Consider the following 138,575-nt stretch of genomic DNA (forward strand, 5'->3'; position numbering starts at 1 on the left):
AGGCAAAGGTAGGGAAAACCTCCCCTCCCTCCCTCTTCAAATAGAAGCAAGCTGAGCTTCAGTGGAAATGGTGGTGGTAGGGGAGCACATGGGAGCATTTGTGTCCCTCTCCCCCACAGTCCTCAGCTTTTTAACCAGCCTTTTCCACGGCTCAGTGTGCAAGCAAGGCAAGCCAAAATAGATAATGAGGAATGTCAGCTTAGAAACAGAAAATCACCTCTACCAAGACCAAACTTTTCCAGAGCATTGGCTTGCATTCCATAGCAACTGTGAGTGATTTATTACTCCCCCCCCCAACTCCCCCCTCCAAACCCCCCAAAAAACAAGTCTCCCAAAAAGACATCAAGCTACACAGCTGGTTAATGCCAACTGGTTGTGACTTGTGATGAGTAATGACATCCCTTTGAGTGAGTAGCTTTGTTCTGTCATGTCTGTATGATGGATCGTTCTTCTAAACTCATTCTCAAGATGTGGGGATTATCCATTTTTACAACAATTATTTTGTTTTTTTTACAGAGGCAAGAGAAGCGTAAGAAGTCATCTCCCCCTCCTTCAGGTCAGTTGTGTTATCACATTTCTGTGCAGCCGAAGCAGCAGTTGTCCACTTTTCACTGTACTCATCAACAGTAGATCCAAGGTCCATACAAACCCAATTAAGAATCAATTTGAGCTAGTGTCAGACAGACTGGCGCCTGGAAAGGGGTAAATGCTTTTAATATGAACATTTTATCGTTGTCTCACAGTCTTCCATGGTCTAAAAGTCTGGCATGTGTAAAGTAGGCCTATCTGTCAAGAAGTCATATGCTTGAATTCTACCACAGTAGCACATCTGCAGACCTCAACACATGGCATGCACATCAAAGGAAAGGTAGAAAGACTCACATGAAGAGAAATCCCACTTGAAAGGCATAAATCAGAAAATATTCACGAAGAATGAGATTTTGTTGGGAGTCATGATTGGCATATCTATTCTGCTCCCTGTTCAGTTTCGGTTTAGTTCCAAGACAAATGCCATGACATGAAAATCACTTTTGAAATGTGTCAAACATGTTTGACGTGAGCCGAGATTGATGTGGTTGCCACAAATGCTTTGAAAAACTGACACCTTTGTTGCCATTATCTATGCTGCCTCTCCTTTCGGCACAAGCATCAGTGAGACAAATAAAGCAAACGAGTATACATCATCGGTCTGCATATCTTAGCATTTGCTTGTAATGGTTATAGCTCCATCTGAACCCTTATCGCAAGCATAATAACATCAATTTTGTGAAAAAGAAAAAATTGGCATGTTTTATGGCGCTGGAGCAGAAATATGCAGCAAGGTCAGGTCAGACAAACATGTTCAGCCCTTACTCTGTTTTTACAGCACATTTATAGTGGAGCAATCAGACAAATGACAAACTGTGCACATTGAACATGTACTTTCCATCTGTCTGTAACATTTCTGATGAGATCTTGCAACACAAGTGCACAATGACTGAAACCTGTAAAACAGGAGCCTCTTTAGGGTGGTTCTCCATGCTGACATAACAGCAGCTATGAAATGGTAGACTACTGCTTGAGATTATGATGCACACCAATGACAGGTTTGGAAATGACTTACATTTCCTGAACACGCTCACTTGACTGTGACTGTAACTTTTACACAATGACGCTCAAACACATTAGTGGTTTTCATGTTGTTATTGATGATACGTTTCGGTTCAGTTATTGACTAAATGCATAATTTAAAGCAATGTAGGTGGCCAGGATCTGGATAGATTTAACTATAACACATTAAATCTTTTGTGTAATATCTCTTTGCTGCGGCGTCTACTCAGATTATTTTGGATCACAAATGTTAACCATGTGTATGGTCCTACGGTCAATATCCAACTATTTTATTTAGATTTGCATTTATTCATTTCTTCAGATTTATTCACATTAATAAACTAAAGCTCAATGTTTTCCTTCAAGGAATGAAGTATTGATGCATTAACACAAGACGAACCATCAATGACAAGATAAGACATGTTGTCTTTATACCAAATATTTATTTACATCCTGATTTATCATCTAAGAAGGGAAACAGTGCCAGATGGTATCAGCCAGAGACACTCTGAGAGGGAGCTCCTGTCATTATTTGTGGTTCTAAGTATTGGCCAAAATCCTTCTTGGCAAGTCTCACTTAATTTTGGAAATACATCTCGACTGGTTAAAACTACATGTACAGGGAAAAAAAAAAGGTTAAACTTCCACCACACATATATCATTTAAAAAAAAAAAAAAAAAAAAAAAAAAAAAAAAGTTTTTATGTCCATAATTCCAAGTTTAGTTGTGAAATTGAACAGTAGTTGTTACAGAACGTTTCTCCTGAATGAACACTTTACTACAACACAATTGATAAGACTGGATTTTTAGGGTTTAACGTTAGAAGGGTATCAAAGAATTGATAATCCTGGTAACAGAAAACTCTGTGATAGATTTCATCTCTGGATTCTCCGGTTTCTCTTTTGTAATGTTTCTGCTTGCTGACAGCAGGGTTGGCTCAGTGCAGACTGCAGGAAAAAGCTGTTCGCATCAGCCTCCAAGTGGTAATTTTCTGAGTCAGACATATCAGAAAGTTCTGGCACAGATGATACATCCTACAAAGTAAGTAAGATCTCCAGATAAATCCTCAGACAAAGTGCCTACAAAAGTCCAAAACATTCTGAATCATTCTATACAGCTGCATGTCTACTCTTTGGAAGAAAAGACTGAGCTTGTCAAGTCTCTTTTAAAAACAAGTAAAAGATCCATAAATGCCCTGAAACAGAACAGTTTCTATGTTTCCATTCCTAGGTTGTTTTAGAAGTAGTAAACCTTTGTTAGTTCGACTTTTTAAGATAAGTTCCAAGATTACATAGCCTTGACCGTCAGTGCTGTGACATCCCTGCTAACATTATTTCTGCACAGATTTGATCAGTCTTACTTTTGATTGATTCTTCAGCACATACTCAATAATTACCACATATCTCCTAAATGTTTGTGCTAGTTTTTCTGTGAATTTTACCCCAACCTTAAAATAATCAGCAGTGTTCCAACAATATAAACCTTAAGGTTTTTAGTCGTTGATTTTTATATTATGAGTGATGGTGTCTGGAGCTTCCAGAGTGAAATGCTTTATTATAAACCTCATATGTAAAGAGCTGGATGCCTTGAAACATAGTTTGGCCCTGAGAGGAACTAATGTAAGTTTTCTTTTTCTTTTTTCGATTTAAGATTAGACTGTTGAAATTTCCATACTGATCTTTTAAGTGCTGACAAGGTCCAAGGAAGGGGGGGGGAAGCCATTGCGTCTTTTAAAAGTCCTTACATTCTTGGCCCGTCAGTTTACGTAAGATTTAAAAATTCTGTACCTTTTCTTTCAGGCACTTTCAGGTTTCACTCCAGCCTATATATCTGACATGCCTCTTGTGTATAAATCAGCCTCCCAGGGTTTCTTGCAGCAACGTTTAAGTTGTTTTAAAACCACATGACAAAAACTTCTTGTGAGGCTTTTGTTTTTTTTTAGTTTTGAGCTCTGAGAACAGTTGGCCTACATAAATGAGAAAAGCTCAAAATATTGAAAAATTAATACCAATAATTTATTTCATGTACTCATTTATTTTATTGTATCTTTTTTTTTTTTTGCCTCCCTCTGGTATGTGTTTTCTGTTTGTCAGTTACCACGGGGACACAGAGTGAGTCTCCAGCTGTCTTAAAGACAAGCAACATCTATCCCTTGTCTTTTTTTTGTTTGTGACTTTCTGCTGTCATTGTCAGACCCTCTATGTGGAATGTTACAGTCAGTAAACACGTTTCTTCAACAACAGAATGATCGCCCAGTATTGCTGCTCCAAGTACAACGCTCTCATCAGCTTCTCAAAGTTTAAAATACATGTTTGCCCACAATTTCAAAACACAGTGGTGCCACAATTAAAAAGGTGCAGAAATTGTAAGATGATAACATTTATCTTTTTTTTATTGTTATGTAAATTGATGTTTTCAAGCAACAATGTAAACCTGTAAGAAAAGTGTTTAAAAAAAAAAAAAAAAGGCTGAACGCTTCCTGGATTCACCATTTTTGTCCCAGTTGCTCTTTGGATATTAGATAGGGAACAGAAAAGGCTGTGGGCTTAAATGTGTGGCTGATTTTAAAGGTCACTATGTCTATGCTATAGAAATAGATAAATTTTAGTACTTTTAATTGAGAATACCTTTTTTGGTGCTAGTTTATGAAAAAACTTAGCAAGTTAAATGTCTAGGCTTTGATTCCATCACTCCTTTTGCATATTTTTCTCAGTTTGATACTGGAAGAGTGAGTAAAATTCTTATCCAAAGCCCACAGGCTGGGGGCGGTGACTATTCTGTTCACCAGGCAACAGCAGCAAGCAGAGAACAAGTCGGGTACTTTGCTTCCTAAATAGACTGCACAGGTTGGCTGGGTCCAAATGAAAAGTGGGATGCAGCAGAGTAACTTGATTTGGATATCTGAACTACCTTAAAGGAAACTGGTATTTATTATTACCTCTCACATCCTGATGTGAGACTGTGTTGCCACACTGAGAACTAGTTCATGCACCAGGGTGTTTTGTTCTGATCGATGCCAATCATAGTGGGAGCCAATTAATTCCCACAACTGCAGCAGAGTCATTTGCCAACGGGCTAAATGCCAATTAAAAAACTCCTCAGTCCAAAGCCAGATGTTAGTGGGTGTTTGCAACTTTGATGCCCAATGGAAAAAGGGCTTAACAGAACTGTCACATCTGAATTAGAAAGAAGAAGTTCTAGTTTGTACCTGCACACTTGTTAATGAACTGATTTACAAATACACAACATCACAAAGGCATTAAAAATTCTGTTGAGGTTTACACAGAGATCTCCAACCTTGCATTTATGTGGAATAAGTGTTTATAGAGTTTACTGCAAATTATCACGGTAACCTTTTGATTTTTATTAATTTTTTACACCACAGCCGTTCCTCAGGGAGCTGAAGTGAAGAAAAAAAAATCATGAACGGCCTTGTGAAGAGGTTAAATGAGCCACCTGTGCTGGGACTACTGGGATTGTTTTATCTTGATGAGAATGACACGGTGTTCAGATTTATTCCATGCTGCAGCTTTTCAAACAGACTTATAAAAGCAACCCATTTTAAGAAATAAATTCTGGACATTAATTGAGCCGAAGCTCGGAAAGGGGCGGATGTAGCCTCAAAGTCCCACCTCACTTCAAGGCTTGCTGTGTTCTTCTCACATCTATTCCACCATGCTTTTTTGCATAATGGGTTTACTGCACCCAATTTTCCCTGTGAGCTGCTTTGCAAATTATTGACTTCCAACCAATCCTTGAGTGGATAATATCTTCCTGTTTTGCACATTTATTATTTATTGTGTCTGTATTTGTGTGAGGGTTGAACCTTATGGTATGTGTCTATGTGTCTGTGCTCTGAGTACTAAAAATAGAGGCAGTCCCAGAACTCTTGCTTGAGTGACAAGATCCCTTTTCCTGGCATGCCAAGATGACCTATTTCCTTTTCACCTAAAAAGTCACCTACTGCTTGAAGGTATTTCAATACGATTGCTGCTTTACTTAAATTCAAATCTTATAGAAATAAAAGCCAGATAAACTGCATTTATTTATGTTTTAGAAATATTGTTTTCTGTAAGTTTTAGTTTATTCTGCTTTCTACTTTTCACAGGGCGGTACAGCAGTGAAGAAAATGTAACTCAACTTAAATCAGCTACTGTTCTGGAAATCTTTTTTTTTCTTTCTGCCTCCCTTTTCCTTTGCATTTTCACACCAGAACAATGAGCATCTGTTTCCATTTTTCTGTGTTTCAGTCTTCATGCAAAAGATCGCAGACTTGCTGCATAACAACAAGGCAACAACACTTCCAAACTACACGCAAGATAAACACTCGGCATCAGATACGCAAATAAAGCAAATGTTCCCAAGTGTTTTAAAATGTTCGACTATAAGACTGTGATGCCTTTTACAGATAAGCTTGTTTTAGGGCTGAGAAACGGTTATGTTTTTGCAGCTACATCACACAGTTGGAAAGCAGTGTCTAGTACAATATATTTATTTGTTCAATACTTTTCCACATTTGAGAACATTTTTCCAGATGTTTTAAGACAAAGGGAATGCATAAAGCGATGCTCTGTCATCCAAAAAAGGTTTAGAAAGGAGACAAGTCTGGATCTGTGTTGCTTGTTAGATTTTATCCATTGTAGAGCTGAAGAATTTATACACTGTGGAGTCTGCTGTTGAAATGAATCTCCTCATGTATAACTTGTACAGAATACGACCAAACTCTCATGAATTCTGCAAAAATTCAATGCGTTCTCTAAAACATGAATACTGCATTAAATAAATAAATTAGTCTTCTAAATGTTGTCACTGTTTTTCAAGTACTTGTTTTTCTGGATTTACAACTTCTTTCTGAGTTTGAACTTTTGCCTACTTACATCGTAAATTATTCCCTAAACGAAAATCTACAACACAGGGAATGGAAAATGGTACAAAAAATGTTCTAGTTTGATGTTTCTTCAAAGTTTTTAAAGCTATCTCCAGGAAACACAGTGACAGTGGTCGGCGCTGGAACTTTGTTTATAGTAGCGGATAAACAAAACAACTTAGTTGTTAATATTTTATCTAGACATCTGGTCAGTTAGAAAATCAGAAGTCACGTTAATGTTTGGTTTCGGGGTTAAGCTCAAACAGGACAGATGTTTATCAGTTTTCATTGCTTCCACTATCACAGTCTTCCTAGAACCCTGACCCTGACCTTGTTTGGACACTTTTTCTTGCCCTGACATGTACCTCTCTTTGAGATTCTTCATTCAGTGTTGAGTAAAATAAAGCACGGCTCTCTGTGTCGACAAACATAGGAACTGTAGACCAGTAATGCCAAGACTGCAAATGAGTCCGTGGCTCCTTACATTTGCCCCAACACAAATAATCCCTTTATTTTACTGAACTTTTTCTCGAGTTACTGTTAAACTTGGCTTTGTTATCTTTTTCTTTTTCTTTTTTCTTTTTATTACCCAGCCTGCCTACATAATCAGCTAGCTAAAACTAACAAAAACAAACACAATAAGAAGAGCAAATATGTCACATGTATGACCCAAGACTTAATCACAAGGATCAAGTTCAAGAGTAATTAGATAGAAATTGTGCAACTGTGCGAAGTCCCACACGGGTAGGTGAAGTAATTTTCGGCATGCAAGCCTCATGCACAGATGCTGACACTGTGAAGTGTCTTTAATGATGACTGTTTTGCATTGATATGAAGAAGCCTTCTACATGCTTTCGAAGATCTGCAGCCTCAACAAAAAAGTGTTCAGCAAAATGCAGTGAAGCAGAAAAGAGACCAAAGCCATCAGCGTGTACTCTTCATCAATGTGAATTCTCTGGACAGTTACCCTGCTCACACTTCAGCCTAACTGGACAGTAGCCAGGTTTTTATTTTGTGGGTAGTCTGTTCGGTAAAGTTAGGGTCTGTCTGAATAAAATAGATGTTTGCATTCCCATATGAAGCTCTTTTGAACAAGGTCATAAAGATTCAGGGCTGCTGAAATCGTATTTCTCAATGGGCGCTTGTATATTTGCAGATTGATATATTGTTTTTCTAATAGTTAGAAGTTATATAATAGAAGTTATGCTTTAGACACTCTTGTGGAAGATTCCTTTAGTTCGTGTTATTGTTTCTTTAGTCAAATACATGTAAATTGATTTAAATTGATCAGTAGTTAAAACAAAAAACAAAAGTTAAAGAAAGATGATGAATATGTAAACCCACACCCATGGCCTTTATCTGATTAGTTTAAATGAACCTCTGGTCGAACCATTATCGAAAATGCCATTTTATCAGGATTGTGATCGTCCCACACTTTCTTCATTATTTTTGCTGCCTTGTGATAACAGAAAGACAGAGAACTACAGGATTAGCAGGGAAATGAATGCCACAAGGAATTTGCTTCCTCTTAATGCAGAGATTGTGTTTTTGCATGGAACAAGAGCATTCAAGAAAAAAAAAACCCTCAAAAACTCAGATCCTTTGATATTTTTTTTATTTAATTTTTTTTTCAATAAATAGCTTTTCCCTTCAAGGTTTGAGATTGCCTTTGAATTTGTGGCTTTTGATCTTAATGAGTAAAACCGTCTAATAATGACTCAAGACATATTTACCGCAGCATTTCCAGCCACCCTCTTAAGTACCGCGTGGATGTTTGTTGAAACGCCCCACATTATAACATGCGGGTTTTTTTCCCATTATGTCAGTGGCGCATTTGGAAAGAGAACACACACAACGCATGGAGAAAAAAAAATCAAAGACGACATGTAGAGGTGAAGGAATTCGAATTCTGAGGTTATGTCTCATTGTGAGGTCGCTTTGTAGCAGCAAAACCCACAAAAATTCCACCACCAAAAATTTAATGATCACTCTTATAATGTCCTGTAACATTTAAAGTTCAGATTCTGAAGAACTGGATCTCTATTTTTAGTGCTTGTGCGCACTGTTGTTTTCTCCCAAGTATGAGCTCCTAATTTTTCAGAAACAAATTAAAGAGAAACATAAGCACAGTCTCAAGTCAAAGACAGTAATTACAGTGTTTTAGATGCAGTTATGCGTTAACGACTAAATAACAAATATAAATGGTGGATGCATGCAACGTAACCACAGTGTATGGACAAATTTGCACATGTAACTGTATAAAGCAGTTTTGTTTTGGTTTTATATTAAGCTGTAATGAAGGTAAAACTAGCATCCTAACATCCACAAGCAATCATAGATGATGTAATGTGTTTGTAAGGATGCTGGATATTGTCCCCACTGCCAATTAAAACAAATTGAGCGTTCATGTAGAGGTATCACTTATGTGTAAGAGGAACGTATATGATAAAAGAGAAGCATGTCCATTTAGTACTTGTAAGTATTCAATTTAGTTTAAAATAAACATTCTTAAAGCACTGTGATTTACAAGACTAAATGAGTTTTTATTAAAAAAAAAAAGAAAAAAAAGTGCACTCTGTGGCTGAAGCAGCTGCAAAACTGAGGCTTGCTTGTAGTTCAATTGTGATATCACTCTGGGTTTTGATTGTGCACCAAATGCTGGCAAGAATGACAGGCTGTAGTGTGAAAAAGCAAAGCCAAGCATTTTCTGACAACTTTATCAGCCCCCAACAGAAAAAAAAAAAAAAGGAGAAGTAGAAGAGAAACCACAGACAGGGGCCGGCTGGGTGTATTTACATATATAGTGCATCGCCCACAATGAATAAAACACCAGCAAGTTGAGCTCTCCTGGGTCAGTTCGAATGAAATAGAAAGTTTACACTTTTAGTAGTGGGCCATACATAAACATTGTTTCTCTAAATAAGGATATGTGCTCGTGGATCAGCATCATTACATCTGTTTTCTTTTACTTGGCTATTTTTTATTATGTAAAAGTACTCTTCAGAAAACATGCAAGCTATGCACTAAACCGCTCACTTTCCACCTGGTGAATTTGACCCAAATTCACATTTCCCCAATGCGACCAAGGGACTGTGTTCTTTTCTTTTATTAAATCAACATGTAACAGAGACCACTGACCTGCGTATGTACTTTGGCTCATGAGTAGAAGAGAAGTGATATTTAGAATATTAATCCTTGGCGATCAAGAGTTTGTTCTCAGACGGACTGCTTTCAGCCAAGTATGTCCCCTACCTGAATTTGCACCACTGAGATAGCTCTTTTATTACAATGCCGCAAAATAAAGATCTAAAAATAGGAGTGGCGTTAGAGAAGAATGAAAGCTCCCACTAGCTGTATAATATCATGTTCACAAGAAAGCTGCATGTGGTTGAACTTTAGAAACTGGAGGAAAATAAAGCTGCATAAACCTGCCTCCAGCTGTGTAGATCTTTTCCCCTTTCAGTACATTGATTGTTGAGAAATGACAAAACAAACTTCACCTGATATTTTGAGGCAAAATGACAGAGCTTAGATGGCATATCAAAAAAGCTGCATGTTGTCTAAGAAGAGGGGTTGCTGTGCAGAGACACCTCTGCTTGAGGGCACAGTTGGTAGGAAGGCATTACACATCTCATAAACTTGTCAATTGGGTCTGTTACATTGGCTTATCAATGGTATAATAGTTTCTAATGATAACCTAAGCGTGGTTACTGCATAAATCACAGCTTTAAGAAATACTCATGTGCCTTCTTGCAGCCAGTTTTTCTGACACTAAGAAGTGTGTAGCCTGCGGCTGGAACATCCAGCAGCATCGAGGAATCATGACTGAATAATTGGGGATCTGCTGTGCACAAATACACTGCTGTCCAGTTTGTCATTAAGATTATATCATATTTGTCGGCAAATGGCAATTTAATGCTAATGTTTTGCAGCTTACAGTAAAATCTTAATGGGCTTTCAGCTTTGAAGTGTAATTTCATCAAGAAAGCCAAATCATTTCCACTCAACTCAGTTATAGTTTCATGTTTTTTGGGGTGCCAAGCTTGTTACAATTCTGCTCTCCATTCTCCACCGTAAAATCAGGATTCAATTTGCCCCCCGTGCTTTGTGAGCAACATCGGAGGCCTGGTGTGCTTTAAAAAACGAAATGAGGATCAATGAAACAGAAAATTCCTGCATAATGGATGACTGTGACTTTAAGCCAAGTGGCTGGGGAACAACAGCAAAATGGCAGACACAACATATTTTCAATGAATAGACAAAAACTAGGGAAACTATCATTGAGGCCCCATTCAGCACCACTAAAACAGTGAATAATCGTCCATCTCAGACATCTGATGAATGAAAAACGGTGGCCCTGTGATGGACTGGCAACCTGTCCAGGGTGTATCCTGCCTCTCGCACAGTGATTGCTGGGATAGGCTCCAGCTTCCCCATGACCCTTAATTGGACTAAGTGGTTAAAAAATGAACAAATGAATGAATCAATGAATGAATGACTGAATGAATGAATGAATGAATGAATGAATGAAAAACCATGATGAATGTTTTCCAGTCTATTATCGGCTCTTTTTTGGCATATTTGTGTACCTAGCAATGTTAGACTTAAACACTGTTATTTTCAAACCATCCTTTTTGGGTTCTTTAAAAATGAACATGTTAGCATTAGCTGTCTAGTGTAGGAGCTAACAGGCCTACAGACAGGGCTATATGCAACTCCTGCCCTGTGTTTATGCACAATAAAAAGAAAATGATGGCTTACTTTCATTGGCGAGTGTCTGTCCTTAATCTTAGTGTTACGGTCTAAATGTAAATGAATTAAATAAATCAGATAAAGAGTTATTTATGCTCAAAACATCCTAGTGTCAAATTAAGCACGTCACAGTGCTGTTTACATGATCAGCTGAATGATCAACTCAGATTTTTGTGGTGTGTGTGTGTAAATCGACTCCTTAAATGAAATCAGCTGATTTGTGTTGATTCATGTTATTTTTCTTTGTTTATAATAACTCAAAAAAAGAAAAAAAAATTAAAAATAGAAAGTCCCGATCCAGAGACTAAAAGGGATAGAAGAGGACAAAAACCAGATAGCTGCTTTTTTTATCTTCTTTATATTTTACAGTCAATTCATTTTCACTTACTGTTTATTTTCACTTGATGATTTATCTATTTATTAAACTACTATAACTGAGGGAAAGAATGTATTGTTCTTATCTCTGTCGTTAATGAAACTTAAACCATACAGGTGATATATAAACTGGATTTTGTTCTTTCCTGTAAGTCACATTTTACACATTACATGAAAGATGCTGGACTTTGTTTTTCATGTGAAATTCAAGGACATACCAATGGTTTTGCATCATTTAGTTTATCCACCGTAGATGTGTAAAGCCTGCTTTACATCAGAAGTAACCAATTAGCAAAAGAACTGTGAGACAGCTGGATGTTTTCATTCAGCTGCTGAGAGCAACCACTGATTTTCATTCAACTGTTTATGGTATTAAAGTCCCCTAAAACGCCCATGAAACTGGGCTCTTGTGCCTCTTTTTATTTAATAACATCTGTGTAAGGATTGCAAAGCTGCACAAGAGCCAGTTTCATGTTTTTCCAAACCATTTTTCAGTTCAGTCTTTTCTTAATCCAGATAAACCTGCCATGGCTTCTTTTTGGTCTTGAATTTATGATTAACTCATCTATCTTTTTATCTATCTATCTATCTATCTATCTATCTATCTATCTATCTATCTATCTATCTATCTATCTATCTATCTATCTATCTATCTATCTATCTATCTGTTTTTTTCTGTTGTTATAATTAAGTCATAAAACTGAGAGGATTTCCAGTCTTCTCAGGGATGAGTGGCTGTCTGGAAAATAAGGAGAACAGCAGTGCATGCAGGGAGGAAAATGTCAGCAAACGTCTAAAACCCAGATGACATATATGTGTTACTACACAGAGACTGGCATCTTTGACATTTCCACTAGAAACAACAATCATGAATAGAAAGCAACGTAAAAGTTAATCATCTCTCTTTTTTTTTCATCTGTTAAAGTCTGTATGAGAGATTAAGAGACTGGAAATAAATTCACCGGCGATGAAATAAGGAGACCTCATTAGCTGAATCACAGTAATAAAGAATCTAAGGTTTTAGTGGAACAGAGAAAGGTCTCAAAGGGTGAAATCCTGCTTCAGGTGTTTGCTTTTGTCTTTATGTGTGTGCGTGTGTGTGTGTTGACAGGAATAAAGGGCGGCACAGAGTGCTACAATCACTTTCCATGAACATATGGGTGAATACTGAATGTTTGCACAACATCTGCTCTGAGGTACTGATTGAGCATTACTGTCAGTGTGATGGTAGCTTCTGTGTTTGAGTCTTTGCCTACTGGATTCATTTCTTGCAGAGGTAAGGTTTAGGTGAAGTTTTCCTTAGAAACTGCTTTGAAGTTTAATGCATTTATCTGTTTATTTAAACTGCACATTCCTACTTGCTGGTTCTACTGCAAACATTGTTGTAAGGCACTTTTTTTTATTGCAGATTTCACAGTTAGATTAAAGGTTTTTCTGCACAATTTTGCTCATTGGTTTATTCTTTGGCTCAATGTACAGCTGAATATAATCCCATGAAAAGCGACATGAAGAGCGCAGAAAGAAGGATTTTGATTTGGCAGAAAAAACTCAGACAAAATGTGATTTTCTTTTAATCTTGCTGCATTTTGCATTCAGTCATGGGCTGCACCCAGGTTTTTTTTTATTTTCTCTACGGTGCTTAAGTAGTTGCTTTGTGACTGTAAAGAGTTGTTCACTTCTCAAAATAAAAAAGTTAATTACAGTACCAAAGAGGGATTGCAACAGTGGCTTGATATTGTCACAGCAAACACCACATTTATACAGTTATTATAGCAGCAGTGTAGTCCACGCTATACGCAGGTTTACAGAGTATACCCACTTCTAAACCCCTGTGATGCTACTTTTACTATTACAGACGTCACTACACATGTAGCTATGTCAACCAGCAGCTCAGCTAATGTTACCCTGTGACACGGCAGAGGAAACAGCACATGAGAGTGGGGGAATTAATTATAATTTATTGCTTGAGTTTGGATGGTTTTATAATGGGTAATTCTGTCTGGGAAGCGTCTCATGTGTCTAGAGGTGGTTGGTAGGCTGGAGAGGGTAGTTTTAGTTTTTTTAAATGTAGTGAAGAAGACCACGATGGCAGGGGGAGCAGGCAGGTTAGACAGCAGGCTGGTGGATTGCCTGGAGATGGATCTTTAAGGGGTTGAGTGGATCCAAGTGAGACAAGGTGGCACTATGTTGCAGAAGGGAGTAAACAGACATGGTCAGCTTAATCACTAGGAGCGCGTTGTATTCTTAAAGGAGTCGGATTTACCACAGATACTGTGAGATAATCTGGTGGAGACGGGAGCTCCTGCAGGTCCTTAAGTAGCCAGAGCCAGAGGAGCTGCAGGTGTCTTCCATCAGCACTCCAGACTCTGCCATGAGCCTCCAGGAAGCCTGCTCAGCTCCACCTCAAACCCAAAGGAGAAAACACCACTGCCAGGAGCAAATCATGACACCCTGGTGCAGTTAGCCATTAGCTTTAGCTTGAACATAGACATTATAAAGATACATGTATTTATGTCTATGAGCTTGTCTCTCACTAGTCTGTGTGCCAGTATTGGTTTAGTCATTTCAAAACTCTTCCTCCCTAAAATCAAGAAGCAGAAATTATGTGACAATGAGCAAATACATGGATGAATCTTTGGGGTAAATTAAACAAAGAAGTCTTACATGTAACTTTTTCTGAAAGAGTGTTTTTTTCTGGGCTACCTTTTTTCTGTTTTTAAAATAACGGTGCAAAATTGAGAGTATACCCTCTTTTTGAGGGGCCACTACACCACTATATTATAGTCTACACATTACACAGTGTAGTGTAATGTGTACACAACATTTTCATCATGTTAGCTATGAATATGACACTCCAAGCAAACACGCACTTACACACTGCTATCAAAGGGTGGAGCTTACTCACCAATGTAGGTAAACATATCAATAAAGCATCTTTTGTTGAGGATCTATGTGCATTTACTTTGACTAGGTGGTCAGAAGTTGGATCTGGTAATTAGGAGCCATCTTTAATGGGTGCAGTCGATGCTAGTAAGTCTTCCCCGACTTTCAGAGTCCACCTTCAAGGTGTGTTCTTGTTGCGTTTGTCGTTGGGACTTTAGAAAATCCTACTTCTGAGTAAAATCTGAACTCACTATATCACCTACAGTGTGAAAGTAGTCCCCTCAACACTTAAGGTCCCTGTTTCTGATAACATAAACTAGCATTCCAAACATTAGCCTTCTTGTTGCATCTGGATGGATTAATAACTTTTCAGGTAAATTTACTGTTTTGTTATTGTTGCCAATGAAATCCTGTATTTCCTCTGTCATGTAGCAGTGGTGTACCACCCTCCCAGTGTCAGAAAGAAGCGGTCTTTAAAAGGGAAAGGTCCTGGTTCTTTACCTTCCGTTTTTTTTTCCTTTTACTTCACTTAAAGTGTTCCACTGCTGTTCAAACAGCCAAGAAGTGTCCAGATTTACTTGACATACTTCAGAAGACGGTATGACTCTGATCTGTTCTGCTCTATCATGCACATACATGCCACCTTGCCACCTCAGCAATCGCAGCAGGTTTTAGTTTTTGCCTGGATTTGTCCGTAACCTGGGTTCGAGGCTAGCTGGTCTTATTGCAGCTGCATGGTCACACATGAGCAGTTGTCCATCACAGTCCCATTCCTCCTCTTAGTCCACAGGGTGGACCTGCTCGTGATAATCACTGGTGCTTGGATCCTCTGTATCATTCACTACAATGCTGGAGGTAGCTGGCTCATCCACATTGGCATTTGCCTGTCATATAAATAAAACTTTTCCATTTTTAGTTTCCCGCTTGGTATTAAAGATTTGCTAGCCACAAAATGCTTACCAGTGTACAGCTTACGAGACTGGACCGGGGGCCACAATAACGACCAATTTGCCTGAAGAGTGAGGTTTACCACCAACACACTTATTTTATACTTTATTTATTTAGTTATTTATTTAAATAGTTTTCCTACATCCTTGGGGTTGCTGAGCAGTTGCCAGACCCACTTGCTGCCCCTGCCTTCAGTACTTTATCCATAAACTCTGGCCTCAGCCAATTAGAACAAATCTTGCTTCAGCCTCATTATTTTAGTGCTGATGTGTTGTTTTTATTAATACTAATGATCCAGGTGAAAACAACTGCCCACACTCCTGAAATTCTAATGCGGTTGAAATGAGAGTGTTATTTACATGGACTGTAACATGGATTTATGTAATTAATGCCCTCGCACCTTTTGTTGCCTCTCCTGATTAAACCAGGTAATGCTGATTAAAACATTGTGCTTCGTGGATTGTTAACATCACCTGGAGAGAACAGAGGACAACCTGTTTGTGCTTGAACACATGCGTGAAATATGAACACACACACACACACACACACACACACACATACATACACATACACTTGATGAAGGAGTGATATTACTCTTAATTAGCAGTGAGATCCATTCCGTGCCGCGCCAGGAGTCCGCACCAGCTTTTGCGCTGTGCCCTGCACAGCCAGCTGCTGCAGAGCAGGGAACCGGTGCGCCGTTTCTCCTCGTCTTGTTTGCTTCCAGTCCGGCTTCAGCTCCGACTGTCTGCGCAGCGTGTGAATGAGGCGCAGAGGGAACATCCGGGAGCGCACCCAAGACAGGCTAAACCGGCCACATTATCCCGCTTACATTAGGCTCGGCCTGTGAATGAGACCGCTGGGGGACTTTCAGTCTGACTTGATGGGCTCGGAGTTTCATTTTGTAGCCAGACTGGGGCGCATCTAGTCTCCTTGAAGTGATCGTTTTTTATGCAGTCTGCCCGTAAAGCTCTGGTTGGAAGGAGTCGGGGTGCACGCACAAGAGGAGGAGAAGGAGGAGGTGGAGGAGGAGGAGGAAGGGGTGAGCGACGATCATTACTTTTGAACAATCCTTCGCCATGGAGCTATTCGTCCGGTCTTGGACGCATTGGCTCGAGGAAGAACAGATACCTGCGTCGGGAAACCACATCATCTGTCCACTGTGAAGACGCAGCACAACCCCAGCCGTTTTCTGTAGTTTCAGTGGGCTTCTTATAAATTGATAATAATAATTTTACAAAAAAAAAAAAAAAAAAAAAAAAAAAAAAAGGTCAGAGAAGACGTGGGGTGGGGGACTCCTGGTGTTGAACTGAATCGGATCACACTCCGCGCCGGGATATTTTGGCACGGCAACTGTAAGTAGCCTTTAAAAAGCGCACATTTCAGTCTTTCAGGGGAGATGCTGGGTTATGGCTGTCTGAATCAATACCATTTATTTACACTCCCAAGATAGGAGAAGGCAAATGTCAGAAAACGGGCCCACGGGATCCTCGAGGAGTTTGAAACTGCTGTGGTGAGATCAATACATAGCCCATGGTGGAGGATGTTATTCTGTGGCGGCTGTACTAACTAGACCTGAAGTTAACATCGCTTCAAGTTAATATGGATTCAATGATCACAAGTTAAGGCCTATTTATGAATGCATATATATTTTTTTAATTGAATGCAAAATATAAAGCCCAGTGAGGGATGTATATTTTTTTAGTCCAAGACAGATTTACTGAAACTGCTCCTGTAATTACACATTATGCAGATGGGATTATGTTTATAGGTTGCACAAGCTAGCAAAAAGATATATATATATATATATATATATATATATATATATATATATATATATATATATATATATATATATATATATATATATATATCCTTTGATGTGACCAGAAAGTATTCAGAAAACAAAGTGCAGTTGAGTTAAAACCAACTTATTGAAATGAAATAAAATAAATAAATAAATGAAATGTTGATGAGAAAATAGAGCACATATCTCCACCCAAGCAGGACACCACTGAGCTAAATAGTTGGATGTCAGCTACTGTCTCCATTTACTTCTCCATTTTGCGGCTGTAAAATAAGATCATTTCACAGGACATGTATAATTCACAGACCTGAGGCAGCCATGTGTGATGATGGGACACACACACACACACCCCCCTTCCACATACACACACAAATATAGAGTTTTTACAGGCTGAAGGAACCGTATTTCACTCTCACGTGAGGCTTTTAGAGATAGGGCCAAGTAGATCTTAGCAAGAAACCACAGAAGAGCATGGCTGTGCTGGGCTGAAATGTCAAGGTTAAATAACATGTACGTCAAATCCATACAGTCTATACCAAATCAGGATTGTGGAGCAACATTATATAAGCCACACTGACAAGTTGGAGAAACTGAGAGCTTCCCTTGGCATATTCTTATATAACCGCTTCATGCTGAAAATTATGGATGACTTTACAGTTCCAACTGTGTTTTGGTCATAAATTAACCATTTTTTTCTGTTCGGTTTTCTGTTTTAAAAAAAAAAAAAGAAGCAGAATTTTATAGCACCAAGCCCAGTGTGAGGATCTGTTTCGCCACCAGGAAAATTCTAGCCGTGGTGGAGAAGTTTTCGTGTCATGCCAGCCATTTTGGAAGACTAGACAAAAAGTCTCCTAGGCTGGGATGACGTTCGGTGTCGGCTTAATGCTGATATTCCCATCAGTGATTCCCAGTGATGAAAAGGTCACCACCTCCCCTCCCGGTAATAGGAGGCATTATTGTTGAATATAGATGTTGCACTTTGGAAAAGTCTGAGGCTGTTTCTCGAGACAAGTGCTTACACGGTGAATGGTTGGAATTCAAATTGGGGTGGGAGTGGTGGTGGTGGTAGTGGTGGTGGGGACAAATGGTGTGTTGCCTCTTCCTCCAACCCACCTCCCCCATTCACCCTCTCTCTCTACCTCTCACCCACCCTAGCCATGCTGGTTTGGTCCATTTGTCTGTGTCTTCTTTGGGAGGAAGTGCTATCTCATCTCACATTGCGCAAATGGTTTCAGAGCATGCTATAGTGTGAATTCTTGCAGGTTTTTGTAACTGCCAATTTCCATATCAAAGTGTCTGCATTTCAATGGGGAGAACTTGAGCTACCAGCCCCCTTCCTCCAAGCAGTTTTGTTCTGATAAATCATTGCTTCTGCTGCTGCCCGGTGGTGGTGGTGTCGACGGTGGTGGAGGAGGCTACTGACAGGATTTCTGGACACGGCATTTGGTTTTGTGTGTATATGTGTGTGTGAGGAGCAAAGTGTTTGTGTTGGAAGCAGATTTAGTGTGGATTGGGAGAATTTGTCGGCCATAATCTTAACACCAAAAGGCCGTGTATTTAGTGGAAATTCTGGATGCCGCTCAAAGACGTGGTTGTGTTAAAAAGACTTCCTCTGTTAAAACATTTTCTCCCAGAATTCCTCAGTGTGAGCCGAAAACGTCGAGAGGGGTTTTATGTTCTTGAAGAAAAGGCAACCCACTGCGCTCATGGAGAGAAGAGAAAATGTATGAATAAGTTGCAGAAAATCAGTTTTAAGCATTTGAACTCTATCGGCTGTGGCAATTTGTACTAAAATGTTATCGAATGAATTTCTTTTCGAATACCTTCTTACAAAGCAGATGGTTTAATTTGACATTGATTGAGTGAAGATGCAGAGACACGAAGCATTCATGCCTCGTGCGAGACGCTGACTGCCTTGTGGTGTCTGATTGTTTTTCTGTGGCAGAGATAATATTTATTTCGTATTGTGTGCAGCTGTTGTTTGTCAGAGAAAGAATGCAGCAAAACACTGCTTATTTTGATGGATTCTTTTTTCCTCTGCCTCTTTGTCTTGTGATACACGGCCTAATGCTCACTTCGATTTTCGGCAGGTTAAGTAGATGAAAATAAACACTCCAACACATTTGAAGTATGCACAAAGAGAAACAAAAAAGCGATTTTTTTTTTCTTTCCTCTTTTTTTCCCGCCTTTGTGCATGGCCTTCCTTTGAAAACAGGATCAGTGTAGGTTAATAGTGAAAGAAGGTGCAGCGTGTGAAATGTTATTACACAGAGACAGGGAATGTAAATGCCATTGGAAGCGCAGTAGGGGTCAGTGGCCCCTTCATGGTCGCCCTGCTCCTGGGTAATAACATGAGCCAACTGCTCCCCAACCGGCCGGAGAAGAGAGCTGGCTCCTTCCTCTCCTTCCTCTCTTTCCTTTGTTTGGACAAAATAACATCACAAAACCTCGGAGACGGTGTAAGAGTGGGAGGGCATTTTCCAGTTTAAAGCCAAAAGAACAGGATAAAAGAGAAAGAAAGCAAGACTTCACCTGCCATCTTCACTCACGGCAGGCGGGTTTGACAGCTGTCTCGTCCAATTCCCCTCGCTTGCTCACAGCATTTGGAAAAGTTGGACAAACAAATGGACAGGAAGAGGGGGAGACAGGGAAAGATGGGTTAAGATTAGACTGATCTCAGAGAGGAAAATTTTTCTCGGATACAATGCACATTGCTTTTCCCTTCAAACGTTGTATTTCTCGCCTCCCGTTCGAGAGGTTTTATCTGCTTCTCACTTGTAACAAAGCTCCGAGAACAGACTGCCTGCATTGTGTAAAACATGTAGGAGGATAAGGCAGGAGAAACTCTGGTAAGTTTGTTGAGTCAAGAAAAAAGGGAAGGTGAAGTGGGAACCACGCTGCGGCGCTGAGCTGAGCCCAGTCGTTCAAATTATTAAAAAGCTGCTGAGGAGGAGAGGTACATGCATTCTGCTCTGTGGAGGCTGCTGTCAGTGAAGAAATTGGCATCAGTGCTCCTTCTAAGATAGATTTCCTCCTGCTCGCTGCAAAATGGTCTAGAGTGTAGAAAGTAGCGGCTGCATCTGAGGGGATGACACAAAACCTGACATTTGCTGGTGATGCTCTGAAGAGGCCTGCTAGTTTCTTTAAATTTTTTTTTTTATTTCTTGAAGCAATGTCAAAGCTACACTCTTCTTGTCCACATTTTGCAAGAAAAAAAAAAAAAAAAAAAGAAAAATTCACCAAAGGAAAAGGTTTGGAAAAAAAAACAAAACAGAAAAGCAAAAGAAAAAAGCAAAGGTCACTTTTAGTATTTAAGTGCTCTAGGATTTGTTTTTCATTCACTGCAAAAGCACATCACAACCATTTTGTGTCTTGCCTTTACAAAGAGACAGATGAGGGAAATGAATGATTGCTTGTTGGGTTAATTAAACCGATGGATGCATATATGTCCCTTTTTTTTGCCAAGAAAATCCCTCTGAGGGAGGAAAGAAATCTGTCATAGCACCACCTCCTGCGTTTTAAATGACAGTTAACTTTCCCCTACTGGTTTGAAATGGATGTTTAATGATCAACAGCGGCTCTGGGTCCAGGGTTTAGCAGTCACAGTGGCTCTAAGTGTGCACTCGGCTAAGAAAGCTACCCCCTCAGTGTTGTTGTGGGATGCTTAGCTGAAAAAAAAAAAAAAAAAAAAAAAAAGAAATAAAAAGGCTAGTTCTTGAGTGATGGATCATCATAGGTCTCTTTGGGGGTGTGTGTTAACCCTTTGGAGTGTGCAGATCTCACCCAGTCAGGAAGCCGTCGGCGGCGTGTGATGAATGTGTCCCGGGTTGTTGGGCTTCATATATCAGAAGATTAGCAGTGACCTGTGAGATGTCTGGGCCGCCCTCAGAGCTTCTTGTCCAGCACTGGCAGATATTAGCATATGAGGACACTGCTCTGTCTCAGGGGGAAACAAAGATAGTGTTCTTCATTCGGTTCTGTCATAGTATAGGTCACAGGAAGTGTGTAGATTAAAGGCTGAAGTCTTTGTGTTGGTATTAGGTGTATCTGACAGGTCATCTGTCTTCAGCACTTCTCTTCCACAAATTCCTAAATAGCACCATATAATTATCCTAGAAATTGAAGTTCAGGCCATGCTTCACTGCAGTTCCTCCTTCATGGCATTCATGAATCATATAAATATGTAAATCAGTCAGCCGATGTGTTGTAACACTCTTATTTCTCATTGCATTGAAAGGAAGAAATTGGAACAGGTCTACACCCATGTTTTATTTTCCGAAGCGTAATCTGCAGAGTCTCCACGTGTGATGGACAGCTTGAATTCTTCTATTAAGTGCTTTTGCATAAACAGCACAGGCACATCTGCTCATTGAGAAACTAGTTATTTGAAGCATTAAAAGGCTAAATTAAATACTACACTGAGGCCCTTTCACTCACCTCAGTCTTTCTGAAGATTCTTTCAAATGATCATGAAATCCTTTTGCATTTATTGCTCTCATGCGCCACTTAAATGTCACCGCCTACGGTATTACTGCTGGGGTTTTTTTTCCCCCCTTGTTGTGTCTTTAAGAGTAGAAAAATTTCTTTAAATGCCAGTTTTCAGCGATGCTGTTTTCTGCATTGGGGGGAAAATAGGCGTGGGATCACCTGTAATCTTTGGGGTTTCTGTCTGCCATGTCTAAGGGCTTTTTGACGCCTTCTTGGTGTCGCTCAGTGTCTTGCGATGAAGCCAATCTATTTTCAAGGTGAGGAGATATTGTCAAAGCCCTTGAATGTACCCTGGGCTTTGATTGGCAGGTGTTGTCACAGAGGATAAGCAGTGGCGGGAGTCATACTGCAAAGAGAATCTATTACCAAGATGGCATAGGCGTGCTTTCACAATGTGTCAGGGAAGTCAGCCATCTTGTCTGGTATAGTCTCTAGTCGGTGCAACGAGGGAGCAGCTTTCAAGTTTAATTTTGGTATTTGCCATAAAGAACATTATTGATGTTTTATACTTTGAGCTTAATACTATGATGAATCATCCTGTAAAGGCAAAAACTTTGAAGCGTTCATCAGTGTCAGTGTAATCTGTTTTGTGATCACTAGCAACATTAAAACAACAGAAAAATGTCGCAACGTAAGTGGCATTCTGGCAAGAGGAAAAAAAGAGCAATATTAAGCTTGAAACTCAGCTGAGCCCTTTCTTGTAGAGTTGTGGTGATTTCCGCCATTTCAAAAGCCTCTTTAGTGTAGAGAGAAAGCGAGCGCGGGCTCCGAGTTGCAGCGAGAGAAGGAAGTTTGTTGTTGATCAGCCAAGCAAATCAGATCTTGATATTTGAAGAGTGGAGTTGTGATTGCTAATCACTCCACTGCTGAGTTTTAATTAGGAGACTCATAAGCATTCAGTCATTTTTTTCGGCAGAGCATAGTCAAGATCTACTTAAAAAAAAACCAAATAATTAGATACTTTAGTAGTCGAGACAACAAAAACAAGCTCAGCTTTTGGATGGATGGATGTTGTTTTGTCATCCACTGATTAAAAATGATAGCATAACTGTGTTTCATGTGACCCCTTGTGCTTTACACATCCCGAAACATTTCTTGACCTTATTATGAGATGAATTAGACTTGCTTTCAGCAATGCAGCCATGCATAGACACTTTTATTCTTGTCTTATCACCAAAGGAAGCCTTAATCTAATCTTGAGCTGTTTTTGGGGGGGGGGATATTGCCATAGATTGGACTGAGCTTATTTTGAATGGCTAGGTTTCTGTCCTGTGCTCCTAAGACCTTTGTTAGGACATTTTAATTACAGTGGAGCTGGGTGTAATTGATCTAGGCTTAAAGGGATTTCACTGTCAATGAGAATGAGCCTGGGCGTTAATACAGCCGAGCAAACGCTTCCACCTTTGTGCCGCATTAGCGCGCACACAGTTGTGTTGATGGAAATGAGAGGCGGAGCGTCTTCTGGGTTGGCTGTCCTTTAATTCAGGTGCCTGTCATTTTCTGTGTAACGGGTGGGTGCAGACGCCCCCCCCCCCCCCCCCCCCCCCCCCCCCCCTCTGCCTCAACTTTAACATATCTGTTGCGAACATTGTTACTACCTGAAGTGTCCTCTTACGAAGCACTTTCTTCATGGTTCCATGTTGTCACCCACCATCTTTAAATTTTTATCAGGCTGTTAGATAATGCTTCTCGATGAAGGTGAATTATTGATGGTCTTGTTCGTATGAGTGGGACAGGGCAGGCTTTTAACTCTCTAAGCTGCACGGTCTCTTATCCGGTAACTAAGGGACACCGCACAAACACCCAAAGGAATGATGTACTGGAGGAGGAAACAAACGGAGGCAGGGGGCTGAAAATAAAATAAAAGAAGCATGCATCCTTTACACTGCTGTTAGGCTAAGCCACAGCACAAGGAAAACTTGGCAGCAGAGAAAAAGCTTTGCATCTACAGAAGCCTTTTTCCTTGTTATTTGAAGCAGTGAGAAGTGGTATGGCGGTTGTGTATGCGTTGCTTATATTTGTTGGCTTGAACACGCAGCAGTCTGGCTCTGCGCTCTCTCATTGTGTGGAAACACGTGTTTAAGTTTGCTACAATTATTAACATGGGATTCTGGAGTTGGAGGGGACAAATAAACTTCATGGTCACTTTGTGTTCATTAGAGCTCAAACAAGAGGTTGATTAATCGATTAGCTGATTGATTGGAAATTAATTTGTAACTGTTTTGCCAACAGAATAATTATTCCAATTAAAAAAAAACATCAGTCTTTGGCCTCTCCTCTGGCTGGTTTTCTCACTTATTGATTATTGTGTTCACAAGGGCTTTAAACTGTTGGTGTGCAAGCTGAATAATGAGAGGATGCCACTTTGGGCTGTGGGATTCAGGGACAAACATTTTCACTATTTTTCTGACATTTTTTTTCGTTTTAAATAGATTTTTAATAACTGAATCATGTAGGTGACCTACAGATAAATTAGCAATGACATTAGTCATCAGTCCTCCAAGCATCAATGAACTGACCAGATGATGCAGAACTCTCAGTTCATGTTTTTATCCCCCTGCTTTTTAAATAAAAATCACATCTGTCGTTTTAGTGGATTGCTGTGGTTTTATAAAACCTTTATTTAGGTATGTACTCAGTCCATAGCAGTATAAAATTTCTAGGAGGACAAAAAAAATCCCATATAGCCTTAAGTCTTATGCTTTATGGTGTTTCTACATTAACCCCTATTGATAAACTATCTATCACAGTGCAGACACATAACTGTTGGTTTTTTTTTTGTCTCTGTTTGTTGCAAACGTGGCTCGGTTTTAGCAAAAACTCACCATAGCCGCTAATGTGCACCCACACACTCTGACAGCTGTCCTGAATCTTATTGCGTACCCTCTCATCATTGTTCCAATTCACTCTCTCTGCATTCGTAGGGCCCTGCTGTTTGCATTACAATGGAATGAGCAGAGCAAACTCTTGGAAGTACTGGAAAAGCATATAATTTGGCCTGCAGAAATTCAACTGTGTGGTCTTTGAGTTTAAACATACTTTCAGAAATGGTTTGGGCCAAAAGTGCTTCATTTTGACTCGTAAAGATCTTTGTTTTGATCCAAATGTCACAGATACGATACATTCAAGGAATTGGATAAAACATGGTGACCCAAAGATTTTGGAAGCTTGTCCACCTTTCCAAAGGTTGTGTTATGTTTATTGTTTCTTCTCTGAAACCTTGTAATGCACTCACGGCCGCATATTTGTTTGATAAAAGCTGAGAATGGATAGGGTTAGTAATCTGCCAGAGATAGATACTCTTAAATAATAACACTGAGACCGTCTGTGCAAGTCAGGAACCACAAGAGAAACCAATTATGTACAACAAAACAAGAAAATCAAGTCCAACTCGTCTCCATTTCCCACTGGAAGCCCTGCAGTTTGATGCCTGTTTCTTAGTTTCTAAAGGAACCAACAGAGTGGGTGGACAAATGAATAAAAACCAATACTGAGGAAAATACTTTGAATTCAAACTCACAGTATGTGCATATTAAGTGAGTGGCTCATTTCCAACTATATATTGCCAAATAGAACAGCTCGGTTTAAATATATTACCTTGATATAATAAAACTTTGCTGTAAAATCCGTGTTAGGATTTTATATAGTCAGGACCATGATTTAGAATAATTGACTTCTGAATAATTCTGTGAGATCTGAACTTACTACAAAAACATACAAACTCAAAAACAATATAAATAATGTTTTAGACTAATTGGCTTAATACAAATAATTTCCAGATTGGCAGGTCTAAAGCTACATGCAGCAGAGACATGCTTTTCTTGTTTTCTTCCGAGCACACGCACACTACATCTCAGATATCATCAGTCATACCCACTTTTCTCTCCTGCTTCTACTTAAAGTGAAATATGACTGTAAATTTCTGTCACTGCACTTGCCAACTGCATCTTCTTGAGCGAACAGTTCTGATTCAACTCTCGAAAGAAGCCTAACATAAAAATTTTATCCCGACATTGTGCAAGTAACACTCATAACTTTAAATCATCTAGAAGTATGGTTAATGATTGTCAGGACCTGTTATTCAGTCGTTCCAAAAAGAGAAAAAAATTCAGTGCTAAAACCAGAATCAATAAGACAACAGCAATAAACAAATTTTTACATACAATTTATCTTATTAACAGATGATACGCCCTGTATGTACAGATACAATGGGATATGCATGGACTTTAGTCTCAATTTCTATAAGTGATGTAAAAAAAAAATCTCAGCAGATCAAATGGACATGTGATGTGAAAGAGTGCACTTATAAATCCACAAGAAAAAGGGAAAAGGAATACACCACCTGGCTGCCATCAAATCACAGACAGACAAATTTAGCGACTAGCTAATAATGCAGCACTTAGCAGATTAAAAGCCAGATATTTCCCTTGGGATGTTTGGAGCTTGCAGCAGAGCTAAAATTGAGTGTATATTGGCCAGAAATGCTTCCCCAAATGAATGATGATTTAGGTTTGGAAGTGGTGTGTGTGTCATTATGCAGTTGTTTTGCGAAGACACTTGCGTCAAAAACACTTGGTAATAATATTATATTGTTGTGTTTACAGTTTATGTTGCTGGCCTTGATTCTCAAACTGAACAGATTATATCTAATCTGACCAAGATTTTTTTTATTTTATTTTTGTGCCGACTTTCAGAAAACAGTTGCTAATTTACCAAGTGAATACTTCACATGTGCATCTCCTAGCAGGCCATCACGATGAGAGTGAGGAATAATAATATGTTATTTTCACTGCATAAGACATGGCATATTCTTTTCTATTTAGCGGGGAAGAAAATCTGAAATTGATTTTGAATATTGCCAAAAATTCAATATCTTGCACCCCTATTAAAATGACTCAGGCTTATTCAGTCACCGCCAGCTGAAATCAGTTTTCATGCAGACAAATAATGAATGTAAATTTAAGCTCTGCAACACAGATTCACCGAGAGCTACACACGCGAGAAATTTGGGAAAAGATGAAAGATTATATATAAACTAACACATCTGTAAACATACTCAGCTGTTTATCGTTGCAGGTATTAACAGTATGCCCTTCAGAAAACTCTTTTATCTTGGGCCAAACCATAAAACGGCAGTATGCTACCCTTCACATATAGACGTTAAAAAAGTAACACAGTGTTTAACGTTCTCCTCACATCATGATGGGTTTACCTGCAGAGCAAACCGGTGGATATCTGCAATCGACTGTTAAGCATGGTGGTGGGTCTGTAATAGTATTGGCAGCTCTCTCATGGGACTCATTAGCACTGGCGATTACTCCACACGGTGCTGTAATAGCTGGGGTGTGTGAGGCCGTTTTACAGGACCGATGTAGCTGCACCCCTGTGTTGCAGCGGTTTTATGGATTAAATCAAATTCCCAGTCTGGTTTCCCACCGTCACCGGATCTAAATTTCCTCTAACATTATGGAAAAACCTAGAGAGCAAGTTTCCACCTACTTCAGACACTTAAGTACTGCAGTTTAATCTTCCTCTCACTAGATTAATAGTATTTTTATTCTAGTGGAATAAGTAGATGTCTGTATTCATTCAGTTTCATGTGGTGGTTCATTTGCATTAAGCGAGCTGTTAGAGATTCGTTTCAGACTTTTTATTTTTATTATCACGATATATTAGGATATCATTACGCTACATTTATTTTTATGCAACCAGGTTTGTGGTGTATATGAAGAGTTTAGTTAAATGTGTTTACAATATTGAACTTTTAAAACGATAATTACTAATATAAGGGCTGTTACACGATTATAAACAACTGTTTATAATGTGTTAAGTCACTCTCACTTTTCTTGTTACGTGGTGTAATTTCTTGTCTTTAAAGAGCTACAACAGCGGTTAAAACTTATCATTGTAGTTCCCTGCAATTGTGTTTGCTGTTCAATTGTGTTATGAACACAGATTCGCGCCAGTGAATCATTTATACTTTTGTGACATCCCAAACTAAGATTGCCGAATTTTATATTTTTTCCTTTTAATGCTTTGTGTGCTTGTGACGGTGGTCTAAATCCCACAGTAAACATTGATCAATGCATGTCAGTCACTGAGGTTAGAAAGGTAATAGAGACCACACAGACTGTTCGCAGACGGCAGCTTGCGTGCTGATCATGCAGAGGTAATGTGAAGCAGACTAGAGTGTAGACAAACCTCACAGTGGATCCACTCCAGGAATATGATGAAACCAGGAGGATGGCTGTATCAGTATGTGTGAGGCAACACATGAAGTTGTCATTTTGATGAAACAGTCTGGATGAAATTGTTCCCATGTGGTGGGAAGAATTTAACTTGGAAAAAGTTCCTAAATTCTGGATAAAAATGCAGTGGTTACAAAGTGTTGACAAGGATATCAGGGTAAGTTGAGTAGTTTGTCTAAATGATATCAGATATCTGATTAATATATAAGTTCCTGGGATGCAAAATAAAATGTGAGAAATGATACAACTGCATGTATGAGGGGCTGAATGCCCTGCTAACAGATTTTAAAAAAATTATAGTGATACAAAAATATTGTCTAGTCTACTTGATTTGATCTCATTTATAATGAGAAACATTTCAAATTAATACTGAACTTTCTTTTATAGAAAAGTTTCTTTTATAGATGAAAAACTGTTGTTTTAACTCCCCTTTTAACTACTTTACAGGTTTGTAAAGTAACCTTAGAATGTCTCAAGAAGATTGACATAGGACTAGCTCTACTAAGATCCAAGTCTGCGAGAAGTAATTTGCGTGTGCACACGAGAATTTTGCACTTTGGTCTGAACCATTGGTTGCAGGTGATTTATTAAGAGTGACTGCGTAAATGGTGACAAGTACAAACATGTCGGGGAAAACTTATTTAAATGAGGGTGTTGCACAGTTTGTGGTTTGTTGTGTGGTGAGTTTGGAGAGAAAGTGCAAAAATGTACTTTGTCCCAAAGGAGCACGAGGTGATGGTTGATGAAGCCAACATGACCTACAGTAAAGTCATTTGGCTGCTACAAAAGAGAATGTCATGTGGGAGCAAATTTATAAAACAGTGGATGAAGTAAAAACACAGATTGAAGATCTTGAGCGCGAATGAAAACAAATGCTTTCAGATTTTGTAGATTACTCTGTGAGTGCTAAATAAATTTCTATTTACATTTTCTCCTCCCAACACAGACAGCATTGTGTGTGAACGCCCTAAATTGTATACTCATTTAATCAGACGTACTAATTGGATGCAGATATGCTATTTTGCACCTTTAAATGATGCAACCCTCAGTGTGTGCTGTTATTAAATCTACTTTTTTTGTGTGTGTGCGCAATGACTTTGCACATGTTTTAGTACACACAAACCTTTGGTAGATCCAGCCCATAGTGTCAAAATGCAGAATTTACTTTAACCTTTACAAATGACCAGCAGAGGATTTGTATAGACATCACAGGTGTCGTAAATGATTCCACTTTTCATTTGTATTGTAACAAACATTTGCATAAAGCATTTCCTCTCTTAATAAATTATTAAGTCTCACGAAATTCAATTACCTGAATAAGAAATTGTTTTATGTTCATTTGCCATGAGTTTAGACTCCTAAGCTACTTCTTGTTGGATGTGTTACCCGCAGGACATGTTAAACAACCAAAAACTACAAGTTATGATAGAGTAGTAATAATTATGTCAAGTATTGATGTCTGCCAGATTTGAATTTATATTTTTCTTTTCATTCTGAATTCATATATTAAAAAAAAAGATGCTGGAATGATTCATCTGTCAAAATTGACATGAAAGATAACGTTCAATTATGGTGCAATTACATTATAATAAAGTATGAGATGCAGCTGAAAGTAATTATTATTGCTGTGATCGTTAGATGTGCACATTGTTTCGTTCACTTAGTTGATCAATCACTTGGTGTACAAATTTCAAACAGAGCTGCAATTAATTTGATTGCTTTGAAACCTAGTTTTAATGTAATGCATCACATATCACCTTTAGATGTAATTATCTAAGTCCGCCTTTGAATTCGCATGCACCTCCTCGTTGATAACAAATATTTACAGTCATGTTAAAGTCTGTTTTTGGTTCCAGCATACCCCACTAACTTCCTTTAAGCATTATTGATTACATTTACACATATTTAATAATAAACAGCTCCTGCTTGGAATAAAAAAAAAAAGTATTAGACTTTGTCTGTAAATAACTAAGTTAATGTTCATTTGAGAGATAGAGCAATGTTGTCCAAAGTCGGCCAGTTTGTAAATTTTAGATCAGTCTAAATGTTATTACCTTGCATGTTGGACCTCTTATAAGCCTCAGTTACACCCCCCACCTCTCCAAAGTGACAGGCCTGATATATTTTGCAAATAATGTGTCATTTCCTTCTGAGAATGAAGGGCTCTGCAGGCCTTCTTGGCTTTCACCCTGAAACTGAGATCACTGCAGTCCAGATGCAACATTTCTTTTCTCGTTCCTTAAACAAGTTGCCGTCAGTTGTGGAAACGATGTTTGATTATTATGACAGAGCTTTTGATGTGATGGCAGCACATGAGTGAAGTTGTGTAATGCTGGAGGCTGATAAGACAGTTTTCGTCTTGCCTGGATGTTCATTAACATCACACATGTTTTTTATTAGCTTTATGTAGCCTTTCTTGAACAGCTAATCCAGTTTGCATTTGGTACAGTGTGTAAAAATTTAACAACACGTCAGTGTTTTTTTTTTTTTTTTTTCCCCCCGTCAGAAGGTGCGAACATTAACATGTCACACGCAGGAAACATGCTGTAGGTGAATGCCTGTGCTGTGTGTGCGCGCTTTGTGAGTTCAGGTGGGGCTGACATTGCAGAGCCGGTTACGGCTGCTTGTAAAAATGCAGTTTAACATCGGAGAAAGCCGGAGGTGAGGAGAGCGTGTGTGGGTGTGTTTGTGGATAAATGCAGAGGCGTGTGAGAATTATGTATGGTGGAGGTGAGAAGTGAGGCTTTTAGAAAATTTATGAAGAGACTGATTAAAAGGAGAAACCTTTCTTTTCAATGTCAGCACCAAGCTTCTAGCTGCTCCTTGGTAGTGACCTTGCTTAACCAACTGTTCTCAGGGCAGTCTTTTCATTTTGGAGTCAAACAGAAACTACTACTCAGAGTTGGTTTAATATTATTGAATGAAGTTGACTTTTCTGTATTTTCTTCTTTTCTTCTTTCTTGGTTACTTTTTTTTTTTGCTTTAGGGAGAAAAATCTGGTGTTTATTTAGCTTTTTGAAAAATTTAGGTTTGGGATTTAAATAATAAGAGCCACAATTCACAATGAAGTGTATTATGGCCAATTACCAGAAAAATAATCAACAATTCTGATAATGTAGTCATTTAAATTGGTTATTAAGCAAAGTGCCAAACATGCACTGTTTACAGATTCTCAGATGCAAGCATTAATTATGAAGGCGTAACAAGCACAATCTGTCTGTTATGAAGCATTTTGAGGCTACATTTTTCTGAATGTCACACACTGAGAGTGCACAATTCCCAAAGCAGCCTAAACAAACCGTGCTGCATACATGCAGACTGGAGCGAAACATAATGTTCTGTGTCTGTTTTTCATTCCCTGAAAATACTAACAAAAAAATGTGTATTGTACTCTTATTGTTTAAATTGTAAACTGCTCTTAAATCATTTTAAAACATCTAGAAAATCCCATCTCTTTCTCTGTTAGAGAATCTCCAAATCAACAACGGGGATTTCTCATATTTGGATTGTTTGTCTTACCAGATTTTATTTAACTTGCTGCATTTTTCTCAAATTACTGCCTGAGGAATCAATGCTAATAATGTTAGTTGTTCATTTTTCCCTCGATAGACAAAGCCAAAGAAGTCTACAATAATTTTTTTTTTTTTTTTAATGTGTCATTATTTCATTGACAAGTGATTACAACAACCGGTGGAAACATACACTTACACACATTTCCCAACAGTCTGCTCCCCCACACAACTCCTTTTGAACATGTCCTCTTTTTATTTTGGCTTGACACTAACCTGGTTGTTCAGCTCGGGTCTTCTTTGTTCTCATTTCTCCACTAAGCATCTCTGCTCAACCCTCTCTGTTTCACTATGTCCATTTGCCCGCTGGCACTCTATCTTATCTCCTGCTTCAATCACTTGCCCAGAAGCTGCTGAACACACCAACTGTTGTGCAGTCTCAATAAAATAAAGAAACATTGCACCTTTCAGGGGACTTCTGCATGGACTTTTTGAGCTGCAATAAAGGACCTTAAAAGCATGTTTTATTTAGTGTAAATCTCATTCTAATTTAGAGCCTTTTATCTAAAAAAAAAAAGTCAGCAAGACATAAAAGCTGCAGCACCTTGAATTGCAGTTTGGCTTTAAGTTGTGACTGCAACTTGTTTTGGGGACGTACTTTTATGTTATAAGAGATGCTGCTTTCCTTCAACCATTGTAATTTAATGATTTGACATTTTAATTACTTAGTGCAACTGAAATAAATGGTTATTAAAGTGGAATAAGTTGCACATTATGGCCCATTCTAAGACGAATTTCCTTTAAATGCAAGTGTGTGTTAAAAAACAAAGCAATCTCAAGTTAATGTTTTATTATTTTGTATTATTTATTACTTTTTTTTTTAGTATTTTTTTTTTCCTTACAGAGTGAGCTAGTAACAAACTGATCAATAAATCACCAAAAGAAAAGATTAAAGGAATTAAGTTGCAGTTAAGATGTCTGTAGCGTGTTTTATTGTTTCCACGTGTGCAGCTGTAAACCACCGCTTACAGCCGCTTAATCCTAACAGTAGTGTATCTTATCAGCTAAGTGTTGATAAAGCACATTTGGCAGACTGCGCTTGGTGTCGGTGCATGTCTGTCTCTGGCAGCTGGTTGCAGCTTCTCTTCATCACTTGGTGGAGCCAAGGAAATGACATCATGTCCCTACAGGGTTTGAAAGGGCTGCCCTGACAGGACTTGTCATGACAAAAGAGTTCCCCGGGAACATCATGGTGCACCAAGGACGTGAAAAAAAAGTGTTTTCTTAGTCCCTGTAGTTCCCATCTCCCACTTCTAGCCCATCAACCATTTTCTGGTGTTTGAAATTCCCCTCTCACATGTGTGTCTTTTTTGGTCCTGAATGTAGGGCATGGGGGTGGGGCAGAAAGTTCTCCAAATTAGTAGTTATTCAAAGAGTGGAAGAAGAATCATTGTGTTGGCAAGATCCAGCTCTAGGGCCACATCTCTATTTCACTTGTAGGTTTTCAGCTTACACTTGGACTTGCGCATTAGTTTTGTTTCCAGTCTTACTTGATATGTATGTATGCGCTCTTTAACGCTCTCTTCTTGGCGTTGACAATTGAAAATAAATTAACATTCCTGGGCTTTATTTTTGTCTTCTCTAAGCCTGTGGAGAAAACTTGGAGGCGAACCCAGGAGGTCAGGCCGTACTCACAGCCTGTCAATCCTCCTTGGTGACCCCACCGCCCCTTTCTTTCTCCCCCTTCCATTCTTCTCCTTCTCTGCTCCCCCCGTCCCCAATCCATTTAGTCCCTCCCGGCTTAGAAACTCCCAAAACTCGCCCCCTTCTCTCACTCTCTCTTTCACTGGCCGCCTCTCCAGCTTGAGTGAGGCAGACACAAGCTTTGTCAAAGGAGCCTCACATTCATTCAGCCGGCTGTTGCACGAAACCTGGTATTTCATGTTAAGACATGTGGGCTGTCCTCTTCTCCCCCATTTATTTTAATTATGTTTTAATTGCCCGCTGTCCTTTTTTAAACGCTTGCTTATTATTTCTATCATGCGGATGTGAAAAATTTGCTGTGGACTGTCATTTTCTCCATTATCTTAACTGATGATAGATCTCTCTCTTCTTGGGTTTCTACAGTGTCTGAAGGAGAGACAAAAGAAAAACAGATGTCATGAATGTTTGTGAATCGTTTTTCATTTCATTGATCGTGCTTTTGTCCTGTTTCCAGAGAGATATACTGTTATTGGAGAGAAAATCACATGGAATATACTGTATATCCTTATATTTTTTTAGGAAGAGGAGCTCGATCCGCAGATGAAAATGAATAGCTTGTATCAGCTGTCCTCTGGTGCACGTTACATGCTTCAACTCATTTAATCTACTATATCCTACACTACATACTATGACTACATTATGACTGTAGTATATAGTGTAGGTGGTGACAGTTAGTCATAACTCTGTACAATTTTTTTTTCAACTTATCTGCCTCAGCTTAACGTAATGATCATTATGCAGAAATCGCTGGCCCAGTAACAAATAACCTCAATTCCCAGGCTTCGGGGGGGCTCAATGTAGATCATTCCCGCACACAATATCTAAGGGGTTAAGAATGCTTCTCTTACCTCTTGAAAACGTTTTCAGCTTGAGAGCATCATCATAACACCCCACCACCACCCGCCCACCCCACCCCAATAACTGCCAACTCCCCTCTGTCCCCTGATGTGAAATTATGATGCATCTGTCAGTACTTCTGTAAAGCATCTTCATGTTAATCGGCCTAATCCGTTTATCTCAAGTCCGGACCGATTCAGTGCAGAAATCCCACCAAACAAAACAGTGTTTTTAGGAAGATGAGCATGGCTGTGTCCTTCGCAGGCTTAAGGGAAAAAGAAGGCATGTTACTCAGCAGGACAATGGCTGGTAAGGAGAAAGAACCCCAGGGTGGTGAGGGCAGACAGGGCCAGGCAGCCTCTTGCCCCCTGGTGTAAGGAAGAGTAGCTCAGCAGATCTTGTAGGCCAGAAGGGCAGGGGTTTGCCCCTCTCTCATGGTTACCCCATAGCCACATGGGAAATGATAAATAACTGTGGAAGAAGTCCCGCGTGTCTCAGGAGATTTGACGTTCTCCAATACTGAACTGGCGGCAGCCTTGTTGGTAGACTGAGGATTCTGAGGTTCCTCAGTGGAGACTGGTACAAGACTTCCCATGCAGGAGTGCTTAGTTCTTATCTGATCTGCTTCGGCGCCACTGCCAGATAAACAACTGCAAGACAAATAAAAGTGCAATTTTCATAAAGCCACCCAAGTTCAGCTGAGAAATTATAAGCCAGCTGTACAAGTATTTCCTTGGCACAGACGTTGCTGTGACTTCCGATGAAAATAAATAATCTCAGGCTTCAACAGGCTGGGTGAGGATCCAACAGACGTTTATTTCACCTCTATCAGGCACTGGTCACGTATAGAATGGATCCAACAGCGACATGAATAATAGCACAGTGTGCTAATGTAAAAGCTCCCCATGTTTAGTTGGTTTTCATGTTGCCAAAAATATCCAAGTGTATTAGCGAAGCCGGAGAGCGATCAGGGCTGACTGCCTCGCTGCTTAAATTTAGTTTCATTATAAAATAATCAGAGCGGTTGACGGGTGGCTCACAAGGAGAGACATTCAGCAACAGGAAACATTCACTCTCCTCTGCATAGTGACGGCAACCAAGTGACCAATCCAGCGCGTGTGTGTGTGTCTGTGCGTGTGTGTGAATGCATGCATCGGAGAGATGCTGGATGGAAGCCACAAGGGAATAAACAAAATACAGCTTGTTCCTCTGTGTGTGTGTGTGTGTGTGTGTTTGTGTGGGTGCATGGATGCTGTTTCCAAATGTGTCCACCTCAGAAGGAACGTGCATGATCTTGAATATTTGTTTGTGCAGGCATGCATATGCGAGTGTATGCGTCTGCGATTGGCATTTCACATATGACATACAACACATCTCTCCTCAGTGTTTGATTTTTGGTAAGCAGCTTATCTGTCTGGTGTGTTAGTCTGTCTCAGGCTCTAACCTTTTGCAGCTTTTTGCAGACAAAGAACTGTTTTGCTGCCCCTTGATAAGGACAGAGACAAAAGTAGCTCTCAAAGCAGCCATGTCTCTAATGGCGTTCTGTGTGAACGTGTTGCCAGAGCGACAAGCTTTCTCCCTCGGGGATCTAGGAGTAAATGGGGAAGGTGGAACATAGAGGAGTGGGACAATGAGGCAGTGTAAACATTCAGTTGTAACACGCCGCAGAGTGCTAAGTAAGTGCCAAGCAGCAGGCATGCCGTGTGCTTTGTGTTTTTTTATGTCGGTGCCCTCATAAACATGGGAGAACAAAAGTTTATATGTTCCCGTGAAACTTTTGCTCTCAAAAAATGATTTTGTTTGTTTGATCAAACCTCAGGAATGGGTTTTGTTTTCATGCTACTCTGACATTTGTTTGACTATATGTCATAAGCAGCTCACACATGAACTGTCGACTGGCGCACACGTAGAACACAGCGGCACGGAATAAACCAGCAAGGCCAAACGCATTATGCTAATGATAACCATCCATGCCCTTCATCTTCTTAATGCAGTTTTGTTTTTCCATTTTCTTTTTTCAGATGAAAAGATGAGCGGCGAAGCCTCTCTGAGAACTACCGATCGTTGAAATCGCTCCAGCTTTCGGTCCTCCAACTGCAACACGTTGAGCCACTGTTACCAATTATCATTCCCCCGGATCGCTTGCATACAGTAACACAATGGCCTCTGCACTGTGGAGGTGTCCAGTGTTCCGCTTCCTTCTGCTCCTTCTCTTCTGCATTCACTGTTCACAAGGTGAGTTACCATGGAGTTGCATTGCTGAAAGTAGTGTTAATGCTGGTCGTGCCAACCCTTCAAGAAGCTACTTATTATTCAGCTTATGAATGCGTTGAATTTATTAGCGTGCATTGTTGTGGCCACTTTCGAGAAGTGAAGAGCTGCTGTGCGGCAAGGTTGCCAAGTTTTATTCTGTGGTATTTTACCCTTGAAATTTTAAAGAGGTGTTTGGGACACATGGTTCGGAACTTACTGAATATTATTAGGACACAGTAGACGTTGGCAGAGACGTGTCTTTGCTGTCACGCCAACAACGAAAAAGGGCATTTTCTCTTCATGTTTTCAAAAGTTGAAACATTGTGATGAATTCAACATCACCATGTTAAAAGGGGAAAATCACTGATCAGATTTCTAATTTGATCCAGGGACCGATGTTTTTAAAAACCTGTGCTTTCCCTTCGTAGTAAAGACCGTGCCCTGATGACATGATGACATGTCATTATGGTGCTTCTTGTCTCTACAAGTCGTGCCACACATTCAGGTGAACTACACTCCCACCAGCAGACAGATTGCTTGTCGTGTCAACTATGTTAAAAACAAACAAAAATATCTGTAGTTTTAGATGTTTCTGGGTTTGAAACACTCACTGTCCTGTGAGGAGTAGGTGGAGAAGTTTTCTTGCTTTGGAATTCCAAAAACTACATATCCGTCACGGAACGTGCACAGCTAAACAGTCAGAATCTCCTCATCATTGTAGTAATTTCTGAGCTGTATCACAGCTTTACATTAACATTTGATATTCAAACTCTGTTTCTTTCTGTTTATTGTTGATGTGAGTACTCCATGTCTCCGTGCTTCTTTCCCGGCTCTTCTGAAACAACACGCATGTGCATAGGAGTGTTTTTTGGGTGGTGGTTGTGGGGAAATGTGCTGTCTATTCTAAATAATGTGCCTCTGTCTGAAGTCTAAATTGACATCTCAGACCTCTATTGTTCTTCCCTCCCTCTCTTCTGATTGATACATTTGACTGTAATTACAAGTACTGTGACAAAACACCCTCGTCAGTTATATGCCCATCAAAACCACTGATGTTGGTATGTCTCCTCATTAATGATGATCATTTCCTTTCTTCCCCTTCAGGCCCATTGTACAGGGAAACAAAGTAACCCAAAATCACACGCTTGTGTGCCAAGCATTGATTACAGATAAATGCTGAAGTAGATTATTTTAGAGACTTCCTTTCCAGCTTAATTTTTGGGGGTTTTTTTGTTCTTATTTTAAGTCTGGCTGTTGTGTGCAATTGATTAATGAAAATGGCTTGCTTTGGAGCAGGCTACCTCGGCAATATTTCAAACTGAGATGCTTTTCTTGTCTTCTTTTTTGATTAACAATTGCAGATAATCTTGAAGAGTTGTGCTGGGGGAGCTGAAGAATAGCCCTCTGATTTGCTCGGGCATTGAGGCAGAGTTGAATAGTCCTGTTGAATTTCTTAAAGAGGAATATTGCTTTGGTATGCAGAAAGTGCAGGTCTTGGGTTTCAGTTGATGCGAGGGCTCTCAGGCTCAAGAATGCATATTTGCCTGTCCGTCAATAAAGGGAAGTGTGTGTGTGGGTCCATCTGAAAACAATATCTGATTCTGTGTGCATGCCACTCACCTTCAGCCTGTCCGGCCCTAAGGGTCTGCATCCTGGTGCTTATGATCTGGGCTTCCATCAGAGTCCCTGCAATGCAAACTCTGCTTGATAATTGCCTCCTGTCCCTCACCAGGAGAGGGTATAATCAGGTTATGATTTTCATCTAAAACATTCCTCACACTTTGAAATGCTGGCTGACATACCTGAAAAGAAAGTGATTTTTCTCCCTCTTGGTATTGACTTTCCTGGCCAGTTGGAAGAAAAACACCAGTTTTGCCTATGTTTTGACAAAGTCGGTGCAAAATCAAATAGAATTGACCGCACAGTAGAATAAAAAGGAGGTCAACATATCTTTTCCTTTAAACATTTGAAGAAGTACATTTCCAAGGGCATAAAGCTGAAGACGGTGGATATTTTCTATATTTTAAGCAGGAATTCTATTCTATTTTTTTTCCTTCTTTTTTCTGTTTCGAGAAAAGAGAAAAAAAAATGTTTGAACAGCCTGCAAATTCAGAACAATATTCACACTCAGTATTCACACCGTTTGACAAATATAACTTCTCCCTTTTTTTTGTTTTTAACCAGCTAAGAGTTTTTCAGTCCTTTGTGGGATTTTTGTTCATTCTTTCTTCAAAAGGCTTTTATCTCTGTGAGTCATGGGCAATCTTAGATGCATGGTTGTTTTGAGGTCTGCCCACAGATTTTTTATAATGTTTAGGTCTGGGGACTGAGAGGGCCAATGCTCAACCATCAGGGGGTGTCTACCCCCTGAGGTAGTCCGTTGTGAATTTTGAGGTGTGTTAGGATCATTATCCTGTTGGAAAGGCCATCCTATCTTGAGGTTGTTGTTTTTTTGTTTTTTTTTCAAACATGTGATGTCTGCTTCCAGGATTTGCTGGTATTTATCTGGATTCATTCTTCTCTCTAGCGAAATGTTCCCTGTGCCACGAGCTGCAACACAAGCACAGGAAATCGTCAATACACCCCTGTGCTTAGCAGCATGATAGGTATTTTTCCCTTAAAAGTATACTGATTCATTTTTTTCTACTCACTGAAGCCAAAATGTTCTTTTTTTTTTTTTTTTTTTTTACATAATCAGTCCAATTTTCTTTCTTTTAATATATATCAAGCTTGTTGAGGTGCTCACCTGCAAACCTCTGATGCTTAAGCTTGTGGTGAGGATGCAGGAAATGTTTATCTTTGGTCAAATGATTTCTGAAGGTCATTTGTGCGAATGTCATCGCACAGAGGAGTGCACCACCACAGCAAAGCTTACGTAATCTTCTTGAAGGGATTCTGCTGTCCAGTAGAGCTTTTTATCCTCCCAAACAATTCTCATAATAATTCTCTAAGAAACTTTTGCTGTTTATTTTAGATCTTAGTTTGACCTCTATTGTTCTTCTTAACTACAGTTCCTTAATTAGATTACTTAATGTGGAAATTACTACCTGAAGACATTTCTTAGCCTTCTGCCATTTTGAGAGCATCAGTTACTTTAATTATCAGCGCTCGGCAGATTCCTAGAAGAGACCCTGGTTGCCGATTGTTGGGACAAAGTTTAAGAATAATCTAAGTTGAGAAATTTCCATTAATTGGGCTTTATGATGACAGTGCAAAGAAGCCTCCACCTTAACAAGCTCATTAAGACCTGAGATCTTTGTTATTTAACTGGGCTCCGTTTTTCTGCAAAAACATAAACAGTACACTTGTCTTGTATAAAAGTATATTCCATTTTTAAATGCATACATTGGAAAGCTCGGCATATCTTACTTAACTATACTCATAGTAACAAATTTTGTTCAAATTTGTGCATGCCGCCATATTTACAAATTCAACCTCAGCTTGTTTTTTGTTGTTTCTTCAAAGTGAAAGCTAATGAGTGCGTAAAAGGGTAGTGGGACTTGAACGATAAATCAGCTCAGAGTTATCACATGAATCTGCAATCTGCTCTGCTCATCTTTGCCAAGCAATTTTCAACACATTGTTCAGCTGCCCTCATAACTTTGCTATTTCAGTACACTTTCACTAAACTCATTGCATCGTTTTCATCTGCAGCAAGCGGAGGAAAAGTAAGACCTCGAATAAATGCGTCTTGCACTTCTTGCTAAGCGCCACACAGCAAATAGGCACAGTTAGAAGCTATCTGGTGAACACAGTGGAGCACTTAGCAGCCGAGAAGTCAGCATTTCCCACTGGAGTTTGTTGGATCCAAAAACAGAACTAAAAGCACAAGAGATATTGGATTTACATTCTTTAGATGAGGAGAAAAGGAGATAAAATTAAAAACACTAATGCAGGATTACATGCATGCATCATTTTTTGAGATCCCCTGTGTGTGGGATGAAAATTTTAATCTTGTGCTGGAACAGCAGACAAAGAAAACTCCTGTGCAAAGAGGTAATTACCAGATGTAAAGACATTAAATTGCAGGAAAGAGTGACCATAAACAGTCCAAAAAAAAGTTGACAGATTTCATTTAAATCTATTTTAAACTCATTTTAAATATTGTTCAATCTTTTTCCTGGTTAAACTGTAGTTTCAAAGCTTCTCTTATAACGCAGACTCTTCCTTTAATTCATCATTTTTACTGTCATCCACGTCCTTCTAGCATTTTATAACATTTCTGTAAAATTATCTTTCCGCCAGAGCAAAGTAGGTCATGCAGGTAACGGATTTGTTGCAGATCTTTCAGACCTTTGTATCATAGAGTCTAAAGATATGACAGACAACAACAACGCAGAAGGAGCAACTACAAATATGCAGTGCTGCATATAAGCTTTAACTAAATGAGAGCTGTTATAATAGTCATTAAAGTAAAGAAAGACAGGTGTGGGAAGAGATTATATCTTAAAGTCAATGTTGACACATTATTGTGTGTGTTTTATTATCAAATGGAGAGCTGGCACCTGAGCCTTCGAGGTTACATGAAATGAAATTTGTACTCAGGAGTGTACACCATCCTTCACATCTAATTTTAAGAAAGATTTTTAATGTACAAGATTAAGTGGTTTGTGTTTTGCGACTGAATCATAGGGCAGAAACAGTGTTTTCTTGCATCCTGTGAAAGTTGTTCAAGCATGAGCGATGGGAGATTTCAACCTGATTTCTTTATTTTATTTTTTTTATTTATTTAAGAGCTAAAGTCTGTAAAAAAAGAATCAAATAAGAAAATGTTTCACTAGATTTCTAGGTAGGCGTTTTAGTGATATAACTGATTTCCAGCTCTTGCCAGGCTGGAAACGCATCGCATAGCTCTCACTAAGGGGGGATTTTGTTGATTGTGAGAGATTCCTCCATCGAACACAACATCATGCCTGCGCTTCTCCCTGAAAGGTTGCAAAGGTTAACACTACGTCTCGGCACAACATTTGTCTCAAGCAGTGCCATACATTGTGCTGATAGAGGAGCCTCCCTCGTGCCACGCTGGTATTTCCAGTCCTGGGGTTAACTGAATGGTGGAGGCTATTGTGCTCTAACTCCTCTCTGGCCCCGGGCCATACACATCCAGTCTGTCATCCATTGATATGCTTGGCTTGCCATTTTATAATTCATATCGAATGCTGCGGGTCCATGGTAGGGCGATCATGAATTATCTGCTAAACCGTGGGAGATTCACAGATGACTGGTCAATCTGTGTGGTGAGAACAAGCACAGAGGAAGGGGGGAAAAATGTGATATACAAGTTTTTCATTGAAATTCTGCCCAACTGGAAGTATTTCAAGAAATAAAGCAGTAGTTCATCATTAGGGCTGAGTGGATTTTCCTGAAGATTATGAGCCACATGTAGATTTTTTTTCTAAATGGTCAATGCAGTTTTGTCAGCATATTCAGCCAATCCCTGGCTGCTGCTGCTGCAGCTACTCTGTGCCTGTGCAGCGCACTGGACGTATTTCTGTATGCCATTGCACTACAGTATGCTCCTTTAATAATAACCTGGAAAGTTTTGAATCATAAGAGAACATGAAATTGAAATGAGCCAGACCCACATGATTCTCTAGGATCAGGATTTCACTCGGAGGAAATGAAATACAATATCACCCTCGATGGGGTCATCCTAGATTTATTGCAATAGCGATTTCCTGAGTGTGTTTTTTTGGTAAAGCAAAAGCAGCAAGAAATGTTTCCATCCAGCTCTTGAGTGTAAGAGTATGACTCTTTTTTTTTTTTTTTCCCTCCAGAGTACAGCATTGTCCATTACTCTGTGTTCAAACAAGATTGTAAAAGTTTCAGTTATATAGTAGGCTGATGAACAAGCACTTAATTTAATGGTCTAAGAGCAGCGGTTGTCTGGCAGTTTGATTTCGTTTGTTAAGGATGCCCTAAATCTCTCTTGCTTGCAGCATCTCCAAGCTGCACAAGTCACGCAAATTATGGCAACAAGTTTGAAAAACACTGCAACACATGCCTGCATCTCTCTCTCCGTTCCTAATGTCCTCTGCATGTTTTTCTTTTCTTTTTCTTTTTCTTTTTTCTTCCAGCAGCTTGAATCAAATAATAGACAAGTCCGGCTCACAACCACGAAGTAGTTCGCCTCAGATTCTAAACTTTCAGATTTGCTCACAGCAAGGCGCTGTTTCACAGGAAGGTTCAGCTGTCATAACAACGCAGTGCATGTAATCTTAAGAGGAAGCAGAGTAGTTTCAAATAAAATCAAGACTACACTACAGAAAGTTTTTTTGCCTTTTCATTGTGTCTTGGGAAGTGTTTGCCAACACTATAAACCAGCTTTGGTGCAGAATAAAAAAGTATTTATGAAAGCAACAAGAACCTGTCGGATTTTATTGTGTCTTAATGTTCACGATGGTTCTAAATCGCTCAGAGGCTTGTCAGAGATAATTTATTTGAACAGAAAGCGCAGAAGCTAAAAAAAAAAAAAACATGCAAAAACAAAAGCAGGTAACGTAACATTATTTATTTATTTTTTTACTAAGGCAATCAAAGCAGGTTGCTTCTCTGAATACCTCCAGCAGTATTTATGTAAGTGCTGCTTCTCCAGGCGCTTTGTCTTTAATCCTGACATATATTTGAAGCAGTAATTTGTAAAGGAGAGCAAAGCGTGTAAAAGAGCACAAATACCATTTGGACAAAAGGCGGCTAATTGTTAGTTCTGAAATAAATAAATAATTTATTAAAGAAAGAGGTGATAGTTCTCTTCACTCTGTATGAAAAGCTCCACAGTGTCGTCCTGTTGTCCCTGATCCAGATTTTAAATACCGTAACAGCTCAGATATCACACTTTTAGCTCCTGATGGTTGTGATTGACTCTGTAAACGCTGAGGTTAAAGTTCATGTAGACAGTCGGGAAAGGATGGCAAACAATAAAAAAGTGTATTACATTTGGTAAGTGTTATAGAAATGCAGCGTTTCTGTGTTTTCACATTTTTAGGTGGAGAGACTGGTGAATAAAAGTAAGAAGGAACTAGTTAAACTGTGGTTCAACATGCGCTGGTTTCTGTTTCGCTTGCTCTTGCATGGCTAATAGTCAAATATGATGTGAGTCGGTGTAATGATGTGTGTTAAGTTTCTCTCTCTCTCTGTCTCTATGTCTCCTGGTTTGCTCATACTACTGGCCATGAATGTAGCTCTGTTGTATTCACTGGTTTAGTAATCTCTTCAGGCAGAGAGTCGGGGCCATAGAGTATGACCGCACATTTTTTTTTTTTTGTCCAGGAATTAAATGTCACCTCAGGGCGGGTCACCTGCAAACAAAAGGCCACCAGCCGATTTGCAGGTATAAACAGTCTCAGATAAGGAAGCCCTCTCCTGCCGTGCAGGAAATTGAATAAGTATGGAGCAAGAGAAAAAGTCAGCGAAACAGCCAAGCACAAAGAACGTTTTTGTTTGCCTTAAGCTATCAGTATTGACCTCTTGTAGCGTATACCCTCATTGAACGTGCACGGCACAATGGTCTCATCGAAGATGAGGAGCAGGAAGCTGTCTGTCATCTAGATCTCCCCATCTGGGCATCTGTTATCAGCGCTCCTGTTTTCTGCTTGCATTGACCGGAATGCTGGTGGAAGGGAATGGAGCAAGGTCATCATGCTCAAGTCAATCAAAGTGGTCAGGGCAGCAGAGATAGCAGGGGGTTATTGCCAAGGAATGTGCTTTTTTTTTACTGACTTTCCCAGTAAATCTCTGTGAAACTCCAAACAGAACTGCAGCTGATTGACCACCTTTAGAATGACCAAATGCCAAGAGAAATAGTGTCTGATCAAGCAGGGACAGCAGAAAAAAAAAACAAAAACAGAACAGAATTCTGAAGCAGATGCACCATATCAGGCTTTTCCCAAAGAGGAGCTGGAACACCCAACCTCCTCATCAGTACCCTAATGGCATCATTAGCACATTGCAGCACTATGTGCCTTCTAAAATCCAACTATTGTACCCTTCCACGATCCTGATTCTTAACACAAAAATCATCCAACTCTCAACTTGTCCCACATATTTCTAAACATTGTGATAGGTTGCATGCAGCAGATAAAATGTCACAAAAAGGGACACAAGTGCAAGCAGACGCTGGTGTGACCAACACATTTTTTTTAAAATTAGGTTGTTGCAGAGGCTGCAAAAAGGCTGGTGCAGGAAGAACACAGTGAGCAGGAGCTCAGGATGTGTCCTGAAGACATTGCTGATAAAAATCACTTTTTAATCTAAGTCAGCACAGAGTATGCCTTGATTGCATTAAAAGCTGTATTTTAATGTGCAGTGAAATGTACATTAGATGAAAAACATATGTCAGAATAATAGAAGCATAACAAAACAGTTATGATTTCTTTGGGCAAGCGTGAGCTGGAGAAAAAAAAAACATATTTTGTTGCTTTGAAACACAGAAACACAATTTAATGAAACCCTACTGACGTTGCACATTTGCTTAAACAAAAAAAAAAAAATTACAGTTGGCGCTTTGCAACACGTGGGTTTGCTCGTGGGCAGGAAAATACCAAACTTTGACCAGTGCTGCTGTGAGTGTGTTAAAGACCACGACAGGCTCTGCATCTGCAGTCAAGATGAAGTTTGTACTTCTTATCAGAACTGTCTTTCCATTATCGCGCTGAGGCCCTGATCTCTCCCCCCTAGTTGTCATTGTTGTGGTTCATTATTCATGTAATTCATGTTCCAGTTCAGCTTATCCTGACGCCCTGTCTGTGCTCTGCTCAGGCAGGCCTGGGTGAAAGGACATGGGGGTTGATGAGGGGAAACTCTGCCCCAGTAAACAAGAACAGAGACATGAGCATGTGACAGAGACTAACTCACATCCTCCTCCTGCTCTTTCTCTGCTTCATCCTCCTCTTTCTTCCTCTTTATCCTCTGGGAGGCACCTGACTTATTCAGAGATGTTTCTTGCGTGGAAAATCCAGCTGGGGCTTAAGTGCAAGGGTAAAATATGGGCTTCAAGGGGAGTTAGGCATCACTCAGGGTAGATCAGACCTGTGAAACTATAACCCTGCCGCACTCAGGAGAGTTGCCTTAACTCACCTCTTTCTGTGTGTTTCATCAACTTCCCTGAAGAGATGCAACAATATGTTGGCTATTGAACAAGCAATGAACCAGTTCTGTCACAGGGGCGCTCTCTTGAGAGCAAATACCAGGTTTTTATCCTCTGAGCCAAACATTTATTTCTTTTAAATGTTTAGCCTCTGTGACGGTTATTTAATTTTTTATGAAAGGGCTGTTTGCTCGGCAGTTCTAAAAAGGTGTTGATTTACGGTCTCCTTAGTTCTGACTAATGCGCCTATGCAGCAGACAAAACAACATATTGCAGCTCACAACATCTTCAACAGAATTATGACTGCTAATAAGCATTGACCCCCCCAACCCACAAACACATACACACATACACACCCGTTTGCATTTAAAGGATTATGTGTGTTAGTAATGTAATGATACTCCCGCTTTCCATCATGTTTTCTTTGATGTGCACCCACAGGGTCAGGGATCATGCTACCAATTGATGGAGGAGAGAAAACCTTGAATTTTTGCAGCCAAATTAAGACATAGTTATCACAGCCTCCCCTTTATGGTATTTTTTCCTCAGTTTCTGACCCCATGGGAGAAATTCTTCATCTGCAGTCTTCTGCAGCAGAGCCGGCTGTTCTGCAGAGCCAGAATAATCCACCATGTCCACTTTGCATCACTTGCGACAAAACGAAAACATTTTCTGTGTACTGTGTAATTCCAGACAATGATTTCTACAACATCGACAGGATGTCCTCTGTGCATTTCAGTAATTTGTGTTGTTAAATGTTGTGTAAAGGGCGTTGAATGTTTAACTGCAAATTCCATTGTTTTCTCAGGTTTTATTGTTTCACTGGTGCTCCTTTTTTATTGCAAACTTTGCTCTTTCTGAACAGCCTTTGAGATGCAAAATGTCCTGACTCTGGAAAGTAACTTGTCAACTAAATTTAAGCTTTTAAGACATCTTTCAAATGTATTTTCTTTCAGTATGACCCAGATCGAGTCCTCCAGCGTAAATAGCCTCACCATGCTGTTTGTGTCTGCTGTCAGAGATGACCATCACCGTTTCTTGCAGCCTAAGCATTTCCACTTTAAAACCCCAGCTAAAGCCAAAGAAGGCCAGGACTTAGGAACTGAAGACCTGTTTGAGATCTTCCTTCAACTTTTAGACCCCATTTGCACTGCAACAGTGAGTCAGTAAAACGCCAAATTTCTGTTGAGTTATGCTAAATCAGCAGTTCCCAAACTTTTTGAGCCACAAGATGACACACGTTTTTACAACCCTGACAAAAAATGCAAATTTGTTTGATAAATATAGAGTTAGGCTATTAGACCTTAGTTTAGTTACTTTATTTATTTATTTATTTATTTATTTATTTAATTAATTAATTAATTAATTTTTTTTTTTTTTTTTTTAAATTAATTTCAGCGTCTTTAACTTGCTGTATAGATTTTCTTCAACTTGATGTTTTTACAGAATGAACACAGTTGAGACTGCCAGGACATCATTTGGTGTACTTTTGTCCACATTTTCACATCCTTATCTTTTTTCACCAGAAAGCCAGTCTCAATGTCATCATTAGAAAAAAATGCTAATATCTCAAGTCAAACGTTAAAGTTTACTCATCTGTTCTGCAGCTGTGATTGTAGCAACATGACTTGAATGTGGCCCGGTTTGTCGGACCGGTTCATCCACTTTATAGATTCCGTTTTTACTCTGCATCCTCACAGGAATAAAAAGAATACAGGCAGCTCTCTATACCCTAAAATCTCTTATACCACAGAATGTAATTTTCATGCATGGACTAAAGAAAATTGTATTCAGCGCAGGCCAAAACTACCTTCTCATTCTTTGGTGGAGTACTTTGACTTGTAAAGCAAATTGCCTTATTTCCTTTGCCTTAAAGTGCAGACAGGCTAATTTTGTTAGCTTTGGACTGAGCGAGCGTCTTTGCTTAATATGTTTCCAATCTTTAGGCTAATGAAACAAATGAACTGTTAGAGTTGGAACCAAATGACAGATTTACCAGAAACACAAGAGTGTTGTCGCTACTTGTGAAATTCTCTTAAAATGTGGAAAAATATACTAATTTAAAAGCTAATAGTCATGTATTATGTATTTTCAGCTTATCTAGACATCTGCAGTCTTTAAAAATAGAAGAATTTTGAATAGTCAACATGAACATAAGACTCAGCTTGAAAAATACCACATTTTCTGTTTGAAGTGTTACTGCTCACCTAAGAGAGAAAATATTAAATGCCTCTATCTGGTGTGATAGTATCTAGCTTTCTATAAATGGACCCACCTGAAGAGTGAAGAGGCAGCTGTGGGATCCGTCACACTTAACCTCAGCAATATGACAAATCCTTCTCTTTAAACCTTCTGAAGCAGACATGTGTCAACATGGAATATGTAATTCCCTCCTCTTTTTTTTTTTTTTTTTTTATGAAAAAACATTTAAACAATGAATTGAGGTGGGTAGTGCAAATTGTGGTTTTGGAATTTGAACCTGCAATGCTGAATTCACATCTCACCAAAGAGAAAAGGGATACGACTCAGAGTGCTTCATCTAACCACAAATGGACTCAATTCTGTATTGCCAGTTGCTATTTTAGAATTCTGATATGGGAATCAAGAGTGTCTGATAGCAGCCGTCTGGGAAAGGCTGGTGTAGCCCCGGGGTTTGTGGTCTTGTCTGACACTGTCTTTAGAAACAATTCCCAGCAAGGTGGACCAGAGCGGGGACTAAAGTGTCATGGGAAATGGTGCCATATGTCCAACTTGATTTTCAGTGTTGCACCGCATTTCGACAGTTGAAATGAAATATGAACTCTTGAGGCTTAGCGAAGTCTTCTTGGGGTGTCATCTGTATTTGAAAAGCAGGTGTTACTTTGCGAAATCTCAAATCTCCTTTCTAATTTCCCACCTCTCTCCTGCGTGACTCTCACATGTGTGGGGAACATTTTGAGTAGGATCTTATGATGTCTTATAAATTCAAAATGTGGGAAACTGACATTTTTGTGTTTTTTTTTTAAATGTCCTGCTATATACTTATCTAGTTTAGATACATTTGCACAGACTGTGAAGTTTAAACTGTATGTTTGATATATAAAATAAGGGAATGTTTCACTGCAGTGCTTTCTTGATTTTTTTTTTTTTAAGTTTTTAAGCCACTTTTCTTTCTTGGACTTTTATCAGAAACTTCCACTGAATAGCTCTGAAATTAAGATCCATGAAGCTGGGGGGGGCATAACATTGATGAAGCTGTGTTCCATATTTGTTGAGAAATGTTTTTTTTTTTTTTTTTGTTTTTTTAAATATTTTTGTCCCACTGTACAAGTTTCTATTCAAAATTTTTAATCCACTAGAGTAAAACTTGTGGTATGACCACTCGGCCACTCAGGATATTGGATTATGGAGGCGTCTGCCGCTGTTGGAGGAAAAGCTTGACTCCAAGATTTACTCTTTCTTCCAGAGATGTTGGCTACTGGTAGCATTGGGAGTGAAACAACATAAAAAGACAAACAATCTTGGAGTACTCCTGCTGTGACCGCGGTGGGGACACTCTTATTTGACTAAAGGCTACACCCTCCTTTATGCTGCAGAAGAAAGCGTCCCTGTCAAACCGAAGCTCAGAACAATGGGGGCCAGCCTCGGGGAAACAGGGCCATTTGCATGCAGCTGTTTGCCGTTTCCAGGACCCCAAAGGCCAATCAAAGGAACCTTAATGGGGGATGACAAGCATCAACCAACGCCTTTGCTCTCTGTCTGTGCCAGCCCTCGTCACTTTCTCTACCCTCAAAAAGTGGTCCACTTTCCTTTTTTCCCCACTCTCTTTTGATCAAACATTCCTTCAGTTTTTTTTTCTCCTACCGTCTGATGTCCCAGTGTTCAGCTCGAAGGGTTAAAGATTGGTCATGAATGCACTCTTGGCAGCTGACGCACCGAGTAGCAAAAATGAACCTGGTGTAGAAACTGGACATTTGTTTTACATTCTGCAGCTCACAGTTGCCAAATGGCAATATTTCAACACCAGCCTCCCATTATCTTTTCATTTTATCTCCAGGGTTTTAAACGCCACAGAGTGCAACTCTGTGGATGGTTTCAGATGCACCCATCTGAGCCACAGTGCCACTTACAATTTCAAAGGTGTTGATAGAAAACAAAATATGTATTATGAGAGGGATTGTCACCAGTGAATTATAGGCTGTCGAGTGGTGAAAAAAAGAAAAAAAATTCCCAGAATGCAACATATTGAGCCGCAGTCTCGGGCTTTTTTTGCTCTCTTGAGTTCAATAGACGGCTTAGCAGGCAGGTCAGGGGGAGGAATCTGAAAAGCTACTTTCCGCACAGTCACTCACTGACCAGAATGCATGATAAGGCCTCATGTCAACAAGGGCAGGAATGAGGATCAGAGCCAATTATCACTAAGTCAAAGTGGTTACCATGGTGATTTGACTAGTTGATGTGCATCAATCTTACAGGTTCCTTACTGATTTTGTAATTTAATGTCAAACTGATGCATCACTACAGTCAGAGCACTCCGTTCTCTACACACTTACACCAGGTTTGTGCTACAGATTTGTCCTGTAGTTTTCTTGACACCATTTTCCCTGCAGCTGGTGGCCTTATGTCGCAATTTTGAACTCCTGCAAAGTTGAGCAGTCAAACAAAGCACAAAGCGTGAGATGAAAAGCTTTTCATGCCCCCCCCCTCCCCAAGACACACTGTGTACACAAACAATCTTGCCTTCATTTCAAAATCTCACAAAACTTGTTTAAACCAAAGAAATCCACACAGAACAATCCTCACATCCAGAAAACCTTTGTTGTCTCATGGTTTTTCCTTTCTAGCTGTGTCTAAATCCTGGGATCTCAGGCAACATCAAGTTAAATGGCCAAAAATAAATTTCCCTTGAATTCAGCTTTACTCTAAACTACACAGTCAAAAAAGAAAAAAAAAACAGTTTAAACACAGCATATTTAAGATTTTTTAGACAGATTTGTCATTACATGCCCAATTACAAGTTGACAAGACAGTCATTAATGAGACCAGGACTATCTGCAGTTTGGAGAAGAAGCAATTTGTTCTTTAGGCCACCAGCACAGACTAGATACTCCCCCTAATTTGATGTAGTGTTAGCCTATGACCAGGATGATCCATACAGGCGAGGGAGGAGGTGGCCAGCAAGGCACAGGGCTAATCAATCGCTAGGCTTCTGTTGACAACAGCATGCTATCATGCCATAGTCGTCTGATAGATGGGCAGAACCACCACTGGACAGCTAAAGAGAGGAAGTTTGAAAAGGCAGATGGTGTGTTTGCGTCCGTATGTGTGTGTCTCCATGAGGGTGTTTTAGCGGAAAGACTGTCCCTCCGCTTAGAATTTTAAAACCCCATGAGATGCATTCTTTCTGTCTGTTCTCCATGGCTGCTGTGATAAACCCGTCACTCCTTCCATGAGCAATGGCAGGCGGGGCGATCATTAGTCTTCGCAGTAAAGCCGCCGACTTGTCTCTGTGTTTTATCATCCACCATTCTGGACAGGTTTTCTGAAAGGTTTGGGTAATTGTCATGATTATTGGAAAAGATGGAGTGACCCCACAGCCCTTCACTTATGATTTGGCTACACTGACGTCTTCTAATGAGGTGATAAACATTCCAGCTAAGCAGAATCTACTGGCCATTAGATGGATCATGGTTTTATAATGAAATGTCTAGTGGCTGAATGCCAGAGAATTTATACCATTAGTTCATATTTTGTTCTCTTGCTACCTTTACTAGTGTGTGCAGAAGTTTTTCCTAATATGCAGTGACTTTAACATTATATTCATAACAGTAAATGCTTCGCAGATGTCATTTCTCTATTTTCTAGTGTGGCATGTGCAAAGCTACATTGAATATTATTATAAGTAAGCTGGGCGCAGCGGGCTGAAATGGCTAGCAGACATGTGGGTTGGGTTTTAAGGGTAGGAATTTCAAGTCAGAATCACTTCAGCTTTGAGCAGTTCAAACAATGCTAATTGCATCAGGCCCCAACTGTCAAAAGTGTGTGGATAATTAGAGTGAGAGGGCAAAGTGAACCCAGGGTGGTAAGTGTTAGTACATGACAATGCCGGGGAGCCAATGGGAGCATGGAAAAGGTAACAGGCTGAAAGGAGGGCTAATTATGAGAGAGCAGTGCAGAAAATACAAATGGTAGCTGCTCCCCCCAGGGGCCCGCCAGTGCTGAAAACAACGGCCATTATTGACAGTTCATGCAGAGCCCTGCTTGCTCTTCTTTAATGGAGCACATTTCCATGTTCTACTTAGATATCTTATAATTGTTATCTCAGAATTGAAGACAGTTTGGTTCTTCACTTTGGATTTTATCCTAAGTTAACAACATTTTCTCTTCCTCTTTTTGCAAATCGTCATACATGTAATTCTGCAGTATTTATGACCGTACATTTCAGTACTTATGAAAAGAGGAAATAATGAAGAGTAACTTATTCCAGTGTAATTTACGGAGAGGGGACACAGATGTACTTTTCATCCAAAGTAGAGCTATTTGGCTTGGCTTCCAGCCGCTCTGCTCCATCTATAGATTATTCCTCCTGTGTGGACTCCAGTCTGTCCCCTGTTTGATTGCCGGCACTGTAAAATGGATTATATTGCGCTCCATTCTGCTGGGATTCTGCTTTTCTTTGTAGAACAAATAAAGCTAAAGAAACAAATGTGGTGGGTTCATACAACTGTAAAACAAACTGTTCTCTATCCAAACAGATTCGCCTCTAGTGGCGGACGCTTTACATAGGTGGAGACCATCCTGAAGAACGGCAACCTTTTTATTTGCTTAGGAATTTATTAGATTACCACCGTTCTCCAATGAGTCAAAAAAATTTGACAGCCCTGACCACAGAAGGATGGAGAAATGAATTGTTTCGTCTTTCCCCATTCCTGGATCGTGTGTAATGATCCGTCTGTTTAAAGCTGTGGTAAACATTGGACCACTATTGCCTATTTATATTGTGCCAGCAGATTTTTACAGCATGATGTGCAGCCTTATTGTATTATAGCAGTGAGCCCTTAATTTATTAATTTTGTGACTTGCCGTCTTTTCGGTCCTTGTGTGTTTCTGTGTGTCAGGGTTCAGCCGTGCAGCCTTGCCATTCGGCCTCGTCAGAAGAGAGCTGTCTTGTGAAGGATATGCAATTGATCTCCGCTGCCCGGGTAGTGATGTCATAATGATCGAGACGGCCAACTACGGCCGCACTGATGACAAGATCTGTGACGCTGACCCGTTCCAGATGGAAAACGTCAACTGCTACCTCCCTGATGCCTACAAGATTATATCACAAAGGTAAAGCGCTGGGGAGCGGAGGGGATCTTATTTCACAAACATAAACAGAAGCTGGGAGGGAAAAGACTGCACCTCTTTTTTCCCTCTACTATTACTACTGCACACAAAAAAACCTATTTTATGTACACGCTTGTCATCTTCTATTAGGCAATTACTTGAACGCATATACATGGGTGAATGTTTTAAAATAACAAAACAAAAACACACATTTTGTCATATCAATGTCCAAAATACACTTACTTTAAGGCTTCACGTCTGAAAGACTCAGTCTGCTCTGATTGCTTCTGGTAGGCATAGCACAATGCTATGCCTAATTAGGCTTATTGGTATCATAATTATGGAAGCTTTACCTAAATATGTTACACAATGATGTCACTGAGTAACAGAAGAAAAACCTGAAAAACCTGAAGAATAAACTAGGCTTTTTAATCAGGCCAGGCAGTGTTTTCTGCAAGAAAGATTAGCTCTCAAGGGTGAGGGCTTTGGGCTTTATAACTCTCCAGAAGCTTACATGCACAAAATAGAATATAAGAAACTGAAAGAAAGCATAATATGTGCTGACAGTTGAATATGTACAGTCAAATTGGCATCATCTTACACCTTTCAATGGTTGTCTCATATGTATTTGATATATATATATATATATATATATATATATATATATATATATATATATATATATACATATATATATATATATATATATATATATATATATATATATATATATATATATATATATATATATATATATATATTTATATTTATATTTATATGTATATATATTTATATTTATATGTATACAACTGGGGCGCAGATTAATTCTTGACAGGCAGGAAGTGACATCCATGCAGCAGAGCTCTTCACACCAGCTGCATGTTGTTGCTTCTGTTTGAGGCATAATCAGCATATCTCAGAGAACGTAAGTCACATGAAGACCCTCTTAATTCCCTATCTGTAAGACTGTTCTTGCTTTGTTCAAACAGTTGTAGTTCATTGAAGTGGCTTTGCCTTAGGTAGTGAGCAATGCCCATCATAATGCCTTTTATCCTTGTTACCCTCTCACAGGATGCTGCCTCGTTGTCAAACGACAGCGCAGCAACACTTCAGTTCGACTGCTGCTTACCCCTAGAGGTGTGTGTATTTTTAAAGGGCACTGGATGAACTATTCATAAATAGTAACCAGCACAGTTTGCTTTCTAATGCACTGTTCTGTCTTAACCTGCTCCCTTTTTTTTAAAAGCTGGCTTCTGAGCGTCATCGCCCACCATGTCAGACCTCTGGGATTGTTCCTGCTACATTCTCTTCTGTATTTACTCCCATGAGATGAAGCTCTACAGAGGAGTTTTTATGAATCTATCTCGTCCTGTTGTCATTCTAAATTTACACCATAGTCCCACTACAGTCCCACAGTAAAATTCTTCAGAGAATGTCCATGCCCTTCGGTTTAACTACTACACATCTGTTGACAAGTCAGATTCAGATTTGGTGGAGCTGCACTTCAAACTTAACTCCATCAAAGATTCCCAGGAGGCAGTGTGCAGCAAAGGCTTTATGAAGAGCGTGTACCACAAGCTCTTAACCGGAATTATTATAATGATTGAGATCAGTGGAAATGGGCTCCTGACTGTAATTAAAGTTAACGTGATAACGGGGGGATCTTGGAAGCACTCACAAATCTTTTGGTGACCGTGATAAGGCCACCATTGGTGTGCAGCAAAGTAGAACAAGGGTATTTAAACTCAATCACAATGCCCTGTCAATATTGTCAAGATTAACAAAAGGCAATAGCCCCACAGACGGATAAACAAACATATTAAACACGACTGGGGAGATGGAAACAGTTGGATGTCTGCCGCACAAGTGGCAGTTTTCTTGGTTTGTAAAATTGCAGCAGAAAGTATTCATCAGCATCTCGTTTTTCCACAACAAAAACAACCAGACAGAAATCAAATGGCTTGATTTCCTACAAAGGCTTACATCCAAGCGCTTTGTCGAGAAAAAATGTTTTTGGTGTTGACAAAAAAGTGGCTAAATGAAAGTTGTATGAAGAGAGTGATGGAACCTCAGGTTAGTGGACCCTGTTTAATATGCAGGTGACCATTCCCTCAGAGATGTGCCGTGAATGGATGGTGTGTTCGACCTTTTTCACTGTCAGCTTTTTTTTTCCCCTTCACCTCTCAATCAGCGCAGGTACAAAAAAAAAAACTATTCACACTCATGCACAATAAATAAATAAATAAATAAACGAATCATCAAACTACATCTGTCTTCTGCCTTCCATTACCTTTGTTTATTGGCCACCTCTTCTCTGACCCTTTAAAACTATCAGAATACATCTTTTACTTGGTCAAAAGTGCAGCTTTTTGATAGAAAGAGAGCAGGATTTAAATACTTTACCACTATGAGATTTTACTTGGTGCAGTAAAGCTTACATGCAGCGATTAGTTGCTCTTAAAACAGACTCTTGGCATATTTTACAATACCTCCCTCTTCTCCAGTGCATCTGAAATTAACAGTAGAGCAAAATACCACAGTGGATTCTTAAATCTGGAAATAAATTAGCAGCAGTAGTAAAGGTATTTAGATCTTTGCATGGAGATATTCATTCATTCATTCATTCATTTTCCGAACCGCTTATTCCAATTCAGGGTCGCGGGGAAGCTGGAGCCTATCCCAGCCGGCTTTGGGCGACAGGCAGGGTACACCCTGGACAGCTCGCCAGTCCATCGCAGTGCATGGAGATACTACACAGTAATCAATACTTAGTTCTTTCAAAAGATCAAATGATCTAACATGAAACGGCTTCTCATGTAGTGGTGAACCATAAGAGACTCATCCCCCAACTCATTGTCTTTTAAGTCACTGCTTTGGTTTCCAGCCAACTTAAATAATTCTGTTCCAGCACACAGCTCTCATCAGACTACCTGTACACAGCTGCATGCCACAAACAACTCCCAAATATACAAATATGTTGTTTTCCCGTGTTGGTACAGATCAAAAACAGAGCTAGAAGTTGTGTGAATATTCTTTCTGCCCTGCAGCTCATTAGCTGTGTGACACATTAAGCTGGTTGTGTATTATTGACACTAAAGCTTAACTGTTCTGTATACAAGGTTTGGGTTAACAAGCATTTGTGTTACCATAAAAGTTACAACCTTTAAATGGACCATTTTATATTATATATAATGGTGAAGTTACTTACAAATCATTATTTATGTCTTCCTCTGTCAATAAACTGGTGTATTCTTGCAGATCAATGTGAAGCTAATTTTGCTTCTTTGATATACTACATTGCAAATCTGAAACAAGACAATGAGCTGCATAATATCATCTGTATGTTAGAGGTTCCAACAGCAGCCATGACAGTTCCATGTACATTAAAACCTCTGTACTGAGTAGAAAAAGAGTCAAGCACGTGTGTCTTAAAACATACAAAAAGAAAAGTGTTTATTTTGCAGCACTGGGAGCTGTTGTCAGTCAGGCTTAAAAACACTCCATGTGGAATGAATATTTTTTAAAGTATTTGAGGTGATGCAGTTGCTTATACCTCCTGTCAGTCGGTTCACGTTTCGATACAGCAACCCCTCTCCCTCGTGGCTGCTCTCCTGAGGATTTGCTGCGGAGCAGACGTAGTTGGAATTGTGTTGAAGCTTAAATAATCGCTGATGATGCTGACACACTTTTTTTTATTTCCACAATGAAATTTGCTTCTTTTTTTTTTTTCCCATTTTAGATTTATACATTTGATAATCTGTTCCTTTTGGGAGAACGGTTTAACTGAAGAAATACGTGTTCACTGAAAAGTAAAGTCATACTTAAATATTTACCCCTATTTTTTCTCTTCTTTTTCTTTCTTTCTTTTTTTTTTTTTAAAAAAGGTTATTTTAGCATCGTCCTTCAGTCACAGTTAAATGTGTTTTTTTGTGCAGCACTGGGCAGTGACAAGGCATTTTTGATCTCTAATGGTTTCTTGTCAAGTGCTCAAACCTATGTCCGACTTGCATCTCTGCTTCTGACCTTCTGAAATATTTATCACAGGCCTGCAAATTGTTGAATGTTTCTATTTTGGTGCCAGTGTTTCTTTTTCTTTTTCTTTCTGTTTGCCTCTTTCTACTCACATCATTCTCAACCCTTCTGCTTCAAGAGAGCTTGATTGAAGTGGAGCCAATTTCCACCTATACAGTATTTACACAAACTCTGTCCTGTGTTGTTCTTTTTTCTTCCCTCTGCCTCTTTACTTGAACTTCTTAGCACCCAGAAACATGTTCCAAGGTGCACACACACACACACACACACACACACACACACACACACACACACACACACACACACAAGCTGTCTTTGCCTTTCACACATCAGACTGTTAATTCACTGAGGGACACCATATCATACTGTAAGCCAAATAACCTTTTGAAGAGATGACACATTCATGTCTTGTTTGGCTGAACATGCAGAGGAGCTGCCCTGTTATACTTGAGGCCACCCAGTCCAGTCCTCTGCATGCCTCTGCCACCTGTCACGTGTGTTTTTTAATGAATGTTTTCTCTTTCAATAGCGGTATGGAGACTGTAATTCCTAACATGGGTTTAGCCACAATCTCTCTCGGTCTCTGTCATTCATCCCATCACCTTCATTTACTCACCTTTATTGCTTTCATTCCTCTCTCTTCTTGCCAAGGTTTAAGCTTGAATGTATAAATGACAGTGCTGCCTGGGATTTCATCAATGTCAATGTCATTGTAACAATTAACTTTTCCCTCCTCTGTGTTATTAATGTTGTCTCTGCGGAGTGCTCTTGCTGTGGGTAGTCATGATGAAATCTCTGGTCAATCTTTCTTTTTTCTAGGTGCAACAACCGTACGCAGTGTGTGGTTGTCACTGGCTCTGATGTCTTTCCTGATCCATGCCCTGGCACCTACAAGTACTTAGAGGTCCAGTATGAGTGTGTTCCCTATAGTAAGTATTGCCATCCAAATATCATACTGAAATCATGCTGTGTGATATTAAAGTGTCTGATGTGACTATAGCCTCTCTTCATTTAAAATTATCTGACAGTTTGTCTTACTGATGGCATTTCAACATGTGTATGTGAAGAAATATTGTATAATCAGTCATGAAAAAGTCATACTGAGATATAGATTTTTCCCTCCCTCAAAGGTTCAATATACCCCAGTTATGACAAAGAGCCTTTTTTCTCAATTACCTCTAATGGAGTTTAGTCATGTGTATAGTTTAATGATTTTATTGGCTGTTCTTGATATTTGAGACATTTGCCTCGAGGTCCCAGACTGCATCTGGATCCTCGCTTGTAAAATACACTGAGTAATAAAACACCAAAGCAAGCAAATGACTAATTAAACTACTTGTCTTTCCTCCTCCTTAGGAAGAAAATTTCAATGACATTATTACCATTTTTTAATCAACCCTGCCTGTCTAATGACAATGGCCAGACACTTTTGAGGCTGAAGAGTGTCTCAAAAAAGAAAAGAAAACTTCAGCAAAGTCCTTTGAAACCTTTAATCAAGCAATCAAAAGGGGGCAACACTTAAAATCACAAAAAAAGGTGTCAGTTTGTACTGGTATCTATGGGAAAATTACTCTGGTGCTGACTACATTCAAAGAACAATTATCTAAATGAGTTTATGAGTCTTTATTGCCATGGTTTCACTCGAGTTTCCACCACTTTTCAATGATATGATGTCATTGAGAACATCAAAACAACATGATAAATTTAAAAAAAAAAATATTGAAGACAACTCTCAAAGTTATGTGTATAATTAAAGTGAGTGTTTTTCTTTAAAATATATATATATTTTTGTTATGAAATGGGGACCAGTACACCTGACAATTTTTATTTTAGTCATACCTAATGTGTAATAGCCTATACTGCCGCCTTCTCAGGTTACTACACAACCAAAGTTTACTTGTTGCAAACCAGCTAATGGAATTATGTCTAATTTGCTTTTTTTTTTTTTTTTTTTTTAACTCTCCAAGTGTCACATTAACTTCTCTTGACAGTTTTATAGATGCACAGCAACTGTAGATGGCTGACATGACAAGTTTCAGTGGTGGGAGATTAGCTTGAGCTAATTGATTATAAATCTCCAGCAGCAAGATTAAAATTTTGGCTGCTGTCAGTTTAATGTGCATTCTGCGACTAAGGAATTTGCACACAGTAACACATATCCGTATCTCAAACTCATCGCTTTAAGTTCTGTGATGCTGTCAACATATATATTATATAATGTGGTTTTTTTTCTGTTATTTTAGTGTAGGTGAGGAATGATATACTTTAGAAAATCTATATTTTTAGAATCACTGAAGCAACATCCAGTCAGATGCAAATGGGAATTCTGAATTATTTTAATAGCCTTGCTCTGTTTTTGATTAGGATTCAGATGTGATTTAATGCTGTTTATGTGTCCTGTACGTGTTTATATAACAGTCCTACTTAAACAGGAGAAAATAAATCTCTCGTTTAGCGTTTATTGTGCTCATAGCATTTAATGATTTTTTTAATGGTGAAATCTGCTTGAGAAACAGTATTGCTGTGTCTGTGGACAATCCACAGACCTTACTGTGATCAGTTGACATTGGCATCACATTTTCCTGAGCAAACAAGCTATATATATATATATATATATATATATATATATATATATATATATATATATATATATATATATATATATATATATATATATATAATTATTTTTTTTTCTACTTTTTATTTGTGTACTGATAGAAATCTCTGAGGCGGATAGCTCCACACCTGGACAAATAAAAATTAACTGTCTGCTTGAACAGACATCATTAAGGGTGAGGGAGAAAATATGTTTTCTTGTAATTTCTGTGAACTGACCTTTTAAATGGTTCCCATCGTATTAGATATATTGGGAAACACGTTTTTTTTATATTAGCTATGAAAAATGGAGGATTTCACTTTAAGTCAGTGTAAATATGTTAAAATTGTAAGATAATTCTGCATCTTTAGCTAGATTAAACCAAATTCCTACTCTCAAGTCGTAGATCAACTCAAGTCTTCCACTGGTTTTAATTAAATGAACTGCAGAGTTGGTTAAATCCAGAGCTATTTTCAAGTTAATCTTCCTTAAAAGGGTGCTTTGGAGTAGTTTATAAATGCAGATGAAGGCTTCATTCCTGCCTGTGAAAGTACTCAGTATTTAAATTGATGAACTGTAAACATTTTTTAGAAATATTCACTCTTTTTTTCTTCTTCTTTCAAACAGACCTCCCTTTCACCTCCTGTCTCGTTCCCCACGACTAACCTCTCCTTTTTTCCCCCCCAACTTCCAATCTTTCATATAGTGTCTCCAGCCTCTCCCCCTCCACCCAGTATATGCAGCTGCAACAGTCCACTTACGAAACTCCATATTAGGCCGACTATCCATCAGTCATCTCATGTGCTGGTGCTCTCGTTGGCTCATTTAAGAAACGGGGCTGTAACATTAGCACCGTGTCGTGTTTTACGTGTGTGGGCGAACAAGTTTGGAATCGAGTTTTGATTTGTGTTTAGAAAGTTTGAACAAATTCCATCCTCAGTCAAGACATGCCAAAAACAATTTCTGTGCCGTTCTTCTAAGAATGTTATACATCTAAATATGAGCAGGACTTTGAGATTTTCTTCCCCCTGCCACTTAAGGGGGAAACATTTTTAGAGGGATTTAATTCTGCTTTTACAATGGCCAATGCGTTATTTTGTCGGCAGATAAAGAAGGTACGAATGAAAAATGTAATGTGCTGGAAAGCATGGCGCATAGCTTGTCTCTAGTCATAACTTGTCTGTTTTTATATCCTAGGATAAGAAGCCGTTTCACTAACAAACATTTTTTTCCACTCCAGCTCTACTTCCTTCAAGCTGCCCTTATGGTTCATTTCATGCTCATACCTTCCAACTAATTCTCTTTCTTTGTACCTGCTAGTTGACTCATGATAACCTTTCTCTCCCTTTTTGCACTCTTTTTTTGCTTTCTTTTCCAATGCCTGAAATAGAAGTGGAGCAAAAAGGTAAATGAGTGGTCTGGTCCTTCCCTCCCCCTCCTTTGGCTCCTTGTTCTGTGGTGTTGAGTACAGCTCCCTTCACGTTCCCTCCCCTCCCCTCCTGATTGCCTCTCCTGTCAAATGCTAAACCCATAGGAGGATTGTTTGCACCCATGGAATCCAAATGATTTGCAGAAATGAATTTCAAATGACAACCACGGTCAGCAAACTTAGTTTTTCTTTGCACTATGAAAAAAAAAAACACAGACTTTTCAGTGTCGATTCATTCCTGGGACCCTCTACTAGTAATGTAACACTTGAAGAATGATTACCTGTGTATATACTCTTATTTGGCTCAGTGTTAGTTTGCTTGGCCCAACTTTTGCTGCACCCATAGCACGTGATGTGAAATAGCAGTGATGGCTGAGTGAGTTTGGCACCGACTGCAAAAAGTTTGAAAAGAAAACAAAAAAATCACTGTGTCCCTTTTTTTTTTATCCAGAACTAATTCATTTAAATGGGAACCTTGCCATGGCCTCCCTCACCCATCAGTGGTTACTCTTGCCTTTCACCACTGAAGTAGTACAAAATCCTTTACCACTGTTGTATTATCTACTCCCCAACCTCCACTTTTTATTTACCTCTGCTTTGCTGCCGCCACTACCATTGACAACCTGTTGTTCACCCTAATCACAAGATGTGATGTCTGTTTTTTTTTTTTTTTCTTTTCCATTTGATTTGATGACCTTAGTCATGTGAGTATGCATGTGCAGTGTGTCCATATACCCAGCTCTTCATGTGGCATTTGACATTAGAGACAGACTGGTATTTGATCGAAACAAAACAAAAACACTGTGAACTCTACTTCCTCCATTTGCCATGTCTTTTATTTGCAGGATTTTTATACGTTTTTTCCTTCACGTTTAATTTTTTATTTTGTTCTGGTTACGGAGTAGCAGCAGACCCTTGAGATGCAAGTAACCTCATATTTTTCATTCTAGATAATCTCTATGACACATACATTTGTTTTCTTTTCCCCTCTACTCATTAGTACAAAAGCACTAGTCACAAAGCTTCCTCCAAATTCACAGTCCTTGATCTTTTTGTCCTGCACTTGAGTCGCACAGCAGCAAGAATCTTGCCTGTCAAACATGTCCTTTGTGATTTTAACATTTTGCCTTGTTGTACTTTGTTTCACTCTCCTCTCTATCGCTAGTTTTCATTTGTCCCGGGACTCTGAAGGGGATAGGAGCCGCCACCTTCCTGTTTGAGGCCGAGCAGCAAGCAGGGTCGTGGTGCAAAGACCCTCTGCAAGCTGGAGACAAAGTCTTCTTCATGCCCTGGACGCCGTACCGCACAGACACCCTCATCGAGTATGCTTCTCTGGAGGACTTCAAAAACGGTCGGCAGACAACCTCCTATAAACTGCCACACCGTGTGGATGGGACAGGCTTTGTGGCTTATGATGGCGCTATCTTCTTTAACAAGGAGCGCACGCGCAACATTGTGAAGTTTGACCTGCGCACACGCATCAAAAGCGGTGAGGCTATTGTAAACAATGCCAATTACCACGACACCTCACCATACCGATGGGGCGGAAAGACGGACATTGACCTTGCAGTAGATGAGAGGGGATTGTGGGTAATCTATGCCACAGAGCAGAACAATGGCCGCATAGTGGTGAGCCAGCTCAACCCGTACACACTCCGCTTTGAGGCTACCTGGGAAACAGCCTATGACAAGCGCTCGGCCTCCAATGCCTTTATGGTGTGCGGCGTGTTGCATGTAGTGCGCTCAACCTATGAGGAGAATGAAAGCGAAGCCAGCCGGAGCCAAATCGATTACATCTACAACACCAAGCTGAGTCAGGGCGAGTATACTGACATCCTATTTCCCAACCAGTACCAGTACATCACCGCTGTGGATTACAACCCCAGAGACAACCAGCTGTATGTGTGGAATAACTTTTATATCCTACGCTACGACCTGGATTTTGGACCGCCAGATCCTGCTGAAGGTGAGAACAGCTTAGTTTTGTGTAGTCCGTTGTCTTTGTCTAATTCCTCCATTGTTTGGCTGCTGCGTGGGGTGTCACAGATGGCTGCCTTTTAATTTTGGATGCAATTCAGGTGTGATAAAGAAAAGGGGGTTGTGTTATTCTCGGGGAAAGGCCTCATTTGCAGACACAAATTACAGATTCACCTTGGAATGACAGATAGCTCCCTGAGGGGTCATGCTGCTACAATACCCGTTTCTTTATTACCATGAGGCAGGCTGAAGTATTCAGTCCAGCAGATGCAGGGATCCCATCAAATTCTTCAATCTCTGGCCTTATCCAAAACCATTATGAACACTGCCCTCCTGAACTTCCCTCTCATGCTGGGAACATGCCTGAGAAGTATTGTGCACAGTATGACAGAGGTTATCCTCTCCTCCCTAGCTGAGGATTTCAAGTTGTGTTTCCATGGTTACCTCTTTAACTTCGCTGTAGCCATTTTTTTCGCAACAGATGAGGAGATAATCGCCAACCTTTTGTCTGCTAATATTTTTCAAAGGCTTAAATCTGTGTGAGTTATGGACCACATGGTGCATCGGTGCAGAAGGATGGCTGGAAAGAGACATCTATTACGGTGAAGAAGAATCATGTCAGGCGTTTAACGGTCTTAAATTAATCTATGAAGTGCTGAGAGGCAACATACGTGTCGTCAGACAGACACATTACATCAGGCTGATAATGGGTTTAATTACCTGACACCGACCAATTTATCCTATACAGCACAGATAAGTCTCCAGTACATAGGGGGGGGAAGCAAGAATCTTGACCTGATTGCACCGCCCCCCCCCCGTCTGAGCCCTGCTCCATATTAGATGATGATTTTTAACTTCTGGATATTTGGGAGGGGTTGCCGAGGAGGGGGGGGGGGGGGGGGGGGGGGGGGGATCTGATTCTTGACCTGCGCTGCTGAAAGGGAGGGGGGTTGATGTTTCAATGGAGGCTGTGTGCTCATGAACTCTGGCCTCTTGTCAACACGTCTGTTTGTTTTCCTGCTGTTCCCTGGAATCTCCCCAGCATGATAACTCGATACCCAAGGGGTGTGGGAGGGGGGCTGGGGGGGGGATGCCAAGTTTGTGTCTGTTTTGTTGAACAACTAAAGCCTCAATAAAGAGTATGCTCATGGAGATGTGAGAAATACTCAAACTTTAATGAGTTTGACATGCATGCAAACCACTAGCTGAACAGCTCACATCCGGGTGTATGTAAATGTAATTAACAAGTGAATTATCATAATTACCTTCCTTGTCTCTAAAGAGTCTCAGGGAGAGGAGGGAAGTGGCCGTCACAAAGCATTTTCAGCTAAGGGTTTAATGTCCTATCTCAGATACCGTAATGCCTCGGTAAACATAAAAGCCACATAGGCATGGTGTTGCCACTTGCTGCAGCACCAGAACACAGCTGCTGATTTCACTCATTACTCTTAAGTGATGGCTTCCTGCCTCTGCTCTGTCATTGGGATCCAATCAGAAATGCATCTCTGGTGCAGAGCTTGTCACTGTGGATCATTAGGTGTGTTTTACAGGATCATTTTTGAAAAGTCGTCTGCTCAAGACGGAGGCATCTCAAGATGCCGATGCCAATGCCAGCGTCAGCGGCCGCAGCCGCAGCACAACGGGCTTTGTGAATGGCACTTGAAAATAATTGGTTCTTGTTTATTAGTTGTTTTGTTCAGATCTACACCTTTAACTTCTTTACTGTCTAGCTATTAGGATTTATTGCTGCCCATGATATGTTGTTGAATTAAACAAGCTATTCTCCAGGGTAATCTAATGGTGCTGAAATAATGTCTCACTCTCAGAAACAGAGGGGCATTTGAGGCGTAAAGAAAATTAATTGTGCCCATTAAGATTCATCGACCACAGAGGGAAATAACCACAAACACGAAATCCAGAGCATCTTTTCTCCTTTTTAAAACAAACAGCTATTATTGTCTGTTTCCTTTTTCTGTCATAAGGATCAACCTTGTGATGCTGAATTTAGAGAGATGCTCAGGATTATGGGTTCATATTAAGAGAATATTTGCAGAGCAAATGAAACATAACGCAATTGGTCTTCCCTGCATATCGATTTTTATGTGTACTATTGAAAACATTTCTAACAGATTGAGAGAAAACATCTGTGTTCTGCTCATGCATGTATTTGGAGCACAAGCAATGACTGGAAGAGTTGACTCTATTAGGTGTTGGCCCTAAAACAGATTCAATGCCAATTTAAAAAGGAAAAAATAAAAATCATCTTAGTGTCATAGTTACGAAACTTAAGAGGGACACCTGTAATGTATCCTCTGATGTGAAAGACATTAACTGATTTTTTAGCCAGTAATTGCAGAGTGAATTTCACACTAACAAGGAGAGAAAGGAGAAAATGAATTTGTCTTTGTGGTAGCATTGATTTGAGACCTTCAAGAGGAGAGGCGTAAAATTGATGGCTTTGTCTCATAAAGGCTTAGCTGCTTGGAGTAATCTGGTGGCAGTAGACAATATACAGGCTTTTTCTTTCTTTTTTAACACTTTTGTGTCTGAACCATAGACTGTACATAAAACGACAGACGTAGCCTCTGTGACGTCACCCATAGATTTCTTAAGAGCTGAATTGAAGCTCGGTGGGCGGTTCCTACCGTCACCATCTTGGCAGCGTCATGCACGTTGTCTTGCCCGGAAAATACAAATATGGGCAAAGATGTGGAGCTGAGAGGGCAGCCGTGAGCCCCATGGCGGATGATTGACATCGAGCGAACTCCGAGCTTTCTGTAGCTAAGAGTTAACCAAGCTAACCACGAGATAACGGGAGCTAACAAGCTAACGGAGATAAGTGGGCTAAAGCTAAGGCATGTTGTTAACCAGCTAAAAACCATGGTTGTTCTACGTTCTTCTTACTTGAAGCCAGAGATTGGTACCTGTCAATCAAAAGGACACACCCCTAAATATGCCAAACTTCGAGATGAAATTACTTTTAAACGAGCGAGTTAGAAAAAAAATCACTCCCCCTACAGTTGTCATGAAGGTAAACCTGACCTATAAACTGAAAATGGATTTTTGAATCAGGCTGTAAACATGTTTATTTCTGCTGTGAAGTTTGGCCTTTTTAACATGGGAGTCTATGGGGATTTGGTCTGTTTTGGAGCCACCCCCTAGCGGATGAAGGGGGAACTGTAGTTTTATGCACTTCCGCATAGGCTTCACCTTTAACCGCCGGAGGTTGCCGCTTGGTCTGAACCCAGCTTAGCATTTTATTGCACTTTGCTTTTCTATTGTATCCCTGTATGATGCCTCCAGGTGAGCCTTCAAGATGGAGAACATTTATAGACGTATCATGCACTAAGCCTGTGTTCCAGCCTCTGAAACATAATGTATGGCAACAAAAAACTGACGTGAAGGAGTCAGGGGATTTGGAAGAACCCTAATGGTTTTGCTTGCTGTATTATGGAAGGAAACTCTTTAGTGGGCCTCATAGGTGTACATGACACAGAGTTTTAGTGTTTTGCTCCGAGTATATTTTTGTCACCACATATATCTTCCTGTCTGCATGAATGTGTCTTATGGTGAGCTGCTTTGCCATCTCCTTTCGACACATACGGTCTACTTGTGACTGCTACGCCTGCTCCTCCATGGTATACAGTTTCAAGCTTCATAAATTACCCCACACAGACAAGCTATGTTGGGCTGAGTTTTTCTTGTCTATTGCGCTTAAAAGAACAAGTGTCAATAAAGCTGTCAGCCCTATGACAATTCCATTACAACTTTTTTTTTTTTTCCCCTCATTTTACAAGGATAATGACACATTCTTTAGCATCAAATTAGAGACCACACATAAATTGTCTTGTGGCTCTTTACCTTCCAAGTTCTTGTCACATAAGCAGAGCAGCATGAGTGAATATAAACAGCCTGATGTAAAATTCATGTCTTGAGGGATTTGTTTCTCTGTCATTAATTATCAGCGTGTTCTCCAGGTAAAGAGGCAAAAGACCAACTGCAGCTGAGCTCTTATCCTCTAAGACAGCCTTGTTATTTAGTCAAGCTGAACCAAATCACACATGGCTTTATAAAGAAGTACGACATGTAGTTTACATGAAGTCGCACCATGTCTCCCCTATCTGAGCCCAGGTGGGCAGCAGTAGGAGTTAGCTTTATATTTACCACATCATACAGCTGTTAAATTACACACATGCACACACTACATAAATTTAGTAATGTTCAAAAAAACAAGAAAAAAAACAACAATTGGAGGATGACAGGACATGTGTTCATGATGTCATTTAGCTTCAAACTGATGATGAGGATGATTTCCTGTCAGCTGCATGAGTTTGTTTATTAAAGAATGGTTAACCAAGAGCTTAACTGATTAGTTTGGTAAGTGATTTATCTTCAAAACTGAAAGCAATTAAAGCAGCTTGATTTGACAGCAAGTTGTCATTCTCCTTCCCTAAATGGTCAGTATTAGGCAGCTTATGATCCATTTACTATGATCAGTCTTACTTCTCTGACTGCGTCTTTTGAATAAAAAAAGGGTCTAAATAAACAACAAAAATACCTGCTCTATTTGTATAGGCTATAAAAGCAAGGCCAACAGAATATACAGACCTCTCATCATTTGATTAGGGTCTAATAATTTGTCATCTTCCTCTTCTATGCATGAATGACTCAAGGGTGCTATAAAGTAATGAAACTAATTCTGCTTCATTGTTTCGATTCGTGATTGATCTTGCAGGACAATCTCCCTTCCCCTAAGCTTTGTTTTAATTTGCTCTGTTTTGACACTGGTCACAGTCATTTTTCAATTGCTCAATCTCAAACTCTCCCATTATTTACAAGAGGTATTATTCAACATATGGCAACAGTATGCCTTTGGTGTCAGATTTCCCATAAAGAGTGACTTCACTGCCTCTTGAGAGAAATGGTAGCTAATTGGTGCAGCCCTCTCTTGGATGAGTGCTATCAGAGGACACGAGTCTTTTACTGGAGGGGAATTTGCTCTTTGCAATCAAAATAAAATTGTAGCACACATGGTGCAGAGGCTTCAGAATAAGCTACAGAAGCACTGCCATTTGAACACATTTGAACACACTGGTAGAAAGGAGACGTGTGCATATTTAATGCTTTTGATGCAACCCACTCTGGTTTTAAACCCAAGACATAATGACTACAAACATCCACAAAGATGCTATCTTGTCTTTGATTATGACTGCTTCTTTTATTAAAAATGAAAATGATGATGAACAAAAAGAGACCATTACCATTTATTTAAAAGCGTGTTCAAATATTTGTTCTGTCATCTAGTGATCTAGTGTTGTCAGAGATGTTGCTTTAGGGAGGATAATACATGAAAATGTCTTTATTATAGACTAGATATACTAGATATAATAAAGTTAATATAGTAACACCAAAGCTGAATATTAAGTCAAACTGTTGATTAACAAACTGAATCCCTCTAACAAATATTTGTGACTAAACAGGCAACAATATAAATGTAAATAAATAAATAAAATATTACCATCATTTGTTATAATATTATAATGGCCAGTGAGCGCCCCGATTGGCATAAGGGAATGCTTTTCTAGTGAATGACTTAAGGTAAGATATTAAAATGTAGGGGAAAAAAATTGGATAAAATAAATAAGAATGTTCAAGCCTTTGAAGAAAAAATGGTTTCCATGCACAAATAGGAAACTAATTAACAAAATACATCTTCAGGGGCAGGAAATGTGTATATTTCTTTCAAATGAGCTGATTTGCAATCAAATACAATAGTTTAAAAGTGACTTGCTGAGATTCTCAGGCTTCAGGGAAATCCCTGCACATTTATTTTGAAAGGACCGCTTAGACGCTCTTTTGTAAATCAACATGTTTAATTATGTAAAAGCATTTCAAGAAAATGTTTGAATTTATACTAAGAATTTGAATTTGACTACATCAGTTTTTATATATTAAATCTGACACACACAAACACACACAGACGCATCTATCTATCTATCTATCTATCTATCTATCTATCTATCTATCTATCTATCTATCTATCTATCTTTTTACATATGTATATATATATATATATGTATATATATGTATATATATGTATATATATATATATATGTATATATATGTGTGTATATATATATATATATATATATATATATACATATATATATATATATATATATATATATATATATATATATATATATATATATATATATATATATATATATATATATGTATGTATAAGTTGATAAGTAGACCAAAAAAATATTTGTATATGGCTCATTACCTATAGTCTTAAAAGGATAGTGTATACAGAAGACAGAAATGTGTTATTTTCTGCATAATTTTTAGGTTCTCACCTAAAAAGGACATGAAAAACGACAAAGTGCAGTAGAAAGAATTGAAAATCAACAATTTGCCCCTTTTGAACATTTGTACAGATATATGTGATAATTGAGTTGAAGAGATGCGGTCTCAGGACTCGGTTAATCAGGCGATGCACACACGTTCCAGACTGATGCACATTAGGGTTTATATCTGCCTGCGGAAAAGCAGAAATTTGCTCAGGTATGGAGAGGTTTAATATTTTGAAACCTAATTACACATGCCCTTGTATTGCATTATGTGTGTCAATTGAATAAACCAAGTCAACTTATGAATCTTTTCACTTTTCCTGAGTCAATGAAAAAAGTTCTCCTCCATTACATAATATATTTAAAACTTTCTTTTTCCTTTAATGTAGCATAATTGTATTATTGTAACCTCTAAGATGTTGGTTTGTTTAGGAATACATAAAAGATACCTTTAAAAAAAAGATATCAGGTTCTTCTCAAAGATTACAAGATGCACAGTAGCTATCAGTTGTGTTGCCATCCTGTGAGTGTGTCGGTGACAAGCACACTGAATTACTGTAATGTAATTAGGCAGGGCTGCTGTCTGAGGGAAAAAGGTCACTACCTAAAATGTCACGATTCAGCCACACTGTCGTGTTATTTATTTTTATCTTTAGTCAATGTCACAGAACACTAGTCCATCACTCCCTCAGCTGTGGCCTCCTGCTCTCATCGACAGACATGAGTTTAGTAATAAACTAAAATATTTTACCTGAAAAAGGGCAACCTTCCCCCACAGACCCGCTGATTAGGATGAAACATGAAATGTCGGCATTGTCACCATTCTCTCTCAGGAAATGGAGCTAGGTGTCTGATGATGGAGTGTCAGATAGCATGATATTACATTTTCCCAGAAGTACCCAGGGAACCTCACGGCAACACTATAGTGCCTTTCACATTGGCAGACCCCATTGTGGGAAGCTGCTTTTATCTCAAAATACAATCAGGGGGCTGTGGGTGAAAACCTATGGTCATTCATGCACGAGACAAGTAGTCTTTGATATCCTTGTAGGCACATGCACACATCCATAGAAACACTCTGTGTTTTTTTTTTTTCTTTTATCCATATTGGCTATTCATACTATATTAAATTTATGGATTTCCCATTTCTGCTTTCATTTCCTAGTTATCTCCAGGCACTATGCAGTAGATATCAATCTGTGTGTAGGCAGTGATTTTAGGCAGGAACACACACCTGAGTAATAGAGCATACAAGCACACTTGCATGTGTGTATTCGCATGGATTTGCTTGGTAGGCGTGGACTGAATACAGTAGAATTGCATTATTGCTGATGTATGGTTTTCGCTGGGGGCCGTGTAGTTCTCCTTCCACACACACTGACTTTATCAAAGGGGAATAGATGAACAAGGCAAGGAAAAGGGTAAAAAGCAGAAATGATTTTTCTTTATTCTTGACATTTAATAGGTGCAGAACTGAGTCTGCCGGGGGTCAAATCACTACCATGTGTGAGAGGGTCCTTCTGCTATTGGTTGTCTTACGTATCGGCTTTTATTGGCTTAAGCAAACGAGAAATAGCAATCGGAAAAAATGCCTGGATTGAGATGATTTTGTTTTGTTAGTAAAAAGGATAGCGGTGGAGTTACAAGTGAATTCTCCACAATCCTTTTATTTCTGGGACTGATGTTCAGCAGTAACTCTACCACCACCAACAAACCACAGGATTCACAACTGTTGCAGGTCCCCCACTGACAGAAACAGCAGGACTTTATGACAAGGATATTTTTGACTCGATAGCTAACAAGTTTACCACTGTCTCACTTTAGTGCCAACCATTGAGGATATCTCTGTCTCATCGTCTACATCTAAGACCACTGCAGTCTTCACCACTACCACCAATGTACCCATGCTGAAGGGACACGGTGACACAACTGTTGCAGGAGCAGATCCAAGAGATGGAAGAGATCCATCTGAAGACATCCGTAGCTCAGGAACGGCTGAACCTACCATACTTGAGCTGCCTCCAACACCCAGACGCTTCTGTGAGGCGACCAGGAGGAGAGCCATTGACTGGCCCCAGACTCACACTGGGATCTCTGTTGAAAGACCCTGCCCCAAAGGGACCAAAGGTAAGTTTTGATAAACAATGTCAATTATTTTCTGTGTAGATCACATTCACATCAGTACAAGCCTTTTCTGGTTATATGAAAAGAAGCTGTATGTAAAACTTTACAACTGAAGCTTAAAAAATGGCTTAAAAAAGTCCAGAATATGAGTATATGCCATATTGCCTTGCATGATCTTATAGGAATGCCATGGGTATTCCATTACCCACATTTACAACCATTGTAATCTGGAGAAGAGAAGAGTTGTTTTTCCTGCAGTGGGCTGTCTCAGTTCTGTTCTCCATGCTGGCTGCTGGTTGCCTGGGACCTGGAGTCCCTTGCTTCTGAATTTTGGCAGGAGCATGGTTGGATGTACACGATCACTCAACATAGCTTACCCCTATTGTTTACTACACTTTCACACAACTACACTCCGCCACACAGACACACATGCAGAAACTCACCCTCACACATACTTGTTGCTTTTTTGTTCTTTGTTGGTCATGGTGCAGTTTTTCTTCTCACAGGTACTCCTGATGGTTGTCTGTAGTGTTTTCTTAGAAGTCCAACGGTGTTGACTGTTTCTTCACAAGTGTAGCAGCTGGCTGTTTAGTTTTTCTGTTGGACGTTTGATTGCAGTTCTTGTGGTTTGTTTTCCACCTTTTAGTTTTCTTTCTCTCTTTATCTTTTTCTCTTCGCATTTCTCTATCCACGTCTTTCCTTCTGCTGTTTCATTAGTGCAGTCCAGTGGTTATAAGGCAAGAAACTGCTGAACCAACAAGAAACATGTTAATCAAATAATATAAAAAGTACCAGGGACTACCTCTCTTGGCTGGCCGGGTAATGCCTCGGTATCCCCTCAGACAAAGTGGCAAATATGGCCAGGGAGAGAGGAATCCCTGCTTAGGCAGCCGCCCCTGTGACCTGACCATGGACATAGGAAATAGGATGGATGGATGGATGCACAGCTAGTCTACAGCCATGCAATACTCTGTAAAGTAGCTACAGAGCTACAAGATTATTTAGTTTACTTTAATTCAGTAGTTTAACACTCTGCCCACTTGTGCCTCTAAACGTTTCTAGTCAACAAATATTTTTTAATCCATAAGCAAACAAAATTGTGTCCCAAATCTCAAAACATTTTAATTTATGAGCTTTAAATTTGCTAGCAGGCATACATTTAAGCTGTTACCATGTGTATCTGCTTTTGCCCAATTTGAGTGCTGCTAAGTTAACAGCCTTTAGGCTTTAAGTTTAGTCAACAAATGTGAAAATGAGCAACATTTTGTCATCTCACTTTAAACAAAAATGCTAAAATAAGTCATATTAATGTCAAGTTACTACCTTCAAAGCTTAATTACAGTACAAGCATTCGAGCAATATTTTTCATGACAGTGCCTCTTCCTCTCAAAGGTTTACACTAAATTTAAGTTGAATACAACTGAATCCATTTCATAATATGATGTAATCCAGTGCAACTTTGCCCCAAGCTACAACCTCAGAAGTTGAGGTTTTTTTCTTTATTCAGAAATATAAATAAAGAATTCTGATATTAATTTACCAATGAAGTCATATTTACGTATAAGTTGAAATCAAATGTTTATTTATTTATTTTTTATTTCATACTGAAATTTTGAAATAACTTAATTGAGCCTGAATAGATATCTAGAACAATCAAGGGGAGCAGTGTAGAGTAAAAATAATAATAAGTAAAGCTCCCGAGGGCCAGATAAAATGTTTTAAGGTTGACCCTTTTTGTGTTTAAGTCGATGTAATTTCATCTTTATGTATTTAAACTATGTCGTCCATTTTTCAGCTTGATGGCATGTGATTAAAAACCATATAGGATCATCAAACTTCTCCCCCATCCCTATTCCCTCCCCAAAAGAAAAGAAAAACAGTGCTGTTGCAGTTTCCGTTTGGAAATCTATTTTCTGTTGTAATGAATGTGTAAAGCAAGCCAAGGCAAGTTTATGTCTACAGCACAATTCAACAACAGGGTTATTCAAAGTGCGGAAGCACATGAGAAAATAATGGAGGTGATGGATAATTTATTTTCTGATGTGAAAGCTCTTCTGAGGTAGTTAAGGTTATAAAACAATCTACTTAGTGCAGTTGAAAACTCGACTGAAAATGTTCCAAGTCAGCAGTAAGGGAAATATTTTGGTGATGTGGATATGTGGGTTTATCTGACAATGATGCTGCCGCTGTGATCTTGCTGAAATTACCTTTGTAACCCGTCACAGTATCTACCATTACTGGGAAAAAAATAAAGGAGGGCTGCTGGAGAATGAAACTAAGACAGACCATGTTGAGAGAGACGAGGGAGTGTTTTATTTTGTGCTGTTGCTGTTATGAGTGCAGCGGGGTGTAAGCTGAAGTAGTGACTTGTTTTCAGAGTTAAAGAGCATAAGAGATGTGTAAAAATTTTTTAAAAGTGTCAGTCTATCGGTGGGGGAAGGGGAGAGATATTTATTCAGTCTGCTGTTATTGTTTCCTGTCAGTTACTTCAACATATTGCACCAAATTTCTTTTGGTAAAACTTTTCTACACTCTTTCTTTTATTTACATTTATTTTCTTGCTCTAGACGATCTGTATTTTAAAAAAAAAAAAAAAAACAAAAAAAAAAACACAGCAGGAACATCTGATCAGGATTTAGGCTCCATTTAACTATTGTTCTGTTTTTTATGGTTCCGCAGGCATCGCCACTTTCCTCTGCACTGTGGCGGGGACATGGTGCTCCAAAGGGCCAGACCTCAGCAACTGCACCTCCCACTGGGTGACTCAGGTGGCACAAAAGGTAAAAGGAGAGTTTGCCAAATACAATATAGAGCTGCAGACAAACATGTAACACAACCACAATCAAACATCTACTGTATGTGCAGCAGTTGACCCCTCTGCTTGCTTGAATAATTTCCTGAACAGGTCAAGTGTAGTCATCATGAAAAATCTTCTTTTCCAAGGGGAGCTAAAACCATGTGGCAGCACAAAAACGAAAACGTGCTATCTAAAACATCAAGAGTAAATGCTGGAGCTGCAGTGTGCCTCTGAGAATCAAAGAGCCTAGGCTTTTTTTCCTCAGTGCCTTGGTGCTTTGAAGTCGTGCAGGTAGAAATGTAGATGTACAGATAAGAGCTTCAGTAGCCTGAATGCACAATAATGCAAGAGAAACACAAACCTACTGCAAGGGAGAAATTGTTGTTACTCTTGACGACAAAAAAAAAAAAGCCCAAAAAAACATCAAATGAAAATAGATAAAAAGAAAAATAAAACATCCACAAACCACAACAGATTTAGGCAGGGTTTCTGGAAAAATGTAGAAATTTGTGATAGAACTGCTGTGACCTGATTTTAAACACTTCTCACCTAGCAACAACAAAAATTTAGTATTGCTCCAAAAGCTATGCACACTACATTAATGTGTATACTTTTTGTCCTGTAAGAAGGTTCTATTTGATATTGTCCCTAAAGGCAAAGCACGATGAACAAACAGGGCAATTTGAATAAATATTTAAAAAAAATATTTTTGAACAGGTTAAGCTGCATCCATGCCCTACATAAAAAAAACTACTATTATATAATGCTGTTTAAAGGCTCAATACTTTTCCTTTTTTAGCCTTTTTATGTATGTGACAAGCATAGGAAAGATTTTCTTTTTTTTTTTTTTTTAAATGTTCTTCATTCCTTTATTAATAAACTCCCTTATTTATTATATTTGGTCCTGCATAATTTAACTCACTGGATTGACAGCAGCAGTACCAATACTACTACAGGTAGAAATTTTGTCTGTTGTAGTAAAGCTCCTGTATCACATTTCTTAAAGCACTGAATTATGATGCGGAAGGATCGAACATTTTTCCCACCTCAGTGCACGTTTTGCCTCACTTTCTCCAATACAAATGGTTTGCACAGCTCCAGCAAAACAATCACCGCAAAGATTAATTCACTTCTTGTCACGTATCTGAAATGTGTATGGAGTTTGACAGAGGGTCAGTGCTCAGTTAAAGTAGGTTACTGATCACTGAAGGCAGCTTTGGATGATTCCACGCTGGTTTATTTTCTCAGTACTTCTCTTAAAACTGTGGGTCACTGAAGCTTCTGCTTTCTGAGCAAACCACGTCGCAGTGGATTTGGAAGTATGTTCCATAAATTATTCAGGTGGATGTTACATAACCATCGTCTTGGGCCTGCATCACCAACACCTCCTTGACGCCTCCCTTGTTTTTTTTTTTTCCCCTGGTGCTGTTTTTAGATCCGAAGTGGCGAAAATGCTGCTAATTTAGCCAACGAGCTGGCTCGCCACACTCAGGGTCCAGTGTTTGCCGGAGACGTCAGCTCTTCCGTGCGTCTAATGGAGCAGCTCGTGGACATCCTGGATGCTCAGCTACAGGAACTCAGACCCAATGAAAAGGACTCGGCCGGACGCAGTTTCAACAAGGTGCTGTGAAAATCCTCTCTGGCTTGTTGTAGCCTGTCATTAAACTTTGTTCCTCTTCAGGCTCGAAGTCAGCATTATGGCAGACATTTATTAGCAGGATGCGTACAAGAAAAAACAGAGCGACCTGTGCACTCACTCATATGTGAACATTTACTGTCTTTCACACACACACACACAGTCTCAGGTGAGGGGGATAGGGGAAGCAGGTCTAGCCTCGAGGGTACATTCATTCCTTCACTGCTCCTGGGCAATTACAGGCGTTTTGAAAAACAGGCTCACCTGGCAGCTCCACCTTATCAGAGCTAATGGCCACAAGCCCCCCCAACAACACAGAATAACTCTTCAGTGCTGACAAGAGCAAAACTGCTCCCTCCTGGAGCTTCCGCAGACGCCCATTGAGAAAAGAGTGGGTTTAAGACATAGCTACTCCTCTCAGCTGCTAGCAGTCCCATGGAGAGATGAGTGACAGTTTGATAAATTACATTGTTATTCAGGCTATGGAGACAGTATAGCTGCTCTGTAAGCAAGGTGATTTTCACCAAAGTGACATCCATAGTTTGTGTCCATATGTTCAGACAGCAAGCACGATTATTATTGGGGTTTAGAGCGAGCCAGACTTTTGTGATATTCCACTGCAGCACTGCAGAGTGCTGCAGTGGACCTAAAGGGGAAAAAAACAGTGGAACCGAGAGCTTTCTGATTTTCACTGATTTAACTTCTGCAGCGATGTGAACGTGTATCCAGTGACATCACTGCTTTATTTTGTTACAGCTGCAGCGACACACACTTCTCTCCAGAGGCAAAACAGATGGCGATGAAAAACTGCTTCTCGTCAGCTATTGAGTTACTCCTGAAGCAGTTTTTTTTTTTTTTTTTTGTTTTGACTCAGAAGCTGAATCATTCAACTGTCCTTCTTTTTAAGTAGTCCTACCCTTGTGATATTAAAACCCAATATTTGCACCTTTAAAAAAAAAAAAAAAACCTACATTCATGGCAAATCCCAAATAAGGCCCAGTCAGAAAACCAGCTTGCACTTGGGATGTGGCGGCTCAAAGTAAAACATCACAATGAAATACAAGAAATAATTTAGGAACAGTTTGACATTTCACAAAAAAATATAGTGAACCAGATTTCACAAAACACATCAGCATTGTAACAGAATAACAGTGGTAACTAAAGAGAAAACAAAATGCAAAAGAAAGTAGGTATGGATCATCATCAAGCTGTAATATTAGTGTTTTAATTCTCTTAATGAATTATGAAAAAATATAAATAACTGAAAATAAAATTAAATAAAACAAAATAGCATTTATAAAATGCCTGAAGGGAAATTATAATAGTATACTGGGAATTAAATAGAAAAGTATATTGCGTGGCAGAGCTTTGATGAGTTGAAGTTGCTTTCTGAGGTTAAGTACACATTGTTTTTTCCTCCATTATTACAGCTTCATAATCCAAAAAAAGTTACATTTACAAAAAAAAGAATCAGGTTATAGAGAAGCATAAAACGCAAAGAGAACAGCTGTGTGATTTCTAAAATACTGCTTTTCTGTAATACTTTCAGTGGTTTGTTTTTTTTCATTTATTTTTTCTTCTATTGTGCTTTAAATGTTATATTTTGCCTCCCATCGTTACCATAGGTTGTTCTTATTCCCTGGGCTAATTGTTTTTGATATGGAAATCTGATAAAAAAAAAAATTAAAAAAAAAACATTTAATCTGCCTTTTTCTGCAGTTCTGTCATAGCTCCAACAAGTGGCTTATTTAATACAAAGAAGTGAACAAAAGGTTATCAAAAGAGCTAGCACTATATTATCTTCCCCGTGACAAGAAATGCAGATGACCTCATCCCAGATTATTTATCTTTTCAGTGTATTTTAAAGCATCACTAATGGGAAGCATCAGAATCCAATCTCAGCATTTTTTCCCCTCCTACTCTCTGTGCATTTCTCATCTCTTTGTTCCACTTGTACTTGATCCATATTCATAGGACTCAAACAGTGTTAACATCTTCTGCAAAGCTTTTTGGAGCTGTCACATTATTTTAAGGTTGTAGTTTACAGACCCTGTGCCTTTCCTTCTTTTCCTTAATTCTGTAATTGACACTAAGTTGCATGATTTAATGCTTCCTCTTTTCTTACCATCTTTCTCAAAAATCTGTCTCTTATGCTTGATCCTCTTGTTGTGTGGAAAAGCTTCAAAAAAGAGAGAAGACATGCCGAGCGTACATGAAGGTATAACTGCCAGGCTTTTCCTGTTGCTTTTTTTCCCCCTCTTTTCTTCCTATACACCCCGATCCCTAACGTTTGGCTCTCAGCATGCACCATTGTCTGTCTCTGTGCCTTTGGTTGTCTGCGTGTTAGATGACCTGCTTGTACAAAATATAGCTGCTTCATCGTCTGTCTTTGCTGTCTGCTCTCCTGTCATTCTGTCCATCTGAGGATGCCTCTGTCAATATCACTCTGTTTTTGTCCCATTTTCCTCTCCTCAGTGTCCCATCACTTGTACATCTTTCTGTCATTTTTCTCCCTCCCCCACTATTTCACTCTTCCCATCACTCTTGTTGGCTCTTTGCACGTTGTGTGAATAATTGCCTTCCCACGGTTGTAATTGCACCTCCCTGTCAGCCAGGAGTGTGATCAAAGTGGCAGTGTGCTCAATTGTCACTTGCGTACATGCTACAATCTCCAGTCTCCCCTGTCCCCACAGCAAAGAAGAAAAATATTTCCTCTCCAGCTGCAGTTGTTTCATCTGAGGGATTAATTCCTGAGCCCATTAATATGTTTGTGTTTCACTTGGATTTTGATTTTTTTTTTTCTTCCATGGTAGTTTATCTTTTGGGGGGTAGGCTCTGCTGAAAGACAAGGGCATGACGTAAACATAGGGGAGAAGATGGCTTGCACAGATTAAAACCAATCTTCGTGTTTGGTGTATTACTCACTGGCCTGTGGAACTCAAAGTTTTACTTGATGTCTTGGTTTGCTGTAAGAAAAAGGTTGTACATTACCCTCTGCTCATTTCGAAATGCCCTTTTAGCTACATTGGCAGCAGAAGGTGGCATGGGATTGTTTGTCGACCAGCGGTTTAATCATTCTGCTCAACATCTGCTGAGTGGATTGGCACGTAGTGTGGCTCTGACTTTTCTTCATACCTACAGGCTGTGTTGTTGCTACTTTGGTCTAACTTATTCCGTACCTCAATGTATGTTTGAGTGTTTCAGAGTCTTAACATTGTGGGCATTTAGCTTCCAAATTGTTTGCAAAATCAGAGAAATGAGAGAATCCATCTTGCCATCTTTTGTTGCCAAGGCATGGAGGTTCTGCAATGGAGCTCTGAGTGGGTTTTAGAGAACAGATACTTAAAATGATTGTTTAAAGCTTACAGAATTAGTTTGATCACAACTGGAGTCATTTTGGAATGGAAAGAAAGAATGAAGACTTTCGTTGTTGGAAAAAGATTTTATTTAATCATGGTTGAACTGGATTTACCGACTGCTTTTACCAGCAGTTTATTATTGTATTAAGTTCTTCATTTAATTACTGCCTCCCACCTGGGAGGCAGTAATTAAATAGGGGTATGACCTCTTCTCAACCATAGTTGATCACTTTGCCTCCAGTACATGTTCTATATGCACCCGTCTTGTCACTATCTAACATGAAGTACTGTCCTAGTTGTTCATACTGCAGCAGGCTAACCTCCCTCCCAACACCACCACCACTGCCTCGCAAAATCCAGATGGTGTTGTTCATTGCAACTGCGTTTCTGGTCTCAAAGGTTCACTGTAACTCAGTTCATTCTTAAACTAGTTTCATGACATTTTAGATTACATTAGGTTAGATTAGGCTGATACTTTATTAATCACAAGGGGAATTTAGTGTGCTCTACTGCTCACAAACTCACAAACAGGATATCAAACTCATTCCCTTAGTAGGTAAAACTATACAAGTACTCAAACACTCAATTCCCAGATTAATAAATACTAAAAAGCACATTGAAAACTCAGTAAATAGTGACAAAATCATGTTTCTTGCAAACAGAAAATCTGAAGTCATTCTGATTGACATTTGAAATTCTAGACCTTTTTTTCCCTCTGAACTTTGCGTGTACTCAGATCTGATGGGATTTATTTGATATTCCAACATTTGGGAATTCTTCCAAATATATGTAATTCTGTACCTCTCAGTTGCAAAATATTGTACAAAATTTTTTTTACAAAAAACGTCTATGTCAGCGGTGTTAAAGAGGACCCTGAAACACACACAAAAAGCCTCATGCAGGCTTTCTACTCATACTGGTACCTTGTGCACATCTGCAGGCTGGACACATGATTGCACCAACAAGTTTCAAACATGGTTTAAATCTTTCTTTTCATCTTAAGTAGTTGTTGCTGTTAAGAAGGTTGTTTTGGCACAGAGGTTTATACATCATTTATTACCCATGAGTGACAAGTATCTAGGTTTTATAGCTCTACTGCTGGTGCATGCATGTCTCAAATAAGTCACAAAATGTAATGGCACACCTGTCAACATCTGCACCATTAAGAAAGTCTGCTCCATAAGTTATTAGCCTTTTATGGAGTGTAACTACAGATGTGCAAAAAGTTGTCAGTTGAATTGTTGTGATGCTAAAGAGAAATCCCTTTTTTTAACTTGTGATTTGCTTTTTGTTTGCAGATGTAATGGCAAATCACAGCATATCCACAGATGTATTATTTCTCTATATTAACTATTTATACCAATTGCACTGCACATCTGCAATATGTTGTTGTACAGGATTATCTTCTTCTGCTTATATAGTTGGAGCAGCTTGAATGTTCAGGGAGTTCTCAGCGTTGCTCCAGCTATAGTCAAACCACCGCAGCTCCCCTACTTGCACCCCTTGTGGTTTGTAAACTGACCTCCACCAAGGCGAGAATTAAAGCAGATTTAGTCAGGAAACACATTCTTTCTTTTCAGCACAAATTAGATACAGAAGGGGTTTTTTTTCCCTCACGTTTGGATTCCATGACTTTTCTGTGGATGACTTACCTGTGGGTTTAGGGAGACCATTTAGTGTCCATAATTGCCTCCACTCTCTGTCCTGCTATTTTTCTCTTGTTCACATATAACAAACATATTTATTGTGGTCAAAGTCACATCACATAGTCTTCAGGTTGTCTGCAAGGTCAGGGCCACGGAGATTGATTTTTGTGTTGGAACCAAGATATGAAGACACACTTTGAGCTCCGTGTCTGGATACAGTCATTGCTGTGGTTTCTGTTAAACTCTGTGGTTTAATGCTGTGGTTAATCAAATATCAGTGCAGACTGTGGTTGATGCACTTTGTTTTTTAGTCCAGGCTAATCCTTACAGTGGTCAATTAGTGTTTTGGATAATCACAGCTGTGACTAATTGGAGCAGTGAACGGTTGTTTGTTGTGGTTAATTATCATCATTGTGGTGGGTCTTACTGCGGTTAATGGCACCTATGGTTAAATTGTCACTCTGAGTTATCATACTGAGTACTGCTCCAGATCTTCGTTCAACTGTCTATTTTTGTGAGATTTTATGAAGTCAGTCATGTTGTTTCTTAATTTTGTTGGTCTGGAGTCATGAACTCACCCGCCAGGGTCAAAGGAAACTCTTGTTTTATCAACATATGATACTTGTGTTGGTTTGGTGGAATGTTTTGCTTACTTATGGCTTATCAGAAACCAGGAAATTAAAGGATTGCCTTTAAAAACAAGCAGAAATTTTCCCCCTATTTTGACATAGACTAGTACTTTGGACATGGATTTCATGATAATGCCCCCTTTCCTCCAGGAGAATACTATCAACAGATCCTGTTATGGAAACAAAAGCATTGTGTTGGAAAAATGAGTATTGTCCATGAGGGCGATTGTTCATTTTTGAAAATGGTCGTTTGAAATGAACAATTGAGAATGCAGCATTGTAGGCAGCTTCATTTAGGGGAAAAAATATACTTTTTTTTTTCCTTTTTATTCTCCAAGCGTGTTGGTATTTAATAAAGAAGTTGATTCATAAAAGAATTAATTAGATTATAGCTGTTTTTTTGGTAAAGAGAATAATAAATAACACTCACTAAATCATTTATTGTCATTATTATTTTAACTATCCTTGATGAGCTTTCATGTTTGAAGTCAGAGTGATCTTTATATTTCAGTTTCAGTCTTTGGTATTGTCACTGTTGGCCATTCATGTCATTTTTTATCATTTTCTTCCCAGTCCCCACCACTTTCTTATTAAACTTAAGTTATGATGGGAGGGGACAGCGAACTGACATTTCTCTCGTCTCCATGGATACAGGCAATCGTGGACACTGTTGACAACCTCCTGAGGCCGGAAGCGCTGAAATCTTGGAAAGACATGAATTCCACAGAACAAACGCATGCTGCCACAATGCTCCTGGATACCCTGGAGGAAGGGGCGTTTGTCCTTGCAGAAAACCTGATTGAACCTGCGATTGTAAAAGTGCCTGCAGAGAATATCAGTAAGTTCATGTAAAACAGAGATAACCACATGTGCTCAACTGTCAGTCAGGTTTTATGATGCTGCTGATTTTTTTTTCCCTTCTTGACTGCGCTCTGCAGGATGGCTAGCTCTGCATATGCATACATGCAGACCATCATGAAGAAGAGAGCTTAAAAAAAATAGGCACTTCTTATCATGGAAATAAAAACAGTGTATGATTTGACTTAAAACACAGCTTTAGAAATAGAACAAAAAGAAGATGAAGAAATTAGTCCTGACAGGCAGTCTACTAGTGACACAGTCTCAGTCATTTTAGCCAGCTTTGTGGCATGAACTGTCATGTTTCCACTCATAGCTCTTTGTTGCTATGGTTATGGCTTCTCACTCACTCTTTTTGTCTTATACCTCATTGATTTTTAATCTTTCATTGTAAAGTCACCTCATTGAACATGTGCTGGAAGATGAACTGTCCAGACCTCTGGGGGAAAACAAAGAAAGCGATTGAATGGCTCTGCTCCATTCGCACAGCCCTTTATCTGCAGGCTTTTTCCATTAAGTAGCAGTTAACTAAGCTTATAACTACTAGCTCCATCTTTACCAGAGGAACTGATTAATATGTTTGTGTTAGGTTGTATTGATGATTTAGTCACTGCATTTAGGCAATGTTTGTGAGCTTGTTGAGCTTTGGCTTATCTTCATGATGAAGATAATATTCCAGTGGAGCATGAAGAACAACCCAACTGAAGAGACCAGCTTACCTGACCTGAAAGAGCTGAAAATGATTATTTCTTTTCTAATTAGCAGTTTCATGAAGCCCAAATGGCATCCCAGGGTGAAAATCAAGGACAAAATGGGGGGAAAGGCAGAGAAACAGAGAACTGTAAGCCAGACAGAGGGGGGTGAGGGGGGCAACAAGAGAACAATTCCTCATCTCTGTCTGTCAGAAGCCATCTATCTGTGGAAGTGAGGCCGTTTCTTAGGAGGGAGCGTGCTGATACGTATGTCCTCCTGACCCTTTAGTAATTTCACACTTCAAAGGGAGCACCACCCGGCAGCTGGCATACCAGAGAGAGGGGCTGCAGGAATTCGGAGGATTTTCAGAGATTTGCTCATCGAGCCCGGAGTTATCTGAACCCACAGGGGAAAGAAAAAGTAAAAGTAAAAGCTCAATGATATGTTTGATCCTATGAATATTTGACATTCATGCTGCAGTAGGCTGTGTGCTTGCATTTACTCATCCTTCATTGCAGCACTTGTCGTTCCTTTAACTTCGCTCTTGCCTTGGAGACTTTCACAATGCCAACCAACAGCTCAGCGACATGGTTTTTTAAGTAAATGACAGCCCTACAGGATCTTGCCAGTAACATTTGACTGTGTTACTGTTACAATGAGCATCGAATCTTTACAGACATGCCACTAGACCCAAACGGCAGAGCGCTATTAAACACTATGTAAAGCTTTTAAAATGAGTAATATTTCTCTTTTAACCTTTCTCCTCACCTCCAACCATCTCCCAGTGCTGGATGTGTACGTGCTGAGCACCGACGGCCAGGTGCAAGACTTCAAATTTCCACAGAATAGCAAGGGTGGAGCAACTCTTACGCTTTCCTCCAACACTGTGAAAGTCAATAGCAAAAATGGTAAGAAAGCAAAGCTGTGAAAACATCCTTTTTAAATGTTTTTCTTTTTGTTTTTTTGTTTTTTTTTAACTGATCTCTGCTTATATTTCAATGTAATTTTACATACTAAAGGTGAAAATCTTTTAAGCCAACCAGGGTTCAAACAGGAACAGTAAAATATTATGGAAATAAGATTACTAGCATAGTGTAGTACCTCGCAAGTTCAATAAAGTCAGCTTGGCGTTCAAAAGGTAGTTTTATGCAGATCGATGTTCTCCCTCCAAGTATTTGCTGCGGTGCTGATGTCCACTGTAATGTTTTTCTTCTGCGCATGTACTGAACAAAATCCTCTGAGAATCTATAGCCAATACTGGCTAAACAGGATACTTAAAGATAAAAAATGAACTTTTGGTTTTACACATTGGTGTCTTCAGTTAAAAAACGCACATCAGTCCTCTTTTCTGCTATTCTCACATTTCTGTAGAACAGTAAAATCTCAATCAAGGGTTACTTGATTGAGATTTTAAGAACAAGTGTCCTGCAGATGTCTTTTCTTTTTTGTAGCCTCATGCTAATTGTAAAACATATTACAGGTAAGTTAAAAAAGGAGCAAGAATGTTACACAACAATTATCTTTGACCAGCGATCTGAAACTCCAGTACCGAGGGCCACTGCCCTGCAGCTTTCAGGTGTTCTCCCAATCCAACAACTCTTGGTTTAAATTAGGTGGACGCAACAACTTGTTCTCAAGTTCTGCACAATGACTCATTAAATTGAGTCGTGTACGTTGAAACAGGGAAACATCTAAAACCTGCAGGGCAGTTTTAAATACCTGACAAAGATTTTTCTAATGTGAAATTTTACCAGAAAGAAAATTTACATATTTTCTAAAGAGGTGAAACTTTCAGTATTTTTTTTAATTATATATTGGCTGTTTTTTAAATATCTGAAAGGTCCTTTGGTAATTTTGTGGTATTTCACTATGGGACACAGAACATGCCAAACGTAGACTTAGACCCCGGACAATGGCAGGGAAAAATCCTCTTTTATTTAACAAGAAGTAGAAGGACTGTAGTGGCAGGTAGTCTAGTCTAAAAAGAAAGACAAAAAAAGAGGAAAAAATCCAAAATACACAATGTTAAACAAAGACATGAACCAGTGCTGAACAAAGGAACCAAGGAAACCTGGAAGCATACATACTGAGGGAAGTGAAGTCTAATACAATGCAGGTGTGAGGCAATGAGTAACTAAAACCAGCTGTGAAGCAAAGACGAGGAAGCAAAACTCAACAGAACTATTTTGAAATATACCAGGACATAAAACTAAAACATTAAACATGAAAATGCAAAGTTTAAAAGAAAAAATAAAACAAAAAGACAAAGAAGAAAAGAATATCTTCACATCATTCACTGCAAGTTCTACAAACAGTAAAACAGCTTCTCTGATGGGCTGACGCTGGCCAGATGAAGGCAAACAAAAATCAGAAGGAAAATAATTTTGCTTTTACACACAGTACAGCATAGCATACTTAATTATTGTTTTGCATCTCTTTTGCCTTAATGTTTGTGATTTCTATGAGACATAACTGAATGAACACATAGAAAATGGCCCATTTGAGTTCCTGTTCTGTTGCAGGTGCAGCCAAGCTGGTATTTGTACTCTACAAACACCTGGGTCAGTTCCTCAGCACAGAAAACGCCACACTGAGAGGAATGGGGGACCTGAACAAACACAACCTCTCCCTCACCGTCAACTCCCACATCCTGTCGGCCTCTATTACAAAGGAGTCCAGCAGAGTGTTTGTGGCCGACCCTGTGATCTTCACCCTGGAGCACCTGGATGTAAGCCTCCTCCTGAGAATCACCCAGACCACACCGCTGAGCTATTTCACTGCCTCTAATCGTTGAGGGAAAAAAATAAGACTTTCGACTTTTAGTTACATATAATATTATGCCAAGAAAATTCCAATTCATGAGATAATCAAACGTGTAGAGAAGAGTTATTGTTGTATATTTTGCCTTTATATAAAAATTGCCATGGTACCCTCACACCTTTCCACATCAAGATTCCAAGTTTTTCCTCCATTTGATGCCTTTCATGTGTGACATTCAGATTTACTTATATATATTTTAACTGCACACGTAATAAGATGTAAAACAAGAGTACAAACATCATCTACATGTAGTGCTGACATCCTGTAAATTAGAACTAATAATATTAAATGCACAATGCATTTTCAGAGAGTAAATGCTCAAATGCTGGATGTTAAATATTCAATCTTTCTGTTTTTATTTGTAATAAATAGAAGGAGCACTACTACAACCCCAACTGCTCCTTTTGGAATTACTCAGAGCGAAGCATGATGGGATACTGGTCCACTCAGGGTTGCAAACTGCTGGAAACCAATAAGAGCCACACCACTTGCTCTTGTAGTCACTTGACAAACTTTGCTATCCTCATGGCACATCGAGGAAACGTGGTAAGTGGCCCTTACGTTATGGTTTGCATGGTTGTTTTTCTTTTCTCAATTAATTGTTCTTCCTCCTGTCCTACTGAATGATTTGTGCACATGCAGAAAGCACAAGAGTGGCATTTCAGAGGAGATAATTAGATTATAGCCGGAGGAGAAAGTAAGAGTGGATAGAAAGGTGGAGAGAAGGCAGTGGACTGTAATTTTAAAGAGCGAGACCGTGGTTCAGGATACGAAGTGGCACAGTATTATCAGAAATAATTATGTTTCACCTGCAATCCGTGTCTAATATTCTTCCTTCATGCGTGCCCTCCTGTGTGAGAAACAGCTTTAACCTTGGTTTTAACTTCTGTTTCCACCTCTCTTGAAGTGGTGCTGGAACCATTTGGTAGCAAAATGCAATTACAATCCAATTACAAGATAAATAGCACGTGTAGCAAGGACCTAGCCAGTAATAAATGTAAAGGATAAGTTTGTGGTTTGTTTAATAATACGTCCCAGCTCCTGAACTCTGTGCCTGTCATCTGTCTTAACCTCAACCTTAACCACAGCTTGAAACCAGAGCCAGAGGCTGGGCTCAACCTCACACCAATTCCCCTACACAGCACCTCAGCTGTAACTCCTGCCCTCAATAAAATTACAAATATCACAGGAGGCATTGCCTCACTCTCAGGCCACCATGTCTTTGAGTGATATTTCATATCGGCAAGTCTGCTTTTTTTCTGATTTGCCTGGTGCCAGTCATGAAACACACTCAGGCTTTAGATCTTCTGAAACTCTGCATGATTCAACACCAATGTACACATGGTCGCCGCTCTTTGAGGCAGTTTTCTTTTGATGTCACATTCTGCAACATGTGCAGCATAAAATGATGACTGAACATGTTCAGTATGGGTGCCCAATGACATTTGGTCAGTCACTCAAATTAGGTCTTCATAGCCTGCAAAAGGGTGCCCATTTACACACTAAAGCAGTTCTGATATTTAAAGAAACAGATCTGTTGTTACAGTTACCTGTGTATAGTTAAAAGGAATTTATTTTTAATGCTAAAAACTCTCCAAAATCACTAATATTGCTTTAAGATTAAATATTGCATAAATAGTTAGAATTTCTAATGGCCAAAATGAGGCAAAATTTGTTTCAACATTCACAAGGCTCTATGGTTTCTGAAGACTGACTGACAGAAAACGTTGTGAATCTTTTCTTTCAGAACCCCCATAAATTTCCATCTTCATGATAGAGATGGATGTTTCCATCTATTCTTCATGGAATATAGCTAAAGCCATTATGTGCTTAAATGCCATTCATAATGACAAGTGCAAATGGGAAGGTCAGTCATGCTTTGTGTGTGCGTGTGTGTGTGTCTCTGCAGAGAGATGGGAGCATGCATGAGCTACTTCTTACCGTCATCACCAGGATGGGAATCGCTGTGTCTCTAGTCTGCCTGGCTATCAGTCTCTTCACCTTCTGCTTCTTCAGAGGTCTGCAAAGTGACCGAAACACCATCCACAAAAACCTCTGCCTCAACCTCTTCATCGGCGAGCTCCTTTTTCTTGTGGGCATAAACATGACGGAACCAAAGGTAAAGAGGAAATTATACTGCAGGAGCCATTAGTTATTTTAGTTCCATCTGAAGCGATTAACCTTGATATTAATTAATATCTCCCTCAATTTTCCTTTTAAGTGGTACACCAAAAATCCACATGAAAAGAAAATAATAGGAGTCTGCTTGAAGTGGCTGGTCCAGTTTATCATCTAGATATATAATGAGGGGTTCCCTATATTATTTGTGTCTGTGGAAACTTTGGGATCTATGGGATTAGTACTATTTATGGTAGGAAGTTATATCCTTTCTGTTCTCAAATGAGATTTTGCGATCCACCTTCCCAACATTTCCAGATGTGTATTTTCAGAAAAACAGTAAGTTTGTTTTCATGCTGGGGCATGATTTTATTTAGATATATTTCCATTTCCATTTTGATGTTTGCATTTTGCATGAATTAAACTGGACTAAATAAATAGTATTTTAAAACTGGGATTGAAAGACGCAGCGTAATTCCAAGTATTGTTGAGAAATTGTTTAGGCTAATTAAGGAACAAAAGTTAAAAAGAAGATAAAAATAAATGCGTTTAGCATTCCTTTTTAACATGGGTGTAACTTCTCTGTGTGTCCTCCTGACAGTTGGTGTGCTCCATCATCGCGGGAGTCCTCCACTTCTGCTTCCTGGCAGCGTTCACCTGGATGTGTTTGGAGGGCGTGCAGCTCTACCTCATGCTGGTCGAGGTGTTTGAGAGCGAGTTCTCACGCAGAAAATATTACTATATCTCTGGCTACCTCATCCCAGCTGTGGTGGTGGGCATCTCAGCAGCCATCGACTACAGAAGCTACGGCACACAGCGGGCGTAAGTGTAGCATCTTTGCGGAGGCTCTTTTCTCTTTGCAAAGATGTAATAAAAAATCACGAGTATCTCTACTGGGACACACCCACACAGCATGCATAGTATGTTATGTGCTAATGATAGTTATATCACAAAGAGTAGTCCACCTCTGCCCCGTGGCAAATTTACAGCCTGTCACTGCTAAAAGAGGAGGCCGTGAGCACAGCAGTAGCATTAATGAATGTACTAGCTAGCTGCACTGACATGCCAGTTTTTTATTCTTTGCATGTGGATAATTGCCGCCCTTGTCAGTAAAAAAAAAAAAAAAAAGTTTATGCACTTCTCTGTTGGTCTTCATCCAAGCAGCAAGCTTTATGATTTGTAAGACTGCAGTCCTTTAATTTATGGGACTTAAGTAAACTGCCTCTTTCATTGCAGCAGTCCTCACTTCATTTTTTTTCCTGATAAATACAGACCAAGGTGCAGTTAATTCTTAAACTGTCTCATATTCATTGTTTACTGTGCACGGTATTAGGTACACACAGACATCTCACATTTGCAGACCATGAAGTCATGAGTCCAATAACCACTGCCCTTTTACACTGCAGCTTCTACACTGCAGCAGCTTCTCGTGGCACAAGGCCAAAACTTCCTTAAGGTTAGGGTTTTTCTTCTCTGTGGTCAGAAGAGTCTCTATTCTGTTGCTGTAACCTATCATCCAGCCAGCCCTGCTGGGTCCTGATTGTTGACACACAAGTTTGTTTTTGCAAATAAGATGATTTATTGAACTGAACGTTACCTTTTTGCATTTCGTAGATGCTGGTTGAGGGTGGATAATCATTTCATCTGGAGCTTTATTGGACCTGTAACCTTCATAATAGTGGTAAGTTTAAAATTTATGCATCTTTTTTATTGTTTTTTTTTTTGTTTTCTCTGCGTGAATCTTTGAATAGAGTTTATAGATTTTTACTCTGTGTTTGCCGGCAGCCTCTTAGCTCGCCTTTCTCCGATCAATCTGCATGAAAAGAAAGTGGTCCCATTATAGCTGACACAAGGACATCAGTGTCCACTCAGCTATGAAATCCTCTGAAATCAGAATTGTTGAGCAGCAACAACTCAGAGCTGTTTGGCTCTCTCTGAACATCTAGAGAATACTCCCTTCCTGCAATCAAGAGGAGAAATTGTTTCAGGCGTGAAGGTCATTTGCTCAGCGGGGAAACAAGGGTGATGTTGGTGAGGGGTGAACATGGAAGTAATGAGTGGGTGGGCCAGACAACCATTACCACAGCTCATATCCCTGCTGAGGGTCATGACACAGCTACAGCCAATCCGAGCGCACGGACATCTCCATCTTCACCCCCTTAATATTTCATGGAGAGTGCAGGGTGGTTCACATAGGCAAACACACAACCTGCATGCACACAAGCCTGAACAAATGCACAATGCAAATCCATACGGCAACATTAACACGTGTAGATCTGTGAAACTGCTGTAAAAACCTGCTTCAGATCTGCTCCTGTTTGAAGGAGAAGTAAGAGACCTGAAAACTATAGAGGACGGCCCCTTAGAGACCAAGCATGTGTGTGTGTGTGTGTGGGGGGGGGGGGCTCCATATGCAGTCTGCCTCTGCTTTCCACTGTGCCTCCTAGCTTCTCGCCTCACTGTCCGTTGGTCTGTCTGTCTCATTGGATCTGTGTCATCACTTACGGCTGTGTTAAATGCATCTCCAACCACTCGATTCATGCAGACACAAATTGGCCCCAGTGGCTGGGAGACAAAACTCTGATCTAAAAGCATCTTCCTGTCTTTTTAGCCACACTTTTCTCTGTCATCTTTCACCCTGATGTTGGTGTACATCTGCTGGCATTCTTGTTTTTTTAGTTACAGACCATATTCTCTTGCCTCACAGTTTTTGCCTTGGCTTTCGTTTTTTTTTTTTTTCTTTTCTTCAGACTGGATCCATTTAGGATAATAATCAGGGACTTCCAGCTTTTGAAGTATTTTAAAAAGTCAGGGCACCTAATGTTGACCGTTCTGATTATTTCTCTTGCAAACTCGAGCTATTTTTATTTTCTTCTGTATATAGGAGGTAGGTTATGCTTTAAAAAGCGTGCTCGGAGCACAAATGGCCCTGAAGTTTTTGATAACATGAAAAGAAAACATATGTTGGGTTTTCACTGAATATCTACAGAAGTACGTTTGAAAGGTTAATTATTGTAGCGCGCCAAATAGAAGCTTGTCCCCTCCCTTCCCCCATTGTGGCTATGGGCCCTGTAATGAGAGATATCCTGAGAGGATGGAAACCTTTTTGGATGTATGGCTTGAATCACTTAAATGTTTTTCCTGGCCTCAGTAAAGACCGCCTCTAAAATATGGCATGCTCTCCTCTGAATGTTTCCGGGGCTTTTGGCTGTAGTGTTAAATCTGTTTGGGCTTTATTGGATGTACATTCTCATCTCTTGTAATTGCACTCAAAAAGTTTAGGGTGGACTATAGTGGCAAACACGAGCAGGGAGATAAACATTGAAGTCATTGCCATGTGGAAGGCTTGAGCTGCAAGAAGACGACGAAAGCGATAACCTCTCAGTTTGTTTTTTCCCTTCTCTCTGCAAGTCAGTGCGCTTCATGATCAGCACAGAGCCATTAAATTTTTATAGTCCTCTCACTGGATGTATGTGTGTTGCTCACATCAGAGCCAACACCACAACAGACTAATGCACATAGTGAACAGGCTTAGAACTATATACTATATAGACCTATAACTGAATACAGTCGCAAAAGGGGACATTTTTAAGATCTTAATAGCTTTTATTGATTTAAAAAAAAAACAGAAAAAAAACTATATATATATATATATATATATATATATATATATATATATATATATATATATATATATGCAAATTGAAGGTTTTTACTGATATAAAAGTGTTTATAGAGTGTAAATAGTCCATGTATATATGTGAAGTATGTGAATACCTCCCTCTGCATTGCTAGCACAAGGAATTGGATGCTTTCCTGAGTGCAGTCTCTTAACTATGATGCACATCTGTTTTGACAGGTCAATGTCATTTTCCTGGTGGTGACTATGTACAAGATGGTGAAGCATTCCACCTCCATGAAACCCGACTCTTCCAGGCTGGGGGGTATCAGGTGAGGGGTGTCACTCTAGGAGATTAAGAGGCCAGGCTGTTGTTACTTTCTGTGAAACTGTGTGCGTGTGTGTGTGCGTGTGTGTGTGTGTGTGTGTGTGTGTGTGTGTGTGTGTGTGTGTGTGTGTGTGTGTGTGTGTGTGTGTGTGTGTGTGCGTGTGGATATATATGTGTGTGGAAGAGTGAGCTGGACGAGTCAGTTACATGTAAGAAGAAAAATAATATGCGCCATCACTGCTTCTGCCTTCCTGCTATAATTTAAAAGCTGAATCTGACCTACACATTTATTTGATTTTCCGACCGGACCAACAGTTTTCCCTTTTAGGTTTTATTTCAGTCTGTCAGAGCTGCCTTTTTAGCTCATTTTATGAAATCTGTATTTGCACTACACATGGGCATATTGCCTGTTTTATTTCTCCATAAGTGCATTTCTGACCTTTGCCGTCTTTTCCCTTCTGTGCTGTTGTACTTTATAGGCATCATTAGAAGATGGATCCCAACTACATGTCTTGTAGTTTTTAAGATGTTTAAATCAGAAAAAAGTGCCCTCCCTCTTCTTGTTTCTGATGGGCTGCACCACGTTGATAAAACAAGTCCCTGACCATTTCTAAGCTTGGAGCCTTGTAAAACAATATGTTTGACAGCATGCCAGCGTATGTTATGTGGGTGTTTGATTTTAAGGAAGCTACTCTGATTTTGGTCCAAACAAACATAAAAAAAAAAAAAAGATTTAATTGGCTTTCAGGTTTGTTGTTAGTTTATCAAAAAGCCACATTTGTGGATGTTGGATTTTAAACATTATAACAAGCAGTCAAAACTCTTTAAGTATCATTAATTAGTGGCTACCTCGGATCCACCAGGCGTTTAGTTTCTGTTTTTAATGCGGGGACTTTATCTATTTCTTCCTAAAGTGAAAAAAGGGAAATAATTGGTGACATTATTTGTGATTTTTCAGACAGGAATATCATATCCTTGCACCAAAAACACTGGCAAGGGGACAGCATATCTAATCAGGCATGATTATTTCTCTGTGGTTCCCTTCAGCAACATGTTGATGGCCTGTTTCTTTGCTCCTCTGCTTTCTGTATCATTTCAGGATGGCTTACCTCTGTCTCGTGCTTGGGTAACAACTAGCTTTTGTCACTGAGCCTGACTGTTAAAAGTTGTCTTGTATCCTCTAGGCTTTCCTGGAAGGAACCAGGAAAAACCTGCTGTGTGTGCGGTCTCTTCTGCCAGCAACTCTTGAGAAAGACCACAGAAATGTTGTCTGACTGTGATTCTTTCCAAAACTTTGTGTCTGCATTCATACTGAGATCAACTTATTCAAAAGTGAAAAAGCAAATGGCGATGTTTTGTCTGTAAAGGTGCAGTCCAGGAGGGCTGAAAACATCAGGCAGAGACGCAGCTGAGCCTAGTTTTCTTCTTTCACTTGCCAACATCACTACTTCTTGTTTTACAGATCATGGGTGTTGGGAGCGTTTGCACTTCTCTGCCTTTTGGGGCTCACATGGTCCTTTGGCTTGTTCTTCCTCAACGAATCTTCCATTGTGATGGCTTACCTCTTCACCATTTTCAACACTCTGCAAGGAATGTTCATCTTCATCTTTCACTGCCTACTACAGAAAAAAGTAAGAATGTCCTGCTTCTGCATTTTCCAAACCATGATCAAAACTTAATTAAACCGATTTTATTAAGTACAAGTTGCCAAGTTTAACCCTTTAAATGTTTTTAAATAGTCCTTGAAATAATTCTTCTTAAGTTTTTTTTTTTATATATAACTGCTGGTTTGACAAGAAAAGACATCTTCACTTCTTAAACTTCTTAACTGACGTGCTGAAAAGGTAAAACATAATTGGATTGACAGAATCACTAAAAGTACTTTAAAGTAACTTCTTAAGTAGAAAAACAAATTGACCGTGTCAGTTTGAGTTTGAGTCACAGGGTCATTTGGTCTCATTCACCAGGATTTTTTCTACAAAATTCTTTAAAAGTGTTTCAAAAGTCTTCATTAAGGTGTATTTTAAGAAAACTCCGTCAGATTTCTGAACATGTCCGTAGATTGTGAATTGTACTCATATTTCCTCCTAGATTGATTCATGCCAATCTCTTTGTAAGCTGGCTTTACTTGGACTTATTAAATGCATAAAATATTACATCAAAGGTCATGAGACAGATGGGCTCTGTACATACAGAGATGATAATAAGTAAAAAACCAAAACAATAATTTAAATTTTAAATAAATACATAAATATAAACGTGCAATAAAACTTTTTTTATCCTAAAATTAAAAAAAAAAAAGATCATAAGACTGATATGTCTGATATTATTGACTAATATCAGCAATAAAATGCAAAATTGTTAATCATCTGTATCAGTTTTCCTTTTTTAGGGACACAACTTTCACACAAAATGCAGCTATGAGATATCAAACTCTCCAGCTTGGTTTTCTGTAACTCAAAATGACAAAATATAAGAGAAGTCAAGTATCATTTTTCCAGATAATTCTGTTTGCTTGGCACAACTCACTCTAAAAATCTCAGTTGATATTGTATCGGAATAAGAGTTGCCCAGTATCGAGCATCCCTTTAAGTCTTGAAATGCTTAAAAGTTGACACCTGCAATCATTTTAAGTTGGCAAAATACCTTATACATAACTTTTTTTTTATCCTACACAAATGTGCTTTTACTATTGAAAATGAATAAGCTGGAAAACAAACTATAACACTGATTAGATACAAAAATTCTCCACAATCTCCAGACATTTTTCATGTCTTAACTCAGCTGCATGCATGTCGGAGTACATCTTTGTGATTATACAGCATTATGTCTCATACTGTCTGGTATCCTATTCTTTACAGGTATGACATTTAAACTGCTGTCAGCTGGTTGACATTTGATAAAAATGTGGGATTTGCTAGTCTACAAAAAGGCTGATGTGTCACAGTCTGTATGTCTGTCCTGATCTTTTGTTCTTCGGCAGGTTCGGAAAGAGTACAGCAAATGTTTCCGTCAGTCCCAGTGCTGTGGGGCGCTACCGTCTGAGGGTTCCCACAGCTCAGCCAAGACAGCCACGTCTCGATCCACAGCCCGCTACTCCTCTGCTACACAGGTACTCCTGCAAGAATCAAATAAATCAGGGATTATGCTTTAGAAAGCCATGAGTGAAAACGGAGACAGGTGCAGAGTTTGCAGGTCAGTCTCTGTTCATTACACACTCTGTTTTATGGAGATCTCTGCACTAAAACTATATTTCTCATTAATATTTTAACATCTTTAATGGAAAATCCTGGTGATATAATTGTTCACAAACTAGGTTATAAAATCAAAACTAAGACTGGAATTAACTTAAAGTATTCTGTCCTTTTCTTAAACATAACTGTGATATTGTGCCTGTTATAAAAGGGTTTTAGTTCAAGTTTTATGTTTATTTTTGTTTTAAAGCTAAACTTCTTAGTTCCTCGAAATGAATACAGAAGTTGATATGTCAGCGATCATTTGACAGTGTTTGGTTTTATATTTGAGGTTTCACATTGGAATGCAATGGAAGGAGGAAGCTTAAATTTCATCTGGAAATATTATCGCACACTGTGACCAAATCAATAAATAAACAGGCCACTTGAATGTAATCAAATCTCTTATTTAATCATTTTTATGTAGATTATATTTGACATGAATAAATTCAGTCATGTCAAATGTTACAAGATACTAAAAAGCACTGGCAGGGTTGGGTGGAGAGATTGTATCTCCATATTTTTTATTGTCTACCTCTATAAATCAGGTCTGTTTGGCATCCTTTAATCTGTGAATTTTTTTTACATTTTTTTCTATTCTACCAATAAAGAGAATAAACAAGAGTTTTATTATAGCCTTATTAATAATTTTTTTCTGTAAAACCTCATATGACTCCTATGTTGAATGAAATAAAACATTTCAAATGGTGACAAAGTCAAACTTTTCCAGCTTCTACAGCTATGATATGACAAACTATTTTCATTTTTTTTGTTTTTGTTGTAGTTCCAATTTGTACTTTTTTATTTCTTTATTCAAATGTCCGACGTGCTGATTTAAGATTTACAATCCACTACTTTCAAATATTTTATATCTGTCTTTTAATTGAATAGTCACTGTAACAAAAACAACAATCTTAAAATAAACTTAAAATGAAGTGCTAAGTTTGTACCTTTGAAACAAGACGACGTACTAGATAATACAAAAGAAACTAAGGATAGAAACAGTTTTGTCAAATGTAGACCCAGTGTATTCACTTAAATGTCAGGCATTCTCACACACAGCTTTCAAGCCAGAACCGATACCTCCCCTCTGTTAATGCCTCCTTTGCTGGCTTAGAGGCACATCACCTGCAGATTAACTTCAACCGTGCATGCTGCCTCTGCACTTTCACACGGCGAACCGCTGCTCTGTGAAGGTGCATCACTCCCAGCTTGAAAGGCATATATGAAAAAGCCTTGTGTAAGGGCAAGTCAGCATCGTGGAACATATTGCTCGAGCCAATGACCTGTGATCGCTCTGTGAGGACTCTGTCATTCCGCAATACTGGCTTGATGTTTGTCAGCACACACCAATGCAGGGTTGAGCCTCCTCTGTTCGGCATGTGTGAATTACTAAAGAGAAACATTGGCGAGTTACAGAGGATTTTTTACAACCACTTTGTGAAAAGGGCTACTAATTGCTTGTTGGCAAACAGCTGATGGTAAAAAAAAAAAGAATGGTGCATCTACTTATCAGACCTTATACTGGTCAGCAAAATATTGGGGAGGGGGAAAAAAAATTAAAGGATCACCAGTCAAACCAAAAATCTTCGGGTGTGACTGGGTACAGAGACAATTTTGGGAATTCAAGTTTTTCTCTAAACAACAGAAAATTGTCGAATTGGACACACTGCACACATGCCTGTCGTAATATCTGCTCAGATGACTTTCTGAGATCTACCTTAGAAGCACAAGTGGGAATTTTGCTGTTTCTGCTCTTACTGTTGAGAGAAAAAAGAAAAGAAAAAAAAACGCTTGCAGCCAATCTCTCAAATTACAAACTGTTAGATTCTCAGCGCGTCCATTTCTGGAAGCAGTAGGATCAATAACGCGTGTGGGGTTTTGTCGCAAAAACATGTCATCACACAGCAAGTCAGTTGAATCTTGTATACAGGTGTAGGTCTGAATCACAAACCCACATATCTACTCAATCCTCGGGGCCAAAAGCCCTAGAAAACAACAGCGCCACGTCGAGCCCTGATCAGTAGTTGCTTTTTTCTCAACACAGAGCCGCATCAGGCGGATGTGGAACGACACTGTGAGAAAGCAGTCGGAGTCCTCCTTCATCTCAGGCGACATAAACAGCTCCTCCACACTCAACCAGGGTAAGCAACCATCGCTTCTATCACCACCAGACAAGAAACATGCTCTATTCTCTTTGGGATGAAGCTCTGAATTCACCATAAACACTTCATTGCTCTGTGGTGGCTGCAGGAATATAACGTTGCTTTTCTGTTTGTGATTAGCGATCAAAAGAATAGCAGCTAAGTTTGCTGCATTTTATTCTTTCTTTTTTTTGTTAATGCTTACAAAGAGAAAAGAAATAAAGACAGACAAGAGGTTTGGTATTTATTGAGGTGGAAAATGTTATAGATGAGGACTTTGAGTTCCTGTAACAACCCTGATAGGAGAGACCGACTGAGGAGTGGGCTTCTAAATCATCTTTATCCCAGAGTGTCTGTCAGGATGGAAGTAGGGGGAGGGAGATGAGCAAAGTCAGGTGGAGGTTAGAGCAGATTTTGAGAATGATCCCAGCATCATGAATCTCTGGACCGTGCCAGTACGGATTTGGCTGTAGATCGGAATTAGTTGAAAGTTGTTTTTTTTTTTTTTTTTTAAAATACACGTGTGTGCATAATTTCTCAGCAATCCGTCCAAATAATTGAGGGTAGTTATTACTTTCTAGAGGGCTTACACAAGCATGCCGGAGTTGATAGGGATACTGTGTTATTCGTGGCAGGCTACTCAGACATGTTTTGTCTACTTTGTCAACTGGACGAGTTTGTTTAGATGAATTTGTGTCCCGTAAACACTGCAGCTGATTGTGGTCCAATGCTTTGGTCAACACTTGCTGCGATGATATTGTTTGTCAGATACATCACAAGACTGGTTGAAGAATGGCCTGCTCTGACCAGCGTTTCTATGGCTGCTTTGTCCGTAACAGAAGGCAGACGGAGCACAGGTCATAAATCTTTTGCGGTTCTGGACGGTGAATATCAGCGTGCGTTTTCGTCGACAGCTGCCCATCCCACCACCACAAACCATGAGGCACAAAAGCTTGAGCGTTCTTCCTCTACTGGTTTTCACCTCCTAATTTTCTCCCTTTCTGTCTCTCTTCCTGTTATTTCAGGGATGACTGGCAACTACCTCCTAACTAACCCTCTACTCCGAACCCACGACACTAACCCTTATAACAACCTGCTGGCAGAAACGGTGGTGTGCAACACCCCCTCTCCACCCGCCTTTCACTCCCCAGGTGCACATCCACCCTCCACCATTTCTCTTGCACAGATTTGTGGTTGTTTTAGAGCACATGTTCAGCGTTTTGAGAAGTATGCATGTTCACTTTCTTGATGCGAAACAGATTGTAACCACTCTTGAGTCGAGCCTGGTAAACACAGAGCTAAATGACCACTGGGAAAGCTTAGCTTAGCATGAACAGTGAAAACAGAAAGGAAAACTAGCCAGGCTCTGGTAACAAAATCCACCGAGCAGCACTTCCCAAGCTCAATAATTAATAGGTTTTATCAGGTCGGTGTACAAAAATAAAAATAGGTTGTGGGCTTTAATAGCAAGTAGTGGTGTGTCAGTAACGAAATGTGCCTATCGGCAACGTTTTAGCACACTATATGACACTTTATATGCCATTTGTTGAATTTGCACAAAAAACTGCAACAGAAATTTGCCATTTAAGAGCGGGATATTTGCCAGTCTGCCTCTTGCATTTGAACAGTTCCCAGGCAACCAACAGAGAAATAAAGAATCTGTTTGTGGACAAAAAAAAAAATACAGACGCACTTAATCGGCACAAAAACAGTGAATTACCATTTCTATAAATGAGCACTTACATAATGAATAAATTAGATGCGAGATGTTAATTAGTGAGCTTTAAAGGTGGCTGCAGCTGGATTGTGTTGTCTTTTTGACACTGCCAGGTTACCAGCTTACCCCCGCCTCCCGTCGCCATGGTATTTTACGTTCACTCTCATGTCTTCCGACTATTCAGCAGATATAGACTGCAAACAGTTTCAGTCTTCTCATCTTCCTCTCTGCCAGAAAGCAAAAAGTACCTCATTAAACGTACATATGGAATGTATGTCCTCCATAAAGTGTGTTGAATTTCTTATACATATGAAATGCTTGAGATTGTGTCTGTGACACAGCGTCACTGAAAATGTTGTGAATAATTACACAGGATTTACCTTTTGTTCTTCTTCACTCGCCTCTTTGTATTTTTAGTTGCTCTAATCTACCCAGGTTTCTCTATTGTAAACAGAGACGTGAGATTAACGTAAATGCCTTCTTATCTTGTCCGCTCAGCAATCGTATGGGAATTCCTCTGTTAAATACAAACGCTTCAAGTTAATTTGTGCCATTACCCTGTATGTAATATCAGGAAGTGGTACGATGAAAAAACATTTAATGGAGAGTAGACTGAGTTTAAATAGCGTTAGTGCTTACTGTGACCCAGTTCCTCTCTTGCAGAGCAAAAGAGACCCAATCAAAGGAGAAAAACAGAAGCACATGACGCAACATGGGCAGAGTTGAAGGGCTTCTGTTATTCAAAGGCATTTGATGATAAAAGGGAATACGCAAAAACAGCAGTATGGCGAAAGTGTGTATGGAGCAGATACACCGATTAACCTGCTACAGTCATCATAGTGTTTATTTGTGCTGCAAGCTGGCTTATAGCACAATGCAAGCACGTCGCACTTATAGATAATGAAGTAGGGTCGGGACCAAACGATGTCTGCAGAGGAAAATCAAAGAAATTTTTTGATTTTGTTTTTTTCATTTATTTATTTATATTATTAGAGATGAGCTCAGAAGCAGCCAAGCTTCTTAGACATACAACTCTGTGCGTGTTTAATGGTTTAAAACCTTCTCGTGCTTAATCGGTGTGAAGTGATTGCATGTCAACAATAGAGCACAGGAAACAGATTAAAAAAAAAAAAAAAGAGGGAATATTTAATTAGCAGGTTATTCTCATATTGGGCATAAACCTCTCCTTTACATGTCTGCTTTAAACTGTTTCCTCAACCCTGGGACAAGTTGCTAAAGTTAGCTGTTTTGAAACGTGGGTGCAACTGTGGAAAATATTACACAGATTCACAGCAAATGCAAATGCAGTAACAAACTGGAGGGGGGGGGGGGGGATCTGCAATTTCACATGTGGAAAATACTTTGAGGAGAGGAGCAGTGTGAAGCAAAGTCAGAACCTGGTGTGAAGATCACCAGCCAAGTATGAAATGCGCGTAGAGAGGCTGTCAAGTTTAACACGAGCTTTTTCTAAATTTTGCCTGCTATAGTCATTACACTTAGCTCCCGCAAAAGGATGAGCCTGTCTTCTATTATAAGTGTATTAATACTAAGTAATACTCTGCAGATGTTCATCCGATGCAGCAAAATTGGAAAGGGGAACATCTTGGATGAATATCTGCTGGAACGATTCCCAGAGTGCAGCTGTCGCCGTGTCCAGTTGAATTCTGTTCACATCATTTCCCCCTCTCCCAGTTGACAATACCTGTCGGCGATAAAATCCCAGCCTGCAGATAAACAAATGCAAATTTTTAAAGTCGGGTGTATCCAGAGTTGTGTTTGATAAACCCTCCAACAGCTTTCTACCACTACCTCACTCTGACCTTTTTCTCTCAGTCATCTTTACTTTTTTTGATCATGTTTTTTTAATTTTTTTTTTTTTTTAAATTTTTTTTTAAAGATTTTTTCTTTCGTCTTATTCATTTTTGGACATGCTCATTATGAAATGAACAGTTCATGGAAACTAAAGTTTCCTTTTTTTTGGGGGGGCTTTTGCAATGACACCACCTTCACACTACAAAATGTCCTAATCCGCATTAAATGCTACCTTGCAGATAAAATCTTCCTCCAATTCCTCAAAGTTCTCTCCTTTTATCCCTATATATTTAAGTTTAGTCATAGGGGTTTCCAAAATTGGAATAATTGGGTTTAAGTATCTGTGTGTATTTTGTGCACATAAAATGGGAACACAGAGAAGGAAAAAAAAAAATCAAACATGCACATGTCAAAGTGTTATCGGGTAATGCCACTTTTACTGAAGACTAAAAAGATTGTGCTTGCCGCTGAACCCTTTCACCTGCAGAGTCCTGGATTCAGTTGTCCTTAATTTGGCTATTAGCTCTTAAACTTGTAAACACATAATTTCATCCTCCATTCATCCACAACAACTTGAGCAAATGTGGGCTAAATTATAGTTAATTGCAAGGACACAATCCAAGTTAGATCAACTGAATCCAGGCTGAATGTTACAAGCTTCCACTTTTGTCTTTTTTCAGTGATTTTGTTGTTTCTGCTGCAATTGAAAAAGCATCTGTTTCACTTTTTTTTGCTAATCAGCTGTTCTTAGGCCAGATAGCCTGAGCAGACACACTTGATGTGAGTGGTGGCAAAGTGAGTCATTGCACGGTGCCTGTCTGTTGTGGTGTGTGGGGGTTGTTGCTGTGCTTGTGGGGCCCCAGTGCAGAGAGTTGGCTGGCCATCTGTGTTTGACATTACCCTTTTGTATTGCCTTCTTTTAACAGGTGGAATTATTTATTCATCGTTAATGTCACAACATTCCCCCCCAATCAGCTTGTATTCATTCTTTTTTTTTTTTTAAATTTTACTTGCATCCTTTTTGCTATTCCTCCCGCTGACGTGTTGTTACCTGGTCATAAGCTACTTTACATGTTGCCGTAATATACATTTATATGTTTGTTTTAAGTCATCTTTTGTTCTCATTTCCCCAATATTGTTCAGGATAATCTCTTGTTTTGGCTTAAACAATATTCCACATTAATGAGGTTGGACACAGCAGGACGCAGATTGGGTTCTCCTTTTGAATTTCCAGTTTTTGTAATTGCATAAAATTACAATCAGTTCAAAGATCAAAGAGCAAAAGAGTGACATGTCCTGAGCAGTATCAACTATATGTGGATGGAGAAGCAGAAGCTGTTGTTTTTTCTCTCAAAGGATGAAAAAGGATGTCTCACCTGCTCTTTTTGCCTTTTTTCCAGGACAGCACTCCCTCAGCAACAGCAGAGACATCAGCGCCATGGACACCCTCCCCCTCAACGGCAATTTCAACAACAGCTACTCCCTGCGCGACAATGACTATGAGGCTGTGGGTGTTCGGGCACCGGGTGACCTGGGCGCCCTCAACCTGGACGATGCTGCATTCGAGAAAATGATCATATCTGAGATTGTCCACAACAACCTAAGGCCCCGCGGGGCTCCAAAAATTCGTGACCCCCCGAGAGAAAGGGACAGAGCGGTGCCTCCACTGACCAGGGTAACGGTGGACCAAGGCGGGGGTGGGAGTGGCAGCGAGGATGATGCCATTGTGGCAGATCACGCTGAGGCTTCATCCCCCCAGAGAGGAAATGGAAGAGGGGGCCACACCACCCTGGAGCTGCTCTTGCACCCCCACCATAAAGAGGTGCTGGAGGCCCCCCTTCTACCTCAGAGGACTCACTCTCTACTTTACAGTGCCCAGAAGGCCCCCAGGCGCCTGGAGGGACAGAACGGCCATGGTTCAGAGACTGTCACTGCAGTGGAGGACACAGGCTCTCAGTCACCCAACAATAATAGAGACTCCCTTTATACCAGCATGCCAAATTTAAGAGACTCTCCCTCGCCTTCAGCTTCGCCGTACCCACCGGAGGAGGAGGAGGAGCTCTCACGCTCATCTCAAAGCGAGAGCGAAGACGCATATCATAAAAGCATGCCTGAGCTTGGCGATGCGCCGCAGCCGCTGTCCTATTACCACATTAACCGCGGCACCAGCGACGGGTGCATCATCCCACCCAACAATGAAAACTGTGCACAGGAGGGAGAGACGCCCAGTGACGGACAAATGCAGCTCATTACCAGCCTCTGAGAAGGCCATCATTGTTTGCACAGGTTTTAAAAGATGGGGTGCTTTCAGCTGATGCCAAGAGAGCCGGTGAGCTTTACTTCGCACACGCTCTTCCTGTTAGGACAGGAAGTGAAAAGTTGCCGGGTGGGAAAAAAGGGTGGAATGAATGACTTTTGCACACAGATCTCATTAACACACAAAACACATCCAACTAGGGCCAGACAAATGTGGACTGTGGAAGCTCTGCTGCTGGACTAATGAGGTGCAGAAGAGAACACAGAGGCCATAGTTTCAGCGATAAGTCTGGCATTTTTGTTGTACTGAAAGAAAAATCAAAGAATAAGGGATGAAAAAAAAAAAAAACTCTAAGCAAAGAACCATGAAAATCCTGACATACTCCTGGGGGACGTCGCTGAACCAGGGGCTTTTTAGTAAAGAAGTGCAGAACTAGAACCAGTGTGGCTCCACTACACCGTCAGGACTGTAAAGTTAAGAAACCACTAATTCAGACTCAGGCCTTATATTTTCTCTATTGCACATTTAACTGTTGTCTGAGTAACAGCTGAAGAAAATATATTTTGCTGTACCACTAGTGTAAAAACACTAGTGGTACAAGAAAAGAAAAGAGAAAAAAAAAAGAAAATGAAATGGCAACCATTCAGTAGTTATGCCCTTTCAATGTTAAGATTCTTCGGACAAAAGCTAATCAAAATGGTGGAAATGTGCTTTTCCTCTCACACTTGACTTGTTGTAGTATGTTTGAATATGAAAACAAAAAAGGAAAAAAAAAAAAAGTTTTGACAGACATCAGTCCATATGAAACCATGCTCACATCTCTGCTTGTGAAGTGCTTTTGCGTTCATGAATGATGAGTTTTTGCCAGTAGTATATTTGTTAACACGGGGCCATGCACATATTCGGATTGAATTGGATACTTGTGTAATTTATTTTACTTGAAACAAATTGTCAGGTTTGAGACATTTTCTCCATGTCATTGCGATTTTGCAGGTTTTGCAGACATGTTTCATTCTTTGACACAAATTAATTTATTAACTATTCAAGGAAAAAAAAGAACATGGTTGGGATGTGTGAATAGTTGTTGCAGCACTGATTAGGTTCGATTTTTTTTTCTTTTGTAAGAGCCCATCATCAGCTGAAATTTAATTCAACTCCTGTTTGATATCAAATAAATGTGAAATTTTCATGTTCGCTGATGTCTGGCTGCTTATTTTGTGTTACATTTTTGTGTTCAAGTCCACAGTGACCATGCATGTATTGAAAAAAGTAAATATGCTCTATTAATCCAGATAGGAAACTATTTAAAACCAGACTACAAAATGTAAATCCAATCAGCATCTGTTTGGTTTTGTAAATATTAAAATCCATCAGGGGACAACATTTCATTTTGAAGTTGACCTTTAAATGAAAACAAGAAAAACCCTCATATGGATTTTTGCCATGATCTTCTCTGCAACAGTTTGTCCCTGTCCTCATTCTGTCTCATCCTCCGTGTGCTTTTGTTGTCCTCTTTTTTTATGAGACATCTGTTGTTCCCCCGTAAAGAACATCCATTTCAAGTCCAGTAACAGCAGAGCCTTCATAAAAATTCCCTCCAAGGTGTAAATGCATTTTTAAAAATGATAGCTGAGGAGTTCCATGTGGGAATTAAATTTAACAAGATGTCATAAATTGTTTTTAAAAAAAAAGAGAAGATGGAAAAGGAAGAAAAATTCTACAAAGGATATGTTACTTATTACAACCTTGGCTTTAACAAAAGATGAATAAGTAAGGTACAGATTTGCATTAATACAGCAAACATTTATTAAGACTGTGTGTGTCAAGAAAAAAATCAAATGTAAAGAAGAATTTATATAAGCTTTTCAGTTGCGGATGAAAAGAAAGACTTGCAAACAAGTGAGACCAAAATCAGTTTTATAACTAGATCTTTTCTGTTTTTAATTAAACAGGAATAGCTGCAAAAAAAAACAAAAAAACAAAACTTTGTTTAAATTTCCATGTTTGAGTTTTCTTTGTCCAACTCTGGCAAAATTGAAAGTTTTGCATTTTAATCAGCTTTTCATTTTTTTCTATGCAAGAGGATGGAAATTTTAAATATAATTTCTAAGAATTTATATATATGAATAACAAGATGACAAATAATTCAGCATTCAGCTGTTTCAGCCCCAAGTCAAGAGTTTAGTACTTTTAAAGACTGATGGAAAAGAAAGAAGCTCGTGTTGGCAATTTTTGGAGTGATTTGTGATTTTTTTTTCCCAACAAGCTCTAAAAAACTCTTTTCACAAAGTGTTGATTCCCATAGTGACTTTCCTCATTACAGCATGATGTAAAATATCTTGTTTTAAAGTCATTTGTATGCCAACATCATGCCAAAAAAAGCAAAACTCTAGTTTTTAAGGTCAAACTAAGTATTTCCGAGTTTGCTTTTTAGGCTAAAGTGATGTGAAATTGTGGGCCTGCAGCTGTATTGATCAATCCTTAATGTAAGTGGTACATCCTATCTGTATCTGATCTGTATCTTATTTTAAAGAAAACAAAAAAAAACTGCTTATGCAACCATCCATCTATTCTCTTTTTTTCCACTTTTTTTAGCAGCTTGGAGAGGTACACCTTGGGGAAGTCACCAGTAAATGGAAATACATTATGTGGAAGCAAATACAAATCTACTGGCTGTGTCATGGGGATTAAAAAAGATAAGCATTGTTTTCTATTGCTGCACATGTTGAGGTTTTTGCAATTCCTAGTTGGCACAATTACCAGGGAGACAATGTCAACTTGCTCCAACTCGATTTTGAAATTCCTTTCATTTTTTGTGACAAACAAGCAAATAAGTGACATACTCTGTGTGTACAAATCTTTTTGCTTGCAAGAATTTCCAGTGTGCAACCAGAGACTATTATCATGTACACTGTTAGAGAATAGCTGACCCAGAATCAAATTTACAGCATCCTCCCAAATGCCAGATGTTGCTCAATAAGTCCAACATATCCTCTAATAACATAATAGATATCCAATTGTTAGAAAGTACAGCACGTCGTTTCAATTCCCAAATTGTCATCCACTAATTTCTTAGGCTTTCTTTCTTGTTCTCAGTGTATTGGCACGCACTGCGTGCACTACCAGTACAAAAACGTGCACAGTACATTTGGATTAAATTCACTGTACATTGCAGGATGTAATCTAAAGCCAACATTTCTGTTTGCAAAGCAGTGACAGTTGGATCAAACATGTTGCATGAGAGCATTTTCATTTTGAGCATGCTGATGTGGACACGTATGAGGATATCATTACAGCGACATTTAATCTATAATGACAAACAGATCCTACAACATAATCCGTCACATGGATATATAATCATTTCTGGGTCATTTGTGGTGAGAAAGTGAACTGTAGATTTCATAGCTTCCCGTATAAACTTCTCATTTTATGATCAGGTCACATCAGTAACAGCTAAAAAAAAAACTATTAATAGTTGCTGGTCAACAGTGAAGGTCCACGCCACAGAGGAATGAACTCGAGGAGATTTTCTAAGTAACAGTTGTAATTGCATCAGTTGATTGTTCTTTTGGGATTTGTCAGCAAAATAAAAAAGAAAGCAGTAATCATCCACCGCTTTGGTCTGCCGCTGTAAGAATGCTCTGTGAGCTGCATTGTTCAAAACATATCATCAAAAGACTAGATGAAACTCGCATCGCAGATTTAGCATTCAATATGTCTTTCATTTGTGGGTTTACAGGAGTATTCCCCTCTAGCTGACCACACACACACACACACACTCAGCAGGCAAACAGTCCAAGCAGTCGCCGCAGGATCTGGGTGGTGCAGTTTATTAACTGGAAGCTGGGTGCCAGTTTGCTGTCAGGAGACTGACGTGGAGGCCAAGGCAAAGCTCTGAATCCACGATGGCTCTCAGCATTGTTGTTTGAATATCAGGCTCTCAGTTTACACAGAGTCATCCAAAAGCCCTGAGATACACCAAACTTGTCTGTATATCATACAGAAACTTGGCTTGCCTTCAGTTCGAAATCAAATTAAATGCAAAGTTGATGACCTGCTCAGGGTTTAGCAGGAATGGACTGGTATTGTCTGTGAAACCTTCCTCATTATAAACATAGGCGCCCACAACAGGCTTCACCTGAGACTAACCCTCCAGGATGTGTGTGATGTCACTGTGGGGAGCGTTTCCCCCGTCTGTGTGATGAGTTTTCTGGTCTGTGTTTCATAACAGACAAAATTGTGATGAATGACTGCGGAGCTTCTTTTGCCAAGCATAAGGATCAGTTTTGCATGATGCATATATATTGGTTCATTATCACTTAGTCACCTGTGCTCCGTAGACGCTCTCTCAACCTATTATCTTACAGAACATTGGATTCTGAAATTGAACAATGTATAGATGATCCCCAACTTTCCCTAAATGAGATGGGGGTAGTTCTAGATACAGAAAAAAATCTGCATTTCCCAGGCTCTCCTTTTCCTGCTGTGGTGATTTCCGGCCATTCGTCTTCTTCAAAGATACCCGGTATACCTTTGACCTTTCATTGAATTGCTGACATTACCATCTGTTCTTATCTGATTATATTGTTTGCAGTGTTTGCATTGTAAATTAAAAAGTTGCCAAAGTTTCTCGGAGATGAAAGTGCTTCATTTATCAGCGCATCTTTTATCTGTCTGTAGTCAAAGCCCCAGCTTCCATGGGGCAGTGGCAAATGAAGGCGGAATATAAGGCCTGGTTGGTCAGAGAAGACATTACCGTGTTTTCATTTGGAACTGTTTGATGTTCCAGCCTCTGGTGATTTGGACATTATTTCATGTCCATCATCAAAAAAGACATCAAACGAGATGTTGCATTCAAAATCAGATCACAGAGCCTGGATCAAAATTTAGTTTTGCTCGGGTGCTCATTGCACTTTGCCCATATGTACTGTGTGTATTCTAAATGAGGCACAGATATTTTTATCCTAATGAGTTATCCCAAACTTCTTGAACACATCATTGTGCTTATTGAATCCGCTTTTTGACCCGTTCCTCTAAGGTCTTGCTTTTAAAAAAAAAAAAAAAAAAAAAAAAAAAAAAAAAGTAGCATTATTAGTAAAACTAAGAGGCAGTCTGGCAGAAAATGTTTATATTATTAGATAACAATCTTTTTTCAACTAACACAGAACCTATGCATAATTATATTACCACAACCAGAATGCAGCTGTATTATATATCCTAAGGGCCTCAGCTTACATTCCTCTGCATTTCTCTCAGTGGCATGAAGATAAAGACCATCTGAATCTCTGTGCTCTGTTGCTGCTGTCCCACCAAAACCACATAGGTGAACATTTGAGTCTATGCATGTAAACCTTGAATAAAGACCAAAACTCCTGTCTGCAAAGCAGAGGCATGTTCCTCTATGTTTTGCTAGCTATGGATGTGGTGCTTATATAATGTGTTGAATGGATGCAAATTGCAGTAATGCGTGTTTTTAAAAAAAAAAAGTGCTGCATATACCTAAGTAGCAACTACAAAATTCTTTTATTCATGTCAGCCACTTATGCAAATGTTGCTATAAAATTCTCGCATTTTAGCCTTATGACATTTCTGCTTTGTTTGAAATACTTGCAACGAAATCACCAGTACTAAACCAGTCTAACAGAGGATTGTTTATGAAGAAATACAGGCTTCTTCCTCAGCTTTTACAAAGAATCCTGTTATGAGACATTTAGTCTCGGGCTTAAAATATGCTCCGGAGTCCATTTTGCGTCTGGCTGAGAAAGCTTTGTAATTTCTAACCTGTGTGTGAGAGTGGAAATAAAAGACAAAAAAGGATTGTTTCACACAGAAACCCAGAGAGGCTGAGGAAGAGAAAGTGGGCAAAGAAGAAGGGGATACATTGTAAGACAGACGGTGAGCAGCAGCAGCCTGACATGTCAGAAACAATCCGAGTCTGAGCCCTGCAGCTGTAAAGCTGTCATGCCTCGTAGGAAACACCAGCACTGACCTCAGAATTGAGCTAAGGTAGCGTGTCACACCCATTATACAGTAAACACTCTATGGAGGCCCATGTTTTTGTTGGGTTACCTCTGTTAAAATAATAGCACTGCATTCCCAGGAGATATAGACATAACATATGACTGCTATTAGTCAAACGCTCAAGAGAGGAATTTCCCCCATATTTAAGCAGTTGGTCCCACAGTTTTGGGCCATTTGAGACAAAATGTAATGATTGTAAAAAAATTTAAATATAGAACCAGGAGAAAAAAGATGAATGTGTGAATGAACTTGAAGTGTGAAGAACATGTGGTAACAGAACATGATCATTTTTACATGCATGTCCCACCTCGAGCTGCATTTTAATATGGCATTTAGAGAATATGGTGCAGAAACAACTTGGAATTGAAACAGTCAAAAGAAAAACATGGGTGTAAATTTTTCCAGTTCCATATTATGAAAATGGAAATGTTCTTCAATTATTTAGTGTTGTTTCAGGGTTATAATTACAGGTTATTCATGCAGATGTTTTCCATATATCTCTTAACTGTATAGTCATAATTTATGCAAAAAAAAAAAATCCTTAACATTAAACTAACATTTAACATTTGCAATTCATCACAAAAATACTGTATACCCACAAGAAAAACAACATTGAAATAAATTTGATGTGGTTTTTTTGTAAAGCTAAAGAATGAATATTCTGACAGTTTGGTGTCAAAAGTTTTGTATAAATCATTTCCAAATATTATGCACAGGTTTTGTTGTCACCAACTTCACTGTTGGATCACTGGAAGGATTGATAGCATTAAACTACAGGGTGCTCTCGTCTAAAAAGGCTTTTATTCACAGCTAATTTACTTACAGTTGCTACAGTCATTCATCCAAATACCACTGTAGTTCACATTCAGCCTTGTGAAATGTGAAGTACAGTTGTACAGTCACATGTGGAGATAATTATGAAGCTGAAATAATCAATGTCACGCTTGAAGTTGTATTCAAAAGACGCCTGAAGCAATGTTTTCTTGAGCCATTGGTTTCAAAATTAAAGTGACGGTTTTAAAGAAAAAAAAAAAGTTGAACTTCACCTTTGGAACTGCAGAAAAATGATGAACTGTCCACATGACTGCACACACTAACATGCTTTAGTATTGCTTACTTGTAGAAATGAAATGTTATTTACTATACACTACATGTACATCAACAATGTTCATGTTTCAACTACATGTTTAGTTTACGAGGTAAGACGGACACACATGCTGAAAACCAGCCATAAACATTTTCAGATATATTAGAAAAAAAAAAAAAGAAAAAAAAAAAGTAAACTACTTGAGGACAACTGTTACTAAAAAAGTCTAATGAGGGGGTAAGCTGGGTTGTGCACTTTGATGGGGAAAATGTGAGCAATTTTACAGAGGTTGAAATCAAATTTCAGAAGGAAACCTCTCCGTCTTGTCAGTTAACAATTAACATGCAATTTTAGCAAGACTACACACTCAAAAATAGAGGTACCAGCTTGTACCTAAAAAGGTACAAATGCTTGTCGCTGGGGGTGTACTCTTTTGAGAGACATTTCTGTACCCTTCAGTTCTAGCCTATTTTTGTACCTTATCAAGTTCAACCTCACCTTATCAAGTTATGTTTTTTATGTTTCTCACAGCATTAGCCCTGGTCCATGCCACTTAGCAATATTATCATATCTTTAATCTAGAAATAATCTTCAAAAACTCAAAATACTGACGTTGTGGGCTACAGCAAGTGTTGTGCATCTAAACCAGTCTTAACAATACATTTCTTTCGAGGCGACTTTTTAAATTTTTTTTAATTAAAATCATCAAATACTGATTGCTGAACCAAAGCTGGTAAAAGTCCCAGTGTGCACTATACGCTGTAAAAAATAGTCCCGGTATGCAAAAGGATAGAATTTAAAAGTGCCGGTACTGCGTACCGCTGCGTACCAGCCCACTTAAAGCACTGCTGCTAACAATAGTTTTTGTCACAACAAACATTTTTCGATGCTGCAGGTACACTTATGGTTAAAATGGTACAAATTTGTACTTTATGTCACTTTGAACCCTTTTTCATACTCTGAAGATGTGCTTCTGGTCTCTTAAATACCAGTATTGTACTTTTGAGAGAACATTTCTTTAAAATGTACCTATAGGTACAGAAATGTCCCTATCTTGTACCTCTATTTTTGAGAGTGTATACCATAGATCTCTCCCGGGTTCAGCTGTGTACCTCACATCTGCGAAATCCAGATTGTACCATGAAAGGAAAATAAATTACTTTCTTTTCTGCAGCAAATATATCAAAGCAAACCTACAACTGTTACAGTTAATGAAGAGGGTCATAATAATCTGCTGAGAAAAAAAGTCTATTTGAGGTATTAGAAAGATGTAGATGTAGGAGGTAAAATTGTATGAAAAAAAAAAAAAAAAAAGCCATCTAGTCTTTTTATTACATTGTTAGGTGAGGGGTGGGGGGTCAAACCCAGCCAAGACAAACAAACACAGTAGAGGGTTAATTCTTTTTTCTTACTGATTTATTCCAGATGCTATTAGAAGCCATTTACAATCAGTTTATAATGCGAATACATTGTACCCATGTAACTGGTAACCAGTGGGTCTCCCATGGTATACTTTTGCAATTGCCAGGAGGTAACTAAACAAATAATTCAAAGAACTGAATGGAAGAAGTAGACAAGACAACACAGAAAAAGAACTCGGGCAACTTTGAAGGTAGCATCTGCCAACCAAAAGGAGTGTGAAAATAAAAACTAGAAATGATCAAAAGGAAAAAGCAATCACACACTGCACATAGATAAATAAATAAACAAAGCTGGATGAAAGTTACTCTGATAAACAAAGCAAAAACATGAGTGCCTAAAACTAGCATTACACAAAATGGCTGGGAAAAAAAGCAATTGTTTGCAAACGAAAGGGAGAAAAAGTCATAAAAGGTCATGATAAAATCAAACACAAAGCTAAAATATTAAACGCAAGCCTCGTCCAAATTCTGGGAAACTGATCCTACTTGCCCACTCATTCTCACCTGAGTTAACAATGACTGTGTTATAAATCACTGAACTTTCACATCTTTGAAAGATGTTAATTTCATTTCTGTTTTATGTTTCAAGTGCAAGTTTTTTGGGGTCCTATATATGATAGTTTGAAGAAATACTGAAATTAAAACAAGCTATTCAATTCATTTTGAATGATTGGTTGCATATATTCTAAAATGTTGTTTGCCTGCAATAATTGGCACCTCATTTAATTAAAATAAATTAAACTACCAAGCTAGGAAGCTAGAATCACTTGATTTTTTAATTTGTTTCTGCTTAGCAGAACATGATTCAATATACCAGATATTCCCAGGAATCAAAATGTTTCCTGATGAACTGCATCAGGAGGCAGTTTACCAGTGTGGGTGTCCATTCCCAAGCAGAGGTGTATAATCCATGTGCCATAATGTAAAAAGTTCTGCCACGTTCTATATCTACCTGTGCATTTAGAACAGGTGTTTTCACTGAACAGGCTCATCTACCTTTCAGTGGAGCTGAGCTAATTACATCAAGCGGGTTTAGTAACTGGTTGGAACAGTTGCTGGACAAGACTTTATGGCACCTGGATTATACACCTTTGCTCCAAAGGTCTTTTTAGGCAGGCTTCTTCTTCTGCTCCACAGGTCTCCAACTTCCTCGAGAGCTACCATCCTGCAGGTGTGTTTCCCTGGTACAACACACTTGATTCAAATGAAAAAGGTTCTGCAACAACTTGTTGTCATCTTCTGCACCTGCCTGTTAATGAACCATTGATTAGGGTCAGGTGTGTTGCAGAAGGAAAACAATTTAACCTGCAGGATGGTAGCTCTCGAGCCTGGGACCCCTGTTCTACTCAGTGAAAACCACTAGTAATGTTACCTATGCCATCATCAGATGGTTGGGTTTCTTTGTTAGTATGCTAAACAAACCTAAAGCTCAAGTCAGAGATGATGACACCTGACAGTGGTTCTGCTGTTCCTCAATTCAGGCTAACCTCTTCAAGATTTGTGCATGCTCACACAAAATGGGGATTTAACACATCATTTAACACCTCTGCTGCATAAAATCCACTGATCACCTTCACTCATAACAAGAGTGGCTTGTACGAATAGAGAGGCGTGAAAAAAATTAAGATCATTATGGAAAAATCACATTTGCCGCAATTAAGACAATAAAGAAATGCTGCCAGGAATGATTAAATATGCAAATTATTAGTTAATATCTCCATGCCTTGAATGTCATAACAGCTGCACAGAGAGCTCTTGAACTTTTAACTTGATAAGAAGTGCATTTCCTCAGTGAGCAGATATTGACCATAATAGCATAGAAATGAGAGAAATTATTGATCAAATTGAAGTAAATTATTATTGATGGAATATTCTCTGATGTAGACTGACACAAATTAATTTTCTAATCCAAATGAGGTGGTTTAGGCATAGGTTAGAATGTATCCTGGATCCCTCCCCGACAACCAGGTACAAGCCAAAACTGTGCACCACAAGCGGAAAGCATGCTTCATAATTATTGCAGATGCAAAACACAGCCTAAATTTAATTTTACCATAATTGCAAAGCTTGGCTGATAGATGAGCAGGTTTGGAAACTTAACTCCTTAAGACCCAAGCCATGAAAAAAATGATCAAATAAGTCCATCTTTTTTTTTTTTCCAATATGAGGTCTTTATTTGTTCCTTTATTAAAATAAAAAAGTACAAAAAATTTTGGGATATGTACCATTTATTACTGTTGGGATAGTTCAACATTTTATAGTGTAATCTTCTGCTTCCTGGCACCTATTAAAGGGCAGAAGACAAAAATCAGACTGTGTTCCGCAGAATTTTGAGCAAAGTTTGTACCATAAAGCAAAGCCAAATATCTTAGAAATTATATGTATCGTATATGTCATGCTGGGTTCTTATTGGTTAAAATTGCAGATGTGTACGTTGAAAATTCAATACTGAGCTTTGATCTGTGGCAGAATATAATTAAATATTTAACATGCAGTTGTAGCAAATGTTGAAGATAGAAAATGTAGTTGTTTTAGTGTGATTCCTTTTTTTCTTGGCTATTATCAGAACGTGACTTAATGAAAACTATATTAATATTTTTCATAATTAATCTGTATACTTATAAAAATAAACTACATGTGATCTCATCCAGCCAGGTTTAGAGGCAGGTCAAAAGAAAGTCACACTTACAAAATTATAACTTTCAGCTTAGCATAATTCTGTAAAACATTAATCTTGCATCATAGTTCATCCCAAGTTAAGAAAAAAAATCAGGTGGCTTAAATGTGACTGAAACCTTAACATAACCCATTTGTAGAACTAAGAAATTAATGTTCTTCTGACGCAATAGAGTCATTAATGTTTGATTACACATCCTCTTGCTGATGCATGTGTAAAACACAGCAGGCTTTGCTTGGTGGATATGAATAACATCAGATAATAAGTTTACTTAAGTGTGTAAATGAGCAAATCATAAGTTAAGGTTCATGCTACTTTGTACATATTTTCCAGAAATATAGACATTTTTTGGCAAACAAGATCAAAATGTGACAGGTAGGCTACGTATTTAGCAACAGCCAATGAAGTACTGAATCTACAAGACATCTCTAGACAGAGATAAAGATTTAAGAAAAAAAAGAAACTTAGCTGCCATGGTAATGAGAAGATAAATGTAATAAGTCAAAGACAAGCTCTCTTGGCTCACTATCTCACTGGTTTACTTGAACAGCAATTCTTTAAAAATGTAAGATTCGTAATTATAAAGAATGAATAATAAATACAAGGATAAATATCCTCTCTGTTGTCTAAAGAGTTTCTTAATTTTTCTTTTCTTTTCATTCATATTAGAAAAGAGAAACCATTTAGAGGTTGAGAGCAGAAAAAGCTCATTGTTGTGGAAAATGAGCTGCAGCTTTGTGTTCTCTGTGAGAGATCAGACTCAAAAAGCTCCAGGCATCCTGAGAAATCGCTGATTCTTCAAGCAATGCTTCCATGTGTTTTCCACATCTAGTGTATAGCAAGCACACTTATTCCTTCCTTGATTACTTCTCTTTTCTCTTATAAATACTTACTAGGGATGTGCATTTTAAATGATAAACTGCATGAACTCAAATCTGCTTTACCACAGCAACGAGAACAACACGTGTCTGCAAAAGCATAAAGTAAAATCCTCTACTGGGTTGAGGGTGCCTCTCAGACTCTGCTCCTTTCCTTCTTACTTTGCTTTTTAATCACTAAGTTCTCAGTGCAGGACAAGCTTAAATACAGCATCCAAATGGAATAAATAAAATAAAATAAAATACCACACGCTAAAAAGCTAAAAAGGTCTGTTCCCATTAAAATGCAAAAGCACACATCTGAAAATCCCATCAGTTAAATGACCACCTCTTTTTGTGTTTCAGAGACGATTGTGATACTTCCTGCAAACCATACTTCACCGGAGGAAGTCCTGCATGTAAAAGTAGAACAACAGCACAGACTAGCATCACGCACCAGAACTCTTTGGTTTTTCTCCATCTCCATCTCACCACTGCAAACTGGTTTTCTGGATATCATCTGGATATTGTTTGTTTCTGTTAAATTCAACTGCATTTGCATGGTAGAGATGTCAAATCTCAAGGAACAAGTGTATTTGCTTATCATTGTGTGAATAAAGTTGAAGTTGAAACTGCCCTGTTATTTACAAATCAAAACTAAGATTTCTACCTTATATAACAAGCGATTGCACTTTTTTTTTTACTGCTTAAGACCATAGAGCTTTATAGTCAGCACTTGGTGAAATATTTCAGCTATTGAAAGCACAACCATGAAGCCTTGAGATAGTTCTTAGAAAATGAATTATACTGACACCAGTGAGCCCCTGCTTTGTGTGCCATCACAGTCTTTAGGTTGTAATTTTACAAAACGAAAGAAAAGTCTCTGACATCTCTGGAGGAAGTATTAACTTTTTGTAATTCACCTTTGTGCTCGCTATACATTTGCTGATTTGTTAGTTCTTCATCTTGTGCTGTAATCATCACATTGAGATGTATTTTGTGCACCTGTAACTAATGCATGTTGATTTCAATCTGGTTTTTACTCTGTGTTCTGTTTTAATAGCCTCCAGCAAACATGAGCTGTTCTGAAATTATTACCTGACCTGAACTGTGTCTTAAAACTGAAAGGAAATTTTATGTAGCAAGAAGGCAAATGAGGAAGATACGAGACAGGCTGGTTGTGGCACATATTATTAGTTGGTCATCCCACACATCACTACTAAGACTGCTAGACACAATATTTCTATCCGGGATAGTTGTTGAAGAAATAGTTCCTAATAAATCTCAATGCAAAACTGCGTTAATAACATAAACAACATTGATTTGTAGTCTACACTGAAGTGCAATGATGTAATGGCTTATAGAAAACTGGCTGAAACAATAGATCAAGATTTGGCGCTTTTAAGCAGAATAGACTGTTGTGATGTTTATTGCAACTGAGATGTAGCAGTACGGTACGCGATGATGAAAGTGTCCCATATAGTAAAGACATATACTAAACATTACCTTCATAATGCCATGTAGCTTGAAAAGTAATCAATTTAGTTTTTTAGGAAATGGTTTTGTTGTTGTTGTCGTTGTTGTCGATGTTGTCATAATTTTCTTTTCTTTCTTTTTTTTTTTTTTTTAATCTAAAGTGGTCTTAAAAGTATTTGTTTTTTCTCTTTGCATGTCCATAGTGCCAAAGGATTATTCTTGACCCTCTCTTGATTTTCAGACAGCATTTCTTGTTTTCCCTGGTGGGTTTTCGGGGGTTAACTGTCATTTAATGCACCGTTAAAAGGTTGCAGCTGGAAAAGTGAACAGGAACATTTTTAACAACCTCACAAAGCCCCCAAAGCCTAAACCCAAAGCTGTCTCTGAGCGCCTCACGCAAAAGAGAGAGCTGTCCCTCAAACAGCCAGACTCAAAATACTGCAAGTCAAACTTCCTCATCAGTCAGTGGTCACTTTGCTTTCATTTTTCTGACTGAGCCTATCAACTATTAATTCTGAAAGCATCTTCTGGCCACAGATGTACTCACATAATTCAAATTTTGATGTGGGTTGGATGAGATATAGTGGAGACCTTGAAGTCATCCAAGAGAAATGGGGAGGACAGGGCTTGTGTTTTAGCTTATTTCAGGAGGGGGTTGATATGTACTGGATGTAAGGAGCATATATTTTCTGAAGGGACTGCAAATCTTGAAGGGAAGTCATGGTCAAAACGGATTAATTTCATCATAAAGACGATATATAGCCTGGCTGCATCCTTAAATTGTACTGTTCTGTGTAAAAAAAAAAAAAAAAAAAAAAAACATTTCACAATGGGGACAAAAAAAATTCTATTACTTGTCCTTGGGTATGATACTACATATAATCTGTCTCCAGGACACTGGCCCATAGAATTGGGGGGCATTGCAGAAATACTGAGTGAGAGAATGTAACAGGTACAGGCATGCACACAACTTTATAATAGGAGCTATGAGTCACTGAAGCAGACAATTGGGTGAACACACAACAAGAGGTGCCACCTTTCATATTAGATCCGGGGCTTCAGGGTATCATACTGTGTTGAGTTCAGCATTAATTGCTGCCTTTGGGAACATTTGTTCTTGATGTAATAGCTTTTCAGAGGGGGCCTCTATACTTCCCACAAAGCAAAGGAGCTGAGCAGCGTGTTTTATGACAAATAATTCAGGTTTTTAACCAAAGATTGTTTTCAGTGCTGTGAAAAACAAATATGGTCCTTTCGAAATGTTGGTTACAGTAATAGTTGCTCCAGAGTGTGTTTTTCTAAGTGAATAAACAAAAGAATGAATAAACAGATCTTATTTTGCTATGTGTATATCTGGTGTTGAATTCTTACATTTTATGATGATCAGATTAACAACATTAACATTAAGGAAAACGCACATAAGCAAGTTTTTGATCTTCAATCTTAGTGCAAATTCCACATTTTTTGCTCTGCTTGACAGTTTGACTTTCATGTGCATCCATGTCAACACTCTGGAACAGGCACTCATGCAAATGCACACACAAAGACACACACATGGGTGCCCTGTTGGACTTAGAAGCCTTGCGACCGTCATGTCCATATTTTCAAACACTGTCCAGACAGGAGAAAAACCTTGGCCATCAGCTCTCTTCTCTGAACCTGTCCATCACTGTCACTCTGGATCAGTGGTGCAGAACTCATCCTTCCTCTCCCGCTGGTTCCCGTCGGACTGGACTTGCTCAGTCTAGCCCCTCATATCGCTGTCAGGAGTCCCAACTGACAGCCTGCTGCTGCAGCTGATTCCACTTTGTTGGTCCTGCTTTGGGCTGATGCCAGCAATCTGTGCTTTGGCAGTGGGTGGTCGTCTGGTAAGGAAAAGCTTTGATAGGTACAATGATGGAGTTATTCATATGGGCATCTTAACACCCCAAAAGCACTATCATATGCATAAAATATCGGCATGTTGGAATGACAATTCCTGACTTTGACATGAGAATGCTTACATCCTGCAGTTCACAGGGAGAGATGGCGATGTGGCTAAAGCACGCACACATGCTGCAATATGTCCTCTGTTGGACCAGACCGGATGTCACACCAGTCCTGCGTCATAGTATGGGCACAGGCCGCTTCTTTCTTCGTCTGCACCACATGTGTGAATTCTATCGCTATGGTTCGGGTTTCCAGAGATTTCTGGATCTTTCAAACAAACCACAACAGGCGGTAAAACCCAGCTTCTCAGCCTCCCACAGAGACGGGGACAGTCAGTGGAGAAGTGAGAGTAGGGATTGGAATTTAATTACAGCCTCAAAACCCTCAGAGTCCAATATGAGAGAGAGGGATGAGACATAAATCTACAGGGGTGCCTTTGTTTGTACGGTGGCTACAACAAGAAAATCATTCAAAACCCACTGCAAAGACACTCAAGTCTGTAGAGCTGCAGTTCAAAGTTTGACAAATGAACAACTGGGCTTTCATAGGCTGACATTCACTCATTCATCCCAGCTTTCTTTAATTAAAGTGTCCATTCTTGTTCTCTCATGGAAAGCCGTGCTTCAATAACAGACTGGAAGCAACAAAGACAAATATAGATTTGATTACACACCCTGGGAAATGTGCCCACCAGTATATTTGACTGCATTTTATAAAATTACTGTGAAATTTCAACAACTGACAAAACATTGACAATTATTATAAGTGTTTTCCAGCAAGAGAAACACCGGGGAGTTCACTGATTGACTATTGAAAATGTTCACTAAACTATTGCTGTCTTACAATCCGTCACCTTTGGAAGTGAGATTCACGACTAAAATTAATCTGTCTTTGCCATACGGCTTTGTACAGACGTGGTTCCCCTGTTTATAAGGAAAGGAACGCGGCTCTTCTATAACAAGGGAACTTATGGCCTTATGATTCAATTCAAAGCTGCTTTGGCCAACACATCAAGGGACTTTTCTGGGCTGCTGATTGACCAGACTGGCGGCAGAGCATAGAATCTGCAGAGTGAGTTAAAAGTCGCAGGCCTGCTTGCAATCCATTGTATTGTAGCCAGGGTGGGGCACAGAAGATGAAAACCAGACTGGGTGCTCCACATACTACGCCTCACACGGCATAAGGAATAAAAACCAAAAGATGTTGTCTGTCTCTTCCTCTCTTTCTGCATAGTCACAACAAAAACAAAGCCAAAACAGCGTTGCTTTTGGACAACACTGGAGTGTGGTCAGTGTGACACACACCACCGAAAGGTTGCATTCAAAATTGTATGGCTTGGAGTGTAACTTCGAGAAAGAGGGAAATCTGGCTTGTGGTTCTGCAAGAGGCTGTCAGGGGGTGGGGCACCTTCTAGTGCAGAAATCCAGATGTAGGTCACTGCCAAAAAAATGAGAAAATCCCGCTGTTCTGGCCAAAGAGGAGGCTGCAAACCCTTCTCCGTGTAAATAACATCAGCAAATCACCCCCTACAATCCATTCCATAAAAAATCTGGAGACAGTTAGGCTTAGACAGCCATGAGAATACAAACCGCATGTCATCTTCTGTTAGGGTTTCTTAAATCACTTCAACTCAGTTAATACTAAATATCAGGGTATGATTTGTCACATCAAGCTATAGATGTATGGGTGTGATGATACCTGTGGAGTTTCACTGGAAAAAGTTGTGAAATTCTACATTTTTCCGCTGCAATCGTTTTGGCACTGACATTATGTTTATATGTATTTTCAAACTGACTAGGTGCACTCAGCTAATTGCTGTAAGACCATTCATTTTGTTTGTCTAGACTTAACTATGTGAGCTGAATTTTCCACTGAAAAAACTCAAAGTGGAGAGGTCTCAAAACCTGGCATCTTAAATAAGATGAGCCTGATATGAGAAAATATCATGCTCTAGGAAAGCTTTATGTGGTGAAGAAAACAGATGTGAATAAAAAAAAAAAAAAAGGGGGGGGGGGGGGGGGGGGATTCTCCTCACAAAAAGATTTTTGGAAAAAAAAAAAACCCTGGAAAAAAAAATTAACACTCATAAAACTGTCTCTCGTGACTGCATGCCGATTCCACCTGTTTTCTATTCTTTTGTGTAATCACGGTCATACATGTGTCATCGTTCCCTCATTTCAGTTTGAGGTTCATTCCGCCAACTTTGTATCAATTTTCCTGACACATGCAATTTTTTTCAACAAATATGATGGCTTTTTTTTCTTCCTCCAGAAGCTGTGAGGTGTTGCCGGCCAGATGTTTCATGCTCATTTAGTTCAGAGATGTTTCGATTAGGGCATAGCTTTTCAGGACCTAGAGGTAATGTAACTGTGTGTGATGGTGGTAAGAAATACAGTATGAAAATGTTAAAACTGAGTGAATGTTCCACATAAATGTTTATGTCACACTGCCATAGTTACTTCGCTTTGCCACCTCTTCCCTTGACATTTTGGCTACTAAATCACAGCACAGTGACATCTGGACCACTTTAATGCTGTAATTGTAAGAATGGATTTCACAACTTATTTACATTCATAATGTTGTACGGCAGTGTAAAAATAATACATTTACTTCCTAGTCTTCTTCAGAAAAATGTGAGGTTGAAGACTTATTTACCAAAGCTCACCTTAATGATTTATTCCATTTAAATAGTTTCATCATCAATTAGCATCCCAAAAGACACTTGATTAAAGATGTCTTTAGGTTTTTGTCTAACACTCTAAAGTTATTTTGTATTGTTTCCATTTTGAAATTGTACTAAAAGTTGTTTCTTTACATGTGAATTAACTGTAAAATGAATTACTTCATAATGCCAAACCACAAGTAACAGACATGAAAAACAACATAAGACAGAGACAAGAAAAATTTAAATTGTCAGACAGACAGACAGACAGACAGACAGACAGACAGACAGACAGACAGACAGACAGACAGACAGACAGACAGACAGACAGACAGATAGATAGATAGATAGATAGATAGATAGATAGATAGATAGATAGATAGATAGATAGATAGATAGATAGATAGATAGATAGATAGATAGATAGATAGATAGATAGATAGATAGATAGATAGATAGATAGATAGATAGATAGATAGATAGAAAGCTGTCCATTTTAGGAACACTGTAAATTCCAAGATTTAATTAAACTATTTGCATACAATGGAAAGACAAAGAATACATTTTGAGAAAACAAACCATGTTTTCTCTGTCATCTACAGGATGGTTATGAGGTTATGAGGCTATGAAAATGAATCATGTCATCTTCTGATTTGATTTACCAAAGGCCCCCAAATATTGGGTATATTTGGAGAAGAGGTCAGACAGAGAGAGCCAGTTTTCCTCTTGGTGTAAACAGGAGACAATATTTGTTAGCCACCATTTGAAACATGGTGGGAGCTCTGGTTTCTTCTCCCTCAAACTGCCTGCAACCACCATTCCAAAGGCAAGATCATGTTGTATAGCTAAAGGAAGAGCAGGGCCTGTGGTAAACTGTTAAAGATAACAAGGTGCATATTTAGAGATAATTGTCTATTATATGCTGATGCCTCCATCCATTTTACAGCTTCGTCCAATTCAGGGTCACAGACAAGTTTGAGCCTATCCCAGCAATTAGCAGGCAAGAGGCAGGGTACACCTTGGCTGGCTTGCCAGTCCATCACAGGACCAACACAAGTGCAACGAAACAAATTACATAATTAAATTCATTTGCTGATGCAAGGAAACCAGGAATACTTCACCAGAATGTCCTAAGTTTAGGGCGGGACCAGATATGATGCCTCAATGTTCCATTACTTTGCATTAATCACATACGTACGTGAAACAGAGGGAAATAATTGGTTTAGTTTGGACTTTAAAAAATGTAGATGATGGACTACTTTAAACTGAATAAATTTAAGTTTGGAATTGATAGAACAGGATTTACCCCTATAGGGTTTTGGCCTGAAGGTCATCAGAAATCCCCTTACTCAATAGTATACTGACATTCATGCACATTCAAACCCCATGCATGTGCTCAACTCAAAAGGACAGTATTGGATGAAACGAGGAAAAGAAAACGACAAAGTGACAAGACAAGACATAAAGCAAAGGTCAATATCAGAGAATATCAGAGAAGAGCGCTTAAAGAAGAGACAGGAAGCTAGACGTATGCCAAACTAGACATCATTAGGGGCTCCAAGTGCAAAAATCTGCAGGAATTCAGTAGCGCCACTTTACAATGATAGGCCTAAGCTCTTTGTATTAGTCGGAGTAAGAAAAAAAAGTTGCAGAGAAATTATGTTTACAGACAATCACAAATAATCGTTGCATTTCGCAACAAAAGCAAAAGTTCCTTATTTTGGGTTTTGTTAAAACAGAATAATAAAACCACATCAGACAAAGAAAGTGAAAACATGTTTATTTTTTTTGTTTGTTTTTTTATTAGGATTAATTGACTTTTAAAACATTTGCTATTACCATTGAAAAGGGGGAAAAAAAAGGAAAAAAAATTAGCACAAGCACATTTTTGCAAACTGCTCAAGTTTGTTATGGACATAAAGACTTGTGTGTTCACATAGCATTATGTTTATGTGCCATTTTCCCTCCTTGATGAAAATGCCCTGTGAACTCGGCTCCAAACAAAGTGTAAATGCTGGCAGTACATACATGACATGTATAAACTCTGACATGACAACATGACTGGATGTATTTATCCCTGCGCAGTTCTGCAACTGACCAGCCATGTAAGACGGCTACACCAGTCACTGAGGTTAATTAACTATCTGGAAACTATTTTGGCCCTGCCAAGTCTGTCACTTTAGGTATTTCTCCATTTGATGACTTCTGCTTTAAGCATAGGTGGCTGGCATAAGCTCACAGCACTTTTCCACTGGGTGGAATTATACCAACAGGGCATAAAGTGCAGCAAAAAAGGCACAAACAAAAAAAGTTATTCAAGTTAATTGATAGAAACACACACAATTTATCCATTAATGTTTTAATCTGACAAATGATGCAGCCTTTCAGACTAAAGAAAGCAATGACATATGTATACACATGCAAAAAAAGAACAAAAAAACAAACAAACTCAAATTTTAGTGAGGTTAAAAATGGGACTTTTGGGCTGTTTTACATTTGAAACATATTTGGCCATGTGTATTTTTCTAAAGCAAAAACTAAAAATCTGTGATTACATAGAAACTAACCTACAAACAGTAAAATTATTGCAAAGGGAACTAAAGCCAGTAATAAGTATTGATCCAAGCTGGAAGGTTGGATGGATGAAGCTTCTGGTCACTAAAGTTAAACATAATCACTTATTTAACCGGAACGTTTCATGTTAAGGAAAAAACACGTCTATTTTCCTGGCCTTCATTATTTAGTTTGCAGTGCACTCCAGACTGCAAACATCAAGCCTCATTTCTCCCTGCATTCTTTTCATTTTTTACTTTTTATACTTTAGCTCTTTTAATTATTGTTATGTAATATGTGATATGAGAGAAGGAAGCAGGAACTGGTGTGTGTGTGAGTGTTTATATGTCTGTAAAGAAATGATGAATGCTGTCAACATCCTAACAAGGTAGAGTGGGGAAATTTTGCACAAGCTGTTATCTACCTAAGATCATCAGTTCACTGTTTTGGCATCACCGTTTGAAACATCAGTTGATGTTTCAACAGGAAGCTCATGTCAGACCCTTGGAGGAAGCTGCCGCTCAAAGTTGAGGAAAAAACAAGACATCAGGTGATCCTGTGTTGAAACTGTAACTATTCAAAGACAGATTATGTACAGTTTAATCTTTTTATGTTATTGGGATAGTTAGAAATTAACAACAAAAAACAACAAAAGAAAAACATAACTTTTTTTTTTTTTGTGTTTCGGAAAAATAAATTGCTGTTTTACCGTTAACATCAGGACTAAAAAGGTTAATGGGCAGCACTTCTCTTTTGGACTTTTTGCCACTTAAATAAAAGATGATTTGGTACATTTGTAAATAGAATTTCACAAAAGTGAATTAAAGTATCAAAATTAAGAGGTACTTCACAACATGTGCTCCCACATTTGCACCAGTGCTGCAAGTAAAACAAAAAACTATAATAGAAAAACATGAGACCCTGGTGAGTTTAAAGGACAGAAATACAAGGCAGACACACTTCGGATTAACTTAATTGTTGTTGAAAACAAAAGAATAAAAGATAAATTTGCCATAAATGTAACACAAATGCCTTTCACTAAGTGGGTCTTTCTAAGCATCACTATCATACGGGGGGAGGTGATGAGTTCAGGGCCGTAGCGAGTGCTTTAGAAATACTGAGGCCCACCACCCGCTATGACCCACACACCTCAAGAGACCAAAATGAAGACCAAAATCTACTTAGAATAGAACCAACATTGTTTCACACAAACCACGCCCTCTCTTTTATGTTCTGTCTGTTTTCTCCATTTTCTCTGTCCTCTTTTATCCTTTAAGCATCCTTCTCACACATCCCTCTATTCCCAAGTCTATGGAAAACATTTAAAGTGGAACTATTATGTGCATTTCAGGCTAATTTATTTTTATTTCTGAGACCAGAAGGGCTGGGATTGATCGAGTTATTGTCACAAATGGCTTTATTTACTTCAGACGTACCCTCTCCGTAGGCTGTCAGATCAACCTGTGGGCAAAACGAGTGGATTGAGACTCTTCCGCATTAAGCCCCGCCTCTCGCCACTGCACTACATCGGGAGCGTGCACCGCAGCTGCTTTCGCCGTCATTGTAACGTCTCATAAACAGAAGGATTAGGCTAATATTTCATCTTCATCATCTTCATCTTCTGCCGCTTATCTGGGGTCGAGTCGCGGGGGCAGCAGCCTAAGCAGGGAAGCCCAGACTTCCTTCTCCCCAGCCACATTTGCCAACTCTGCGGGGGGGATCCCGAGGCGTTCCCAGGCCAGCCAAGAGATGTAATCCCTCCAGCGTGTCCTGGGTCTTCCCCAGGGCCTCCTCCCAGAGGGACGTGCCTGGAACACCTCACCAGGGAGGCGTCCAGGAGGCATCCTGATCAGATGCCCGAGCCACCTCAACTGGTTCCTCTCGATGCGGAGGAGCAGCGGCTCTACTCTGAGCCCCTCCCAGATGACCGAGCTCCTCACCCTATCTCTAAGGGTGAGCCCGGCCACCCTGCGGAGGAAACCCATTTCAGCCGCCTGTATACGAGATCTCGTTCTTTCGGTCACGACCCACAGCTCATGACCATAGGTGAACTCAATAAAAAAAAAAAAAATACAATGTCAACACATAGCATACAGCCCTACATGTTGGAACCTGAATCAGACCCTGAAAACGAAGTAGAAAACAGCAACCCACAGCAACGAATGCAGCAGGATGTCTCTCTTTGGTAAACTCACCAGCCATCGTTGGAAATAACTTTTTCCGATGTTTTCCACCCACCTGATGTATTTGTACATGCCCTTGTTAACCAGTAGAAGGTAACCATTCACCGAACCTTTTCCCCCGGGACGTCACAAGGATTTCGAAGTAGAAAAAACCCTCTACAATGCCGAGTTTTTCGTTGCCTTGGAAACCGAACGGAGAGAGTGCTCCGTTCAGTTTCAAACATGCGTTAAGGTGATAATAAACAGTGCCGTTCAAATCTCTGATGAGGATTCAACACTGTAACGCTGTAGAAAGCTCAGAAAACTCAAAATACCATAATAGCACCCCTTTAAAGTAAAATTATTTACATTTTCTTTAGTTTGTCTCTTTCTTAAATAACAAAAAACATTTCTCTGTGGTCAATTGTCTACACTGAATGGACTAAAGCTATTAGATTTGGTTTGTTTTATACAACACAGGGACATACACTAAATCTATCTGTCTGCCCGTCCATCCATCTGTCCATCCATCCATCTATCCATCCATTGATCCCTTAAAAAATATTCAGGTAACCATCAGTTTACCAATCGAGACTTTGATGTTACCACCTATATATTCATTATCCTAACCGCTTAATCTGATGAAGGGTGGCGGGGAAGCTGGAGCCTATCCCAGCTGGCTTTGGGCAAAAGGCAGGGTACACCCTGGACAGCTCGCCAGTCCATCGCAGGGCATGTTACTACCGATCTTATCAAATATTTCCTGTCACGTTTTTCTTTAAAAGCTCGCAGTGGCTGCTTTATTCTATTGACTGTGACTATTTTAATGACAGCTCATTGATGTTTTCTTTTAATCATAGCACTTATTTATTATATTACTTACTGTGCATCATAAGTACTGTATATTTATTACTACACATTTGAACAACATGAGAAACCTTATTTTTCAGACTGTCCGTTTCAATATCAGTACAAAAAAGTAAACCAGCTGAAAGATGGGAATTATTTCCTAAAATTTAGCAAAGGTGTTATACATTACCCAACAGCTCCCCATTTTCTTTCTCTGTACCTAGATATTTAGCTCGATAATAGCCAGTACTTGGTACAATCCTGGAGTAACGGGGCCCATGGCAATATTCTTTCCAGAGCCCTAGATTTCCTAGCAACTGCCCTGCTTCTTATCCTTCTTTGAGGAGAGAAGACCCCCTTTTTTTATTTTAGAACATCATAAAGTTTTTGGTTTTTTTAAACCAATTCATAATACGAAGTGCATTCTTATTATGAATATATTCAAAGCTATAATTCATCATATGAATTTTATGTTTTTGTATTCCTTCAACAGAAATAATTGTCCAGAAAAAATGGCCAACATTACAACAAAGACTAGTCAGTTAAAAGACTTTGAATGCTTTTGCTTGGCTTTACTGCTTCAACACTTTTTGTCTTCCTAGAATATAATACAGTAGCTGCCTATTATGCAGTTTAGATTTCACAGCAGAAGTAGTTTAGGTAAAAAGCTCTAAAAGTGTTGTTTTATTTCATTAAGCAACAAATCATTAACAAAATACTGTATATACTGCACCGTGTAGTCTTAAAGTGAAAAAAACTAGACATTTTAAAATCCTCCTTGGTGTCTGCATTTATGCCTGGGCTTATATGTTTGGTGCATTACCATACTCAAATATTGTATAAAAAACAGTTGGTGTATTGGTGCATTGCTTACACCTGTGATGTGTTGATGTTGTCTCCTCTGTTGAGACATGGTTATTACAGTACAATTCATCTGGGAACATCAAAAGGCCCTGTCTTCTATGTAAAACAGCAGAAAGCTCTTGACGGTTTTATATCAGCAGCTCAGTCAATTGCCACTTCAGAATGGGTGTGGGAAAACTGCTGTATGATGAAATGCATGTATATATCATATTGTCAAATCAGTGCTATAGCGATGCTCTATCATCATGAATTGCTTGTATTACATAAAATGGGGGGGGGGGGGGGGGGGGGGAGGGCATTGAAAATCTCTTTGTGAGAAAAGCTTCTAATACAGAATATTTCCACTTTGTGTTTCTGCTAATTGAATAGGCAGTTTCATAGTGCACATATGAAGTGAATACAGGATTTAATTCTTCACCTTAGTATGAAATTATTGACAGCTGTTATTATTCACACTTCTCATATACTACATCACCCATTTACATGCAAAAGGAAATGTGTTCTCCATTCAACTAACATGGCAATAAAGGATTATATCATCTTTAAAGAATTTGTCAAAGATTCAACCTAACAGTGTGCAGTCAAAGTCCCTACACTCAGTGTTTTGACATTAACACTAATATCTAGAAACTGCATGAGGCCAATGTCAGATTAAAATAAGACAAAAGGGGCTTTTTTCTATTTTGTGGAATAATTTTATGTGCAGTGTTCAAGTGTAAAGGTGTGTGAGATTAGAGTGAAGAAGGCAAATAAATTCTGAAACAGGAGAAGAACTGGATTATTGCCCATGAGTTTAAATTAAAACACAGTTTTTTGTATTGTTCACAGTGATTGATTGCTGAGTGTGGGCATTAGTTCTGCTTACTGCAGAGCCATAAATAATGTTTTACTGTGGTAAGGATGTGTGTGTCTCTGTCAGCATGACAACTGGGTTTTAATTCCATGTGAAAAAATCCCATATCTGCATGATCCTACTAACGTAAGCCATCTGAAGAGAATACAGATGAGAAACAGTCCTTATATTCTCCCAGAACCTCCTTCAACAACAGTGTGTGGAAACACACACACACACACACACACACACACACTGACCTTGGCTGATTAAATATTCCTCTCTAGTCTCTATTTTGAAAACCAAGCGTTCACTATGTCTCTACAGTGTGTTGCTACTGAGCACCTACAAAGGTGCTGGACTGTGAAAAGGGATTTGAAATGAAATATTTTAATAGTGCAGTGGTTTGAACTGCCTCTTCAGGGACTTGTTTGTCGAACTGATCTGTATGCATATGATGCGGAAGAATATGTGTGTTTGCAAATCAATATGATTTCATTTCGCATGGCTTCTGGGATTTATTATCATCACTCATTTTAATGAGGTAGCAAGTGATAGGACAACACGATTACTAAGAATAATGTTCCACTGGGAGAGTGACAAAGGCCGCCAACAGATGGTTTGGTCGGCAATGACTAGAATTTCAAACAGACTTTACGAACAGCATTGTTTAACTCAAAGTGCTATGCAGTACAATTTCCACCATGTTGACACAAACACTTTAAATATCCTGTCCACATTTTACACCAAGAATTGCAAAGCAAAAAGGATGATGCAGCACTCTCTAATTCAAACATCACCTTCAAGAAACGCATCATAATTCATATGCAATATGAATGAACACAACTCCCTAAGCTGATGCCACAGTGGGCTAATATCTACAAGAAAATAATGTTCAGGAATCTCTGTTGAGGGCATGGTAAATGTCTTCATCATAACATTTCACACTGCATCGCTGAAGATATACAGTATTCCTGGCTTAATTTCATAGCAAATTGCCAGCTCTTTGAAGCCTTCGGGTACCACATGGTGGCACTGGAAATGGTCCATTTTATACCTGTTATATTGTCACTAGACCCACCAGTCATTCAGCTGCCTCAAGCCCTCTGTGAGATTGGAGAGGAACAAAGAGAATATGAATTAAGTCTGTAACTGATCTGGCCCCTGGCATATGACTGAATTCAGCGTTTCTTTATGAGCCTTTCATTTGATTCCAGTTTGATAAATCTCTGTCTTAATTACAGCAGGCAAACCTAGGCTAGAGAAATATGTTGAACAGAGAAGCAGAGCTATCAAGAGAGTTTAAAAAAAAAAAAAAAAAAAGACTGAGATGAGCTGAGAATACCACTCCCACATTTCTGATTTATAAAAGGGAAAGTTGGAGTCAAGTTGAATACTGAAAAGATCAGAAAGCCCTGCTGGAATCAGCGATGTCTTGAGCTGAGTGTTTGAGGAGCCTGTGCAGACTTCTGAGCTCTGAGTTTGGGGCTATTTAACAATCCATTCCCTGCTGAACACTAAAGCCTTAGGCCAAATATGTCTCCCATGTCCAAGGCAAAATTTAGAGCTATTCGAAAACAGCAGTAATGTGCATGGAGTTTAAATCCAAAAAGAAGTCACATACTATTAAAGCAGACACCATACATGAAGTGCATGTTTGCAGTGGGTAAATATTTAGAGCAGAGGCAGTTGACATTTTATTGGCTTGGAAGTCACAACTACAGTGTCTTGTGCTATTGCCAAAATGTAATTTACCCAGTACTCAGAAAACTAAGCAGTGAGAAAATAGAACAATGCAGAAGTTATTAAGTGAACTGACACAACTGTAGAAGCTCTATTGATAAGCCTGTTGGTGAAAATAACACATGGCTACGCCAGAGATAAGGAAGCAGCAGCTGACTCATAAGATAACTCATGAAATACTGAGGGGAAAATACAGAGTTAATGCAGCATTAAAAATGATTAAAAAAAAACAAAAAACAGAATATACTTGATGAGATCATCTATCCAGACATTGTTGGTTTGACCTTTCTTTGGGGAAACTTAACAGAAGCCAGCCAATAAACCATGTAACCTGTAGTTTGACCTATTTAAATCGTACATAAATGAATTAAAATCTTGGTTACACTACAAAAAGCTTTCATCTAACCTTTATTTAAATTTTTCCACATCTATAAGAAATATTCGAGGGCACACAGGAAGAAAGTAAAACATTGCCACCGAGACTTAAAGCTTTTGCCAACCAATCCAGAGTGCGGCTAAAAAAGGAAAAGGGGACAAAAAGACTTCAAACAGATTGATGAAACATCGTCAAAATGAGAGTTCCCCCTCAGTGTTCCCACTCTCACAGACATCAACAGGCAGTCCAAGAGATGCTGCCTGTGAAATTGACAAGCAGGGCCAGGTCGGGTGTTTGATCTCAGTCATGATCATTACGATACTCTAAAATGATATACGTTTGTCCCCTACTGCTGCAGGTCCAGGTGAACCATTTGATCCATGTTCCCAGAGGTAAACCTTTCCCAGGAAGGTGCCTCTGTATGTTGCAGTATTCACCTCTATCCCTGAGGCAAAATCAATCATTTACAAATGCAGGATCAGAGCCTTTAGACATTCCAACCAGGGTTTGCCCATTTACTATGTACTGTGCATATTAAATGCTGCTGCCAACTATCTCCCTAAGTATACAGCAGCTTTTTAGATTGATCAAAGTGTGTTTATTCCTTCCAGGGAGCCAGTGTTTACTGTTTAATGTCAGTTCAATTTGAAAATTAATTTGCTGATATTTGAAAGTTGCTTGAGAAAGTTTATTTAACGTGAAAAAATTCTAAGAGATTATTTGTGGATTAAATATTAGTGAAGTTTCCATATCATGAAGCTTTATAATAACAGAATCTGTAAAATGCTTCAGTTTAAGTGGTTGAGGAGTGGTTTTGAATCTGAAATACATACGTAGATGTATAATAGCCTTTGAAGCAACTCTTTGCAGGTGGAACCTCCTATCAGCATTTTTCAGTTTTCAACGCAGCTCAAGTTTATGTAGTGCATTACCATTAATGTTGCACAACCTAACAATGAAGACAAATTTCCATTTTGATGGGTTATTTGTCCTACGAAACTTTCAAGTCTGATAAATGTAACATGATACTGAAATAAATGAAAACCAATACCTATCTGGGAGGTGAAGAAAATCATTAACCATCATTCTAAATATGTGTTTAAGTCAAGTAGGTCAAATGTCAAAGACTTATAGTAGACTCATCTGCCAGGATGTATAGTGAAGTGCAGCTGTTATATGCAGGGGATATTCAGCAATGCTTAACTTGCCGGGGTTTTCCACCTCCTGCTCGTTTTAGATCTTTCAATAACAATTCAGGTCAGGTTTGACTTCGTACATGTGCTCATATTTCTGCACCGTTGTAACATATTGCATCTATTTCACAGTTTATATTTCTCCTATATATATTTCCACTTATTTTTTTGCGTTTTTTTTCTACGTATTCTGTTTACTTGTGTTTATTTGTCTTTACATTTTTCTTTTAGTCTATATTTGTTCTTTTATCCATGTTACCTCTGACTGCTGTGACAATCATCGCAAAACATTAACTTTAGTTTTCTGTAATTACTTTTATCTTTCTCCAGTGCCCAACGTTTGGTGTGATTTCCTTTTTAGACAATTGTTCGAACATTTTTTTTCGCTTTAGAAATAACATAACTTACAAATCATTATTCTATCAATGTGTTGGTTTGGAGACAACTAAATAAGCTCAAACCATGATACTACCACCACTGTGTTTCACAAACATTATTTTTGATGGTTTTCAAACTGACCACTTACTTTCTCCAAACATAAAAGTCTGCTTTGGTCACATTCATCCACAAAAGAATGTCTTTTCTAACAGACTTCCAGTTTGCCTACATGGTCTTTGACCACCAATGTTTCCTTATAGGAGCAGAAGCTTTCACATTGCAGCTCTACCCTTGCATACAGTTGTTCAGTGTTCGCCTAAAGGTAAACCCATTACCATTACCATTACCAAATGGGAACGTGGGCTTAAATTATTTAGGAATTACCCTGCGTTCCTTTGTGACCTTGCAGACTTTTGCACACCTTGCCCTTGGGATGAACTTAATTGCACAAACACAATAGGTATTGTGAGGATAAAGGAAAGAAACAATGGCCTAGAAGTTCCTTAATTTGTACGAAATATATCTACTCTGGTTTAGAGAAGTCCACACATATTAGAGGCAGTATTGTACCCTTTCCAAATATATCAAGGAACAATTCTTTTTCTAAGTTTCCAAGAAATTTCTATAGTTGATGCCATAAAACACTTTTGCAAATGTGTTGGACTTTGATAGATGACTGTTCCTGAAACAAAGTAAGACAAATCGAGACGCTTATTATTTAAAAACATCTGATTCTAATTTCACCTTCTAATTAAATGCAAATAAAAGAAATCCTTTACACACTTCTGCTGCTCGAAGATATTTAATACTGAATTATTTTCCTCATTTTCCTTTTACTGGTTTCTGTGTCTGCTCTTAGATCTTGTAGGAAAATCTGCTTATGTTTTAGACTGCATTCATGCAGACAAATCTAAAGGGTATAACAACTTTCAAGCACGGCTATCTGACACATTCTAAGCTGCAGTGCACAAGCCCCGTTTTAACTCTTTCACGTAAAACCATGTACGAGTCAAGATAAATCGTTTATCAGGACAATATTACATAGCTTAAATCCAGTCCATAAATGATTATGACCAGTGTCATGTCTTATCAGTACTAGCATTACACAGGCTTTACAGCACGGCGACTCAGGTTTAATATCATCATAGGTCATTTAGTGCACTGTTTGCATTGCTTTGAAGGATTTATGTCCGGGCTACTCGCTGTCCAGTTTTCAGGCAAAGGGGTCTTATTTCGGTCCCAGAAGTGGAAAGACTGGGAATGGAAACAGTTGAGTTGAGGGTAATGCTTGTGCTCTGTCAGGGCGGGGGAGGCAGACATTTAAAAGAGCTTATTGCTGTAGCTTTCACTCTGGCTTTGATTGTCTTTGCTTTGATCTCGTTTGGGGCGGCCATGTTGTGCACTGTTATCCTCCCATAATCACTGCCATCTCTGAAACTCTGCAGTGGTGCAGTGAAAAAGACACTGACTATGTTTTTTTTTGTTGTTGTTGTTTCTGCACTGGCCAATATTTTCACCCCTCACTGAAAACACAAATCATCCTGAGAATAAAACTGAGAAAAAAAACCCATCCAGGAATACATAGTTTAACCTCCATAGGAAGAAAAAAAAAAAGCATTACTTTGAAATGGAATACACAGGGTGACCCAGTCTTCTTTTCTGGTAATTCTTCGTGCTTCCTCATGCATGCCCTCCTTTGTTAATGAATCAACATTCTACTTAATCAAATGCATCATCATCATCTTCCCTTCAGCAAATAAAACCATCTTCTACATAGACACTGTGGTGTGCTGTTTTCTAGGGGGAAATTTCAGAGTGCTGGCTCTAAAGCAGAACTTCAAAGGGATATTGTGCATCCATCCTAAATTAGCTGCCAGTGCAACTGTCTGAGCATTTAAGACCATCCTCTGTTGGTAAGAATACATTATCTTGTGGTTGTAAAATTACAGGCATTCATGTTGTAGTGCACCACTGGGCCTGCCAAAAGACAAAAAACACGGATATATATCCCTACATGAAGCCACAATGCAGACCTGTAAAAGTGAATAGAGACTGAAGTGAGACAGGCTCTTATGGTTTTCAGATCAACATTCCCAGGCAGATGTGCTGTAAATACGCAGCACCTCTTCATGCTCAGTGTTGCTTGGAGCTTACACAGAAAAATGAGTGCCAAGTTGCAAATTCAAGCCCCAGTACTTGAAGGCTGTAAAACAAAAATGGGAACGGAGGATACAAGGCATGTCCGGCTTCATGTTCCTGTCAACTTTTAAACATCTTCATAAAAGCTGACGAAAATCTCAGCTATATGGAAAAAAATTCGACTTTGGGTCTTTGCAGCAGGTCATTGGAGTCTGTTGTCTGAGATCCAAAACACATATTCAACAGAAATATTTTCACCGGGAGAGCTGTCACGTGTGTTGAAACACACTTGGAAGACCTTCAGCAGTTTGCACATGATTTGTATCACCTGCATGTCATTAAACCATGAGCATTTGCAAGCAATGTGAACTAAAACAAAGACAGGACCTACATCATACTGAAATATCTGATCAAACTGCAGCTGAGGACAGTACAGCACAGTGTTCAGTGCTATTTTTTTTTAAGCTTAATTACATAAACAATGCATGATTAAAAGTTGTGCTGAAGCTTTGCGCCAGCTGTTTGAGGCAGGCTGACACAGCTGTATACATGTGTCTTTGCGCACTAAATCAAATGTCCCATTGTGCTCATCTGGACTGAATTAGGTGCTGGAAGGGAGGGGGACCCAGAGGCTTTGATATACAGAAGAGGAAATGGGTAAAGTCCTGGAACCACATGCAATCTCTTAATAGAAGCTGGTGACTGATAAGAGCTAGATAATCACACCATCTCTGTCTGGATGCAACTTGTAGCTAACTTTCCTTCTCTCTTTTTAACCAGCTCACAAGTTTAAAAAAAAAACGCAGGAATTAAAGATAAACAGATAAATTTGCTCTCTGTTTAAAAATAAATAAATAAAACAATTAGGATTCAATAATGACAGTGAAAATGTTAGCACAGCCAGTGACAAGTAATTAATTCACACCACCTGCCCTAAAAACAGATTTTGGAACAAAATGAGTGTAATAATTGCAACCTCCAGGTCTTGGTAATCCCAAAATGATTGCAGTCAGCCTGTTGTCTTGCAGTCCTGTTTGGTTTGAATCCCAGCAAGATAAAGTAAATTTGGGAGTCAGTGACAACCAGAGGCAGGAGAGCTGCAAATATAACACACCCTACTCCCTATAAATTCAGCTGATGTGCTGTGGAGGAAGCCACTCAAGCCCTTACCACTGGAGTAGAGTTGGTCAGTAGCCAGCAGAGGAAATCTGTGGTTGTACTAGGCAGCTCTTGTGTGAATGCGAACCAGGGTGTGTCTGGAATACAGCCACTCTTTCCAATATTTCAATCGCTTGGACAAATAAGAGCCTAGAATAGTGTTAAATCTATGCATTACACTAATAATCAAGTGAAAATAAATCCATGATTTGGGCAACAAAATTACAATACTTGCCACGGCTGTAATCAAAACCAAAGACACAACTTCTAAAATAATTCAGCATATTCTACAGCTAACACTCTAAAAAAGGCCCAAAGTTAAAACAGGATAGATATAGTTTTTCATTCATTAATTTAAAGACTTGAATCATTCCCTTTGAAGCAGACCCAAGCCTGTTTGCAAGAAACATAAGAAAGCCAATATGGAGAGCAGCTGGTCAACTGGGACGAGCATGGCCTGCTCTTTGCTGAGAAGAGAACAGCAAAAAAGGAGAAATGAGGAACTAAAAGATGGAAAACATTTATTAACAAATATATCCCTTCATAGTCTTGTACGCATTGTCAAAGCAAAGCAAAGTACTACACTGTTTTCAGATGGGGAAAAAAGCCTTTTGGATGGCTATCAATCCACAAAGTGCTTCTTTTTTTAACTATGCCACAGCTTGAACAAGACACCCTGTCACATGTTTGCTACGAAAAAATGCAACTTACTTACAAGAGAAAGCCTTGTAGTCTTAAATGTACACAGTAGACAAACAGCAGACTTACATCAGCCAAATCAAATATAAACAGACACACTGAACTGTTTACTAAACTAGCCGCAGTGAACTTAAATCAAGAAATTTAATCAACTCCCGCAGATGGTGGTCAAGGCAAAACATGAGTGCACACAGAATTTTTGCAGGTTATTGCTGCAGAATATGTAACAGAGATCTGCTGCCCTCCTGTGTTCCAAAGTATAATGAGCAGACCATATGTCTGTCTGGCTGGATGCAAAACCAAAACAGCATGTAGTGAGTAGAGCATTTCGTGCCAAGCAGATTATTCAGGTGTGAGCTGGGGCAGATGTAAACTTTCATCTCTGTTTGTCAGAAAGTTTATATCAAATATCTTCAGATAAATAATATATACACAATGTCTCTGTTTTTGTTTGTCTTTTTGTTTTAAAGACTAATAGTTTTGGAATACATCTCACTTTGTGAGCTCTCTTCTAATTTATTAGTCAAGACATTTTGGGGAGTAAATCTCAGAATACACAAAAAAGCCAGTGGGATAAGAAAGAGGAAAAACTATTTTGATTTTAACTGGCAATCTAGTTGTTCATCAGTTTATTTTCTTCACCAATTTGGTCTGAGGATCCAAAAAGGCTACAGTCTATCCTGAATGTAACTAAGGGATAGTGGAGTACTCCCAATGTGTCATTGCACCATAGTGATGCCAATCTTTATTTTCCTCAAGCTAAAATTTATTATCTATATAAATTTAGTATCTGAGACCTAAATATTGTGAAAATAGATTACATCTCTATCTTTTGAAATATTGCATTTTTATTGCATCTCTCCAAATAAATTTGGACTTAATCAATTAAAAAAATATGAAAGAGTTGCAACTCCTGTCTTGTAAATGTCTGAAAATGAAGCACTTAAAGAACTGCATTTAAATGTCAAAGATGTGGCATTGCCAAAACTTCTCTGGTTTTTGCAGATGGCGAAATTATTAACAGTGTAAACGATTTATATTAATTTGAGTAAACTGGTATGCTGCAGTGCAATGAAAAGAGAAGTGTTATAAACACTGTGAATAACTAAAAAACACTTTTACGAATGACTGGAGTCAATTGGTTACTCTGTCCACGGAGGAGGATATATTCAAGCCATAGTCTATTCTATAATGCTCCTCGTACAAACTAAAGCAGACACACAATCTAAATATGAATTAGTGTAGCTTCAACAGAGAATGTCATATTATATATGCTGTAAGTCTGCACTCTTGCAGGAAACCAATCATCAGACACCTTATCAAACCATGACAGCTGGTTGACTCTGTCAGTGAAGAGGGAACCTCCCATCCCATATGTTGATAATAATTAACTTCATGATATGTGCACTGGGCTAAGCAGTGAGCTCTTCTATCTCATCCACTTCTTCTGTAATGACATGTACTGTCTAATGTATTGTGCCTTGAGATCTTGAAGCTTATGGTTATCCAATATTTTATGAACTCATTATTGGTCTCATTATTGGAACTCTGGGATTTGATCATTAAAATAGTCATTTAGTATGCAATACAACAGTGATTAAAAAAAAGTACTGAGCTGTGTACTTACATAGTAGTAAAGTACCACATGTGTAAAAATACATTTAATCATGTACTAGAGTTCATCTTTTAAAGGAAAGAGAGTTCAACTTTTGTCAATGGCCTCTTTTGTAACAGCTGTTTTTAACAAACTAGTTCAAATGCAATATTTTATGGATGTACAAAATATATTCAGCTCCAAATACTTTTGAGGGTGTGTCTTGCAAAGAGAAGGAAATGGGATCTATCACTGGATCCCATCCATTATTAAGCCTTTCCTAAGGTTTCTGTGTACTAAGCTTGTGGAAAATGTCCTTGAGTAATATATGGTGAACTAAGCTGATGGCTCAAGACCAGCAAAAGGTTGCTGACCTCCATCAGTGGTCCATCCTGATCCTGAGGCTGCCAGGAGTTCTTGTCCAAGAGACTCAGGATGTCAGGAATAACATCTGTGAGAAACTGAGCTTATATCCTACTTGAGTCATTACCTCTGCAAACATTCTAATGAGTCTATATGCTCCTTATGCTAGCTTTAAGTCATTTCAATATTCTATTATCAAAATTGTGGTTGCATTTACAGTAGGAAGTAGGAGAACATATGATATGATTTAGGGTGATGACACCTTGTGATTGCTTCCACATGAGCGTTTGAAATTTCTGTGGATTGTCATTCAGATCAACTCCTCTCTTGTCATGTTCAATAAAAAAAGATAGAAAAGAAAAAGAAATCCATGCCAAAATGCTAAACTAAAGTCTTCAAAATGGGTGACAGATCACTGAAGCTATGTCAACTTTTTGTACTCTGTCAAAGGCAAAAACATGACCTTTCTCCATAACAACTCCAAATCATTTGTACAGCTCGAGAGAGCAGCCTCAATTCCTCAAGGCACTGCCTCTTGTGCTATAATAGCAAGTGTATGCTTGAGTCAAAGAAAGAAAAGAAGTTGGCAAGCAGTGCTTCTGAATCCCGAGTCAACCCAAACCATGAAAAGGGTCTGTTATGTTGGGT

At 39.0% G+C, this 138,575-nt stretch overlaps 1 protein-coding gene across 4 annotated transcripts; it reads left to right on the forward strand.

Moving 5' to 3' along the window:
* The first annotated feature begins 16,387 nt into the window (after positions 1-16,387).
* On the forward strand, positions 16,388-115,451 carry adgrl2b.1 (adhesion G protein-coupled receptor L2b, tandem duplicate 1). 4 transcript variants are annotated; one of them, XM_079244041.1, is made up of 21 exons: positions 16,536-16,770; positions 36,090-36,303; positions 52,504-52,717; positions 57,566-57,675; positions 61,937-62,737; positions 70,929-71,231; positions 73,908-74,008; positions 75,461-75,646; positions 81,950-82,133; positions 83,632-83,754; positions 85,369-85,574; positions 86,039-86,212; positions 87,576-87,785; positions 88,386-88,606; positions 89,399-89,465; positions 91,644-91,735; positions 93,194-93,362; positions 94,715-94,843; positions 97,012-97,108; positions 98,134-98,259; positions 102,038-104,020. In XM_079244041.1, exons 2-21 carry the CDS (start codon positions 36,228-36,230, stop codon positions 102,898-102,900), a joined length of 4,452 nt encoding a protein of 1,483 aa, XP_079100167.1. In that variant the 5' UTR covers positions 16,536-16,770; positions 36,090-36,227; the 3' UTR covers positions 102,901-104,020. The 4 variants fall into 4 exon arrangements, with proteins under 4 accessions (XP_079100165.1, XP_079100167.1, XP_079100164.1 ...); XM_079244039.1 differs by lacking the exons at positions 16,536-16,770; positions 98,134-98,259 and adding an exon at positions 16,388-16,457; XM_079244038.1 differs by lacking the exon at positions 98,134-98,259.
* The last annotated feature ends 23,124 nt before the right edge of the window (positions 115,452-138,575 follow it).

This window comes from Telmatherina bonti (assembly GCF_933228915.1).
Source record: "Telmatherina bonti genome assembly, chromosome: 7".
Lineage (NCBI taxonomy): Eukaryota > Metazoa > Chordata > Actinopteri > Atheriniformes > Telmatherinidae > Telmatherina > Telmatherina bonti.

Excerpts from the sequence above, each read along its gene's own strand:
- adgrl2b.1 (XM_079244041.1), top strand. The coding sequence starts at position 36,228 with ATGGCCTCTGCACTGTGGAGGTGTCCAGTGTTCCGCTTCCTTCTGCTC. Across the intron at positions 52,718-57,565 it reads TACAAGATTATATCACAAAG|GTGCAACAACCGTACGCAGT; the intron begins GTAAAGCGCTGG and ends TCTTTTTTCTAG. Across the intron at positions 88,607-89,398 it reads AGCTACGGCACACAGCGGGC|ATGCTGGTTGAGGGTGGATA; the intron begins GTAAGTGTAGCA and ends TGCATTTCGTAG.